Below are 123205 nucleotides of genomic sequence, written 5' to 3' on the forward strand. Positions count from 1 at the left end.
ACTAGTTTATTACATATTTGCTGAATGTTAGTTTTCTTTACTGCAACTTTGGAATTATTGTGAGATGCATTGGATCATTCATATTTGAAACTTCAAAATTCTAATCTTCATTTCAACCTTGACTTAACATTTGGATTTGCTAATACAAGCTCCTAGTTCCTGCCTGTGTGGGGTTTCAAATGTTATCACCATGCCCACTTGGGTTTCTTCCATGTTCTCCCAACGTCCCCATAACATGCAGAATTGGCTATGCTAAATTGCCTCTAATAGTTGTTAATGTGCATGCATAATAGACAGGCATTCCAACCGTGGTGTATTCACAATTCACACACCATATTCCCTGGATGGGTTCCAGATCTACTGCAATCTGGTACAGAATGAAATGGAATGAAAATAGCATAAAGTTGAGGAACTTGAGACCTAAAAAGCATTTTGAAAGGTTGTCCTTTATGGTAGAAAAATGTTAATATAAACTGTCCTTTGAAGAAAACCTTGAAATGTGGTTTGCGTTAATTTTTTCTCTTCTGCATGCATCAATCTCAAAGCAGTGAGTGCACACATTTACGTAGATGTGCTACTGTATAAAGCATTTAATGCACACTAAGTATCTAAGTAGTGTAACTTTGACACCATTTATTATTCTAGTATGCATTATAAGGCTCAGACAAAACATCCATTTCTTCTTAGTCACTACAATCTTGAGTTCTATACCTACATGATCTCTGAGCTTGGATCTGATACAAAGTCATTCTATTCACTTCCCAGCTAATGAGAGAACAAATAATGCCATAATTGTTAAGCAAGTAAAATGGCCAAACTCCATCAATCCTTCATTTATTTTCCTTTTATAGTATAATATCACACCCTGTCATTCTTGTGTTCCCTGTACATGCTCACAATTTTCACTCTCTTCCAATTGACTAGGATCCTGCTAATCACTGATAACCTATGAAAAACTTATCTGATACATCTTAACGATTTTCTTATTCACTCACTCACTCACTCACTCACTCACTCACTCACTCACTCACTCACTCACTCACTCACTCACTCACTCACTCACTCACTCACCAACATAATTTCAGTAACCACTATCATTAATTAAACCTAGTATTGAGTAGGTTTGGAATGGATCCCCTGTATAGGGCAACGTATTTTTTATATATTTTTATTTTAACATTTACACACAGATTCTATATACTAAACCAGGCAACTAATAAAATAATGCAAGTGATGAACAAAATTGAAGTTATTATGGCTTTTTCTTGGTTGGAATCCTGCTAAATGAATCACTGAAAAATTACAGCATGAAATGGGGATTGGATATTATAATTCAAACTGTTCCTGTCTTTACAACAAATATGGCAGTTTACTGTCATTTAACTAGCTGGCTAATATTTTGGTTTGCGAAGAAGACATGTTCCCAGATCCTACCATTTATCTTTAAATAAACATAGATGCACCTACAACATTGTGGAAGTTTTAGTTTTAAGAAAACGTTAAATATATGTTTAATGGTTTAAATGTCATTTTCAGGTATACTATATGAGGATTCTGTACTGTATATTGCATCATTATTGCATCATTATTGGTAACAGAATCTCAGTACTGCTGCTGGCCACTAGGCGGTTAAAGCTCCTCTCTATATCTGTTCTAAAACCATAGATTGTACATGAACCTGAGATTAGCAGGGACAAGAATCTTAAATGTGGAGCCTGTTTGCCTTCCTGGCACATCCTGTTGTTGATGATAGAGAGTTATCTTAAGTGGCTGATCATCCTAGTGTGGAGATCTAACATTATTGTAATGTGAGATGTGCTTTCTGCAGTGCTGAGCGATGTGTGGTCATCCCCCTAATAAAGCGCATGTCTACTGCATTCAGTGTTGCTGCAGTGTTACTGCAGCCTGGGAGACTGAAATGGAGATAAATGTGTACAGGTCCTACAACACCGATACACCTCTCGACTCATTCACCTTGCCAATCCCATCTCGACACGCATACACCCACACACTTGCACTCTGAATGTCAATTTAAGGCAGAGTGATATCCACTTTCTGCAACTCCTGTGTTACTATAGTGTGGAAAGGCGCTTGATGTTTCTATTTAAAGAAGAGAAGATGGAGCAGCTTTTGCACATTACTTGTGCTGAGTGCTCATAAATACACTGTTACAGCCCACAGGAAACATGGCACATGAAGAAACACCACTAGAATGCTTTGAACATGAATGATGGAGCATGAATAGTTTCCAGCCTGTGAGAGAGAAAGAGAAGAGAGGGAGCATAGAAAGAGATTCAGACCTCATTGATGACCTCATGACCTCCACTGCCCAGCACTCTGTCAATGCTGCTGACAGAATCTACCTGTGAGTTAAACCTGCATGCACACACATAAATTAATCTACACACACCTCACATCTTGGAAAGCTTCTCGTTACAATCTAATAACTGTCCTTTTTTTTTCCAGCTCACCATAACCCACTGCTGAACCCACTGTACTTAATACTTAATACACTACAGTTATGATTTTGCCATCACTCAACATCGTTCTTCTCTCTCTCTGACACACACACACAATCTCTGTCAGACATATCAGAGCTATACACCTCTTAGCTCTGCCCTGCAATGTAATTGTGCCTGAACCCTCATCAGTTTCCAGAATAATCAATTTCTTCTCTTTTTCCTCCACCCTACAGGGCTTTGCTCTTTTATTACTCAGTCTAGGAAGCTCTCTAGGTGGCCAGAGACTCTATGCCTGAAGAGAAGAGATGTCTGGTTCTGTCTTCTTGTCCCTCCTTCTTGCTCTGCTGCCTGTCAGGGCTATTCTACGCTATCTCTGTTGACAGCAGTTCTCTGGACACTGGCTTTGAAAAGAGAGATGTGGTGTGAATGTGATGAGACCCTGGAGGAGAGAATGAACTCCTGAACCAGAGAGAGATAGAGAGGGAGAGAGAGAGAGAGAGAGAGACAGAGACAGAGAGAGAGAGAGAGAGAGAGAGAGAGAGAGAGAGAGAGAGAGAGAGAGAGAGAGAGACCATCTGGTTAAAGGTGAACAGACAGTACGTAGTGGTGCTGTGCTAGAGAGTTGTCATTAATAGAGTAAACAGTGACACATGAGCATAGAGTTGAATGGGGACAATAGTCAATGAGCATGCACACCTACAATTTTTTAAATATTAGCACTGTACGTCGTAGCAGATGCTTTTTATCTATATTAAAAGTGCTTAATGTGCAGTAGCATCTAATAAAAATGAGATTTTTCTTCATCTGTTTTCATTTTATTTTATAAAATGCCTAACTTCAATCTGGGTCCCCAGCCATGCTGTAAATATTGAGTTTGAATATTGCTGGATAGTCTAGTCTAGCGATAGTCAAAGTGATAGTCTAGCTAGATTGTGACAGCCAACTCAATTGAAGGTTTAAGGGGAAAAAACAAAACTAAATGGTTCTAATCCTACAAAAGACAGTCTGGTATAGCAATAAATGATCTTCTGTATGAAATGCATTTGAGGAAAAATAGATTATTGTTAGTAAGTACATTAAGTAAGTACATTATTATTGTATAGTAACCTAGCTACAGCAGTACTGCACAGATATGAACCTGTGCCCTGAGGTTAAAAGACTTTTACCTAGACACAAGAGTTTGGAATAAAATAATGATTTATTATATTACTGTTTTATGGGGAAAAAAAATTGATTATTGCTGAATTTAAAATATGATTAGATTTATTTTTTTAACAAAGAAGGAAAAAGAAATCGGATATTTGGTTCTGTTTGTTTAATTGTTCTAAGCACTAATAATTTCATTTTGATAATCATTTTCCTCAGAATCCTACATCACTACTCCTCCCCAAAACAGCAATGTGTCCCCTTGTCTCTCCTCTCTGCTTCTCTTCCTCTCCTGCTCTGGTCTCCGTGCTCTCAGCTTATTAGTTTAATGTGTGTCTTTCCGCAGATGAAGACATATGGCTGCTTTATTGCTGCTAACAATACCAATCAATACTCATGAATGCTGCAGTATCGTCATATTTCATAAATCAGAGCCATTGTGCAGACTGCCAGTGATCATCTTCCCCAAAACACACAAACACACTATCCTCTCTCTCTCTCTCTCTCTCTCTCTCTCTCTCTCTCTCTCTCTCTCTCTCTCTCTCTCTCTCTCTCTTTCTTTCACTCTCTCTCACTCACACTGAATAAAGAGACTGGATTTGATTACCGCCAGTGATCTGCATTGACCACAGTCTGATAAATCATATTGCACTCAGACCAAGAACAGCTTAGTGAGTATGATACAATACTATGCCAGGAAATAAGGCACCACTATAGTAAAGCTGAGTTTTAAAGTTAAACGACTAGGCAATGACGATATGGTATCGATATATTGCATTGTGATACTGTCGATTACAGTATATTATTATTATTTTACTTTTTTAATAACGTGATTATTGTCAAGTATCAGCACTCTTCCACTGACTAACTCCAGTGTTAATAGCAGAATGAGGTAACTGACTGTACAGCAAATCAATCTTTGAGGATATAATATCAGACAAATAAAAATAATTAAATAAATAAATAATTCAGTTGTTGCAGTTGTTTTGCAGACACATTGTTTTCAAAAAGAAAGTTTTTTTCTAAATTGTGAAAATGTCTTGTGATACAAAATTTTAGTTCCTTGCACTTGAAATGTATAAATCACAGGTAACACAATTGTGGAGACACTAATGTAAATACTGTATTGTATATTGATATATAGAACTAATGTAAATATTGTATATTGTAAATAATGAATATTTTGGTGGCAGACTTGGAGGATTGATTAGGACATTTGAATGGCAGCTGTACATTGCTACTGGTATGAAGTGTATGAAGAGGAAAATAAGTGGGTCAAATTAACTGTGTCAATCGTTTTCTCTGTTCACAAATAGATTTGTATGTTTGTATATGAGATTTACAGTGTGTGCTGACAGAAATATTGAAAATGAGAAGCATCTTGTAAATATTAGTGAATCAAATGTAAAGCTAGATTAGCGTGGCACTCTTCTAACTCTCTTCTACTTCTTCAGTGTCTATAGCGGTTGACATGCTTGAGAAAATGAAGAAGAAATGTTTGCATGTGTGTGAAAGGTAATAAGTCATTGTGGAATTTGAGGTTTGACAAAGCAGTACACAGCAGCTGAAGTGATCCTAATAGCTCACTTATCACTCACTGTGTTTATCTGATGACAGCATGACGTGTTTTTTTTTTTTTTTTTACAATAATATGTTTTTGTACAGTGTGTGCATATGTGATTGTTTGAGAGAAAAAGTCATGTAGTTTTAAATCAGAGGTTCAGAGTGTTAAAAGATGCCCACATCCTGCCAGATCCCAAAGGCACAACACTGAACCTCCTCTCTTGCCATCCTCTTATTCACCAACCCAAGGGGCATCACTAGAGCAACCTTATCCATTGTTCTGTGTTTACCTGTGCTAACTGATGAGTGATGACTGGATCACTTTTGTGTGTGTGTGTGTGTGTGTGTGTGTGTGTGTGTGTGTGTGTGTGTGTGTGTGTGTGTGTGTGTGTGTGTGTGTGTGTGTGATAAATAGTTTTGTAAAATGAAAGATACTCACAATAACAGCTGCCAGTAGAGCTGTGCTGGAAGTGTTCATTGGGCATGATTTCCTGCTATTGGTAATCCCCCCAGCAAACACACATACACACACGCACACACACACACACACACACACACACACACACACACACACACACACACACACACACACACACACACACACACACACACATTTTCTTTCTCTGTCTCTTTCATGTACACTCACAATGATGTTTTGCCTATACCCGAATCTAACCTTTAAAAAATAGGAAACCATCTAAATTCCCGCCGGAAGTGCAAAAGTGACTTGGATTTCCATCACCACTGGCCTACTTGGTTCCACAAAACAACCAAACAAAATAGCCTTTTTTCCACAGCCAACAGCTGGTGCACCTTGATTTCTGTGCCAGTGGCAGAATAATTAGTTGATTGTCCGTGTGAATCCAGTACTACCAGAGAGCCACTGTTTGCCCTTTTAGCCGCCACTTGGTTGGACTTTATTTATATCAATTACAAGTCACTTTTGATAAAAAAAAATTATTGAAAAAATGTTACAGATCTTTCCACTGCAAAATAGCTGGTTCTCAGCCAGCAAAAAAAACTCATCTAGCACTAGAATGTTTCTTGTCAGAAACAAAGTACCAGTGATCTCAGAGGTTTGTAGACTGTGTCGTTATGTAGCCATGACAACAACTCCAGCAACCCAAGTGCTTTTCTTGACCGTTACTAATGAAATTAATTGGTTAAATATTACAACCATGAATCAGTGTTCTAAGACGGAAATTACTGTTTTACTGCCAGTTGAGAACAAAGGAAATAGGTACTTACATTGTTAACAATCCTTATCGAAGTAACTATACACATAGAATAAATAGTTAAATATGTATTATATTTTCATCATTCTTTAAGGAACTCCCACAATTTATAGTCCAATAATACCAGGACTGAGTCACTGTAAAAGGAGTAACACACACTAATTCTTCCCAGGTCAGAAACCAGGAACAGTATTATAAATTTACTGTAGTGACAGAGTTTTCAGTGTACAGCCATTATACATGCACAGTTGCTATTTTTTTAAGCACATACTTAAAGAAATGAAAGCCTCCTGTATAATGGTTAAAGGGCATAAGTAGCTTTATGAGCTACCGGTTACCGGTTTTGTTGTGCTCTCTCTCTCTCTCTCTCTCTCTCTCTCTCTCTCTCTCTCTCTCTCTCTCTCTCTCTCTCTCTCTCTCTCTCTCTCTCTCTCTCTCAATGCCTGTGGCTGAATGCAGTGAGGAATTCTCTTATCTTTATTGTCATTAGGGAAAAATGCTTCTGCTTCTCTCTGCTTTACATCAATGCCATGGGACTACTCACATTCCACTGCTATCAGACCAGACAACCAGTCAGGTAACACACACACGCACACTAATTTTATGAACTAGGTTAAAAAATAATGACAGTTCTGTAAAACAAAGTTTAATTTCAACTTCACCTTTTAATATTTCATAATATTAATATGTTAACGTATCCCTGTTTCCTTAAAATAAAGAATATAAAATAATTATAGAATTTAATAATTTATCTCTGGGTTCCTAATGTATTCAATAGTGAATTATTCTTTAATCACTAACACTGGAGAATCATGTGTTTGTAGCTTCTTTATAATTAAATAATAATAAAAAAAAATCTCATTATTGTCATAAAAGTGTGGAGTATCTGAGGGATTGTGCGTTGGAGGGATTTTGCTCCTATATATGATAAACTGATTTGCATATAGTACATGTATTCTGTTTCATTCTACCGTTGGTTCTCATTATTAGTTATCATTTATTAATAGCGCAGGGTGATGTATTGCAGTGTTTTGGCTAAATACCGTTTCTTTACAATATGCAATCAAATACTGACCCCTTTTATGGAAGTCGGTGCAATATTTGCTAGATTAATCTCTGTGCATAGTGTTTATCGTCTGGTGAATGATGCACAGCCCTTGTAAGATGGCAGGCTATAGGAAACTGCTGTCTCGGTGAGGGCCTTTGTGTGGGTATAGGGGAATGTGCTGCAGTTTCTCTGCTCTCCATTGGAGGGAGTCTCTGCTCATCTCTTAGTCCAGTAAGGCACTGTGAAACAAGCTTTTTATATTTATCTGTCAGCACTATAAATTCATATTTTTCCTCAGACCTTAACCTCTGCATATTTCAGCATGGGAAATAATCGACTTGGACACCTTTTAAAAATGGACACCTAATAATTTGTTTGCTCATAATTACTTCATCCTAAAAAACAAATGAAGATGCTTAATTTGCAGTGTATTTAATTTCTGGTAATTTCAGAGTCTATAGCTCATGCTGTTTCGTTTTCCATTGCTTTGGCAGTACAAACACACTCATGGCTGTGAGTAAGCCTCAAACTATGCTGCACTATGCAGGGCTCTTTAGAGGGAATACAGTACTTACAGACCAATCCTTCCAAAGTCTGTGGATTAGCAGGGTTAAGTGGTGTACAGCAATGTACATTTAAGTGCTGAGACACAGGGGATTTATCTTCAGCACACACACAGACACACACACAGACACACAAGATGGTAGCCTATATGCAGCCAAGTCTTGCATATCATCCAATTCTCAGACTTGGAGAGTATAAGCACCACTACTGAGGTCATTTCTGTTGATTAATGCAGTGTTTAAGATTTTACTGCCAACGTTAAAGCTGTTGTATTAAATAGTTAAGCTATTATGGCAAAAAAAAAAATGACAGTGTATAGCATTTACTTTTGAGAGGGCTTATTGGTATTGAAGTGTGATTATCTTGTGTGCTTGGGTCTTTTCATTATTGTCAGAACATTTGCTTTAGGAGTCCCTCTTGTGCAGTTATGTATGGTTGGTCTAAAGCTAGCTTGAAAAAAGACAATAAGTGTCAGTTTGCTGTATTAGCAAACTCCATCCGACTAATTCCATATAACATTTCCTTTTTAAAGCTATATGTAACATGATGCACAGCTTTGTTTTTATTAAACCTGCTGGATGAAAATGTATATATGTTCTGTGTGTGTGTGTGTGTGTGTGTGTGTGTGTGTGTGTGTGTGTGTGTGTGTGTGTGTGTGTGTGTGTGTGTGTGTGCACCATGTTAGATTAGACTGATTATGTGTTACTCTCTGATATATACACACTCTTGTTTTAATGGTACCTATTAAAATAATGCACATTTGCATAAGATCAGATTAACTCTGTGCACCCATTTAATTTTATTGAATGTCTAAAGCTTTATTGATTTATTACATATCTCCACTAGAGTACAGCGGTATAGCATGAATTAAGCTGCATGTAGAGCATGTGTGGCAGACTTTATTCTGTTTCATGATTTGCTTCCAGGGTTCTGTATGTTGGATAATGTGCACAGTCAAAATGAACAGAGGACAGAGTCACTTCAGTTTAGTGAATCTGCCAATGGAAAGCAGAAACAAGCAGAACGTCCCACACATGGCTATGCTTCTAGCTCCACTCAATCAATACAATTAATTTAGTGCAGAATGATCTCAGGCTTTCCTGTGTTAAAGCTTCCAGCTGGGATGCACATACTTTCACGTGAATGTTGAAAATAATCTTTAACATGAAAGCATCAACACTTTCCTCACTAGATGTAAAAGAATGTATGTCTCTATACATTATTTTCATATATCTGTTGGAATGGTCCATGATTTGTATCCAGCCATTTATCTTAGTATTTTTAATGACATTTATAAGCCCAGTTAGCTGGTTAGGTGTATTGAATGCGTTTTAAAATGCCAGACACGCTGGTTAAAATGATGACCATTTTGACTACATATACACAAGAACATTCAGGAATAAAAGATGCTCATTAAAAGTCTATGCTGCAAGCCTGAGACTGTGGAATTCTTTTAACACAGGAAAAGGTCTTTGGCTGTAAGAGCTAAGTTATTCAATCTGTTTGAAGTGGAAAGCAATTGAAGCAAAAATTGTCCAGATTTAATTCCATTCACTCAGACTAGGCAGTAACATTACAATTAGGAAAAGAGCCAAGATTGGATCACAGGATACATACACACGTATACCTCTCAGGGGTGCTGTGGCCATGGCCTGAAATGACAAATGATTGATTTCAGAGCTGACTCTAAGAATCAGACAGTGTGTCCAGCCTGAGGCCAAATCAGAACCAGCACTGCTTTCAACTTCCTGTGCCTACACACACACACACACACACACACACACACACACACACACACACACACACACACACACACACACACACACACACACACAGAGACACACACATACACACACAGACTCACACACTGTCTGCTATTCTTACTGTTCTCATCTAAAATGTAACAGAATCCATGTGCTGCTGTTCTCAGACCCAGACACACACAACCCTGAAAGTCTCCCCCAGCTATCACATTACTACAGACCATATCTGCAGCTCTGCATCCATATATCTCTGACCATTATCTATCAATTAAAGTGTGTGCGCGTCCTGTGTAGGGTGCTGTGCAGCGTGCTGCCCTCACTGACCAGCCGGTGAACTCTCACAAACTCGTGAACAACATGGTCAGCCAGCGCTGCTCGTTTGTCATCTTGCACACTGACAGTGAAAGGTCATCGGCTCCCATCGCTGCAAGCCACAAAGAGCAACCTCCATTTTACCTAACGCTATGGATTTGTCTAAGACTGGAAAGAAGAAAAGACATGAACATACATCCACTCAGATCATTTTATCTAATCTATGCCAACTATCTGTGTGTCTACCTCCTACCTACTATGAAATAATAAGGAAAAATTCAGATAATTACACTATAATTCCTACCCTTGCATTAATTGTTTAAATAATTGGCCTTAATGATGAACTTCAACTGAGGAAAACCATGAAAATAAATAATTATAATCTAGAGCAAGATGTAAGGGGCACATTGCTTTGGAAATAAGATGATGAGAACATTTCCATACTCTCTGGTTCACCTCTAGATGGCCTGCTCAGTTTCTCGTAGTTTACCATTGTATCAAAACAGCCTGAGCAGCATGTTAAAGGTTCTTTCAGCCAACACAGGAAACACCCTCTGGCAAACTATTTTCTCTCTTGTTCCAACCACTCACACTCAAGTGAAGGATATCCAAGTTCACCCATCAAAGGCCAAAAAAAATCTCACCACTTAAAAACCAGGTCAAGTGGTGAAAGGACCAAGATGATAACTTCTGTCTAGTGAGGTTTTTTAAACATCTGGTTTCACAGTTTTTTTTCTCACTTGTAAATGTGAATCACAGTGTATTTACCTTTTCATAATTTATTACAAGGTTATGATTCAATGTAAAATCTGTGTTGAATTACGTTTTTCTTTCACCAGCTGACACCAGGCAGATCACTGGGCCATAACACTTCTCTTGCAGCCTGCTGCACTCCTCTTCTCTCTGCTCCACTGGGGATGGATGGGGGAGAAGGGAGGAAACAGGAGCTTGCACATCATGGGCAAATGGTCAAGTTCCTGGCCCCCTCCTCCCTGGCTGGCATGATTTAGTGGAGGCTTGCTCTTCCTGCCATTATTCGACTCGTGAAGAAGCGCTCTGCACTGAGGGATCCGCCTGGTGCCACGACCCGCAGGCCGTTCAGCTCCATTCAGCAGGCTGTTAACCCTTGCTTTCCCATATGTACCCTAATGCCTTACAATGATCATGTTTAGCTATCTTGGTATTGGAAGCTGGTTTAAGAATTTTAGAGGACTGTAAACATGTATTTAGAATCATGAATTATATAAGATCAAATGATAAGAGTTCACATGGTTTATTACTGTTTGCTATACATAGCATCAAAACATCTTAATATTCTTGTACTAAAATGCATTAAACAGTTAAAACATCAACCAAGTCAAATCTTTTAATGATTGCTGACACTTTTTCACGTGGGAATTGTTTAGAATTTCTACTAACTTTTTTTTCCATTACACATAATTTTTTCCAGCGTTATGATAACCGGAAGAATTTCATATTCTAAAAACCATCTATCTAAATTTATATGCTGTTTATTATGCCCATTCAGAATGAGATGATCCAACTACATGAAGAGATGAAGTGTTATGAAGAGATATGTTGTGTTATGATCTCTTACTAACATATGCATTCTCATAGAAGAACTCATGTGGACCATGAAACAAGAAACCATCCAGGTGATTAATTAACCTGCAATTGCCATAACCAGCTTGTTTTTAGAAACCCTTTTTGAAACTTAAAACAATATATAACATTAAGCTGTCAGACTATTTGTTATGCAAACCAGAATAAGGTAGCATATTATTATTTGTCTATACTGTGACAAACTGCATAGTGTGCAAATCCTAACAATTTGGAGTAGGTAATGGTGGCGTTTATTATTTTCAACCAGGTCTGTGTGGGTGTGTATTCCTCTGAGGTGAAGAAAGGGTAAACCTGTCAGCCTGGGGCTGCAGTCATTCTGTTGAACCTCAGACATACCCAGGTCATGCAGTCGACCTCTTTCCTTCTCCATGACTCTATCACTTCTATCACTCAAGTGCTCATCTGCCTCACTCATTTCCTGCCACTCAGAACCCTCCCAGTGTTCACATACTTAATGATAAACATATGATTGTTCATAATTGTGGCCTCATTACACTTCCAGGATCAGTAAAGGAATACACGTTTATATATTTCATTATTTTGACCAGGATGAGGTGATGTGCAGATTTATATGTTGTTTGGTATTAACACCAGTCAGTTTGGAATAGGTCTCAGCTGGTACAGGAGTTAACACATGGCCTAGCTTACATAGCCACTTAGCTATTTTTAGCCCCAGAACAGGCCTTTGGTGTGAAGGCCAATGGCTGATGTCACTGAACCCACAACAACATCTGGTGCAGAAAATCCACTGGGACTTCAATCAGATGGACGAATCAGATGGATGACTTTCGGGATCACTATGACAAGACCCTCACACATTCCCTTTTACTCTGATAGGCAATGAAGCATCCTCTTGACTACAGCTCATCTCTTGACTATCTTCAGAACAACACCATTTGGACTGCAGTAACCTTGACCATGTAGCAAAGCATCTATAACAGTAGTTTGGAGTATTTGAAAGTACAACATTTATATGAAGAATATTTACAATTCAGAAAGGCATTTAATTTTAAAATGTTCTTAAGATAAATGTTGTGCACAGATCACACATAAAGAGAAGCACATGTGATGTATCCATTTCTCATGACTTTCTTATTGCATCATGTGTCTGCATCTCACAATTGGATTTCAAAATGCAGACAACAGTATAGAAACAAGGAAACAAGAACGGAGTAGGAAAATGTAAAAAGTGTGTATGTAAGTGTCTCCCCCATGTAATGTATGTGTGTATTTGTGTGTGTGTGTGTGTGTGTGTGTGTGTGTGTGTGTGTGTGTGTGTGTGTGTGTGTGTGTGTGTGTGTGTGTGTGTGTGTGTGTGTGTGTGTGTGTGTGTGTGTGGAACAGCAGCAAGCACAGAGAATGACATTCCATCTCATAGAGGACATCACGTCACTGGAGACCCTAAGCTCTGCTTGGCACACACACACACACACACACACACACACACACACACACACACACTCACGATATCTCGATTGTGTGGAAGGGGGTAGCGTAGGGCTGCTATGTTTGTGTCCCACAGGGCATGGCTGTTAGGGCAGAACTACAACACTGGCACATTTTCTCCAGCATATATTAACCAGGCAGACAAACAAGGCAAATAATGTGTGTGTGTGTGTGTGTGTGTGTGTGTGTGTGTGTGTGTGTGTGTGTGTGTGTGTGTGTGTGTGTGTGTGTGTGTGTGTGTGTGTGTGTGTGTGTGTGTGTGTGTGTGCCTGCGTGCGTGCGTGTGTGTGTGTGTGTGTGTGTGTGTGTGTGTGTGTGTGTGTGTGTGTGTGTGTGTGTGTGTGTGTGTGTGTGTGTGTTGCAGGTAGGAGGAGGGGTGAGGTGAGCTCTGGTGGTAATATAACCATATGCTGGCTGTTAACAGAATGAAGACTAAAGACATTGCCATGATCCATCTTCATTACAGCATTTCCCTCTTCTTCTTGCACCTTAGAGATGATGTTCTGCAGGGGGTCACCTGCTCATACACCTTCACTATTGGTCCCACACTTCCTCCCACACTCTTTATCTAGTGTTTCTTTATCTTGTTACCATCTGCCTAATCGTCTGTTCCTCTATTTAACTATTTTTCTTACACTCTTTTTGTAAAAAATGTATTTAGACATTCTAATGTAGACAACCTTCAAATCATCTGTATACAGCAGATTATCATTGGAGTCACAAAACAATGTGAACGGACCCTTATCTATCTTTCAATATTTCAGATGTCTCGATTGGGACCCCCAGTGACCTGTGAAGCATAGCCAAGGGGTGGAAATGCATTCCACCATTATCATTTTAATTCATTTTATTATTAAGATCTTATAGAATATTTAATCACTATTTAAATATTTGCCAATTTATTACTTCAATTTATCTGGTCAACTGAATTTAATCCAACCTCAATAACTCAAAACTCCCTTGAATGGTATGAGAAAGAAACCTTGAGAGGTACCAGACTCGAAAGGGAACCCATCCTCATTTGGGTGACACCAGAGGGTGTGAATATAAATGATTGTAAACACTAGGAAGTGTAATTGGAATACGTAACCAGGAGCTCCTGAGCAACTTATAAAGTAGCTCATCATCTGAGTTATAGATCCACACTATTTTATGGACAAATGTTTCTGAATTCCTGACCATAACACCCATATGAGCTTTTGAACATATATTCACATTGTGGTACCCCCTTTAATAACTTCCACTCTTCTAAGAAGGCTTTCCTTTAGAATTAAGAGCATGGTTATAGGGATTTGACAAGCACTCACTTTGTGTACAGATACATTGTCATGTTGGACCAGGCTTGATTTCCTTAGTTCCACTGAAGTGAATCTGTAATGCTACAGCATAAGAAGACATCCTGTTTTATATTTTCTTTGAGTGTGATGGGCAGGTGTTCATATATATTTGGCCTTATAATGTATTCAATATCAATAAATATTCAGAGCAATATTGTACATATTTGAATGATGACATTTGAAAACTGTATTGAGGAGCTATGAGAAATTAAGTTTTTAAGTTTTAAATGGTGCCTAGCTTTAAAATGTTGAGTACGTTCTATAGCGTACTTTAAACCTCCTTTCTCTCCTTTTCTCCTCTTTTGCGCTATTCTCTATGGTATTGTAATTCTCTGGTATTTTGGCAAGACCTTAAACCAGAAAATCATTTTGAACCCAGTGCATGTGTGTTTGCTGTATTTGTTGGTGTGTGACATTGGGGATGTGTACTGTACTGTGTTTAGAAGAACTAGATCCATTGCACACTGGCTTCTCAAGGACACTATTATTGACTTTGTATTCTTGTTGCCTCTCAGAGGTATCTATCACTGACTGGCTCACACATTCTGGGATATTTAGGCCTAAGACATTGAGGCTCACATATACACATGCTCACATTCAAATCCAGTCATTCATAAACAGTGGTCTGACAAATACATACACTCCAGTATGGTCTCAAACGTGGTGCTAACACAGATGTATTATTAGACTATTAGACTGTATATTAGACTGTATTATTCACATTACTAAATTTTTACGTTAAAAGTGACATTTTCTCTTCATCTCTATCCAATACATTCATGCTGAATTTTGACTAATTAAAAATTCTAATTACCGACAACATTCATACACTAACAACAAAGGCTTAAGAATGAGACATAAATGAGGAGACAAAGTCTGTTCTTATAAATATTTCCTCAATGTTCCCACAGTGGAACAAAAAGGTGAAATAATGTTAAAAAGATTTACTTAGAAAATGTCAGAAACCGAAACAATTCCTCTTTCTACAGCTACAATGGTAAAGCATAACCCCAAATACTCCTAAATCTTCTGAAACATTCGTGAAAAGAGGAGTTATACACTGTCTGTGTGGAGTTTCTTATATTCTCCCCAACTTATGTGGGTTGTCTTTGGGTTTTCTTCAAACTCGCATAAACATGACAGGAGGTGTACTGGATACTTTTAATAAGTGCTTCAAGGTGTATTTCTGCTTTGCACCCAGTGTTCCCAGGATAGACTCCTGATCCACTCTGACCCTGACCAGGATTATGGTAAATATGTATTGAATGCCTCAGCAGCTGCCATTCCATATAAGTGAGTTTTGAAAACATTTTATGTGTTTATATTTCAGTATTGGGAAATGCTTTTAAATTGTTGTCCATAGAATACATCCAGTATACCGTAGATGCAGTTGATAATGATTAGGTGGGAGGGTTACAGGTAGGGTTTATTAACTGAAACAAAATCCACCCGCACTGTCATCAATTTCATAGGCTCTTGCATAAATTCAATTTAATATAAACAGTCATAAACTTTCACACTCCAACATGATTCTGGGTGTATTTCTACCCTGAAATCTTCACACCCCGAAATACAGTATCATTGGAGTTTTATTTTGACAGACAGGTGTGTATGTGTGTCTGGGTGAAGAATCCCCCTGTATAAACACTCTGAGCTAAGTACAAAGATGAAAAGGGGTTTTATCTCTCTCATCAAGCACTAACATGGAGGAGGATAAACGCCACACTGACACCATAATTACATGATTTATGTCATTCTGCCGCCCACGATCACCATGGCACTTTTTCTTCTGCTGATTCATGAGGAAAACTCCAAGGAAGCTTTGGAGGGCACATCAAAAAATGCATATAGTAACGTTGCTCTAAATAAATGGTTGTGATCAATCTTAAAAGCAGTCAGGAAAGTTTCTGCTCCTCCGGCTCCTGCCAGTCTGAAGGATGAGTTTAAAAGATAGATATAGAAGAGTGCTTTGTGCAGTCAACTGATAAACAAAAAAAAAAAAGGAGACAGAAAGAGAGAGAATGGTTTATTAACTCTAGTGTGTTTTCAATTATGTTCAGTGGAACTCCCTTTTACTAATTCTTGATATATCTAAACTCTGCCTAAGCTGCTGTGGGATGTTGAAATATGTGTGTGACCTAAAATAATCCTATGTTACAGCACCACAGTTACAGAAGTCACAGAGGAGCTTGCTTCTCAGCTGTAGAGAGGTGTGTGTTGCTACATGGTTGGGAGGCATACATTAATTATAGTGCTCGAAGGAACTGGCCTGCCATGCTGCTAACTTACTGCCCTTCACTTCCTCTACTCTGAGGGGCTTTCTTAACTTACCATTTCACACACTTTACTCCAGCCAGGCCTGTGTGTGTGTGTGTGTGTGTGTGTGTGTGTGTGTGTGTGTGTGTGTGTGTGTGTGTGTGTGTGTGTGTGTGTGTGTGTGTGTGTGTGTGTGTGTGTGTGTGTGTGTGTGTGAGAGAGAGAGAGAGAGAGAGAGAGAGAGAGAGAGAGAGAGAGAGAGAGAGAGAGATTATAATAAAGAGCTAAGAGCCATGTATGTAAATGCTGAGATAATGTGATTAATATGTACTTGATTTGAAAAGAACAGTGGGGTGTGAAAGTGATTTTTAGAACTAGGGCATCGGGAAGGTATGAAATATGGAGCTTCTCCTTCTTTGTAGTGTAGGAATTATTGAGTAGCTTGATCTGGGATCATGGTGCCTGTATGCGTTGTTGCTACTTGCTTGGCTGCCTGACAGTATCTCTCAGTTTCTGGACACGGTGCCTTTCTTGTCATTGATAATGTTTATCTAAGCCTTATATGCTGCTCAGTTTCCTTTCATGCGTTCAGTCTATCACGCTCCACACTTCCTACCATGGCAAACATTTTTTGAAAAAATATTTATAGTGGCAGCAATCTGTCTCCTACACTTTAAAATCTGGTTCATTTTTATTTCACAGTTTATTTATTTTAGAAACTTGGAAAGTAAAATGTACTTTCTAAATTTTGTCTAGACTATTTCAGTTTAATTCAGTACTCAGCAGTGTATGTACCCCTTATTCAGTTTATCTCTTTACTGTCTGTGATTGCTGCATTTTTATCTTTATGAAATTATAATAAAATTACTTGTAATTAAGTTGATTACTTTGTGTTCTTTAGCATTTTCTATGCCTCTCCCTTGATCCAGAGCTCTTTTTATCTTATGCTTCATGTATATTCATGACTGCATTCCTGTCCCCAACCCCAGTACCTCATATTATTAAACTGTCTAATTATAACACTATCACTGTATCATTACATGCGCTACTGACCAGCTGAAATAAGCTTTACCTGTGGTGGCAGCAGTGAACCTTCACAAGGGTAAACAAAACTAAACACACAGCCATATCTTTTAGATGTAGTAAACATATCAGCCATGCCTGATCACATTTTTGGCTATTTTTCTGTCATAGAGTATTGCTCACATTTTTCTGTTATGATATCCAAATCCTCACAAATTGTATTTGTATCTTGTTGTTTTTTCACCACTTAGCATGATATGAGCTCATGTGTCACTGAAATTGTTTTGAATTGGGAAATGTGATCAAATGGAACGCAACACCTGAGGGGTTATGAAATGCAGCCTAATTAATCAAATTACTGATTTAGAAATTTAAGCCAAGTATGTAACTGAACTGTTGTTCATATGGGTTGATTTGGCTAGTGCTTTATTTTATTTTGTATTTGTATTATAGCATATCACTATTATAACATTCAGTTCAATAAAACGTTTAGGTTTATTATATGAATAATGCTTTATAATGGTTTGAATGATTGTGTAGACTGTATATCTGTGTGATGACAGCTTGAGTGGGTTTTTAATGTGATGCCAGAGGCACTGCTGTCAATTGTGTGTGTGTGTGTGTGTGTGTGTGTGTGTGTGTGTGTGTGTGTGTGTGTGTGTGTGTGTGTGTGTGTGTGTGTGTGTGTGTGTGTGTGTGTGTGTGTGTGTATTTGTGAATGTTTGTTGATTGACAGGTGACCATTCATGAATATCTCTGTTATGTGAGAGTTTGAAATTACCTGTCAGACACAAGTAAGGAACAATAACACAGTCAACATTGCACTTAAACAACCCATGAGGTTTAGCTATTATAGTTCAAAAGGGTTACCAAATCTATAGGCTTTCTCTGAATTATTACAATCATTTCCATACCAGTACATTTTTAATGGACAGTGTTTTTTTTATAATACACTGTATATTTGTGTAACTCAAGCTTTCAGTGCATCATGGTGTGTGAATTTAGACATTGACAATTTTTCTTACTTTCAGCATGGGTAAGAAAAGCACACCCCTTACAACTGCCATCAGGTGTACAGGCAATTTCTATCACATGTAGTAAATATACACTAGGTGGCTGCAAACAAGGTCACTGATTTGTTTTGTGAATCATATCAAGCAGTGTTATGGCCCCATGATGGCCATTTAAAGATTAAACCGAAGACATACTGAGCTATTACTAACTGCAGGATTCTTTTCTAAACATTGATTATTGCAGATTCGCATCTTGTCAAATGTATATGATGAGATGCAAATCTGCAATAATGGATCTTTTGAATAAGAATAATTAAAGAATATTTCTTTAATACCAATTTAAAACTTGGAGTGCCTTGTCAATATCAAGAGGCAGAAAATAAAGCCCCAGATTGATAGTGTGTGACAGTTATGCATAGAAATAGCTGTAAGAAAGCTCTTTCTTTCCCTTGGTGAGATTTAAAGTGGATATGACAGCTCTCGCCGTGAAAACCAGCAGTGGGCTGATGATTATTGCAAGGACAATGCTCCACATGTGTCAACCACCCAACAAATAATTCCAGTCATTTTCCCTTGCATTATTACCAACACACCCATTATTCCACCTACTATACAGGAGAATGGCAAAATATGGAGCCTGGAAGGAGAGGACTGATGGAGAGAGGGAAAGAAAGAGGAAAAATAATTGGGGAGGGGGCGGTAAATTGAGAAGGAGAGGGAGTGTGAAAGTGGCGCACTCAGCTTTTTCTGCATAAAGATGCACAGCCATCTGTGTGTAGACAGGCAAGCGTCTGGCCGTCATTTGTCCGGTACAGAGTGTGATGTGGCGGCATGTGAGTGGCACTGCTAGAAGTGCATCTGTGTGATGTATGAGTTTCTACAGTGGTGTGATTACCGGAGCGATGCTGGGGAACCATGCTCCTCACCTCATCAGTTCCAGAGTCTGCTCCACACCGCAAACCACAAAACCACACACCGCAACTGCATCAAGAGCTGTGCACCACAATCCACACCCACACCCGCACACACACACACACACCCACCCACCCACACACACACACACACACACACACACACACACACACACACACACACACACACACACACACACACACACACACACACACACACACACACACACACACACACACACACACACACACATGATACACGCCACAGCACCCACAGTATTAAAAAACAGCCTGACCAGATCAATCGAAGCACAGGCAGAAAATTAGAATTTTAATAGAGTGGCTGGAAGCACTAATTAAAAAGAATGATTGTGGTTTTTTTTTATCTAAATGTGAAAGTAAAAAAGGAAAGATTCATCTGGTGGCACAATGGTTAGTTTAAAATTATTTTCAATTTATTTATTGTGTCTTTTTACAAAGAAAACTGTCACCATAGCTATTACATACAGTAGAAACAATACTAATTAAACATAACAGCATATGAATTGTGTGTGAGTGTTATAAATAACATATTTGTGTTTGATGAACTTTGGACTGACGGGTGATAAATGCCTGTCCTTATTATGATTAATACAGTGAGCCAGCAATACCAAACAAACTTAAACAACCGAGCAACTAGCTGATGAGTTGGAGAAAATTGTTGTGGACACATTGAAAACTGAACCAAAAAGAAAGATGGAGTGAGGCAGAAAAGAGTCTAAAATCTGACTGGAGAATCTCAGGGTCTTGCTCCTTCCCCCATGTTTCTGTTTCTGTGTGTTCTCTGAGAGTTCATTACACACCACTACACTCACATAACCCTTATATTTTATTACCCATTTAAAGCCACATGCTTATAAAAAGATAAAGTTATACTACAACAAAGCACTTTTTATATATGCCATATTTATACTAAACATAAATTTGTTTTCCAGAGTATCTGTGATTTTTTGCTTTGCCCTGAGCTTTTCCCATATGTTAATATGACTTCCAATTAGCAGTATCTGTGTATATGGTGGTGGTTGTCTATTATACTTTTCTTAATATTATGTGGGCTCTTATGAACTATCATGTAAACACACACTTCACCTTGTTCAAATTCATCATAATCTTTCTTCATCTATTGCCTTTGTCCTGTTTTGATTGGCTGAAGCCATCAGACTGACGATTGATGGAGCCATTGTAGTCAGTCATAGTTGGGTTCTGCACTGACCCCTTTGTCTGGCCCAGGCAGTGACCTCTGCATGGTTGAGGCTGTGGTCAGTCAGACCCCGTAATGACTTCACAGCTTATGGGTAAATATGAGCGATTGGTAATTGAGCCAAGTGTGTAAGTAGGCTTTCTAGGTCCCACAGTCCGGGCTTTGTCCTGTGGGCAGTTCTGGCTGGTGTCACATGGAGGGCAATGTTGTGGCAGCATGACCTGCTGGAGCCTCCAGGGTTAAGTAGTGTCAGGATACATGTGCAGTAGTCTTGCCTGTAGGCTAGACCTGAACTCCAAACTCTGAACCCTGAGCTCTGTGTCCCAAATACCCTCCCAGAGATGGAGATAAGGAGCACTGATCACCAGCAACAAAGGCTCACATGCTAATGTTCATCCACTTACAATGTCAAAGCTGTGCCATTGTGAGAAATCAAGTCACAGTGAGCTTTCCATATGAAACACATATTAATATGTGCAAGATGTTAAAGCACTATGTATTTGAGTGGCTGGGATGGAAGGCTATATTTCTAGTTTGTGTATATGTGTGATTTTCATATTGTAAACCACACAAGATTCTTTGTACTACAGTACATCAAAGCAAAGGAAGTTCCTAGACTTCCTCACTGCACTGCCTAGGCATGGCTAGGCCCCTCTGCTAATCTGAAGGCGGAAAAGGAGACAATGTAGCCTGTGCTCCTTTAACCCCAACTCAGTTCATACTCATTTGTCTGTGTTGAAGCACTTTTAGATGATGGTATCCAATCAGTCAGCGCTCCAGGCCTGTTGGTTGTAGTAATGGCTGACCCTCATGTGGCTTCTAGAGATTGGAACATGGGGATTTCACTTGAATGTTTCACTCTCTGAACATCATGTAACATATTATAGTATCATTTACAAATTCCAAGGCACCCAGAGCTAGCACAACACACTACAAAACAGCTTGGCTGGTGGAAAAACAGAATACAGTAGATATGAGTTTGTCCATTTCTGTATAATCAGTCTCTAATTTGTTCAACATCTCTTTTATTGTGTCTGGAAGAACTCTTCCTTGAGTAAAAATTCAGTCACTGATTCAGATACAGTGGCGAAAAAAGGTGTGGCAGAGGGTTGTCCTGTGCAGTGTGAGTAGTGGTGAGTTAAGCGAGAAGCACTGGAGAGTTCTCTGGTGCAGTGGTGGAGGCCACAACTGCTGGCATTTTTGTAACTACATTAAATAAACCCTCGGAAGGCCTCAATGATGCATACAATCTTAATTTTTATTACCGCAATTTATTATGCACTCCCCCAGCTAATGACAGATCCAACTGTCATTAACAGATTAATTATAATTTCCCCCTGTGTGTGCACTCAGACTGTGAGGGCGCATACACACAGTATGAGCAATTGTTTGTGTGTGCAGGTTGTGGGTACAATAACAATATCAAGGTTTGGAAAACAAAATACCTTAGAGCTAATAATGTCCAAAAAGAAATTCTATCTAAAATTATTAGCACATATACTGTAAATGAAAACAGTTTATGCTTTTTCCTCTCTAGTGTTTTAGTGCAGTGTAAAAAGAGTCAGGATTCTGAACAAACAGTTCCTCATTTATTATTCTTCCATAGCTTCCTATGCTACCTTAGTTCTGTCAGATAATTATTCATTTGAATCTTCTCATTTCTCTTCATTTCTCTTGTTTTTAAAAACATGAATCACTTGAACTTATGTCCTCCATAGAGTCAATGTATGTAATAAAACTATATTCCTCAATACAATTCCTCTTTCTATATTTCTTTCAATCTCGCTCAATTTCTCCCCTTTTGTTCATTACTTTCTGCCTTTCTTTGTCCTTCCTGCAGTTGAGTTGAAATAGAACCTCTTTGCCCTGCATCTGCCATTTTTTTGTCACAGCTCAAATGCACAGAATGGCTCCTAACAGTGCTATCAAAGAGCAGAGAGGACTGGAGATATGTCATCTGCCTATTGTAGGACCTCTGATTTCAACAGCTGAACCAAGCTCTGACCCAAGCACACTGCAGATGCAGAACAGGGCTTCTTCCTCTTTCTCCCTCTTCTCCATACAACATATCTGAACCGGCATCTTCGTTTGACACAGCGCACTGAATAACTAGTTGGTATTTTTGATGCATTTGTATTTTACATGTTCCTTTTCACAAATGAATTGTTCCTTTTCACAAATGAATAATATTTTCACTCATAATAACCAAAAATAAAACATTCTGTAGATTACTTTGCACCTAGTTTTTGCTTTCACACAGCCATGTTCTGATTGTAGTGAATTCCTCATGCTGAATTTTCTGAATGTTTAATATTTTTTATCAGTTTATTTGTAGTAAAGATGCCATAGTACCTCTTCTTTTTATTTTCAGAGAGCATAGTTAGCAGTAACCTTTAAGTTGTTAATATCAAAATACTCTGGTGATGTTTCATTCTGTGTCATCCTGTTTTATTAAGAACAGTGTACACTAGATAGAAAGTATTTATCTAAATGACATATTTCAATAGATGTTTGTGAAGATTTGTTAACTGTTTCCCTCTTTCTGTAATTGCAATTCCAGTGTTGGGTAGCTTAGCTTACATTACAACAACATAGCATGTACCTGGTGATGTAGAATCATGGTGTTGACTGTGGTATCAGGATTATAGACACAAGTAACTGATACAGTACATTTAGATCTGCTGTCATAACTGTTATGTTTGATCCATTGTCTTTTAGTGGGCTAACTTATTTTTCTTCCCTTCTCTAATATTTGTGATTGATTTGGGTCCGCATGCTGCAGTGATGTGTAAATAAGATGTGAGCCTGGCACATTGATAGGAACTGTTTGACAGAACTGACTTAGGTCCTAGTTCTTGAAACACAAAAAGAAAGAGGGAAAGTAAGAAAGTGAATGCAGAAAAGAAAACAGGAGCAAGATAGAGGCTTGCATCCTCAAAGGATGTAAAGAATGAAAAGAAGAGAAGCAGAGTCTGTTATAAGGAGAAAGAGTGGGAGCAAAGGAGACAGAAGAACACCTGTGTGGAAGTGGCTCAGGGGAACATGTGGTACATTGCAAGGAATTTGGCTGTCTCTCAGGTTTTTTTTTTTGCGGTGCCGGAGGCTCTTTGCCTCTGCTGAGCCCGAGCTTGCACACTGAGCAATGTTCTCATAGGTCATCAGAAGTTAGACATGCTCTGGGAGACTTTCTGCCTGCACAGAAACATTGTTTTATTAGGTCTTTTTAAGCATGGAGGTGACCTGCTCTCAGTGCTGATAGAACACTCTTCAACTCCCAAACTTTATTTTCAACACTACTCTGCAAAACAACAGTTCTATTTTTGAGGGTTTTACTGGCTTATACCTCCTAAAATATACATGCATATGGTCATTTTACATGCATATGGCAGAGTATACTGTAGAAATATACATATCCTGTTGAAGGTGTTTGATTAGGAGAGCTAGGAGAATAAGCACAATATGAAATATTAAATAGGAGCGTGTGGCAGAGCAATAAAAAGGGCACTAAGAGAGTGTGACAGGCTGAGGTGGAGGATATATGTGATGCTCACCCCAAATGAACACACTGAGACTAATACTGCTGAGCTTCATGTTTCATTTATGTGGCTACACTCGCTATGAGAGAGAGAAGAAAGAAAGGGGGTTCATTAAAGATTAATTAAGACAAATGCAGGGACAACACTCACCTCCAGCTGCATCTGCATCAGTGATCCAAACACAATGGACACACACCTACAACCACACACAAATACATGCTGGTTTAGAGAGAAACTGAAATGTAAATAATCAGAGCAAAAAAAAAAAGAAATAAAGCAATCAGGCAGGGTATCAATGATGCAACGAGAGGATGATCCTGACCCCCAGATCTAGGTCTCAGAGACGTTGGACAACTACTACTGAGACGTGTGGGTGTGTGCATGTGTCTGTGTGTCTGTGTGTGAATGTGTGAGCACTGCATGAATGTGTTGAGCTGAGCAAACAATTGACTTGTTAAACAATTAATTTATCAATGGTTTCTAAGTATTTTTCCAATTTGTCCAGAGCCAGGACAAACTGAAACTCCACACAAGGTGAGGGTCATAAACATAAAGTAATGTAAAGCTCATAATGTTTTAAGACAGTTATAATATCTTTTTTTTTCAGTCAGTCTTATACATTATGTTTCTTTTGCATGGCAGCCAAATGGATCCTTCCATTTGTAGTTGTAAGAGAAGAAAACCAGTTAACAGAGGGTAGCTATTTATAAGCCACCCTCTGTTAACTGGGTTTCTTCTCTTACAACTTCTCTTAAGCTAATAGAGAACATCCCTTAAAATTGCTTTGGGTATTCCAAAAGCAGTTTGACAAGGTCATGTAAACAGTATTGAAACTTACCTTATCTGTTACTGTTAGCATGGGGCCATAGCTAAAGGTTTGACTGCTCTAAAACACTAGACAAGGGAATTTGGATTTGATGGCTTTCATGGATGATTTCGCTTCCCTGCAAATGATTGAGTATAACACCTTTAAGACTTGGATTTAAACGCATATTGCTATATGTTGTAATGTTTATGGAATGTGAAAAATATGAAAATATGAGTTTGAATTTTAATTTGTCATACTCTGTAGCGCTACATAGCTTGATAGAGGGTGGGGTAGCATGATTTGAGAGCATCAACTTAGATGAGACAACAATAGCAAGGTAATTACATAGTCAATTTTTTTTTTACATTTTTGTAAGAGACCAATTAGAAGGATTGCACTGGGAGGGCCATAAGATCCTAGTTACACCACAGGTGCCAGATGTTGTGTCTGTTGTGCCAGAAGTGTTGCCATTCTTGTTGCAGACAGCCTTTGTATATTGACTTGATGTCCAACTGTCAGTCAGAACAAAGAATATGAATCTTTTCTGAATAATTCTAACCACCCATTAAATATAGAGGGGGAAGGAATGAAACAAACAACAAAACCATATAAAACAATATGGCATTATAAATCATACTTTAATTGTCTATGGTTTAACACATGAATTAAAGCTCTTTGTGGTGAAGCCAATTACCAAAGAAACATACCTTCATTGTGCCAGAGACAGAAAGAGTTTTGTTAGCTTGGTCTTAAACAAAATTAAATACCTTTATCCTTATTGTCCTTGTTTTGGGCTCTTAGCTCCATGATGCTTTACAGGGTTTGATTTGTTTATTCTTTTTCTCTTCTGGTCAGGATTGCACTGGATCCAGAGCCTATTCCTAAAATCCTTTGACCAACAAACTGCCAGTGCTGGGCCCCCTACCACTAAACTGCTCCAAATAAGATAAGTTGCTTAAGATAAGAGTGTTTGCCAAAAAAAGCCATTTCTTTCTACTTTCTATAGAAAATTCTTCCCACTAATAGTCATAAACTGCAAAATTAGATAAGGTTCTGGTTGAACTATAAGTGTTTATCAGAAGCCGTTTGGTCATTAGTTGTTATTCTTTGCTACTCAGTAAAGAAGAATTAGTGTTGTTCTTCTTGTCATAAGCAGGTGTTTATAGAATACATTCCCTGCTCCAAACAAGCCTGAAACCAACAAATCCATGGAAACCAAGCATCCTGCAATATCCTGTGGGAAGGGGGAGGGGACTGGGAGAGAGATAGAGAAGGAGAGACACACTGACCTTACTGTAAGCATAGAAATACCCCAGAGTAAAACTCTACTTAATCAGGCTGTAATAAGATCAATATCAAGGGCTGTTGTGTGGGCTACAGTGCAGCTTTTAGTACAAAGGCATTAAAAAGGTCTGCATTTATAATATCTGCAACTGAAATTTTGATGCTCGCCAATCAACCCTGTGGCCTTTCATTTTTTAAGAAAATTGTGGTCTTTCACTGTGTTTTAGCTGTATTTTTTTCCATTTTATGGACTACAGCATTTTTGGGTTCTCTAATACATGCAGGACTTGAGGGGAGGGATGTGGCCTGTTATTATACAGCTTTGGACACAAATTGTGGGATCGATTTGTGGTGCAAAATGCCAGGAGTGATTGATGAAGTGCCGGGGCTGCTCACACACATCTCTGGAGCCCACACAGTCTCCACAGTACATTAAACTACAGTACATTGCTAACTACTACAGTCCTCACACTTATGGTTGCTACCATATAATCTGTAGAGAATGAGACAGACAGATAAATGTGACATCATTGTTGCAGTGTTGCATGCAGTTTGCATCACTGTTTGTTTTTCTTATCCTTATCCAGTTGCATTAGCATTATAACCTCTATTCATTGGAGTCTTTTTCTGTTATTTTAATTTAACTGTTAACTGTTAAAATACTGAAAGCGTATGAGTTAAAGAGTTAGAAAGAGAGAGAGTGTGAGAGAGTGAGAGAGTGAGAGAGAGAGAGAGAGAGAGAGAGAGAGAGAGAGAGAGAGAGAGAGAGAGAGAGAGAGAGAGAGAGAGAGAGAGAGAGAGAGAGGTGATGCAGTCCTACTGTACAAAGCAGCTCAAATGCCGAAGCTATGGTATAAAAGAAATCCATTGTGGTGGTAGTGCCTCAGTCCTGACAGAAATTAAATTGTGTCCAAGGACTTTTTATATAGCAGCACAAGGTCTGAGACAATATTGCCACTGGCTTCCAGCTCCACTCAGACACACAGCCCTTTCTTTGTTTGCACTAAGACATAAGACTGCACATTCTTCTTTGTCTCTAAAAATCTATAAGTCTCCCATTTAACTTTAGACAGAGTTCCCAGTATGACTTCTAAAAAATACAGTATATCTAAATTTAATGAGTCAGTAAGGTTGTTGCTAATAATTACTAAGAAACGTACAATTTTCCCAAATGTGTGTTAAACAAAAATGAAATTTGCCTTATAGAACTTTTTTCATCCTGTTAACTGATGGATGAACTAACTAGTATTGTGATTATCACTACCATGCCTCTCTGTATTCACAATATTGCCTGCCATTTGCTAGAACTTGTTTATAAGAATGTTGCTTTGATGCATGACATTTTGATTTCTGTGACAAATATTGAAATAGCTTTCAATGTCAGAGTACTTATTAAAGCTGCTCTATCAATCAATGGAGGAGAATTGTTTTGTTTGTTTTTAAGAAGTCTTTCCATTTAGTTACCAAGTGAGTTATATACCCCTAGGGCAAAAGTCTTTAGACATGTTACAACCAGTAGCTGTTTTTTGACTAGACAGTGATATACATTACAGAATACATACATTACTGTAACTGGTCAAAATTAAATTTTATGTGTAACAACTCATTATAAAATAAATTCCAGTTTACAGTATTAGCTTGTTGCACACAGACCTCTGGGGAATAATTCAGTTCCTTAAGTCAGACTTGAAACTGATGTGTAGTGGTATTGTGATTGCTTCTGTCTTCATTATTATATTGTCAATTCCATGTAACTAATTTCTTTTTTTAATGAAAGACAAAGAATAATAATAGTCATTTTGGTGTGACATCTTATTCATAAGACCTTGTCTTTGTCCCTCAAAAGGCGCATACTACATACATACATACACACACAATTTGTTTAGCATTGTGTAATCAGATCTGGCAGCTGTGCCTCACAGACAAGTGCATTGTGACATAAAGGGGACAATAAAGTAGTTGATTATAACCTTAAATTAATACTGTTAATACTGTTGACTTTGTGAAAATATTTAAAATGAGCAAACTATTCAAATACTACATTTCATTATATCTAAGGAGGCACCAGTACTGAGGCAATATATGAAATACTTATGTTCCCTTATTATTTTGTTAGACGTAAATTATTTTTTTGTCAGACATGTCAATCCAGCTAAAAGTAAATATCAATACTTCTTTTACTCTTTAAAACAAGAATCATATACTTTTTTTAATGATATTAATTGCATATTTACAAGTGGTTTTGAGGTTTTGATGGTTTATAATTTAATCTCAGATGTTACCTTATTGTAAACTCAAATATGTTTCTTTTGTTCATTGCCATTATGCATTTTTCTTTTTACCAAATCTGTATGTACCATGTTTTTAGAAACTTTTTACTAATTGTCTTGGTGTATGTGTGTTTTTTTGCTTACCATGGCGCATCCAATGACTTGTGCTATGCTCATCTGTGTAGTGCCCAAGGCATCTCCTGTTGTATAAAGGAAATTGCTGGACATGGCTGACTGAGTCAGTGTTTCCGAGTAGTCATGCCACATGATGAAACAGGTCAATCCCTCTGATTCCCAAGCTTTATTCGTATTTTTTCCAAAAATAAAATATGGATTTTTGCATGCTATATAATCAATCCTGTTCAGGCTAACAATAGCCTTCTGCTAGCCAAGCAACACACAAGCCCCTCTTTCCATCAGCAAGGTGGAATCATGTTGCCATGACCAAACAGATGGCCTTCCTCATACACACTCAAACAGAGGTATGCTCTTTGAGGCAAAAAACAAACCCTTATACAGGAAGTTAGTGAGTGTGACTCATGCTTTAATATAGAGTGCATTACAGAATACAGTGTGTTTAATAGTGTTACTGTACCTGTCTGGAAACAATACATATTGTGCTGTAAACTGATTAATGGCAGAGGTACGGAATGTAAATGTTTGCACTGTCGTTGGCATCCTCAGGTAGTGTGTTTAAAGGCAGGTCATGTGCCTTTAAAGCATAAACAAAGCTGAGTGGCTACCAGGGCTCAATGTGGTAATGCATTTAGTCCATGCCTGTTTCTCTGAATGCTTCTCAAAATTTCCCTATTTGATTATGGCCCATTTATTATTATTCTCTTTGGCAAGCTCAACGTCATCTGCTCCCATAAGAATTATAGTGTTGCACAGCAGAAGACAAACAATTTACTGGCACTTTGCCTCAATGAGCAGCCTTGCTGCCTGCCAGTAGCCATCCATTTTATTATTCTCTATTCATTCATACAATACAGGCAACAAAATTCAGACACAATGCACATAATGCAGGGCTAAATATTAAATGTATATGTAGTTAAATGTGGTTGGTATTAAATTTCAGTTTGGTATGGATAAAGGTAAGTTATTCTGCATGGCAAACTGCACAGGTTCATTGTTATGAACATAAAGATTAATTTTACCTTATTTTATATGTATTTCTTAAATTAATGGTTAAATCAAAACATTGCATATAGGTCAGATTTGCATTAATATGTTTTTTCCTTTAGATTTTGCTTGTGAGCATGGTTTTGTGTGTTTTTTTTTATTGTGACTTATTTCTTTCAACAACTGTGGTGTAATTCTTTTTTTGTTTGTTTTTGACTGGTAGAAGTAACTTTGTCTGTTTAGGTTTAGATACAATAAAACACATTTTCTCTGTAACTGCCACACAAAGTGCAAAGCCATAATCTTCAGCTTAAGGGGTTTCACAGGGCAGCAGTCTTAAAACTGTCAACATTTATATTTGAATATAATTACTGACAAAATATACCTTAAATGCATATACTGTACATCTCTCTTGTTGTTACAAAAGTTGATATAATGTAGATTTAAAAATGTACTATTCTTGTTTTGTCATTAAAGTGCAAGCAAGCTAGAATATAGCCTATGGAAGAGGATACTGCAGAAACAATGGCAAATAAATTGCAAGTGGATAGTGGTTTTGGCAGTGTGCTGTGTATAAATTCCCTGTTGGCCTCTGGCAGAAATGATTCAGCTCCAGAAAGATGTAGCAGGTCTTGGATGAGCAAAGGAACAGCATAGGAAAAGCACTATGGATGACAGGCACATAGATGAGGAGGAGGAGATCTGGGCCTCTATGCAACCCCACCCCACCCCACCATGTCCCGCACCCGTCTCTCTCCTCCACAGCCACTGCATTCTCCCGACATTTACATTATTCAAAGATAAATGCATTGTCAATTCTGTGTCTCCACTTACTAGATATGTGTGCTGCTCCAGTCCCTCTGCAGCCAAAGGTGCTCTCACCTCCGCTGCCCACTAGACAAACTACAAATGAAATCAAATGGCTGCTGCTTCTGAGGAGAATAATTTAACCCTGCAAAGAAACTTTGTGTGTGTGTGTGTGTGTGTGTGTGTGTGTGTGTGTGTGTGTGTGTGTGTGTGTGTGTGTGTGTGTGTGTGTGTGTGTGTGTGTGTGTGTGTGTGTGTGTGTGTGTGTGTGTGTGTGTGTGTGTGTGTGTGTGTATGTGTGTGGGGGGGGCATTTGTGCATGTGTGTGTGGGGGAGTGTATGTGTGTGTGCATGTGTGCATCATGATTAAAATACAACCTACTGTAACTTTGAATTTGTCACTATAGTACAATGTGAATTTATTACTACAGTATAGATATGACATAAGAAATTGTTTCTGATGTAGGGCACAGAGTTCAAAATCAATGTAGTTTTTGTTCTGTGGGCAGGCAGTAGACCTCTCTTACAGTCTCTTACAAGAACTCAGATTATTCACTTTGTTCTAATTGAATTATGTGAGCATCAAGGTACCACCCTGGAACAAGCACATAATGACCGCATAATTATTTTTTAATTCTTTTTTTTCTTTTTTTTTTTACAAATTCATAATTTTTTAAAATGCTATTCTGTGTTCTGTGTTTATACATATTCACATATGGATATACATATGTGTATTCTTCCATAATTTATGTTGAATCTGTACAAAATGCAAATATAATGTCGGGCTTATTCAGAGAGTTAACCAGCAAAACATTTTTATGATTCATAAGTTAAAAGTACAGAAAAGATCAATGAGAAAAACTGGCAGAGAAAAAGAACCATAAAGTAAGGTTTATTGAAATTAACAATTCTGCAATCTGTTCATTGTTAGATCATTCCAGTGACAAACTTCTTCAGACCTTTACTTTTTTAGCAGCTCAAAGAATGTAAAACACCTGTAGAGTCTGTCTTGTCTCTGCAAGTTTATTCTTCCTTCTCTTCCATTCAGACATAACCATTAGGTTAAACCTACAACAATTATTTTGTCACAACATGATTAAGATAGACAATTACATTTTATAGTGCTTACACCAAAATAAATATTTCTATAGAAATAAAAATATTATATTAGTTATTGCCATTGATTTCTGGGAAATTCCATTCAAATTATTAAACATGTATCTTTAATAGACATATATCAAAAAAGAAACACAAAAACCTGCACATATACGCTTATATTTTTTAAAAATGTATGAGTCCACAGATTCATATTTCTGTCATCATTTTTGTAAGACCCTAACATGAATCATAATGGTCTCACCTACTCTAATTTATCTCACTTTATGATGAACAGCCTTATCCTAACATAAAGTCTTTGTGTGTTTTTATGATCTCATATGACCTGGAAGGGACATTAAGGTAAATTGGAGGCATATATATTTAATTGACTCATCTATAGTGTTTACAAAAGCAACTGTCAGTTTCAGTTGAAATTTGGGTTTTTTATTACGTAATATGCTTTTTTGGAGAGTTAGCATCCCTCCCCCTGTCTGTCTCTCTGTCTCTCTCTCTTTCTCTCTCTCTCAAACACACACACACACACACACACACACACACACACACACACACACACACACACACACACACACACACACACACACACACACACACACACACACACACATAAACTAAAGTCTAAACTCTGTTCACAAGGATAATTTTAAAAGCAACACCTTCAGATCTTTTAAAACTATGAAAAGAAAACTAAATCTTTAATCTTTAACTAATCTTTAATTTTTTGTTGTGTTTGTATTTAAGAGTGATTGGAGGTCAAATATGTTTATAGAGCTTGCAGTTACCTGGCCAAGCCTATGGCCATGATAAAGATATTGTCAGATGAGCATTTATACAGGACTTCCCTCACGTGCTTAACATGTCGCTGGCATATGATAAGTTGCTTAATTACTCATTTTAAGCTCGTGCTTGTAAGGGGACGGTTAACTTTTAAACCCAAACTCAGGGGCTGAGCTGTCAGCTAGCCATTTTTCATATTTAATGGTCATAGCCTACTTTACTGGAATAATGTGTCTGGGATTACAAATGAAAAGCACAGGGAATCATTCTTTATCCTGTGGACAGATTAAATTCTAAACCCTGTTACTGTTAGGCACACTTTTGATTTTACATAAATTAAAACCCTAATTATATTAGCGCTTATTTTAAACAAAATAAGCTTCTTCTCAGAATCTATAGTTGTAATTTATAGTAAAGCCAAGTTCATTCTCCAGAATAATCCATTTGCCTGTATGAGGGAGGGCTAATATGATGATGTGCTGTAAAACCCAAAGAGACTACATGTCTTTCATTCCGTGGTGAAGATGAATGAAGATGTGTTTTATTCCGTCATAATTTCTCTGGGAAATGCTTTAAAAGATGTCCATATGGATAGGAGTGAGACAGAGGGATGCGTGTGAGGTATTTGTGTGTGTGGAGTGGTATAGACGTTGCTGCAGTAATTGATGGCAGCTTTCCTGTGTGATCAGTTTGTCTGTCAGTTTGAAGAAGGTGGAAAGAGAGGGATGGTGCAGCAGCCTCAGAAAAAGGAATGAGCAACCACATAATGTTTGCTAGGTTAAATCTTCTAATGATATGTATAAATCATAAACTACTGCCAAGCTGAATACATTCCAAAGGTGTTTTGTATGTTGAAGCAAAATGATAGGAATGTCAGATTCAGTATTGTGAAAAATTTCTCATGACATGAGCATTGAAATTGTAGGTTACAATACCAGAGCAAATGTAAGACCAATTTAACATAAACCAAAATTTACTTGCTTAAACCAAAGTTTTTAAATATGTTGTTTAAAATGTACAAATGCACCTACCCAATTTACAATTGATTGCCTTATTGATAATATGAAGACTATTTAAATTGTGTTTTTATATTACAAAACCATTGTGTAAGGATCACTGGCTGATTTGCACATTTGCTTGATATGTTTGAGCATATTTGACAAGTATCTATTTGTATATTAATAAAGAACATTTACTACTAATTGTTTTCTGGGGGATTTCTCTTTAACTATATTTCCCGGTCTCATTTTTGCATAGAAAAAAATGGAAACTAAAGGTCCTCCACTGAAACTCTGTGATTTAGACAGCCCTAATCTAATGGACATACATATGAAGAGGACTGTTATATCATTAGAAGAAGTATAGTTTATTTATTATGACAATAGTGTTAGTTCAAATTGCATCGAATGATATATTGCATGTTAATAATCTAAACAGAGACAAGACACTATCTTTTTTAGTGATGAGGACATTTACATAATAAAAAGTACATTTAAAAATACATTACAGGTAAAATATTAGGCTTTAAAGGCACTGAAATCTAAATTCTATTAATTGTATGGCCAATTAGGTATAAGGCCTTGCTTTTGAGAGTTTATCAATACAAATTAAAATGTAGAATTATTTATCGGTTTAGTTAGAAATAGTGCAAACAATCTGCTGAACACCATTGGTCATTTGGCACATACAGGCTATGTAGAGGCACTGTTATGATAGCAGGAGTGGCTGTGAAAGTGAGTAGGCTGGGAGCCTGTGGAGGAAGAGTGCAGTTCCGTAGTGCGAGTAATTCGGATAAGGGCCTCCTCCTTCTCCCGCTTCTTCTGCTTCATTCTTCTATTCTGGAACCAGATTTTTACTTGCAAATCGCTTAGATGCAGCGCGCTCGCCATCTCGGCTCTTCTGTGCCTGCCGATGTACTTATTGAAGTGAAACTCCTTCTCCAGTTCTGTCACCTGTCTGGTAGTGAAGATGGTGCGAGCTGTTGCGGTATTCAGGCCGCAAGCAAGCGAGAATCCTGTAATCATATTACACCGTAAACGACATGTGCAGGAAATAGTAGAAACATTATATGCAGTATGTTGTTAGATAAACCACGCTCGTCTAGTACTACGACTAAAACTTACTTTTTGAATTGTTTCTTTTTGTTTTCATCCAGTCGAATCCGTTATCTCCACCCCCCGTGTCCTCTGACCGAAGTTTTATTAAACATCTCCCATGAGTTTGAGGAAAACTTTGATAACTATCGCACGCGTGTAAACTTTTCCCCATCTGCATGCACGCATGTTCTTCATCAGTACTGTGTGGATAATAATCCTTAAGGCAGCACGACCTGCTTTTCGGGTATACAGAGCTCATAAACTGAGCATGTAGGATGAAATCCTCAGCTTCAGCGTTGGATCCACAGGATCTATCATTACTAAGTAAGACATTTGGCCGAGGCACCTCAAACTCACCGGAGCTATATTGCACATCCGATGGTAAAGGTATGTGAATAGTATCGTCCACGATACCTGTCGCTAGTCTCCCCTGGGTCTCTCCCTGCTGCTCCACCTCACAGAATTTACATCTGAGAGTCATACGTCCGCCTGAGTCTGAATATAAGGACATTACAATTCTTAGGTGGTCAGTTCAAATGGTGTGTGATAGCCACCACCGCTTGTCTTCATGTCTTACTGTATTTTGAGGCTCAACATGTAAATAATTCCCACCAATACGAGGGGCGTGGTTTCGCCATCCTAGCCAATTGAACCACAGACATCTATTCTGCCTTCTGCACTGGTTCTAAACTGTACGATTTAGCCTGTTGATCTACAGCCTTCATAAAATGAATATTTTACTTACATAACTAATCTCACAAACTAAAAATGTGCCACGCACAGATTAATTAGATTTTAAACAGATCAATCTGATTATCGAATATTCTTTATCAATCTCTGCAGTTTCTTCATATACTTTCATGCCTGGTGCTCATTAATCAGACTAGTGAGATTAAACTAATTTTCACCATTTCCACTGTTACACATAAACTATTTATATATAGGTTAATGATTTCCTTAAATTGTGAATAGAGGTATTCTTCTTTGTTTCTTCCAACATGTCAGTTTAGGCCACATTGCAGAGACTAATGCATCATTTTTACTTGATCTTAATCCTGGCATTACAATAGCTTATTACCTGTGAATGGTGTTAAATGGCCAGCTGTAGTAAGCTATTAGGTCTCGCGCTGTTTTTCTGTAACCTCACTGAATGACGTTACACTTTACAATACAATCTGGATATAAATTACAGATGATATGCACAGTGAAAAGACACTCCGATTAGTTGTTTGGATGTGAGTTGAGGCAGATCATCAGTTCCGACTGTGAATTGTGAACATTTGAGACAAACAAAGATCAATATATATATATTATATATATATACACCTGACTTTTTATCAATATATTTTGGGACTTCCAAAAAGTGCACCCTTTATTAGTAAAGTTACAATTTTAATATTTTGAGTCGATAAATGCATTAACGTATAGCTTTACAAAGTATACAAATATTAAAAGAGCTTCATAAAGCCTGTTTAAATTATTAAATTATTAAACATTATTTAACATTTAGCGTTTTAGCACATTGCCATTTCTTTAGATGATAGCATACGTCATTGTAGCCTGTCGTGCATGATAATAATGTACCTAAATAGAGAGCTGACTTTAGGCTATTTAAGGTAGGAACCCTAGTTTTAACTTGGTACGAAAATGGCATGCAAAATGCATCAGTGTTTTTAATCGAAGGAGTGTACACTAACAGTTTCAGGTAATTGCCCAAGACGCTTACTTAACTCCACCTCATTTTGAACTTAGTTTCCTAACAATATTAGATATATGTCTATGTCTAAGTCTGTGTATATGGCCGGTTTAAGAGGACATAAATGACTGTGGCTGTAAAATGACAGCAAACTACGTTCATTCCTTTTCTAGTTTTTATATATTTTTACTTTTTATTACTTAATTTGAGCCCTGAGAACTTAAAACATTGTAAACAAAACTAAAATAAATGAAACTGAACAAGTTAGACAAGGCATAGCAAACTAACTTCTTTAATTTTCTTAAATCCATGTTTAGTTATAACAGCCTCATTCTTATTTGAATTCAAGGCTCACGATAATAATCCATTGTTGTTGTTTCAGATGGAAGCTCGGACGAGTTTTTGGAGCACCATCATCATTTTTGCCCTCTGGCCTATCTATAAAATAGATCCGATTCCCTACAGAATTTACACTTGAATTGTTTTACAGTATTTTTTTCCTGGCTGTTTGAAATACCTGTCTGTCACAACTCACTGTGATCAGTTCCGATGTCAAAAGGCTGGCAGGGAAATTTTCTTAGCCAGAGCTAGAAGAGGCAATTTAGAACAAGCAATTCATTACAATGATGTACGAAAATGGCTGCCATTGTGCATCGACCAAAACCGTAGGGCCGTGGGAAACGAAAACTTGTGAGAAATGGACAAATTCAGACAAAATAATTTTCTGTAACATTCCTGCTGAGCGCCTTTGTGAAAGCCTAGGTTATTGAGTGGTCACTAATATCCAGATATTTCCTATAAATATTTGGTTATATATTTTAAATATGTATCCTCCACAGTCTTTATGAATTATAAATAGGGTGTACCTACCCATCTGCAGAGCAAACCAGTGAGCGTCTCATCTCCATTCTATGTAGCATCTCCAGTATTCTCTTATCCGTGCCCTGATTGCACCGCAAGCATGCTGTCACACTCCTTTTCTCGGGACAAAGTTTGGCCTCTCGCAGTTTGAAATGTGTTTCTAGAGTTGGGAATGCAAAAGCTTTGTTCATAAGGAGGTGGAATCAGCGGCGAGGCTGAAAGCGGCGAGTTTTTGATTAATGAGCTTTGAAATACCTCGCTAGGGGGGAGGCGAGTGAGAGAGCAATTCAGTCAGAGAAGGACTGCAATGACTATAAAACTAGCAATGTGTAGAAATGCTTCTATTCCCAGTGTTATTTAGCTTAGATTTAATTACATATGATTACAGACGTACTTGCTGGATGATATTTTGATATTTAAGAGATATAACTTAGTTGAGTAGCTTAAAAACTGTGATTAGATGTTTGATTTTATATTGAGAATTTACAAAAATTGTATTCGTATTCTGCAGTATCCAAGTATTATATATATATATATATATATATATATATATATATATATATATATATATATATATATATATATATATATATATATATATATATACTTACACACACACACACACCCGCGGATGTAATCGTAAATGGTAGGCTATTCGCACAAATGCTTATTTCTATATTCATACGCTATTTAGCCAATGATATTATTTGTGAATAAATGCGCGCTGGGATGCGCAAGACTGTGATCCTGCCTTCTTTGTTTACTGTCGATATCCTTTCAAAATGGCGTCTTGGTCTTATACGTTATAAGATATCCTGGTAGGGTATGAAGTAATATAAATATTAGGTCCATTAGACATACAGTTTTGTGTGTCCGGCGTATTATGTCATTAAGAGAATAAATATATGATCGCACAAATATGATTTCACTCATTCAGCTTAAGCACTTTATTTACAAAATCTATAACACAATAAAATATAACATTTCCATATGGTTTCGTCAATTTGCGTGTGGACTTTTCACTCACAAAATAAATTTGTTATAGGTGATTAGGACAAAAATGTAACAATAAAAAAATGCGCCAGATATTATTTTGGGGGAAAAACAAAACAGAAATCTGTCCGTTTTCGATTTACTGCAGCAAAACAAACAAACAAACAAACAAACAAACAAAACAAAACAAAACAAAACAAAAACATAACTGGTAATGCCGCACGCAGTCTTCCCAATTAGTTTGCATAACTTGTATTTTAATCCATATAAATAGTCCACGTGAAAAGATAAATAATAATAATAATAATAATAATAATAATAATAATAATAATAATAATAATAATAATAATAATAATAATAATGTGTTACAAAAGTCATAAATAATAAATACACAATAGTGATAAATGTCTGCCATACAATCTGAGGTGAAATTAATAAATAATGTCACTTTTAGTGTGAACTGATTCATAGTTACCAATTACTAATATACGACTTAACAATGGCAATGATTTTTGTTTCTACAAATTCCATCCCTATAAAGATGGGAGCCTATTATTGTAAAATCTACAGAACTTACCTTCAAGTAATAAGATATGAAACTTCCTTCATATTACGCTCTCCTTTTTCAAGATCTGAATGACTGACAACAAACACTCTCTCGCAGCTTCAACAGTCAAGAGATATAGACCACAGCTTAAAAATTGTTACAGTCATAGCAGTAATAGTACTATCAATAATAATACAGGAGTAATACATTGTGTCTCTCTCGAAGTGTAGTTATATAAATTACTTTTAACTCATGAGGTAATAAAAAGCGACACTTCGCTTGGGCACACGCACGTGAAATCCTTACAAATGCGTAAGTTTCGGCGCTTCCTGCAACCTTCCCTGAGAAGCGTGGTGAGAGCTGAGGTCTGTATATGTGGGGTGAGGGTCACACGGTCCATGATGGTGGTTGCCCGGAATCTGAGCAGCACAACTGTAGTCCACGCTGGCGGATGAAGGATGAGGAAGGTGACCAAGGTTGAACATAGGGCCCGAAGCTGGCATCGAATCAACAAAATTTCCCCCAACATACACAGGACTGCCTTGCAAATTAGCATTGGCAAAACTTCCGTTCCCTTGCATGCCGTGGTGCTCATACTCTGCACCCGGGTACCTTTTTTGCTGCGGTATACAGCCACCCAACGGCGCCGTATACGCAGCCAAGCCGTACATATTTTGCTGAGGTTTAGCGAAGGATGGAGGAGACGGCGCATCATAGTTCAGGCTATTTACATTTGGAAGCTGACCAGAATATCCAACGTGATTGGGCCCACTTAGCGGCGGGCTTCTGTCCGGAGAGTGTCCTAAGGGAGAGTGCATAATTCCCTTGGATTTCTGATCCTTTTTGTACTTCATTCTTCTGTTTTGAAACCAGATCTTTATTTGCCGCTCGGTGAGATTGAGCAGATTGGCCATCTCGACTCTTCGTGGCCGGCATAAGTAGCGATTGAAGTGGAATTCTTTTTCAAGCTCCACGAGCTGGGCGCTAGTGTAAGCAGTGCGCACCCGCTTTGAGGCCGGGCCTGGTGGACTTTTCTCATCGCAGGTCTCTCCTGGAATGGAAAGTTTTAAAATGCATTGTTTTAAATATAGAAAAAGACGTCAGACAAACTGCTTTCACACCTTAATTAATTCCATTAATCATATGAAGTGATTTTAATACTTTTAATAGGTAGGAGGGACGTACAATCAATTGTATTATTATTTCGTTCTGCAAGTAAATATTTTCTACTGCCTCCATCAGAGAGAAATCATAATTAGTGCACTAGACCAGTCCCTACCTCAAAATAACCATTGCATATGCACACACAGATGTTCTCATAAGCTATACCTGGAGTTGTGCAGTTGGTACTTTTCTGCTTTGAATTTTGACGCGTCTCCTTCATCCATGGAAATATTTGCTTGGTGATGACGGAGGTGGCAGTGTTGGAGCCATTGTTGTTGGGAGATTTTTTTTTCTGGGTGGTGGTGCTGCTTGAGTTGGGTGAGGTGGGTGCTAAAGGAGGCGCTTGTTGTTGGTCAACAACACTCTCTGGTTGGCTGCCTTGGCTGCCATTTGGCCGCATACAGCTGCCACTGATGTCGCTGTTTTTGTGCACCGGTGGCCGGACCGTTGTAGATTGTACTGAACAGATGGGACTCTGGTAGTCGTTTTCTATGCTGGAGGTGGGGTAGGACTGATGGGCGGGCCCATACGTATATGAGTCTGACTTTGAGTACGAGTAGCTTCCAAAAAGTCCAGAGTTATCATAATAAGTGGCTTTCTGCATTTTGAAGGTTTTATACTACTACGTATGTCTGTATAATAGCATGGGCTCCTGTGTTATGTAATTGGGACTTCCCACAAGATTTTTAAATTTTGATCTGCAAAAAAAGAAGAAAATTCAAGAATCAGATCAATAAAGGCTAAAACATTGGTTCTGATTTGAGTATAGAGGGCGTGGGTGTATTTATTTGTTTGTTTTGTTTGTTTGTTTTGTTTGTTTGTTTAACACATTATGATAAATCGACATTTACATTTTGAATTAACTACACTATGAAACGAAACCGTCAAATATAGAAATCCCCAAGTTTGACCAATGTTAGACTCCAACTCCAGCTTTAGGTCTAAAGCAAATGCCAGTAACTATAATCATTGCAAGCTTCAAGCTATAATTTTTTTTCTGCTCTACTGTTCATGAAGCTGCGTTCGTTCATTCATTCATTCATTCATTCATTCATTCATTCATTCATTCATTCATTCATTCATTCATTTATCTATCTATCCAAAATCAGACTAATTTTAATCATGACATATACATTATCAAAGGCTACTTAACTGATTAATTTTGTGTGTGTGTGTGTGTGTGTGTGTGTGTGTGTGTGTGTGTGTGTGTGTGTGTGTGTGTGTGTGTGTGTGTGTGTGTGTGTGTTAAACTGCTGTTACTATTTCTACATGTCATACTCTCCTTTTATTGGAAATTAATTTATATGCACACACACACACACACACACACACACACACACACACACACACACACACACACACACACACACACACACACACACACACCACACTGGAGATAAACATTGAGTAAACTTGCCGTAATGCACCTGATCACCAATTGAAATAAGTAGTAAAATGTTCTTTCTCCTGACGAACGTTTCAGTCCTTTCATTTTCAGAAACCAATGCAAAAGTGCAACAAGAGAGTTAAACTTTAACTTGTTTTAAAAGTTCCCTACTGAGTCAAACGTAAAGACGACAGAAGGCATGCGAAATCAGCAGTTTTGGCCAGAACAATATCCCCTTTCTTTACCTCTTCATCGCCCGTCCTGAGCGATGGAAATCCAAGTTGTTATTTACGTTTAAAAGAAAATAATATATAAAAGACAAAATATATGCCTTCAATATGCCTGCACCGTTGTAGATGAACTTGTTCTATATGACTTTAAACCGGGCTGTAAGTCAGAGCACCGAAATTATTCAAAAGCTCATGAGTGTTGTTGTTATGTCGAGCTGTAGGGTGTTTTTTCTTTAATCTTTACACGATTTATAAACCATTAATATCATTGCATTAAGCAAATGCTATTTTTTTTGTTGTATAGGCTTGTCTCAAATAAAATATTTACTATTCGACTTTTTTAATTTTTTTGTAGCTCTCATAATTAATGAAAGGTGCAGTATGTGACTTTTGTTTTCTAGCAGTGAATGCCGTTGTGGAAAGTGGTGGTAGTGGTTAGTGGGTTGGAGGGCAACCAAACTACGGTAATCACATCACAAATACGTGGTAAATGCAATGGTGCAATCCGATCACTTTAGCTCTTTGCAGTGCTCCAGACCTGTGTAGCGTATACTCAGGCATACAAGAATTTCCTAAAATTCCCTTTTTTAATCCCTTATGCAGAACGGCTCATAACTTAATCAAAACTTTTTCATAAATTATTAGACGACCTACAGTTTCACAGCACGCATTTAAATGCACCTGTCACTTTAGAACCCTACAAAAAGTATGGCTTGTCAACTATATCTTTTATGTAGAACATGCGAGTGAGCTAAAGACGGTCTGTAGTGTAAAAAACCCAAGCGTAGGAGGATGCCCGGGTTAAAGAATGCCTTACTCTGCTGGTACACGCTAACAGGCATTCAGTATAAATACAGCTACTTCAGTCTGCAAGCTCTACATTGTAAGACGTCGGTCTTGAAATAAAGTAATATTTCAACTGAAGGAAGAGGATACGTGACTGATAAAGGAATAGATGATTTGAAATCTTGATGACTGCATGGAAGCGGGTATACTCTGCTCTCGTTTGGGATATGTCTGGTTAAAATATTAGTTATTATAATACAGTACATGGGCATTTTTTTGTTGTTGAAATGAGATCAATTTAATAGACGCGGGAAGGCCGTTTAAATTACATGCGTTTGGTGTATGTCGTGTATGTCGTATCTTAAAATTACTCTTAGTGCTGTAACTCGTAATATTAAGATAGAATATGTAGCAAGCATATGTAGCTTGTTTTATATATCCTATTTCACATCAAGCCATGACATGATTATTTACAGTGCGACTATGTATCAATTTATTTTTTATTTGATGTGTCAATCACTGTTATGAATGCAGCACGTTTTCGGGTCATACATAGTTTTACACTAAACTTAAATGTATCATGAATTCAAATAATATTTCCTTTTGTTTGTTATAATTAAAGAAACAAGGTGCTTACCGTAGACTTTAATCCACTGTCTTCTGTTTTCCCTCAAGCACTTCTCATTATTTGGACCACGACCTGGATGATGAAAATAATTTATTAATTGTTACTGTGCTTTTACTTCTGTCTTTCGAGGACTCTATAAAAAATATTGTTACCAAAGGGGCCTATGCATCTTTAAACTGCTGTTACTATTTCTACATGTCATACTCTCCTGTTATTGGAAATTAATTTATATGCACACACACACACACACACACACACACACACACACACACACACACACACACACACACACAAATATATCTTCCGTTTATTTATTTATTTATTTATTTATTTATTTATTTATCTGTGTAAGAAACAGTAATGCATGTTAAAACGCAGATTGAAAAAAACTGACACAAGCGATTCTACACAAAGAGTAGCTGGCCAAAATATTTAGCACTCATAAGCCTTTTGCATGACCTTTGGCTTCTCAAGCCATAACTCACTGATTAATGAACAACGAGCGGAAGGTGCTCAAGTAAGTCACAATGAAATCCACACCGCACAAGTTTTTGCTCCTGTTTTTTTTTTAAACCAAAAGAGCCCGTGAAGATGAGATATTTAAACACTTCTCCAGATCTCTGACTTCAAGTTAGATGCGCTGCTCTTTAGCGTAATAGTAAGAATTGGCGGAAACAAAAAAGATAAGGGACTCTCACCTAAGCTATTGGTATGAAGCTGCTACAATTACAAATACGGTAAATTGCTTCAAAATGTAGTAGACATTGTTGGAGCTTCAAATTTAATGTTTTGCTTACTGGGATAATCCTGCTGGTGCTTAACATGGTTTGCCTTTATCAGACTACAATGTTTTCGCCCACGCATTGTTACGGTAAGTTTGGTAGAAATAATGGCACAATAGCCTGTTAAAAGAATCATCCATGAACTCTAGCTTAAATATTTCTATGATGCTATGTCTATGATTGTAGTAAATGTTATTTTTTTTCGTTTTTTTTCGGAAAATGTTGCTAAAATTAATATTGTGCTTTAATGGATATTGCGTAGCCATCCTACAAGAAAGGAGAACCATACCGCGCCATTCCAAACACTTCAAAGAACCTAGATACGTTAAAACATTAGTCAATGGTTCGAATTTTTTACAGGCTTCGATAACATTCTTCCATATCCTTATTTTAGTATATATATATTTGTTTGTGTGTGTGTGTGTGTGTGTGTGTGTGTGTGTGTGTGTGTGTGTGTGTGTGTGTGTGCAAGGTTACTATATATTTTACTATAGGACTCTTTATATATATATATATATATATATATATATATATATATATATATATATATATATATATATATATATATATATATATATATATATATATAAGAAAGTGACTATAAAAAATATTCCATATATTAAATTGTATTGCTTTCAGGTTGTTAAGCGCCTAAGTACGGTCCAATAACGAAAAAATGTATAGCATATGTATATTCAGCAGTTACTTCATTCTGGTATGTATATATATATATATATATATATATATATATATATATATATATATATATATATATATATATATATACCAGATTGAAGTATATATAAATGCTTCGAGATATATTTTATTCTAATCGAATTCTCGAAAAAATCCCCACAATCCGAAATATAACAACTGGATTGATTTGAATATGATAACGTTACTGCTTAACAATGCATATAATATAAACCAAATATATCATGTCTAACATTATTGTGTGTATAAGACAACAAATTAAAGTGATTTACGATCCTATAAGCTTTGAGCCTGAAGGAGAGGTTGCAGTAGTGTCCCCTCTTTGTTTTAGTTTGTAGATCGCAAAATCAGCTATAAAATCCACCTTCAGTTGTATGAATGAGAAACCCGTCCAAGCTAACCTTTAGAAAGTGCTCATGGATGCTCAAAACTGTAAACTACGTCTAGACATTTCCATAAATTGCACTTGCTTAGTTTAAAGATACGGAGACTTTAATAAAGATCATCTACTCTGAATGGAATAAATCATAGTTTTTGCCTGGTAGTCCATGTTTAAAGGTTGCGTTTTGCCATGCAATTGCTTACCTGGGAATCAATTCATCATAGAGTCTCGTTTCGAAGTTTCAATACCTATCCCTGTAGCACCTCGGATATATCCTTCACCCTTTGTCTGTGCACAGCACAGTCCTAAACCCAATCTTGCGCTTTTCCAAACATTTCCATATACCGATGCAGACAGTATTCCCGAAAGAATGGAAGCCACTCACTCAACTACCAATAAAAAGCCAAGCAGGTATCCTTATTCCAAAAACGAAATATTGTTGGCAGTCAGCCTCCCACCGGAAAAAAAATAAACGTTTACAGAAGCTGGGTCATCGCTCGAGTCAACATTGCGATATTGGCGTTTCAGAAAGCTTTATCATGACAAATAAAGGCGCTGCCTTAAAATACGAGCATATTTGTTCACGTGATCTGGATAGTAGATTGTCCTGATTGAGGGTGCTACACCAACCAAGCTCTACCTCACAAACTCATCTTAAAAGCAAGATCGCTAACGTTTCATGTAAATCCTCAGTACAGTTACAGATGGTTTTAAGAATGTTTTCTGAATTTTTTTTCTTGTATTGACTTCTTCCTTATGTTATGGCTGGCCACTTCTAATACACGTGTGGTGTTTACATTAGAAATTCATATCAGCAAAAATACCAAAGAATATACAAAGAGTACGTTTGAGTTAAAAGTACAGTAGTTGAGTATTTGTTATAAACAGTATCTATTTATTTGTATATATGTCACAATATCAGCGTAATATTCAGTAAAAATGTTATATGTTGGGGTAAGCTATGATACTGTGGAATTTTTTAAATATATTTGTCTTTTTTAAATGTGTTTATAATAGTTTTTAAAGCAGGCTTGAAATATTGTTTGACGATTATGGCTCAAGCAGTGACAGCAATGTATGACCCCGTCAGCCAGGGAGATTTATCAAAATCATTACAAACCCTGTTCGGTTTCTCTCACACCACCATAAATATATCATGCATTTGATAATAATAATAATAATAATAATAATAATAATAATAATAATAATAATAATAATAATAATAATAATATGAAGACAGTCTTTATTATTTTTTCTTGTTTTATTATATTGTTATGCTTGTGAAAAAAAGGTTTATAATCTTAAACTTTTTTTGAGCAATAATAATAGCTCAGATAAGCTGCAAGTGTAAATTGAGATTCAAATTTGTTGTGGTTTTTTATGTTGTCTCTGTATTTTCATGTTATCTTAATATTTTTAGAGTGGATTAGTCAAATCAAGGATGAAGATGAAGCGACATAGGAACGTGGCCGAACACGTTTGTCCTGAGGAGAGAATGCGAGCGGTCTCCGTTTGCAGCATATGTTCATGGAGCAATAAAAGTGAAAGATTTACGGTCCTCGGCCGGCCCCCAACAGCCTCTCACCCTTTCAGGAATTACTGACCATGATTTACAGCAATACACATCTCCGTCATCCCTTTCTAACCACTGCCATACTTTACTATCTTTACAAATAGTAAATACAAAATAAAATGTGCATATATATATATATATATATATATATATATATATATATATATATATATATATATATATATATATATATATATGTGTGTGTGTGTGTGTGTGTGTGTGTGTGTGTGTGTGTGTGTGTGAGAGAGAGAGAGAGAGAGAGAGAGATGATGAGAGAGAGAGAGAGAGAGAGAGAGAGAGAGAGAGTGTCACTATTCCGTGAAGAATAATTTTTAGACAGGTATTGTTTTTAAGGATAATCTTGTTATTTTCTATTCTATAACGAATACATGCATCGATAAACTATCAATAAACGCATAAAGCCCAAAGTCCTGTGTCGTGTGATTGCACTATATCCCATTTACAATCCTAAACACACAACAATGCATCCCAACAAATAGCCACCGGTAAACCTGGGAACAACTGAATCTTCGATGGATTATAAATCACGAAGTGGCCTTTTCACTACGCCTGAACCAGTGCCGAAATGTCCCCAATAAATGTAACTGAAATTTGTCATGACACTGGCCGTTATAGGATATAATATCCAGAACAACGACTGATCAGCTGTCGTGGTCTGCTACCTAGGTTTCAATCGGAAGGTGATCACAACGATTTATACGCAAAAAGTCATTGCCATGCTTTTATTCTGACTTCTGTATGTCCTCGAGGATGCTTCGATCATATATCAGTGGGCGCTATTTGTCATAATTCTGACAGATACGTTCACCTTACTCTGTTAATAATAAAATAACATTAAATGTTTACCTACCAAGCTTCCATTGGTTGTAATGCTGTACAAAATTGCTGGTTATAGTTGCCGAGGGTACCGAAGCGTTTGGATATTATTTTCTTGGATCTCTTCAGTTTTCAAGTCTGATAGAGTCCTTGCGATTAATGACGACGCCGTGTTTCTAAGGGGACGTGCTGCATTAATTATTTAGACAGTCACGTGATCGAAAAGAAAAAAAAAAGATTTAGAACGGAACCATATAGTCACCGAGTTCTATCTTCGGATGTCGACAGCGCAGTTTAATATATCATAAAAGGGCTGTCTCGCTTGGAGAAGACATTTTCTGCGAACAGCTGGAAATCAAATATGGCCGTTTGAACACCATTGAGGGAGCGGCGCTGGTAGTCGGGGCAGTGTCAGTGCAAATGGTATACTGCCTATGACTCCCATTTATTGTATTAAGACATATAGATCAGCGTTTAAACGCTATGCGAACACTGCTAAGGAAAGATTTGGTTTGTTTTTGTAGCCTTTTGTAGCCTTTCTGCAGTTGGTAGTCTTGAAGAACAACTTGCATTTTTTATAGAAAATGGTTTCGAAGAAGATATGTTCACCTCGCGTGGGATAGGTTCAAAAAAGCGATAGTTGGGTATAAGAATTCTCTCTCTCTCTCTCTCTCTCTCTCTCTCTCTCTCTCTATATATATATATATATATATATATATATATATATATATATATATATATAGAGAGAGAGAGAGAGAGAGAGACTTTGAAGTACTGAGTATTCTACGGCGAGATTATAACTAGGGTTATAGCAAGCGAAAAACTTGTTTGGCCCTATGGTTAAAGTGATTGCTATTCACCGTGAATGATAGGCACGGCTTACACCCATGCATAAATTCATTCGCCACTTTGCTTTTTTTTTTTTGTCTGGATCTCTCTCTCTCTCTCTCTCTCTCTCTCTCTCTCTCTCTCTCTCTCTCTCTCTCTCTCTCTCTCTCTCTCCACAGACCACAACCACAGACATAGATAGATAGATAGATAGATAGATAGATAGATAGATAGATAGATAGATAGATAGATAGATAGATAGATAGATAGATAGATTTGCATGTGCGCGTGTGCTTGTGCCAGTGTACTGCAAAGTATAGGAGATTCATTAAAATAATAAACTATATAGACGCGCTAAATATTCGGACATGTTAGGCGATGACCTGGACCCGGTCATCACCTGTAATCTGCAATGTTTGATGCACATATTCACATTTAGAATCCTTACTCTGTTCTGTTCAAAACCCATAATTAAAAAAAAATTCTAATTATATATATATATATATATATATATATATATATATATATATATATATATATATATATATATATATATATATATATATATATATAAAGTCATTTGATCCATAGAATATATTTTAAATTATATATTTTTGGTCATTTGGTCCATAGAAGTGTCTGGACGAGAAAGGCCTGTCTCGCGGGTCAGAGGTTTAGAGGTCAGCGCTCACGGCTCAAAAGCGTCTAAAGACAACAGAAACCGTGTCCTCTGGATGAACCTGCCCGAAAGGCTTTTGTCGAACTTCTGTGTAAAATACCTTTTCAGACCTCTCAACGTGAAGACTTGAGGCAGAAGACGTCTTCGCAATGTGTGAGCGCCTCACGGTTTTGTTCAAAAAGACAAAGACATCACAATAACAGTAGAACAGTCAATCTTTAATCACGACGTGAATACCTCCACTCACATTTACAGAGCAGAGCTAAGCCAATCTCTGTTGCTCAAAATAAAAATTTTAAAGAATCCAAATCAGCGAACTATACACTTTGTTTCTTATTACAACTGGGTATTTCGTGGTCTGAGGATAAACCTTTTATTGAGCTCTATTATTCGTTTACTAGAAAATATGCTCGTAGAAAATATGCATAAAATACAGAAATATATAGAATAAAAAATAATGCACTTTTTCTAACTGAACATAATATATTTAAGGAACGACCAACTGAATTCACATAGAAATTAAAAACAAGAACTCTCTGTGTTCTTATTCTGGCATTTAATAAATAAAGAAATGAAGAGTGGGATGTGAAAAGTTTAGCTAAAACCCAGAAGTACGTGAAACAATAAATGAACTATTATTTAGGAATTTCTGATGACATCTGGAAGACAGATATACAGCTGCTTTAATTGTACATTGTTTACAAAACTGTCAAGTGAGATTTATAGCCGTCAAGATATCCAATACTATGGTCAACAAAGTAAAATAGATTTCAAATGTTGCGCTTCCTGTTTTAGAGTTATTTTCGAAGAATGGTTTATTCTGTTAACTCAAAATAAATATAAATTGAATCTTTAATGTTTTACGGACTTTATATTGTTTAAACGAATTCAATAAAGAAAACGAATAGTTTAGTTAGCCATATTCGTTTCTAAATTATCTTAGGAATTTTAGGGAAAATATCAATATTTTGCTTAACCATCACCGTAATTAAATGATAATATTTTATAGGCCAGGTATAAATTATTTACTAAATATGATCAAATAGTCAAATAAATTATTAGCTTCAATCGACATTATCGAAAAGGTCATTGTTTTGTTTACAAACGTATTTATCGAATTGAACAGGACATAATGCATTTAGGAGAGCAGTGTTTACAAGGAAAATATAATAATAATAACAATAATAAAATGAATATTTTTTAAATCTCACTTGCTTCCAAACAGGTATTGAAGTCCTTTGATATTTCATATATACCTCATGTCAGCCCGTGAATCATGATGTGATGCCCTCCTGTAGTCTGCCACTTCAGATATGCAATGTTTAAAATTGTATTTAGGATCTTTTCATCGCATCAATTCATACTGCGTTTGGTAATGTTGTGTGCTTCTGCTTCACATTAAATAGCTTAAAGATCGGAATGTCATGATATAAAACCATGCAAAGACAAACGAAGCATTGTCTATCATACACAGTTCATTTGTACTTCTGGGGCAAGATGCTTCCATTTCTTTTATAAACTTGTAATATCTGTCTGGTTGTCCTTCTGCACGTGTTTTGCAGCCGACGCTGACCTTCCCTTCGTGTTTGGCAGTTTGTGATCTTTTTTCCATTTCATTCTTCGGTTCTGAAACCAGATTTTAATTTGTCGCTCAGAGAGGCAAAGAGTATGCGCTATTTCGATACGACGTCGTCTGGTAAGATACCTGTTAAAATGAAATTCCTTTTCTAGTTCTAAAACCTGCTGTCTCGTGTAGGCTGTCCGCGATCGCTTGGGTTCCGCTCCTGTGAAATCTGGGTTCACTGGAAAAGACAAAGACACACTTGGGTGAGCAAGTAAACCAAAAGATGAGAACAACCCTTCAATAAAGTACATTTCACTTTGCATTAACTTGTCCAAAATTTCGTTTAAATTCAAAATAATTATATCAATAAACAATGGAATATTTTCGGTGCCAGATTCCATATTTTTTAAGAAAAAATAATTCGATATCCCACTTGTGCATCTCACTATCGCCGAGGCAGCCAATAGAGCCAGCGGCCTATTTCCTGAGCAATAAAAATTTATGACTAGTGTAATTGGCGGCCCCTTCTGAGGAACCCATAAATATTTCACCGAATATTTTTTGTGTTTCATATGGGCCTAAAGGAATTCAACAAGACCCTAAACAGACAGTAAAAGAATGAATCTTACCCGTACTAACATGGACTTTCTTCATCCAGGGATAAACTATTGCAGGTTGCCTGGACTGTATCCCGTTCTGATTCTTTGTGTTTTGTTGTTGGTCACAAGTCCTCGGGGCGGATATTTGGATCGGAGAACATTGCTCGCTTTGAGTGGGAAAAGATCCGGGATTGCTGCCTTGCTCCTGCACATGACCCCGCGGCTGTAGTGTTGAGCTCTGCACAGTGTTACAACTGTAGGGTTGCTCCGTGTAGTTTGACCGTGAGTAGATCCCTGGATGCTGGAAATCAGTGTCCTGCGATGGACTGTAGTATCCAGAGCCCTGATCAGGTATATAACTGTTTTGCGAATACTCCTCGCATGGAGGAAATTTGGGATCCACATACTTGGAGTTTACCATGTACGAACTCATGGCCATTAATTTCTGAAGGTAGAAAATACTAATTTTTCTCGAGTTGTCTTTTCCTCCCTCCATAAAGCCCTCCTACTTGCTGTCAACTGAATAAAGTTAGCCACCCATGTGACCGGATTTGGCCAATCGAGGTGAAGGGAGTCTATTAGCGGGTATGAAGCCATACACACCTAGCAGCAAATTTAAAAAACTTTGCATAATTTCATCAATTAGGATTGATTGAACATACAATTTAATAGTGTAGCATGTCTATTCCACACAAAAGATGAAAATGAACGTGGAAATTAACAGCCTACACTTTTTTCATAAACAAGGCTCAGTGATCGTTATCACCATATTGAGTATCCATAATTGTAAATTATTTTAAATGAAAGATAAATTCGCACATTAATATAATAGTTTTTTTTCTTTAGTTTTTTAGGATTAACATTCAACCATATACATTAAACTATATACAGAGATTCAAACTGGTAAACAAATAAAAGAGACAATGCTACCTCTGCTACAAAAAAGGACGAATAATGCCGGTAGACAATTGACTGAGACCTTCTTTGTGATGAAGAGGTCATTCAGAAGTTACAGGAGTCTCATCGCCCCACTGGCCCACACACTCTTTCATGGGCTTCTAAGGAGCGCCGTGGATAGTCATCAATGCAGCGTGCTAATCAATAATCAAACACCAAATAGCACAAATGGACGGTGGGCAAATGATGTAAAGCTTTGCTCGGATAACCCCTTAAAGACAGAGTAAAGTACATCACTCTATATAATACCTTAGTGTATTATATTTACTTGTGTGCCATTATGTTTCTGAGTTTAATGGACATTGAAATAATGCTAACGTGTTTTTATTGGAGCCGAGTGAATGTCCCAAGTATTAGTTTCACTTACTTTTTTCAAAAGCACTTGCACAAAGCTTAATACAGAGCAAACCCAATATCAATATACACAACACCATGGATAATACTTTGATTGTGTTAATGATGTATAGACAACCTTATTACTCATCAAATGTACGTATAACTTAATAGGCCCAAATACAGCAAAACCTAAAACGCGTAATGGCCTATATGAAACGCAAAGTTAAAGGTTGTTTATTCGAAGTTTTTGCATCGACCATATACTCCCCTAGAATCGAATCTGTGACCGTGATTTTTTCACACAAATTCGGTTCTACAGGGTATATATAGACGACGGGATATATACGACGAGATATATTCAATTTCAGCTTATGACCAAACCATTAACGCAAAGAGCCCACTTTCAAAAAGAAAGGCCACCTTCATCGATAACTTATCCATAAATTCTTTCGAATAATTCTTTAAACAGTTTCCCCACTCCTTTTTGTTTCTAATAATAAAAAATAAAAAAATAAAACCAATGAAATCGAAAGTTTTATGTCATCCTTTGTCATGGATATAATTATGGCGTAATATGGTTGTAAAATGATAATTATAATGTTTATTCACACATGAAAACACGTATGCCGTAATTTAGGCAGTAATTTAGGGAGTCTCACGTATCGTCAGACAGCGGGTGGGCGAAGATAAGTTAAAAATAAACAAATAAATAAATGGCGAGAACTCAACTAGAATCAATTACAACTCACATCACAGGTTTTTGATTCCAGGGATTCTGCACGGTCCCCATATAAAACCAAAGTGTTTTTAATTCTAATTGTACACACACACCACACACACACACACACACACACACACATCTGTGTGTATATATATGGATAGAGAGAGAGAGAGAGAGAGAGAGAGAGAGAGAGAGAGAGAGAGAGAGAGAGAGAGAGAGACTATGTTGCAAGTGTTACAAATATAAAATTATTGATTGCATTAAATGTTATATTATGATGTGATTAATTTATAACAGCAAATCTTGACTTGTGTATGAAAGCTAATTAATTTTAAAAGTGTTGTGCATTTTAATATGTGTTAGACAGCTTGACCTGCGATTCACCTTGCCCTGAGACTTGGTCGCGCGGGTCAAAGCCGAGTTACTGATGAACAAAAGGACAGAAAAGTCAACGCTTGTCGTGACCTCTGTCTAAACGTTTACCAGAAGTCACAATTATGTTTGAATTATTTAGGTTAGTACTACGAATTTTGGTTCGGATGTTAATTTTTACATAATGCTAAAAATAGGTTTGGAAATTTTTATTACCATTGCAGAGCCCGAATAGTAACAGAATTACTATTGTAATATTTTCCTATTTCTGCTGTCGTTCTATAATATCAAATTAGTATTTTACTGTATAATCGTTAAAGATTACTTTTCAAAAACAGACGAATTGTTAATAAAACTTATAAATCTCTCAATATGAAAAGTGAAATCTTGGCTACATTACATAATAATTTAAATACTTAATTTACAAATATTATGTGCTTTATGATTTAAGTCTCTAAGAATAAATTTTCTTTTAATACTACAAATCCAAAACAGGTGGAGACAGTATCTAATTAAAGAAATCATGAAAACTGAACAGATATTAACCTTTTTTGTAAAAGGAATAATACATGTAAAAACAAAAATAATAAATGTATTATTATTATTATTATTATTATTATTATTATTATTATAGACTAATAGAATAATAACAATAAATTATATTTAGGCGTTTCTACGTGTTGAATAGTTTGGATGGGGGCGCTAGAGAGCAAATTAAATTTTTAAGTAAAGTCTTGTAAATTTTGATTAATATGAACGATTGGTTTTCTTTTTCGATTTATTTCATTTGGATGTCGGTGCGAGACAACAACTAGATGTGTCAAAATTATATTTAATCAACATTCTTTTAATGTTTTTTAAACACAGTGATGAGTAGTCTATGACAATTTTTAGAATATGATCATTCCATTTCTGGGCGCAAATAACACGATACTTTTAGTTTGTATTTAACAAAGCAATATATATACAAATAACGTTAATAAATAACGTTAATAATAAATAACGTTGTTATTTATATATATATATACGTATATATACGTATATATATATATATATATATATATATATATATATATATATATATATATATATATATATATATATCACTATCCATTGGTAGCGAAATGAAAGTAAAACTGAGCTTCCCTCTTCGCTCTCATTTTTTTATTCCTAACTTTAATTCTTCACCATTTTAAAACGTAGACATTGTACTCGAGGCCCACTTTCTATGATAACGCAGCTAGAAATCCAGACAACTAAATCACAATCACGGCGTCACCGTCATTGCATATGCCACTCGGTAAGTATCTACGTTTAACAGTAAACAAAATAGATTTTCAAACAAACAAGCCACAACAGAAACAGCATGTGGAGTTGAAAATAAAACGATAACGAATTAAATGCTATGCCAATTCAAACCCGCACAAGTTCAGTGACAACTATTGTAATCGCGCTTACCATGAGGGAGTCTCTGATCACGTAAGGCGCACCGAGAAGCGTCGATATCCATGTTCAAATCTAACTCAGCACTTACTCGAGCTCCCGTACCGACACTATGATCTTTTCTAAACGTCTGCAAGGCCTTTCTAATACACAATGTGAATTATATTTTGGCTTGTCAACTCCCTGGCCATAAAACAAAGTTTAATGGTATCACGTGCTTCCCCACAGCCATTCATGACAGCGCGCGGGTGCCATAAATAACCCTGAAAGTTGCACTTATTCAATAATGGAGATTGCAAGAGGAAATAAAAGCATTCGTGTTTCCCCAATGGGAAAGTATTAAAATGTTTGAAAATAAATAACGTTATTTTCTTTTAATTTTTAAGTATACATTATTTACACTTGGTGGATAATATTATTTTAATGATAGTTCTTTTCTTCATTTTATTAACAATACACTCCAGTGCAAATGACGCCCGTTTCAAAATCATGTTATGTGAACTTTTGTGAGTGTTTTTTTCACACTGCAATTTTAAGGCAATAAAGCAATAAAACGCATCCCTGGTGCGAATCTCACGACAGTCAACGTGAGAACCTTTTAAGCTTTATGTTCTTTCTCCAAATGGCGACGTTTAGACTTAACAAATGCTGCAGCAAACATAGAAATATATGTTGACATCTTAGAATTAATTTTATGAAGCGAGATAAAGTTCATCAAGCTTATATAAAGAATAAAACCCATAAAACCCAAAACTTTAAGACAATCTCATTCTAATTAATGTGTTTATATATTTTTTTGATTTTTATTGCCTTGTGGATGAATAGATATTACTTTTAGTTTAGTTTTAACAGGTGAAAAGTAATCCCTTTTTCGCTAATATGCAAATACCAAATAATAATTAAATTGAAATAGAAAATTAGCAATATTGGTAAACTCTGTGCATACTCTGAATGCTTATTAAGGATATAAAACGGTTTGAAATTATTCACCTACTATATAAACCCTGTGTATTTTCTGATTAATGCTACCACCTGAATTTGCTTTTAGATTTTGCTTTTTAGCTCCAAGACTCTTGAAAAATTTTTATGTCACACTCAGGGAAAAAACGCCCTACAGCCAGGTCACATGCTTGCATTAACCAACCACAATTCGACACTGTGATACAAATACACAATGCGTGTAAAGATCGTCGCGTAAGACAACAGTGCCGCCTGTCGGTCAATAGTGCTGTTGGTAATTTTTTAGAGCAAGTGGCGTATTTTTTACTTTATACATGACGTAAGGCCAATATAAAAGCACTGAAAAGTACAAAGCCTTTCACAAATTCATAAATTCACAGACTGAAATACAAGTGTTTCAAACAATGCAGTTGCTATTATTCTGCACGCTAAATAAATATAATATATGGCAATCTATATTTTACAGTTTTATTTTCTTCTTTTTAGTTTCACGACCATCAGAGTAAAATTGTGAACCTGATTTCTTTTATATATTATTTTTTAGATATGTAGTCACGATGATAAAAACAGTATAATAATGAATCTACGCATTCACTTTTTTAGCAATATGTTAAAAATAACAAAATATTACGAGCTGGTTATTGGCGCTTGTGTGCTATTTCGTACGCTTCTGATTCTGCGCCTTTATCTCCTTTTTTTGCCGCATTGCAGTAGGGCTGTAAATAGTTTTGCAGCTGTCTGTCAGCCAATGGTGAAATACTGTCTTTGTTCAACAGCACTAAACTGGCCACAGGACTTCAAAAATCTCTTCGGAAAGAAATACATATAAAAACAACTACAGCAACTTACTTCCTGTAGTCCAAATAATATTCCAATTAACCAATTTCAATATTACAAATTAATTTTAATGGAATATAGGCGATTAAATATTTCTTATTAATTTTATATACATGAGCAAACGATCACCTGATAAGTGGACATATTAAAAGTAATCAGGATTTATTATAATCTAAATATATAACATATTAAATGTTAACTTACACTCTTATTCTTGTCATTAAATATATATATTTTTAATAAACATCAACAAAAAGGAAATAAGCAACAACAACCATAATACTAGTACCACCACCACCAACAACAACAACAAGAACAACAACAACAACCAACAATAACAACAGCAACAACTAATAATAATAATAATAATAATAATAATAATAATAATAATAATAATAATAATAATAATAATAATAATAATAATTTGGGTTTATTGTCTTAATAATAATAATAATTTGGGTTTAAAGTTTCTAAAGACCCAAATCAAATTAAATCTGATCTAGCAATAAATATATGGGATAATAATTATATAGGATTACGAAGGAAATTTTGGTTTGAATATGAAGATCACAAATCTTTAATTATTCTTTACGAAATGCTATTATGGATAGTAGTAATGATATTCTAAGTGTTGTTTGTAACTGAGTTTAGCTCCTGATAATTTCTGATTGAGTTTAGTTTTCGAAAGAAAGGTAAACTGTCAGCAATTAGTGATATAGTATTAGTGTAGGGTTCACGAGTAATATATATTTCTAGGCTCTGAGTAAAATTAAATGTAGAATTACTAATTATACCAGAATTGTATTATATGATATAAACTTACCAAACGAATCCGGATAATCCATTTTTTCCTCTCTGTGTCGTTTGCTGATGTACCGAGGCATATTTGTGTTCAGATACCGTTTGAGCTATAAAGCGATGGAATCTTTCTTTGTCGTTGTTATCTAATATGGGCTAACAAACATGCGAGGAGAGAAAATGTAGTTGGTTACAGCGCTTTAGCTGCAGAATGCGGTAAAAAAATAAATCGCTTGAAAAATCAGGAAAGGGGGCCATGAAGACGCTTGCCTCTTGCACATGACCAGTGGCATCCAATGACAGTCGATACAGGCCCATAAAAAATTCTATTGCCAAGCTGTAAATTGTCTTCGAACAAAAAAGGACTTCGGGGCTGTTGCAAACCCTCTCTTTTTTGTGCATATGGCGCGGTAGAAATGTCTACTGCAAATTATGTTAATTATATTGAAACTCTGAAACATATTCGTCCTAGTGAGCAGTACACACACGCACACACACACACACACACACACACACACACACACACACACACACACACACACACACACACACACACACACACACACACACACACACACCCACACACACACACGCACACATACGCACACAAATATATATCCCGACAGTTTTGTTATTTCTATTTTTAAAAATTATATATATATATATATATATATATATATATATATATATATATATATATATATATATATATATATATATATGCTAAATACCTATAACTGTCGGTTGAAGGATGTTCAATTCTGTATTGTTTATTTTCGTAATGTTTCTATTATGCATAAAAAAATAAATGTCTATTAAACAAGATTATGCATTAACAGAATATGCCTCGATGGCCGCAGTCTATTGTTCAAGCAGTATTTTGTATGTGGGGTAGTTTTTGCTAGTAAATTTCTCAATGATTAATTATATTTTCCTGACCGAACGGCTCTACTAGCATGGAATTGTCTTAGAATTTCTCTTACTTCTGTTAGGTAACCTATAGTTTGCCGCTGGAGCTGGAATGACCTGCTAGAGGAAACCAACACATGGGCACAGAACAAACACTGTTATGTCTCTTTCTTCTATAAAATACTAATCACACAAAATGTAGGCTTTGGTTTCTTTACATGTATGGCTCTGGTGCTTGCAGGCCTATTCAAATAGGCATGTGTGGAAACAGCAAAAATAAAACAATTTGGATGCCCCTGGTGTTAGGAGAGGATTTAAGGACAACCAAACTTGCGTGTCTCAATGTTTGAGAAAGAGACGCGCGCTGATATAGGCGCCTGTATTACCACCGCGCTATTTACAGTTGGACTATTGTAGCAGGCCGGCCTCTGCCTTTTAAACTTATAGACTCGTAAAATTTAGGGCATTGGCCATGGCCCGTAATTCTGCCAGATTTCGTATGATAACTTGCAGCTTTCCCATATAAAACAAAAAAAAAAATTCAAAATCATCACACCACACCTTGTCCCACAGGAGAATATGTCATATTGCCGGATGTGCTGAAATCTGCAGACAAGAATCACCTTTTAGGCACGATTTGTTATGAACAGATGCTGTAAACGAGTCAAATGTGCGCGGCGTGTTTGCGCTTCCGAGGCCGCTGCCGGAGCAATTCAGCCAAATTACAATTTCATAAACCTTATGATTAATTATTTAAGATAATTTTCATTTCCAAAATTTTATGGTATAAAATTACATACTGAATACTCTGACAAAACATTATTAGCAAGGCTGTCAATCTTTTACAACAGAAAATGCAAAAGAAGAAAATTTAAACAAACAAAGAATATGCTATAGTTGTAAAAGCCTTGTAGGGTTTAGGGGTCGCAATACTGGGAAAAACTGACTTATTGTCTTGTTTGATATAATTTCACTCTTAATTAATTACCACAAAAAAATATTGTTCATTCTATATGTATACCTTTATATTTTAGTTTTTCTTCTGGTTTATTATGGAAATATCTTGACACACTAATGGGATAATTTCATAACTAGACGAATCCTTTTTGTGCTTTATTTTTCGTAAATTTCAATATTTAAATTTCGAAGCACGTGGTTTGTATTGGTCTGCGCATGCTTCCAAAAATAATGTTTTAATCAGCACCCTGCACCCAAGTATTCACAGAACTATATTGCCCTCTACCGGTGTCCATATGTATTTTGTTAATAGGCTTCTTGGGTGAAGCATTTAGCCCCAATGTTTCTCTGTATAGTTTAAAAATGTAGTTCAACTTTTTTTTATATTTGCTATCTGATTTCCACTATATGGTAAAACAAAAACATTTTTGAACTGCTTACGTAATGGATATTTGTGAAATTCATCCAAATATTTATGCGAACGGTCACGAGATAATTAAACGTATTAGCCAAAGTATAGATATGCTTTATATATAGATTTGTATGTACAGATATGCATTATATAGGCATATATGCATGATGCTTATGTTATATAATGCATATTTATACTTTGGCTAATGTGTTTTATTATCTTGTGACCGTAAGCATGAATATTTGGATGAAAATGTGCACGAATTTGGTATATATTTATTAAGAATGCACTGGAATAAACCGATTTTCTGCTAGAATTATAATTAAAAATTAAATTTTAGGCAACAGTCAAAGTTAAGTGTTGCAGTCCATGAGTGGAAATGCATTTGGTGAATAAACCTGACTTTCCCTGTGTTGGGTCGATTTCTTTCAGTCTCACCGACAGACAATTTATCGACCAGACACCCCGTAGAAAAGTGTCTGCATTTTTGGTTGTCAGCAACAGACGCAAACACCCAACTAGAACGTTTTCAAAGCAGAGTGCAATTACTGTCTTAGACCATAAAGTCATTTAGACCAGACGTCTAGTCTTCTATATGGCTTTATTGGACCCAGTCTCTTCCTGTTCTAAAGTAATTCTAAAGTAAGGGTTGAAAATAAATTGGGGTTCTCATCAACACTTATTTCGCAATCATAAACGGTTTATTAGGCCTACCGATATCATCTGACACTAAACATTTTTAACATAAGAGCAACACACAAGCGCACATAAGTGTGCAGTTCAAGCACCAACTGAGTTTATTTCGTTGAAAACATTTTCTCTATCTCGGAAAAACAAAACAAATCAAAAGAAAAAAAAACTAAACAAACAAACAAAAAACCTTCAGCGGTATTGTCTGGTCCACAATCTTAGTCCTCCAAGAGGGAGAATTCTATACTGTTAAAAAATATTTTGCTAGTATATTTTAGACATGTATAATACTTCAAAGTTCCGTTTTGTGAGAGACACATACACAGTGTTGATCGCTGTTAAATTCCATATAAGCTCCAGAGACCTTTTATAAGTTTAATATATGGAAATATATATATGCGTTATATATTATGTATTATAACGCATATTTATTATACATCGTAGTGTTAAATTAATCTATTTTCATTGCCAGCACTTTAACTACCTAGTACGACCTACTGGATCTCAACTTCTAAACTAATCTTTAACTATATTTGTATGATATATCCGGCAAAATGTAAGTCCCTATGTTGTCTTTATGTTTAATTTTATACCCAAATATTCCTGTTTGAATAATACTGCTTATTGGGTGTCAGCAACTAGGGAGAATAGCCTTGCCTATTACTGCTCCATGAATACTGTTCCTCAGTCAGTGTGGTGTACACTATTAATCTAAGCGTGCACTAACACAGGCAATCAAAATAGCATTTTAATATAACTAGTGTGTCTACTTCACCTGCGTGCACAACCGTTTGAACATTTGTTTCAAGAATGAGCAAATTGTAATTATTTTAAGACTCTCTAGACGTCCAAGCCAAAATAATCAGAATGTAAGCTTGTGTTTTTCCATAAAATTATTTGACAAAGACACACAAATAACATAAACCAGTAAGGCTCCAACAACATTGAGCTAAACGTAACATATTACATATATATACATAAAGAACACTTGGCTTGGCGCGCTGGCCACAGTGTTATTCACTGAGGCTCCTGGCTACCCCTCTCTCTGTTCATCTTCTTCATTTTCATTCTTCTGTTCTGAAACCAGATCTTCACCTGCCTTTCTGTCAAATTTAGAATTCGTGCAACTTCGTAACGGCGATCTCTCGTCAAATACATGTTATAAAGAAATTCCTTTTCGAGTTCTAGTGTTTGGTATTTTGTATATGGACATCGTTTCTTCCTCGTTGAACGTGCATGAATCCAGTTTGCTGCGGGGTTGCCTGTAAAAGAATGAATAACCCAATAAATCCAAGGTTACAAAAGCAATAAACAAATGGACAAACTAGATAAACAAAAACAGCTGCCGTAAGAAATAACTTTCTTAATTTATTTACCTGAATTTAATAAGCAATTTGAAATAGCAATAAGTGATGGCAAAGATGCTATTATCGGTAAATTTTGTTAAAAAGTAGGTTTATGGCTGCATACATTTCTTTGGACCTGCGGTAAGAGTTCAGACACTTTTATTGGTTAGTAAAACCTCCAGCTTTACACACCCTGCTCGTACAGTTCTGACGGTTGTAAATCACAGAGCAATTTCTTTTACTTACTTGGGTCAAGTTGTTGTTGTTGATGTTTCTCGTCTTTGGGCTCACTTTGGTTGGAAATATCGTTGTCAGCGGTATCTTTGGTAGCTTTCTGTACACACTCGGCCAAGGTGTTACAATTGTAGTCTGGGGCCGCCGGAGCGTCAGAGACGAAGGCAGAGCTCTCAGTCCTTTTCGGCGGTAAAGTTTCCGCCTTTGTCCCGCACTGACGACTAGTCGAATGGAAGCCGGAAAATGAGATGTGGTTCGAGATCGGATCTACCCATGAACGCACGTATCTGTTATCTGTACATGCGATATGGGACTGGTGCACATACGGATGGTAAATTCCGGACATCGTGGCCGTGGACGGCGGATGAACCGAGGACCATGATGTGGGGAACACGGTTGTTTTGGGAGCAAAGCTACAGGAGGAAAAATCCGCATTTTCCCCTACACCTGACGGCCTAGCGACCGCAGAGTGCGGGCTCTGGACATAACGCGCTCCGTACACGTCCTCCGCCTCGTGTCCCATTATAGAGTCCACATAATAGTTGCTCAGAGTTGAACTGGTCGACATTTTTGGATCCCCTCGTAGTCATATAAAAGGTTACACTGTTACGGAAACCTTGCCTCCGCACAATCATAGTATTTTTGCTGGCTTCATCTTCAGTGATTGGTTACATGAATCACGTGATCATATTTACCAATACAGAGAGTAAATCAATCCGCTTATAACGGTATGGTTGGTATTGCCATTTGACTAAAGATAAAGATATATACGTATACACATTTTTCTAAAAAATAAAATATATCAGTATATTTTTATGTCCAAAATCATTTTGTTTTAATCTATTGGTAAAATGGGGGAGGCCAGGGACTATTTTTTACCTAGCCAGATTAAAACACACATTTATTCTACGATCTCTTCTCATCGTTTATATCTGCATGCCAAATTACTCCAGCTGAGTGTAAAATCGTACAAGATCTCGTCATGAGATATATCCTATACTCCAGTCTTGTAAAGTGGGCTATTTAATAGTGTACTGAGTTTTAAGCCCTCGTAAAATAAATGCAATAACACGCTGTAAAACAACATACCACGTTTCCTGGAGGATTCTCATATTTTACAAACTGCCCATGTTTCTTTTCAGTTAAAAACTTACGTTTCTGAAATTTCGTTTCACATAGAGAATAGTATCTGAATGTCTTTTGTATTTATTAAGAAGTAAGTCATAATATGTTTATGTCTATCAATAAAAATCTTTATGAGGTGCATTTGGATATGCATTAATGTGCCCTTAATAAAACGGACACATCGCATTACAAAGTGAAATATGTTTCTATGACTGCTTTTATTTGAACACAAATAAATAAGCTTCGATCTATCATCACCCCGCAGATGATATTCGTTTTAATCACAATTCAAAATTCGCGCAAGATGGTAACTATAAAGTCCACTGATAATTAATCTGTCAACACGTTATTTGCTAATAATTGTTTTTATTATTGTATTTTTTATCTTATTTATAAATATATTAACAATGCATACTTTGACTTTTACAATGGAGACATCTACCTAGGAAAGAAGTTAAGCCAGTAAAAATAATAGTCATCGAAACATAATAGTGATTAATGAATTTGAATAACTATTTAAACATAATATGTAGACAAAGCTAAGCCACACACACACACACACACACACACACACACACACACACACACACACACACACACACACACACACACACACACACACACACACACACACACACACACAAGACACACACATAGACACACACATTACCGTGAACAAAAACTCAACTCAACATGTAATCATTTTAATTTGAGTTGTTACAATATCAGAAATTGTACTTACTTACCAATTTACAGATAGAAGAACGACAAAGAAGACCATATTATTCGTGCCATATTTTCATTTAATGGCTTGTTTGTATTTTGGTGGTTGTTTTGTGGTCTTTGTTTGTTTTTGGGTTTTTTTTTAATATGTTTTTTTATATAGTTTATGAAACTGTTTACACACAATCTGCTACTTTGACAAACAATTTATTACACGATACATGCTACAAACATGCACTAGAAGTAAATATTTTAATATTACATATCACATTTACTATACAGAGCAATTTAAGATTTCACATAAATGTACACTTTTTATCGAAGATGAATGTGAGCTTACTCTGATTAAAAACGGCAACTGTGCTTTCAGGTCCAAAGTCATGTTTGCAAGGAATTTCAGTGTTGTCCTCTGCGACACTATATTGTATCCCATGAAAAACACACAACGTATTTGTGTTTCTGTCACGTATCATAATTTAAGACCACTTCATACCCTGTGAAACATAATGGCTATACACAATTCATACATTTTATAATAATACTTGAATACCATCAAGTAACTACAATAAAAAAAAAAAAGTTATTTTGACGTGTAGCAACAATCACAGTATCTGAACGGGAAAAAACGTCCTATGTTCTACAGCATCATGTTGTAGAATAACCCATTATGAATATATGTATTGAGAGGCAGACATGGAATTTGTTTCAAGGCATGCACTGGTTTGCAGGTTCACGAAAAGGTAAGATTTGAATTAAGTTCCCGGATTCGGTTTTCTCTGCTCATCTTCTTCAGCTTCATCCTGCGGTTTTGAAACCAAATCTTCACTTGTCTGTCGGTGAGGTTTACGCTTTTACTGATCTCTAGACGGCGCTCTCGAGTCAGGTACATGTTGAATAAAAACTCCTTTTCTAATTCCAAGGTTTGGTGCTTTGTATATGGGCATCTTTTTTTTCTACCACTCTTCGCAGTTAACCAGTTGCTCGTCGGTGTATCCGTTTTGCATTCTGGAAAACAGAGCAAATAAAAGCATAAATAAATAAAATGACTCAAAATGAATGGACCTTTAACCATTGCAAATGTCTGAAAATTCTCCCAAATCATCAATAGATAAAAATTCAAAACTTTTAATTAATGCTAAAGAAATTTAGAAAGAATCAAAAAATCACCTTATATTCTCTTTCAAGATATTCTCTTTCAAGATATCTTTCAGCTATTCGTTTGTATAACAAGTAGGACATTAACATGGATAATGACATTAACATGGAGGATATTCTATAAAAAGGTAGATTTTGGCTACCAAGGTTAGCCTACAAATAACACAAGCTATTAAATCTTAAGTGGCCATTTAACCATTTTAAACACATGTCAGTGGTTGTATTTAAAAAAAATAACCAAATGAAATGAAAATTAAATTTGCAGTTTCATGTTGCCAATTAATTATAAAAGGTTGAAAAGTAAATAATACAATAATTTAAATATCTTGAAATTAATTTCTACACACACACACACACACACACACACACACACACACACACACACACACACACACACAAAAATATATATATATATATATATATATATATATATATATATATATATATATATATATATATATCCGACAAAAATAAAAAATAAAAAAATAAAAAGAAAGAAAGAAAGAAAGAAAGAAAGAAAGAAAGAAAGAAAGAAAGAAAGAAAGAAAGAAAGAAACTTTAAAGGGTCCGCAACAAAAGGCAGGCTATTTAATGTTAGCGCGCGGCACCGTTTCCTGTAAAGTCTTTTACTGCAACCCGAGTAAGCCTCTCATTAAACATTACGACTTTCGGGGTTGTTTGTGTTTTATATTGGGTTTTATGATGGTGGAGCGTTCGTATTACAGCGCGACGCGATTAAATCTTTTTATTGTACCCACCTTTCGTTTCCTTGTGTGGCAATTCCGGGCTGGAGACAGGCGCCTCGGCAGTGTTACTCTTCTCCTCCTGAGAGCTCGCCGTGTTGTCCGGACTCGGGCTGCGCGTCTCCACCTCTTCAATCTCCGGCACCTTTTTTTCCGCCTCGACAAAGGACGCGGAGTGTGGCTTAGGAGTCAGCCGGTTCAGCTGCATCAAAGTGTTCGGAGTGCTAGTCTCATGCCTATAGTCCTGGCTTTTAGCCGTGGTGTATGTTTGGCTCAGTCTGAAATAACCCGGGACCGGAATTTCTGGGCCGTCCACCGTACACGCCTCGGAGATCAGATTAGAGTACGCGGGCATCTCGGACGAACTGACCTTTGCTCTCTTGTCGGAATACATGCAGCAACTGCTCTCTTCTTTTATACTCTGGGAAAATGTGCAAGTGGGCATCTGGTTAGATGCTTGCTCTATTCGACAAGATCTGTTCGGATCTACCCAGTTATCAAGCTGAGGTATGTACGAGTGCACGTTCATGCCAATATTTTGGTGGTTTACTTCCCCCCGTTTGCCAAGAGACGGCAAGAGTCCACAGGTTTGCATTCCATAACTTCCCAATTCTGCACTGGATGGCATATACATGTTGCTGCTGGAATAGAAATTATCTGTTCTGCAGGCCCCAATTAAAGAATCTACCAAAAACGTATTAGCAGTGGGAGAGCTATTGGGATAGGACATTTTGGAGAGATTTTAAAGAAGAGAGAGATGTCCTTTGTAAGCTGACATATCTAGCAAAACAATCCCGCGTAACCCGGAGGGTCTCTCTGCAACCACATGACTATCTCACCAATGAAATTTGAAAATGGCCTTGAGACGCAGGCTCTTCTCTGTCACGTGTGCGCACCGACACATGATTTGGAGATTCAGACGTGGTCAACAGCGACACCTAGAACACGGACTTGAAATTGATTTGAAGACGGACAAAGACGAAGGCTGTTTTGTTTTCTACATGCTCTTCATGTATAATAAATACAATAAAAAAAACGGGGCAGATATGTATATATGTTTTGATTTGTACTGAATAAACACATGTCTTTGCCCTGTAAACTGTTCCAAGTGCAAGATAATTACATTTGATTAGCTGGTATACTTTTTTTTAAAACGGATGATGTTGTACGGGATCATTTGACAGAGAATGGATATAAGCTGCTTCCTTAATTATTCTATTTTTAAACATTCACTTGCCCCATGAATAGGGTTTAAATTTGTATGTTACATTTCGTGTATAATTCCATAGTATTTGGTTACCGTGCATATATGCGCTGGCTAATTTTACATGTTCATTTGTAAAGTACACCTGCAACCTCCGATTCCCATGCCCTTTTTCTGGATGTCTTTTGTGGATTTTACGCCTGGTTCAAATAATAGATTTGTTTTCGAACTAAATCAGTTACTTATACTTTAGAGAACCCATATCACTACCACTACAATCAACACCAACAACTACAAGAGTAGCAGTAGCTAAAATGACATTATTTGGATGCAATACGTGTGTATAATTTAATACAAATTACATGCTGTTTTTTTTGTTTTATTGATTTAAAAATGTTAAAACCATTACTTAATTAAGGATTATACATAATTAAACATTATTATTATTATTATTATTATTATTATTATTATTATTATTATTATTATTATTATTATTATTATTATTATTATTATTATAAGTAGTGGTTAGTAGTAGTAGTAGTAGTATTAATAATAATAATAATAATAATAATAATAATAATAATAATAATAATAATAAATATTATAATAATAATAATATTAGTTTCAATAGAATGTGTCATTTTCTAAAACGTCTAAGTTGTACTAGTAATCATTGTATATATTGATAAATTAATCCTGAAAATTTTGTGCATAATAATTCTCCCAGTCATCCGCTTATTTTGCATTAACTGTTGCTTGTATATTAAAACCATTTTTCACAGCACATGAATGACAAATGCGCTATTGTTATTTATGTATCAATGTGTTGTGATGCATGTTCATGTTTAGCAGTTATTAGTTAACCATAATAAAATGCTTGAAATGGCACCGCGGTGGAGAGAAATATAACAGTTTCCCTATCCCATGTTCAGTGTTTTATTTAAAAAAAGATACATTTTGATGTATTTGCTTTTCTTAAATATGATTACATAATTATTTTATTAGTTTAAAGGTAAAAAATAGATAACTTTTTTCCTTTTTCCTTTTTTTTTTTTTTTACAATACATTTAACAATATAGATATATGCAGGACCATACTGAGAAACTAAGCAAAAGGAAAACAATATACAAATGTAACCTTTTATTCTACCTCTTAATTTCTTTTAACATTTATTTGTTAACATTTTACGATAAATTAGTTGCCGTGTTTCTGTACAAAAACGCCGGGTAACCCAGTGTTTTGACATTGCTGTTATTCTCAGTTATGATCTTTGTATTTTTTTTAAATTTACATAAAAAAAAACAGTTGTATATGCAACATTGCCGTCAAATATATACATATAATATATATGCGTTTGCGTGTGTGTGCGTGTGTGTGTGTGTGTGTGTGTGTGTGTGTGTGTGTGTGTGTGTGTGTGTGTGTGTGTGTGTGTGTGTGTGTGTGTGTGATATGCTTTTTTATTTAGACGATTCTGAACCATGTACACAGACAAAAAAGTCTGTTAACTGTTAATTTCATAAAATAAACAATACATTTTCTGACCATTTAGAAGAAAAAAATATTTCAAAACACACACACACACACACACACACACACACACACACACACACACACACACACACACACACACACACACACACACACACACACAATTCTATAACAGCAATGGTCTTTTATAAATGTTAACTTCTGAAAGTAAAATGCGTGTGATGTTTTTTTTAGACACACCATAAAAATTACTTTTCCCTTAATAAACTCAGAAATACTGTGCTCCTACTTTAAAAAGCAGCTTGTACGGAATGTCAGAATCTTCAGATACAAACGACGTTCTTCCAAGATCACAGTCATTGTTACAAACTGAACACTTGAAATACGCAGTGTCTTCTACAAAACTGTTCTAAGTGTGCCCCCACGTGGCCACTGAGTATACTAACGTCAAAAGAGAGTAAGAGAGAATTAAATTGCATTTTTAGAAATTTGTTCAAAATAAGAACCCCATATATGTATATAACAGCCGTGCATTGTGTAATAATTTTAGTAAAATCTCTAAAAATATTTGCATGTGTACCCATTGTAAGAACTGTTATATTTTTAATATCACGCCTTTAACAGTCTATTTAGAACTCCATATAGAAATACAACTACAACGTAACATATTGTAATGGTAAATTGGCCTTTATTTTAAAAACATCAAGCCTTACAAATAAATAAATATAATAATCTTTAACTTAATTCCATCATTCATGTTTGCAGAATGCAAAAAAAATGAATGAATGAATGAATGAATGAATGAATGAATGAATGAATGAATAAATAAATGTTTAGGCGTAATTACTTAAATAAAAATGTCGTTCTTGACAAAATTCTATAACTTTTATCTGGCCTATTGTTTTTGTAAATCATACACTCTCGACGCGAGCCTTTGTTGTTGTAACAGGCTGAGACTACATGAAAGGGATTTTTTATTTGGTTTAGGTCTTTAAAACAAAAACAAAAAACCGCTTTTTTTAAATGAATAATAGCGTGCGTTTTCTTTTTGTGCAGTTAACATTATTTTTGTCAGAAAACCAAAACCGTTAGTGATGATATTTTAGTACACGTGTGTATAAATATAAGGTCTAAATAGGCATTTCTACTATCAAGTTATTCTAATAAAAAATGATACCAGATACAGTGACATATATTTATTTATTTTTATTTATTTATATTTTAGATTTATTTTTTTAACAGGGAACTGAACCCTTGTTTTGATTACACAGTGTAGAAGGCTGAGGAAAGCAGGTCTTGAATGGAAGGAAGCGTAGTGCTTCGCGGCCATGTTGGCTCATGCTGCAGTATTTTATTTCTTGGAGGGCGTAGTTTTTCATAGAAAACAACGGAAAAAGCGCCTATATTTTACAAACGGGTTAAGGGTGGCGACCTTGACATTACGGAAGTTCAAAACCGATTTTCATATTTGTATCTACTTTTCAACACTGACCCATAAGATAGTAGGATAACAGGAACCCTTTGTTGTTAATATTAAAGTCTTACCTTGACAAATGTCACTAACGCAGCGATGATGCGTCGTTTTAAAACTTACCATTTTTTCCAAACTTATCAAGTTTTCATTTGCGTTACTAAATAATTTGAATGAGAATGTCTAAATCTCTCCAAATCTATAGGACTTATGAACATCCACATGCTTGTCTAAAAAAGAAAACTTTGTGCAGGGTTTAGGGCCAACGTCGCATTTGGACTGGCCAGAGGGTACAATAGCCCCCAATTTAGACCTTTACAGCTAGACTTTATTGAACTGTCTAGACGCGGTTCAAGGTTTGGTAAACACCCTTAGTGTAAAAGAACAAAAAACTCGAGGCGTCTGCCTTAGTTAGGCCTATATAGCTTTTCACGGGTTTCATCGTGATGATTTTGTTTCTGCACACACCCTTAATGCGTCGACAAACTACACTATTATACCATTAAAAAGATCGAAGTGTAAATATGTTTATTTAAAGAATATGTTTAGTAATTTGCATGCACATTTCTGCTTTCAATGTTTTAAAAAGAAATCTATTTAATAAAAATATAACGTCAAGCACATTCTCTCACACAAAATACAAGCTATCACTTAAAAGTTCAGAAATTTTCTGAAGTATTCATATTTATTTACTACACCAATACACGTCATGCTACCGAAACAAATGCATAAACAATTCTACACTAATGGAAACACGCATTGATTATTGTAATCAAACTTTGTTTTGCTTACTGCAATCGTTACGTTGCCTTGTACCATTAAAATTGTAATAAATAAAAAAAAGATACAATACGATCACGTTTTTGTAGCAACCACAATTAAACAACAAAACAAGAAAAAGATTGTCGATCGTTCGGTACCATTTCTTTTTTGAACGTTTGCTTGGTATGGATATAATTTTTATTTACAGAGGTAAGAGTTCATTGTTGTAATAGGCTACCAACATTTTTGCATAGTTAAAAGTATACATCATACCTAACAGTTCAGCTTGCGTATCTGTTTCGGTTGAATGCATATTGTCCCACTAACATACATAATCGTGGCTCGGTGAAAGCCATGAACATGGTCTGCTTAAATAGACTAATAATTTCAGAATAAAGGATTTCCTGTGAAGTACTGGAGACGATCTCGGTTGAGTTTTTTTTCTTTCATCCTTCTGTTCTGGAACCAGATCTTTACTTGTCGGTCTGTAAGGTTTAGCATTCTTGACAACTGGAGGCGCTTCTCTTTATTTATGTACACGTTGAAAAAGAATTCTCGTTCAAGTTCTCGGATCTGATATTTTGAATACGGGCACCTCTTTTTTCTGGACTTTGTGCCTAGGAACAGAAACATATAGTTAACAATGCAATTCAGATGTAAATGCATTTAACTAAGGTAGCAAACACGTAACTGGCTAACATTAAATACATTAAGATATGAAAACGGACGTCTTCTGCAATAACCTCAAAAGACTAAATAAACACTATGTTCATATACAGATATACGATTAGAAAATATCTTAATCGTGAGTATAACAACAGATGGTCACATACACAACAAAGTAACGACTAAAAAACAAATACACCAATGTAAACACATTCGTATTGCACAGACACCAACATACCAACCAAAAGACATGTTAACAAACTAAATTTTGGTGGTTGTTGTTATTTTTGTTATTTCTAGGAACAACACGCAAACGTTCTGTTAAAATGTGTCGGTTTAGACTAGTATTATATTAAACATAATAAGCTTAGTCTTGTAAACTCATGAAACATGGGAAATAGACACGGTACTAGTTGCAGCTCTAACTGCAGTTCTCAAGCTCGATATAGTATATGACTAGTAACTGTGGTCATTTATATATGTATATAAGTTTGTAATCATTTTACAAATACAGAAATCGCCATTTACAGCGCCATATGCTCCCAGAACTGATTTACCATCATAAAAAATGTTTTACAACGGCAAAGCAAGTCGTATTGGGTATTTAAAAACCTTTGCATGCTTATAAAGCTGCACATAAACCCGAACGACAAAGTGGTCTAGCAGCTTTAAGAATTGTTTAATGTGTGAACCTACTTGAGCCGTTGTTCTTCCCCTCTTGTTCGCATGCTGATAGTGAAGATTCTTCCTCTGTGCTTTCAGTGTCTCTTTTCGTCTGATCCGCGCTATCTGAGGACACTTTATTATATGCGGCATCTCCGGGGACAGTAAGCTCAGTCTTTTGTCTGGAGTACTCGGGGTTGGTCTTTCCCCCGTTAACAGTTTCGAAAAACTGGTCAAAGCCTTGAGGAAGTACTCCGTTTCGGCCGACGTTAGTGAAAAAATTGCACGCGGAGTTCGTGCCGCCGTGATGACTGTACACAGACTCGTTTTTGAATATCATTTCCGCCCTGCTTGATGAATGGAGCAGATCTCGGTGCATTATCTCGTCCGTTGAATAGTAGGAAGCGTAATTTCCCCTGTAATGCCATTTGCTCGGGTGATCCAGTCCATAGTCCCTGAAAGTCACTTCTCGAACAGGTTGGACTTGAGCTATATTAGAAGAGTATGGAAAATTAACTTGGCACGACGTGGACTGCGGTATAAACGAAGACACAGTTGAGAAATCTGGCGCCGACACATAGTACGTGCAGTTCGGTAAATACATATTGGACGCGCAGTTACCGCGATCATCGTAGTCCGTCATATCTCGGTTTGGCGTTAGAGAGCACGAACAGGCAACTCGACTGTGTCAAACTTTGTACATCTATTGCACCATAGGCGTGTGGACAGGAGACGTGAGGGAGAAAGAAATCGGAAACGTAGGCTGACGTGCAATTCATCTTGATCGATTCTTGAGGTAATTGTGTCATGTGATCCGGTAAAGAAATTACCATATATCAATATCAGTCATTAGAAACTGTCTCGGGCAGCTCATAGGCAAAAGCAAACTGCAAATTATTGGTTGCCTGCATCTTCTGAAACTCCCCATGTGCATAAACAAGGCTTTATTCAGATAAACAATCACTGAAGTCTTAGGTTACCAAAGCCACATTGTTCCAGGAATAAGCATTGCAGATTACAAACAATGAAGTCAGTTTTGTAAACATTTTAGATTACTGTGTCTGCATTATTCAAAACATGGCTCACTTTCGTGAACTTTTAAGAATGTCTTTTTTTTTCTTTTCCCAGGTGCCCACGCCATACACTTGATGGACGCCTGTGATATTTAAAAATAAAGCTAGAATATTTTTTTTTATCTTTCCATTGGAGATTCACTTAACATAGAGACTTACAACTGATGTTTTGTTCCTTTTTCACCAATTACAGAAGAATACGCGTACTGTCCTTCGTCTCTTTTTTCGCATCAGGCATTGGATTTAACAGCAGTTCACAATAGATTATTATTGTAACACCTCGGCTTATGAGAACGGTTTAAAGGAAACTCATACGTTTTAAGACAAAAACAGACTCTAGCCGTTTAGTGCAAAACATTATTAAGTGTATATTGTCTTACAGATTATGATGGAATAAAGAAGTAAGTTTTATTCACAGGAAAAACGTACACTTATTCCTAAACCCAACGAATTAAAAATGACTAATAAGTGTGTAGGCTACTACTTCCCCTACACCACCACTGTTGTTACTACAACTATTAGTACTGATACTAATGATAAGAATAGGAGTAGTAACAGTGGTAATATAATTATTGTATCTAGGTTGCACTTACTTTAGTGTTTTAGTAGTAAATCCAAGCTCTGTTGAACTATATTTTTCGAACGTTTGCATCGTAACATTTAAGAAAGAGAAAAATGTCCTGAAATAGGAGATACGCTGGATTCACACTGCCAAGTCCAAAACAACTCTTCTGGCTTTGAACGTCTGTAAACTGAAAGGCATCCTACAATCTACAATAACCGTCAGCACTTAAATCATTTTATTGCTCAGACAAAAGGATGAGCCCTGCTTTTACTATCTTAAGTTGTGTGAAAGAATGTGTTGACTATACAGGAGCCAAAAAAAATTGTATACTATTAGAATATTATTTCTTAGAATCGATAATGTTGGTAAAACTTACAAAATGTTTAAAATGTTTTATTACAAAAGTTTTTAAATAATGCAACGTATTTAATCGTACAGTTAGCTTATAGTTACTATATCGTTTATTGAATTTATCTCAACTCGAACTGTTTAAAAGCCTAAACCGTGTAGCTTTTGTCCTCATTATTACTTTTAGTTTTCAAGCTAGGCAAATCACGTGCTTGACAATATAAAATATATTACGTAAAAAGATAAACAAAAAAAACTATCAGAAAAAAATATGAGAAGGCAAGCTATGGAAACTACGGCTAGCTATTTAAAAAAAAAAGATTTCCAAAAAAAATCAACAACAACCAGTACAAGTCAGTATATCAGCATATAGGGGGACAGAACAATGTTGATAAAAATTATACAAAAAAAAACTTGCTGAAAAAGAAACGCATATATGAGATCATTTTTACTGCATGTAATATATTTTAACCAAATTAAAAAAGTATTAAGTAAGCTAAATGAATACTAAAAACACATCACAATGACACCAGTTTCACAGCACAAAGCTTTCCTAAAATTTAATCTGCTTAGTTTTTTTAAACGCACTGCTTACTAATACAGCTGCTACTCCTCCTCCTGCACCTCATCCTCCTCCTTCCCTCCGCCTTTTCCTAGTCCTACTACTAAAATAATAATAATAATAATAATAATAATAATAATAATAATAATAATAACACATTAATTATAATTGTTCTTATTATTTAGGGTTTTAAATAACTACCAAAAGTATTTTTATTAAATAATGTATTTATTTGTATGTTTTTGGGGAAGGCTAACTTGACCTTAACTTTGTTATGGCGTTCCCGTCTCTGATACGTTAGATACGTTGTATCGCTCCCATTTATTAAAGACTAATTTAATAAATTATATTCCACTTTGATCTTTAAAGGCTTTTATTCTATCTAGGATCAATTGAGTTCATGTATAGTCGCTTAGATATATGTATATAGTTATATAGGTATATAGTTTTTAATATTAACTAAAAGTAAAAAATTCTTACCCTACAACGATGAGATTAATTAGCAAATACCAAGATACGTTCAGTCATCACTTCCGGCCAATCGAAGTAACCGACAATAATACTAATATACTAGGCCACTAAAGTCTATTCATTGGACAGTCACGCACCAGAGTGATCTAAGCAACAGAGTACAGATCATTAAATATTATAATTATATATAGGTTGTAAATTATAATATAATTTTACAATTGCTATATTAAATACACTTGATATTTCCTAGCTGGAAATATCAAACACACTACATATTGGTATAGATTAATGTATTACAAAACAATACAAATTATTAATTGTGTAGTTCTATTTGATTCTACAGACGCGTAATACATTTTCATTAACAAAAGTAATGCTACGTATGTTACCAACCAGATTTGGAATTCATCGGACTGTACAAACTGACGTTCTTGCCTCAGTTCAAGGCTTTTTATTATAAAACAGACACACACACACACACACACACACACACACACACACACACACACACACACACACACACACACACACACACACACACACACACACACACGCACGCACATTTTGGTGAGTGTACAATGCAACAATTCAATGAGACAGCTGACATTAAAATTTAAACAAGAAGAGTCTTTGGATAAATCAAGAACATAGACATAAAGTATAAGTAGACATTACAAGTAATGTTGCATTTTATTTTTTCTTTATAAGAGTGGCGTTCTGTAAAATCTATTGCAGATTACGTCAAAAAGTATTATTATCAGGGACTAACTTTACATTTGTTCTCGTGATCATTTAGACCAGTATCTGCCGTAAATAAATATTTATAAATTCTGTCGATATCTTCATATCCTTACATTTCATGATAAAAACGGTGTATTATACTTTGTAAATCACTCGGTAAGTAATTGCCAAGGTAAGGAGCAAAATGTACCATGTAGTCACCGAAATAAGAGGAACATTGATTTTTTTTTCAGGGCACAAATAAAGCGTGCTCACGCATTAATAAGCGTTTCTTTTTCATTCTCCGGTTTTGAAACCAGATTTTTACTTGTTGATCACTCAAGTCCAATCTGTCAGACAGCTCTTTCCGTTTCTGTCGGTTTATGAATTCGTTGATCATAAATTCATTCTCAAGTTCAGCCAGCTGTGGCTTCGTGTAAGGTTTCCTCTTTTTCCTGGCTCTCACATGTGAAGGACACCAAGGGAATCCTACAAAGAAAAGAAAGCATTATTACTTTTCACCTATTTTAAACTATTGTTACCTATATTGTTTTACCTATATTGCAAACTGTTCACTGAATCCTAAACATGTTATAGTAGTTTTATAGTACGTATTCCTCTCTGAAACAGATGTCAGATGCAATCACCTGGACAAAAATGACTAAATGCATGCTCAGTTTAAATGAAAAAGTCTACTGAACAGTCATCTTGGTGCATCTTATACTATACATGTAAAATTTTAACATAAACAGACTCTATCACCCAACAGTTAAAAGTAGTTTCGTACCGTCCGTTAATGCTGCACTGGTGTTCTGAGAACTCGATCTGTGGTGTGCATGGACAGTGGAGTGTGCAAGCTGTTCAGTGCCATCGATTATCGCATGGCTGTTGGAATTCACCCCAACCTGTGCCACCGTGTTTTGCAACCGTTTGTCCATGTCTGCAAAGTCACATTTGCTAAAGCTGGCAGTTGTTGTTATTCCATGTTCACCAGTAAACGCTGTCAAATGTTTGTCCGGCAACTCTGCTTTAGGGTTTGCATCTTGGACGTAGTATTTACAGGAGTCTCCTTTGCTAGGACCATTCACAGCCACTGAGTTAGTAATAAACGGCTGAGAATAGCCACTAAATGCGAGGCTCTGTGGCGGGTTTGTGCACGTACTTGGGGAAGTCCACGGGAATGAACACACCTCTCTCCTGCCGTAGAGCTGCGCGAGTCCGGACGGATGGGCGCCATTGGGCCAGTTAGAGAAAGGCAACGAGTCCGCATTTGGATAATTCAACACAGGACTAACATAGCCAGAGCTAAGAAAATTGTGGTCACACATTTCTGAGAAGCTCACCCACGCAATTCTTACAAGCGATTTTATTTTACCCGTAAAAGAATAAAAGTCAGTAATTGTTGATTTGTTAATGCGCGGTCACGTGATATGCAAACCAACGACGCCGGTCCCCGCCCTTGCCCCAGCTCACTACACAGCATAATACATAGGCTATTTTTGTGGAAAGCCTTTAAATAAGCAATTGACGGCCGTTTCTTGTCTATATAGTGTTGTTTAACAAAACTAAATTGCGGCTATTAAAATACAATTTCTTAAAATAAGGTTTGAAGAAAAAGTTTTAATCGCAACGCATTATATGTCAGTATCATTAAGAGCCATATTGCCTGCTTCTGACAATATAGTAAAACGTATAAGTTGGCGTTCTTTTTTAGCATTCTTTTATAACATATTTAGCATTAGCTTAGCTATTACCAATTATCCCGCCCCGCCCAATTTAATCAAGTCCTGATTTCTTTCTTTAAAAAAACAAACAAACAAAAAACAGCAATTTAAATAACAAACAGAATGATCAATATAATTTTGTAACATGTTTCATTATAATTATATGCCTTTATTTCTCTATTTATTTATTTAGTTCCATCTTATTTGTGAGCTACCACAAATGCAAACCTATTTACTAGGTAGAAGCTAAATAAAATTACGTTTACGTTTTTTCTATAACTTCTTTTTCTTGAGTATTCTTTTAAGACTCTACAATGTTGAAAAAGATGCTTAAGCTGATATTCTTATAGTCGATTATTTTCCTCGAGTTTTTTCTCGCAGTTTTTGCAAAGACGTAAAATATCTTTATCTTATTATCTACAGATATTTTAGCAAATGTATCTTTTTCCACAGACATATGAGAACAGTGTAGTTCATTAGCCTTATTCGGTGGTTTTGAAAACAAAAGATAAGTCAACTGAAAAATAAGGCCTGTCAGAAAGACATGATTGATTTTCTTCTTTCAAACTTTCATGGTTGATCTTTTTTTTCGGTTAGTCAAGTTCAGAATTCTATGTAATTTTGTGTAAAGTGTTCTGTAAAATAGGTCTAGTTTAATATTTATTTACAGCTTTTCTCTCAAATTATTATTTCATTATCTCAGGATGTTGTCGAGGTGAACGTTTTGTTAAACGTATTGTATTGAGTCTGAGAACGAAAGTAAACAATTTTTCAATATCAGAATTATTTACAAATAATAAGAAAATAATGGCCCTCATAAGGTAACCGAATTTCCCGAAATTGTGTAAACGATTAATATTTGGTATAATAAGGCAGTGTCCGATATAATAGACTGCTTAATGCTGTCTCATTAATATTTAAAGTATTAAGAACACAATTAATATTTAAAGTATTAAGGCAAAAGTATTTAGGCCAATTTGATGACAAAACCTTAATCAAGAAATAATAAATCGAGCATAATTTTATTTTTACTTAAAAACTGTATAACCACACTAGCCCTCAAACTGAGCATCAATTATGTCTAATGTTTAGAATGAGCACAGAAAATTTCAATAGATTTTTGCCTTACCTCGAGTAACTTTTTCTAAAATTATTGCCAAGCAAGAGCAGACTGAATGAATCGTAAACGCGCCGGAAAGCGAAGAGACGGTTCAGCCTCCCACCCTTTACGAGTCTTGCAATTACATAAAACGCATTAAAACAAGACTCCTTTCGTTTGCTCAACATTCTGAGTCATATTTATTTAATGGATAAAACTCAAACTGCAAATTCAGAAACTCATGTCAAGATCAACGTCCAGGCAAATATTTAGCAAAAACAAGTCCAAGTGCATTTAATCGCATGTTTTGTTTTGTTTTCAGCTACAGTTCGAATTATTTGTTTGTATTATTTATGTGATAATGCAGTTGTACATAAGGGGAAAGAGTTTGCTTTTGTTGATCGTGATCGACATATATAATGAAAATCACTGTGATATTTTATGTCATAGTTTAGACCGCCATTGTTAGGCGTTTTTACATTCACATACGGTCATTCAGCCTTCATCCCCGCCATTCTGGTTTGTAAGTGAAAATGTCTCTCATTTCCTTAGCACAACACTCATACTATTATATATGGCGCATTTTATAAAATAATATTTGAATGGCATTTTCGTCGAACTTCTACTGCAATTACACAACTTTGCCAGTAGATGGAAACAAACCTCCATAAACTGAGACGGTTTCGGTAGTTTTGGCACTCAGACATTTCAGTCAAGGTCGCCACTAAGAATGCATGTCAAGGTCAACGGTAAATTCACGACTCACTATGTAAATTATAAAAAAACAAAAAAAAAAAAACAAAAAAAAACAACAGAATTTTATGCACCTTTGCGTAAATTGTAATTTTACTGCAACTTTTAAAGTGCGTGTCAAAAAACGTCTCCATACGTATGGGAAGTTAACGCGTTTTAGCAATATGTACATTTATTTACAAACCATTCTCTACATGATTAGCATTTCTTTGTAAACACACACAGACAGTTGTCTCTACCAATTTTGGATCCCAGTGTGGCAACATTGTCGTGTGTTTGCCATTTTTCCTATTAAAAAGTCAATCGCAACCTTGCGACAGCTTCCCGATTCTGAAAAAAATAGGATATAAACTTATTATGTAAAAAGATGAAGACATTTAGTAGCAGTTAAAAAATTAATACGTTTTCTTATATTTTCTGTAGACGAATGATCATTCTGATCAGTTGGGTATGTTTTTAAAAATAACAAACACCAAACAATAACACTCAATTACAACAGGCAAAAGTTGACATTATTTATACTGGGAATACAGTAGACAGTGATATGTGTATCACAACTAAAGACCTGGTGGCTCTACTTTTTACCGACTCCAAACGCACTCAGTTTAGTGCATGGTCTCGTCTTTAAACTCCTAATTTAGATATGGTATAATCAAAGAAGAGAAAAAGTATTTTGTACACCGAGTTTTCACTAACAAATGCACCAAATGCCAGCGAAAACAACAAATACCAAAAAAAAGTCTGCAATGAATTTCCAAATCACTTCAAATGTTATTTTATTGCCTTGTTTTTACAAATGAACACAAATCACGAATGTTTGTATATGTGGTTGAATCTTGAACGTGTATTTCATGCTACTGCAATGCCAAGCTTTCCTTCTTTAATAAATAATATTCTGTATGTGTAGTATGTGTATACTTTCCTCATAACGTGTATAATAAATAACATTCCGTTTCTTTATAACAAGTGCATAGGTTTGTGTTTATATCTCAACAGAATCACAATCATTCACAAATGATACAATGGCATTTTATTGGATAAGCAATTTTCACCGTTGACATCTGTTCAAAACCTAAATGACAAAATCGAACTGGCCAAACTATAGAATAAACTCATATCCTAGTGTATATCTCTTCAGTAGCCTTAAGCTTTCTTATCTATATGAAAAAGCTGTGGTATTTGCAGAATATTATTAATTATTCAATAAGATATAAAAGCAGTTAAAAATGAATACATCGATTTAAATTACAGCGAATTAGGTCTCAATTGTATCAATAAGACGTTTCAGATCATTAAGAACATTTAATTGCGTATAAAAGTAGTTTATTTAGTAATTCATTAAAAAGATTCAAAGTCTTTAGATATTTTGGAAATGATTTTCTTATCTTTGACACGGCGATTCTGAAACCATATAGTAACTTGTCTCTCTGACAAGTTTGTGGAGGAGGCTATCCGTCGTCGCCTCTCTTTAGTGATAAACTTTGTAATGGTGTATTCATGCTCGAGTTCCTTCAGCTGCAGTTTCGTATATGGAACCCGTTTCTTCCTCCCGCGCCGAAGAAAACGACTGGTATCAGGCGCAGGGTCTTCTGCTGCAAATATATACTTAAATAAAATAACAGCTTACTAACAATTACATAAATATAACTTTGTATAATGCTGATTATATATATATATATATATATATATATATATATATATATATATATATATATATATATATATATATATATATAAACACTGGAAAAATTTAAATTTCGGATTTTCTGACTAAAATGGTCTTGCTTTTTGCTTCGTCCAAATATGTCTGTGGGACGTGGCTTAAAATATGGCCTACAGTACATGTTTTACCTGTTATTGACGATTTCCAGATACATGGGCTGGTCGTTTGCTCTTTCGAACAATAAATTTGGTTGCTCCAACTGTTCGACCAGTTCCAGGGCTCGTACTCCTCCATTACGAAAGGACTGTCATGTATGTGATTTGTCCTGGCGCGTGGAACTACAGGGACATCAATATATCCAGGGACCCGATAGGGTCCTGCATAGCCCTGATAAACTCCAATGTCCCGAATCCTGGTCGGACCCTCACCGCGGTGTAGTGCAGCTCTACTGAAATCCACCACATCTTGTTTATCAGCCAAGTGTCCATATACTTTCCCATTAACATTGTGGTGGTTCACGACTCGCTGCTGAAACACTGCGCTTGGGGAGGCTTTGCAACTGTAGAAACTGTTGGCGAAATGGCACCCAAAAGTAACTTGCGAGTTGGTACAAGACGCTGCGTTGGGAAAGGATACGTGAGAAGCTAGAGGCTCGGGGCTCAGAGAGTTCGGTGTATCCGACAACAAGTAAGACGACGATCGACTTGAATGCGCTCCAAACGCAGAAGTGTAAAAACTTCTGTTGACTTTCTCCCCGCCTAGCTCCTGCCGCTCCATGTTTATATGACAAGCAACACAATTAATTTGGCAGTAATCACAACCATCATCCTGCCTAAAATCAGTCCATTCAAGTAAGGCAAAGCATTAAAAAATCAATTGACAGCAAGGCTTATATAAGGGTATATTTTCCTGACTAATTACAGGATGCTGACTCCTGAAATATGATTGGCTAGTACTATCCACGTGATATAACAACTAGGTTAACCCTGGAAAATATGTTACTAAGGGATTAAGACGTTCAGAAAACCGGAGACCACGTTCAAGTTTGAGCATTTGTTAGTGATCTACTAATTTTGTACATTTAATTAAACAAATTCAGTTGACAAATTCCTCATTCAATTTGTGACTATTCTTTTCTATAAAAAGTAAATAGATTTATGCTTTAAAATCCGTCTACATTTACATAACAATTCATATGCCTAGGGATTTTTATAAGTTTAGTAATAAGAATATTTGAATATTTAAGCTTTTAAAATATTATAGATTCAAGTAATATTCCTAAAACACGTGTAAAGTCTTTTACAACGTGTGTTCATGTTTTTCACAGTCCTCTCTGTAAGGTAAGTTTAAAGTAATAAAGTTTAAGTTTTAAGTAATAAATAAGCAGACCTAGACTCTAGCAACCCATCACCATTTTAAAAATGAGTTGATGTATACTTGTTATAGGGCATGTTATCCTATATAGTTTTGGCTATTTGCACACTAATGTAGATGACTAGATGTCTTTAACACTGCATTTATATGTTTGTGTCTGCTGTCTGTTTGTTTGTAGTTGGAGTTGACAGTCCATCTTCGTATACATGTATAGGTGCAAAATGAATTTGTACATCTCCAAAGATTTTAACAAGATATTCAAATATGGATAATGGGAGATATCTAAAAAAAAATTGCATTCTTCTGACAGAAAAAATGTTTGTAAATTGAATTATGAGCTTATATGGACATTAATTGGGTCATTAAAGATATTTGAAAGTTCATAGATAGATAGATAGATAGATAGATAGATAGATAGATAGATAGATAGATAGATAGATAGATAGATAGATAGATACATTTTTTTCATCAATATGAAGGTTAGTCTTCAGACCGTTGTTACTCAAATACAACAGATATGCAGCAGTTTACTTTTGTCAGTAGATGGCGATATAAGTCCACATTGTGGGCATTCATTGCTCGCCTTATAACCAAGCTTACTCCCAATAAAGCACGATTGGAGAATTAGCCTGATAATCTAAATCAAGTTTCACAGATATATGAATTTTCCATTACAGTCTACTAGAACGAGGACCGGTCAGCTTATGCAAGAAGACTTGTACATTGGAACTAACTTTTAAAGTTTTTAAAGATCAATGACGATGTGCATTCAATTAGTCTCTATATTTATGTATATGACGAATTTTAAGAACGTCTTGTAAGTATATAATCTTAATGGGTAGGTGGCTACAGTCATTACTACTTCAATTATACACACAATTACACACACACACACACACACACACACACACACACACACACACACACACACACACACACACACACACACACATATATATATATATATATATAAGAGGAAGTTCTTATAGATCAATGTCTGATACATATATAGATACATAAGTTATAGATAAAGTTGCTAGGCTTGGACTGAGGCACACTAATTTCCACTGTTATATTTACCAAAAGATTTCATTTATGAGTTATGCATTTTTCAACAAACAACTTTTCTGTTTTCTAATTTATCTGATTTCACCAAAGTCTCATTTTTCTTTAAACATTTCAAGCTATTATTCAAACTATGTTCTAAAAAATAACAGTCTTTTTTTTTTTTTTTTTTTTTTAATAAATAAAGGGCATGCAGAGCCAGCCCTGTTGAGCTCCTTCCTTAAAGTTAGTATGGATCATCTACTCGTTGGGGCGAAAGGTGGCGGTAGGGAACCATTAACGTTTCGTGGGCAAGCGTTTATTTTCCGGTTGGCTTGAATAAAAATGTATTTTGTGTATAGCCTACAAAACTATGCAAAGGGGTTTTTTACATGTGTAAACACAAAATATACCTTGTTAAAAAATGATACATGTGACTTGTGACATTATTTTCACATTTTTCTGCGATCGACTAAAAAAGGTTTTAAAAATGACTAAACTAGACGTTAATACACAGTGTTTATTCAGCCTATTAAAGGTACAGTTATTTAATTGTAATCTGCTTTTTACTCAGAGTTCTCTTGTATGTAGTTTGCTATTATTGCACTGACATACAAGTAAAAAAAAAAAACAACAACAACAGGAGGACACAAATCAACAACAGCAAATTCAAGGTGTGTTTCTTTATTGATTGATTTTGTAATTAGTAATAACATTTAACCCGGTTGGAAATTTGCAGAGGAAAAAAGATCCGATTTTAATAGATATGTCAATTATTGATATTATTATATCACATATAACACATTAACACTGTAGCGTGGGCTAAAGATACCAGCACACCTAGTGCTTGGTTCTTGTGCGGCACATGAACCAGAAGTCGCTTACACTGTTATTTAACGTGTTTTATTTTACGACCTAGTCTTTCATCAAAACATTTACTGGAATTCTAATACTATTCTTTGTGATATGCAGGTACTGCTGTTATGCGTGATAAAATAAATGCAGTTCTAAGTAGCCACCATATAAGTGTACAAAAAATGAATATTATTTATATTGGTAATTAATATTAATTAGATTAATTTAGTTACATAATCTACATAATATTTTCTTAGAAAAAAAGTTCGTTGATTTAAATGGCCCACAAAAGTTGAAACTTAGAGGAATATTTGCTGATTGCATCTGAAATGCCATTAGTTTGTGAGCATTTATTCAATTTTTGATACATGTTGAATAATGAACAGTTTCATAACACGTCGGTTATAGCCATTTTTACCTATTGCTCTAAAGTCAGCGCCTGCTGCTTTGGGAAGGAGCTGCTGGGGGCGCCAAAGAACAGGGTAGCGCTACTAGGCTACTTGTCTCCAACCAAAGTGAAGCACGTAGTTCCATCACTTAACCTTACCTTCACAAGCCGTCTACTCACTCCACTCATTCCACTCCACATTTCATCCGGAGCTCATCTCTAAACTCTTTATACGCATTATAATTAGATATTAATTCGCAATTGGATAACTAGCTTCATCTTTTTTTCTTATCTTTAGAAACAAGATACACTAGAATATGCAAAATATGCAAAAAGTATATGCAAAAATATGCAAGCTATATACATAGACCAGTAGAAAGAATTTCAGAGATTATTAGAGCAATTATTTTGTAACCCACAGGTGCAGACAAACTATCCCTTGTTACCAAATATAAGCTTTATTCCCTGTTCCAACAAAGAATAATTACGACACTCTGTTAAACATTTTGTGATTTATTAAGGGAAACGTGTGTGGGTGTTGAAACTGAAATTGTTTTTCCTAAAAAAAAGAAAAGAAAAATACTACACTGCTGCTTTTAATTTTTCTATAAAGAATTTATTGTTGGTTCATTAAAGATCTCCAAGCAGTTAATAGGCGTAATGAAGAAATAATAATGTAGACTATGCTGGTTAACGTATGTCAAATATTTATATGTAATAAAAATACGCAGAAAATGAATGTTCTTATATCATAAATAACTTCGATTCTTAACCATTTAATAGCAATAAACATTGCCTTGGACCTTGCAACTGGTGTGGTATTTATTTTTTAAACGCAAATTCATATGCATTAAAAATATTATAACTGCAAAATTCTATACTTCTAATCATGCGGCTAAATATTCTGATTTTCAGTATGGATTCACTAGTTGACAATATCTTAAACACGATTAATTTTCTTTTCTTTTCTTTTTTTAAAAATTCTTTAAACGCCTGTTCTTAAACTGCGCACGCCGATACCCTGGAGTAAAGATCTTCAACACCTTTCAGTCCAAAACATCTGAGTGAAATAATCTACTCCAAAAAAAAAAGAAAAAAAAAAAGAAAGAAGAATCAGAAGGGAGGCAGAGAGGGGGAGCGAGAGTCTAAGCAGAAGGGAGGAACAATAGAGAATCAAAGTATAATGATATTCCTAAATGAAGAGGGAAATGTTGCCGCACTCATTTTATTAATCAGACTGTCAATTTCACCCCAGAGGCCAAACCCAGGAGCCATCTAAAGCAGACGCAGATCAGCGACGGGACAGCAGCTCCTCTCCTCACTTCTCCACTCTCCCTCCACCTGGATATGAGACTTTGAGCGAGCTCAGCCCGACTACATCATTCCACTGACAGTCCCGCTCCTATTTATTTGCTTATAAACCTGTTACAATAAATGATCATTCGAGAAGCGTCACGCGCACCTTTAACGACGAAACCGCGTACCACTTTTTTGATGAATGACATTTCGGACCGGATAGGATGCACGGGTCATTTTGAACAGTCATTCGCACTGGCATTTGTCTGTGTTTTTTTTCTTTCTTCAGTCTTGCGCATAAATGTGTTATATTATTTAGTACCAGTAGCAGAGCTGACGGCGGATTAGCTACGCCACAAATTCATCGGAGTACCAGCGGCACCGGGACTTGGGCTTTTTTTCTGCGCTACTTCGTGATGGAGAGGATAAGAAAAGAGATGATTCTGATGGAAAGAGGGCTGCACAGTCCCGTGTCAGGCAAGAGACACCCGAACCTCTCTGATTCAAACGGAAACGCCGTGCTCGAGGCCCTCGAAAATTCTCAGCATGCGGGGCGACTGAGCCCGAGAATCACTTCCGCTTCGCTACACGCTAGCCTGAACGACGTACCCAGCAAAGGCAAATTTGAAATAGACAGCTTATTCGGAAACCACCACGCCAGCGACAACAGTTCTTCGGCGGAAATCTCGTCCTCGGAAAACAGGAAGAAATCAAGTCTGTATCCTGAAGTTTCTACAGACTCCGAAATGAATAGCGATGTGGAAGTGGGATGCCCATCTCATCGCTCCCCAAGCAGTGTCAGCCAACACAAGGAAAACAATAATAAAGGTAATGCACAAAGGACCTTTATTTCGTTTAAATACTGGATGCTGAGATTTTATCATTACAAAATTATAGTTATATTTTCTGTCCCAATAGTACGGGAAGTGTATTGGCTAAGTGAACAAAAAAAATACTGAAATAGAGCGTTGAAAATTTATTTACTAATTGCCCAAATTCATATATTATTATTATTATTATTATTATTATTATTATTATTATTATTATTATTATTATTATTATTATTATTATTATATTTCATGGTGAAATTAAACTGTTACTAATATAAAACCTACAAAATTTTTTTTAATTAAAATAATACACATTTAGGAACAACAAAAATAATGCTTTATATATCTATTGATTTACTTTTCATAAATAGACGCAGTGGGTCCATTACTTATATTTGATTTAGAGATAAATAGCCAGAGGAAAAATCACACTTTAAAGATTAAAGTTATATGAGTATTAAAATTCTCATATGTAATTTAATGAAATGTTTATAATGTTTATAATTGTGACAATAATGTATCCAAAATTCATGTTAACATTTGTCCTTAATCATTTGTCTAAAATCATTTCGTGTCTTGTCTATAATCATCTCTCGTGCTCATTAGGTTTCTCAGATAGCAACTCGGGGACCTCGAGCTCTAGTTCGTCTATCTCCAATCATAACGGAAACTCCATCGGCAGCTCGACCAACTCAAACGCAGACCAAGTGCGACGATACCGGACTGCTTTTACCAGGGAACAAATCGGGAGACTGGAAAAAGAATTTTACAGGGAAAACTACGTTTCAAGGCCCAGGAGATGTGAGCTAGCTGCAGCGTTAAACCTACCAGAAACAACGATAAAGGTAATATTTCCTTTAAATGATTCAAATAAAAGCCAAATACATCATTCATCATATATATATATATATATATATATATATATATATATATATATATATATATATATATATATATATATATATATACCTGTGAGAATTTCACACTCACAGGATACATATAGGACACTCACAGGACACATGTTTACTAATTTTAAAATAGTTTTAAACGTAAACGTGGTTAATGTTCTTAAAAAATCGTTAGATCTAAAATTAAATTACACGAAAAACAGATATAATCGGCCATTTACGGATTAAGTTGAGAACCAAGTATAAGGTGTAAGAAGCAGTTAAGGTTTATGAATGTTTTACATTTTTTAAATTCCGTTTAATTTACGTTACGCTGTATTAGGTCCTTTTCGTGCGTTTTTGATGTTATCAATGTTGTTTTTTTGTACAATAGTTAATCACTGATTTGCTATCTACATATATGTATATACATATGCTACCTACGCTTTCATGACATATTTTTTTCCCTAGCAAGTTATAATGATTAAATTTCCCTAAATATTCTCTCTCTCTCTCTCTCTCTCTCTCTCTCTCTCTCTCTCTCTCTCTCTCTCTCTCTCTCTCTCAATCTCTCCTCCTCCTCCTTCTTCTTCTTCTTCTTCTTCTTCTTCTTCTTCTTCTTCTTCGTTTCGTTCAGTTTCTCAGTAAATTTACAAGCAAAATGGGAAAACATACACAAAATAAATCGGATTTAAAAACATTAGGGTCAATTTATACGCAGACTTAATGTTTGTGTGCGTGTGTGTATGTTTATGTAGGTGTGGTTCCAGAACCGGCGAATGAAGGACAAGAGGCAGCGCCTAGCCATGTCCTGGCCACATCCGGCCGATCCCAGTTTCTACACTTATATGATGACGCACGCAGCCGCCACCGGAAGTCTGCCGTACCCATTCCATTCTCACATGCCCCTGCACTACTACCCGCACGTGGGAGTCACGGCCGCGGCCGCTGCTGCTGCGGCCTCGGGGGCCGCATCATCCCCATTCGCCACCTCCATCAGGCCCCTTGACACCTTCCGAGCGCTCTCCCATCCGTATTCGCGTCCAGAGCTGCTCTGCAGCTTTCGCCATCCCGGACTGTACCAGTCGCCGGCGGGCCTCAACAGTTCAGCTGCAGCAGCGGCTGCAGCGGCTGCGGCGGCGGTGAGCGCACCATCGGCAAGTGCTTGCTCGTGTCTCAGCTGCCACAGCGGCGGCGCGCTCAGTTCTCGCAGCGCAGGCTCGGACTTCACATGCACGGCGAGCGCGCCCAGGTCCGAAAGCGGATTTCTACCCTATTCGGCTGCTGTACTAAGCAAAACAGCCGTGCCATCGCCAGATCAGAGAGAGGAAAGCGCCCTCAATAGATAACTTTACATTTGAACATGTAGCGAAAGCTACTTTTGATTTTAATCAACATCGTGTTGTTAGCGCACTCAAATTACTAAGGACATTTTCCCAAGCCATTCCAAGCAGAATACATTAACTACGATTATAAAATATAAACAAATATTAAAACGATAACATCCGGAACTAGCGTCACAAGCATTAAAAAAAGATTCGGTATCCCGAAAACTATATGGCTAGATAAACAGCAGATGTATGATCCAGTGTCCTTTAGATTGTTTTTTTATATATACATATTTAGATTTTCCACCACTTTTCGTTTTCAGATATTAGGTCAAGGCACACCACTTTCGTGCTGTAAAGAGAAAAATAAGGTGCATGTGTAACTTTTAGTGTCTGCTGAGGTACCAGGATGAGGATGATGACGATGCCGTTCAGGGACTCCCTTAATTCGATGGAACTATAGGCGCTGAGACTCTACACTGCTTCCACAGTGTCAATTCTGCTGTTAATAATGTGCAGATTATGACGAAAATTGCCAATCATGCACCTTGATGGAGCTCCTTTGAAAGCGAAAATGTAAGGAAGTTCCCTGTTCTGAGACCCGATGTCACATCATAACAACCCGCAGTGGGAAGTCATTAGACGAGGCAGATAAAGGACCTTGTGCTTCACACATTGTTATTGGTGCATATACAGTAACAAACGTGGCATTCGTTATCTGAAGAAATTTAAGGAAGAAAAAACTCCCCTTCCGCTGAGTCCTATTTCCAGTCTCCTTATTGGAGCTTTAGTCGTCGTGGGTAGAATTTTCTCTCAGCTGTGTTCCGCTGATGCGAGCAGCCTCATTAAATACGAACCGATATTTCCATAATGCTCCCAACAGAGACTCTTCACTCACGTTGTAACGGGATTATCCGCACAAGCCCAAACTTTAGACAAATTGCTCATGCATTTCTGTCTGCATGTATATTTTTTGTCACATAGATAACATTTTGCCCGTTCGACAACCGCATTTTAACAAACGCAAACAGCACTTGTATAGCCAGTTATGAATGGTGAGATATTTTGACATAACATGCATAGTCTAGTTCTGATAGAATTAAACCAAAATACCGACAGCTATGTGAAAAGGACTTTCAGCGTTGTATTTATTTATTTATTTTAATGAGTTAGACATCTATTTAATTCAAGTGACTGGATGAATGTTTGAGTTTGTCTTAGGTGCTCTAACATTTCTACACACATGTAATGTCGATACCACAATTTAAAATAAAAATCAAGGCATCCAAGACAGAATACAGAAATGCAGGACATATACCAAATTGTCATTGTATATAATGCATATTACATTGCTGAGAAAGTTTCGAATGTTAAAGGGTTTTATACATTAGTAGGGACTGCGAAGGGTTGGCTCTCGCTATAGAGACAGTTTGTTCAATTAATGGGAGTAAAAAAAAATCCTGTGTTTTGCCCTTCTCCCCAGGATCGCTGTGATTTATGACTCTTAAAATTACGTTTCTGTATTTTAAATATTAACTGTATGATTTTTCATATTTTCACTTAAGAAATATGTGCAATATAAAATGTAAATTGTTATTTATTGATGGTGTTTGTTCTTGGGGGAAATAAATATTTAAAAATCAACGTATTGCTTGCTTAGCATTTTGTCGCACACAGATATCTTAAAAAAATTCAAATCTCTCAAAATGAATATTTAATAAATGTTTAAAATGTATTATCTGAAATTGGTAACGTGCCTTTTCGACATATAAATAATAAGTTTGCATTCTGTTTTATATTACAATTGATAGGATAGATCCTATTTAATATTTAAATCATCAATGTCTTATAAGTATGATTAAACTAAGCCTTTATTTGCACATTGCTTTTGAAAAAAAGATGGAAAACTTAGAGTTGAAAAGTGATGTTTCTACTATTTATACTAGAAACTTATATTAATTAAACCCGCAGCTAAACTGTAGGGAATATGAAGACTGAGATCACGGGTCATTTCGACCCTATAATTTACCATTATGTTTACATTACCTCTAAATGATACAAGCTGATACTGTCGTTAATTGCAGCTCGGTTAAATATATACCAGAGCACCCCCAGGGGATTTAGAGATAAGTTACTTTTTTTAACGTCCCCATTAAAGAAATAGGATTAGACTCAGCTTTGGATGTGATGTATTGCTGTGGTTCTTCATGCTCTTTACTTCAGCATGGGTTACAACCCATCCAACAAAGGCATTGAGATAGATGGAGAGCTAAACAGAAGAAGACAGAGGGCAGAAAAACACTGGCCACAATAACACGATTAGTTTTGTATCCAGTGTGCAAAGGCTAAAAAAAAGAATACATCATAAAATGTAAAAAATGTCTGTCACCTTAAACGAATTTCTTTTGACAAGAAGATCTATCTACGGGTTGTTTAATATATTTTATATTTTCTTTATTTCTCTGCTAATAGGAAACCTAAATTAAATGTCCACTGGCGAGATAGAAATGCAAAGATCGATGATCCTTCCCCTACTGTCCAATCACCCCTATTTAATTGACTGTATTTTCTGGGTAATTGAACTGCTTGTTGTAAATTGAAGATTTTATAGAAACGACGTGAAAACTACATTTACTGACATTCATCGCGTCTTTGACATTGATTATCTGATCAGCGCGTGTCATTCTAACCTCCAATTCTTCATTACACACTGTTTATGAGCTGCTGCAGAACAACTCGCTTGTTCCACAGTGATTGATTGCCTTATTAACGCGTGTTCTTGTAAGTGTGACCGAACTGATTACGATGCATATGTTTAGAATAATGTTTCATTTAGCTGACTGCGAGTAATGCGAGGTGACAGCAGCTGCAAGGAGGACAAAAACCAAAACTACAGGGAGCACGTGGGCCAACGACACCGTCGTTTTAAGGTGAAATATCCTCAATAGTGGAAATAAAATATACGAGTGTTCTTTCTTTCTTTCTTTCTTTCTTTCTTTCTTTCTTTCTTTCTTTCTTTCTTTCTTGTAACGTGTGATCTACATACATAAGCGAACTGAGAAAAAATTACTACAATTTTCCATTTGGAGTCAGATTATTTCATTGAATCAAATTACATACGTTACATTTTTGACATGTGAGACAGGATTTGATTGGTTGGTCATGCTTCTACTTGGTTCTTCAGGTTTAATCTGCTAAATTGAGGACGAATTTGCTACATCCGTTGTAGAGGTATATATAATCTTGTTTGTTTATGTACGCTTCTGTTCAAATGTTACCTCCATTAATTTAACCATAGCTCATTAAGACGGAATGAAATGGTTAAATTAACTCATCAACATATAATGATGATGAATGGGGTATTAATTCAGACACAAGCTGGTCTATTTGCAAGTTTGTGCGTTTTGTTACACCTAAAAAACATTTTGAATAGGAGGTCATCCCCTCAATCAATTACATAAACATGTAGGTTCGGTCTCGTAAAACTCGCTTTCATGCATATGCATTAAAACATGTTATCAATTATCCTTGAAAATTGCCTTCATCGGCTTTAATGACATGCCAGAATAATGCGCCAAAAGAAAGTCCGCCGGAAATGTAATCCAGGAGTAAGTGATGTTTAGAATGGTACACAACAGGTCAGATGCATTTTACCACATTTCGTTATATTAACTGCGAACCACCGTAATATAAGGATGACAGAGTTCCAGTTTGTGCAGGTATTTTGGCTTTTGCTGGTTGATAAAATTCTGGGAACTAATCTTATATGGTATTCAACTTGCCAGTGTTGCATATCATTAGGCAACGTAATTTACAATAATTAATATTGTATAATAATTATTATTGTTACTGCGACAGCATTAGATAGCCATCGATTGTTTTTATGGAATAGATTAATAAATTATGCAAAACTAGCATATATCATGGACCACTATACACGCACGTTTAAAGGTCACACAACTTAAACTAAAAGTGAGAACTAAAGCTAACATCCTCGATTCACGGCAATTTAGACATATAATGAGATTGCAAAAAGATAAACAAATTTTGTCGCAACAATAATTGGGAATTTTTTTAAATGGGATGTAGACAGGACGGGGTGTGATAAACAACCCTGGGCGAATTGATCAAGCTTAACAGCAGGAGCGTGTGCACAGACGAGGTCAGGTCAAAGCAGCGGGCGCCTCCACACGAACTAACGCTCATCTGACGGCTGCTTACGAATCCTTAGATCTAGTAATGACACCTCACAGAAGACCATGTTTGTGGAATGAATCACTCCTCTCAGAACTCATATATCAAATAGCTTTTGGATGCATTACGGTTACTGTATAGTTACTACTGTTTCTTCTTAGCTTAGCTATGGAAGCTACGTACGAGCCTGTTATGCGAGTATTTCCAGAAAGGTTTAATTATCAGAGATTTAACGGAGCAGTTGTCATGTATTCAGAGATTAAACAGAAAATTACGTTGAAAGAAATTATGTTGAAGAAAATTACGTGAAAGTGCTATACTGAAAAAAAAAATGGGCTGGTGAGCGCTGGCTAGTAGCAAACTAACTTAGCTAATTAGAGTCTTGAAGTGGGCAACATTTAAGCACCAGGGTTTGATCCTCCGCTGGAGTGATTTTTATTTCAGGGTAATATGCCCATGTCAATATATAATATAATATTAACAATATGAAACCCCACAAAGGCAGTTATGGGAGCTGAAGTTAATTCCGCTGCCGGTGTGAGGCGATCAAAGAACCCACTGCACCACCCTGCTGCGGATAACTTAATTAGATTAACAATCTAGGAAATGAAGCATACTCTCGCTATATAACTGGATGTTGAGTAGAATTTAGCGGCCTCTGTCTTTTTGAGGTAAAAACCACACGCCACATCCAGTACTAGGTGAAAGCGGTGTCGGGAAAGAGTCGTTAAACATATGAAAGAGATAAAGAAGTACGCAAATCCTCTTCTCATCTCCACACGTACAAAACACTTTAATGAACTACGCATCTTTTAAATATGATGTATATCGTAATAAATTATATTACAGTTAATTATATTAGAATATAAAGTTTATATAAGATTATAGAAATAAATCCATGGGATTAAAAAAAATCATATTGTTTCTGTGTCTTTTGTTTACCTCTCGTTAATAACGAAAAAATGGTCAGACGGATAGAATTGGCGTTCACATAGTATTATGAGAACTATTTTGTTGGCATTGTGCTATCGATGAGAAATTTCACTGCATTTTCTTAACAAGGCTACATAACATTGCTAACTACCTAGTCCCAACGATGATCTGTACTGTAAAATGTACATGTCAAATTTTTCGGTTTCACTCTGCAGACAATCATACACTGGTACAATAAATAATGGCCATGATTAGACTAATAATAAAATTACATATAGAAAGCTGTATTTTGACGCACTCTGATAACCTGATGTTTGTGCAGTGAGGTTTGATTACATTTGAACGTCTGTCATTCGTTTTAACACAGTTTGAAATGGTTGTACAATTAAGTGTAAATCAAGTTTCTGTCAATTTTCATGACAAGATGCATTACAATGAAATTAAAGTATTTATAATATTCACTCACTCACTCATTTTCTACCGCTTATCTGAACTACCTCGGGTCACGGGGAGCCTGTGCCTATCTCAGGCGTCATCGGGCATCAAGGCAGGATACACCCTAGATGGAGTGACAACCCATCGCAGGGCACACACACACACTCGCTCATTCAATCACACACTACGGACAATTTTCCAGAGATACCAATCAACCTACCATGCATGTCTTGGGACCGGGGGAGGAAACCGGAGTACCCGGAGGAAACCCCCGAGACACGGGGAGAACATGCAAACTCCGCACATACAAGGCGGAGGCGGGAATCGAACCCCGACCCTGGAGGTGTGAGGCCAACGTGCTAACCATGTATTTATAATTGTACAGATGAAAAGCCTAACTTTTTAAGAAAAGTTTCTAATTTGAACACAATATTTTCAGCTATAGTACGCACATGTATAAAAAAATAAAAAAAATAATTAATTTAATAAGCGTACTATTTAAACTAAATTCTGTGAACACTGGCTACACGTCGGGGCCTGTAAAATCACTCGGATACCTTCTTGTGCGCGTGAACACGCATGCCGCGAACGTTCAAAGGTCACAAAGTGGCGTATGACGACGACAGCATTTGTAAGTACTGTCATACAAATACTGTCTTGCCAGGAATAGCTCCAATTGAATTTATGGTGGTTCAGAAAGAATGGGAACGTTAATGGTTATCCGGTGTTTATAGACCCATGTTTACACCCATATCTAGCGTTTTATTTGAACATCCCAACTGCCTGAGTTTCCAAAAGTCTGCTGTATGAAAGTATAGATAATGTATACACTCACTAGGAGCTGATCAACCTCAGAACTGATGGAAAACAACTGACCCCTGCACTCATGCCATGGGAGCAATAGTAACAATTAGTAGAACTTGAAGGAACTTGAAGTAGAACTTGTGATGCCATTAACAGCAGTGTTGTTTGTTTCTCTGATAGGGAGATCTTTTCTGAGGTTACCATGAGGCAGAGAACCATGATGTGTGCAGGGTCGGTAAATACCTGTGATAGAGGCAAATACGAGCCAGTCAGACAAATATGACAATATATTGATGCCTCTGTCCATCAGTGGCAACAGGGTCACCAGCATAAATCTTGAGAACAGAGTAAAAAGTAGTTATGATGGACCACTGGAATATGGAAATATGCTTTATGCAGATCCACTGATGTAAAAAAAATTAGAACCATTTGCACTGTCCAAGAGCAATCATCTTAGGTCGAAGCACAACATTTCTGAGACCCTGAGACCACAGTGAGACAGGAGTTTATATGCCTGCAACATTTTAACCATGAACCACATGGACAGTGTGTCCCAAGGTATTCAGTTATAAAGACTTCTCCTAGCATTCCCTGTCCCTCATACACTACCTTCACAGGATGCTTTTAGGTCCTACAGTACCTATGAGATAGATGGGAAATGACTCTGAATTTTTAGTGCTTACATTCGGCAAATGGGTTGAGTTGAGTTAAGGGTGCATTGAGTCCTCCAAATTTGGCTTTGATGCTTTCTAGATCCTGAAACCTGTCCTTTCCTTTAGGGTTTATTGGCTACAGGCCCAGAGCTGGAAGTCTGTGGTCTGAAGAAACATTTTTTTTATTTGTTTCCAATGTATTATGGTAAATCACAAAAGCAAGAAAATAGTGTAACACAAAAATATATGAATACTAAGGAGACCAGTATATTGTCAACATACAACATTGCTGCATGAGTATTACAATAAACATTAGAATAATTCCAATAAACACATTATGTCAAACTTCAATATTTAAGAGCTTAAAATAGCACCAGAAAATTTGTAATATCATTATTATTTTTGCATTTTATTTCTTACACTGTGTGAATTAACTGTGCAAACAACTTAATGAAGCAACAAGATACTAAATTGTAATATGAAATTTCACAGCAATCCCAGGTCTTCACTGACATGTCATGACCTCAAACACAGCTTTTACCTTTAAATATAAATGTGCAAATGGTTAAAAAAAATTCAGTAATAATAAGAGTTTAACTTTAAATGACATTAATCTGAAACAGACAGTAGAGGCTTGAGATATATCCCTTTAAAAAACACTTGCATAACTTTGTAGAGTGTACATAGGGTAGGATGGTAATTTAATGCTGATAACTTTACATGGTGTAAAACTATTTAATACTGTTTATCCATGTCCAAGGATGGATAAATCCTTCCTACCCTATGTACGGTAATTTAATGCTGATAACTTTACATGGTGTAAAACTATTTAATACTGTTTATCCATGTCCATCCTTGGAACAATAGAAAACATGTTACTGTCCATGGTGCTGAACTGGAATATTGGCTCTTTAAGTCAATTATATCAAATCACATCTACAGTAAAAAAAAATAAACTAAATTCAAAGCTGAATAAGCCAGAATTCGCAGGGAAAAAGTAGGTGATCCCAGAGTGTTTCTACTGAAATACAATTATGATAAATATTGTTAGCAAGCTAATGTCATCATAGGCATTGAAACACTAGAAACTATAGTACACTGTGATTTTGCTTCCCCTGTCTCAAATATAAATGAGTAAATTTGACAAAAAATAAAAGAAATGATTAGAATGATGTACTTGCTGTAAGGTCTATAAAAATAAAAAATATATACAATTATAAAATAATAAATAGAAAAATACATTATTTCATATTTCTAAAAAATAAATAAATATGCATCTTTTTTAATATACAAAAATAATATTTAATAATATTTTGGAAGTTTTCACAAAAAAGTTATTTTTCTAAACTAACATTGCATGAAATTTAACTGTTTACATTCTAGTGTGGGAATGTTTTTAAACTTAACTAGCATGTGCATTTGAATCTGATTTTGACCATTATGAAAAAGTTATTTTCCTCATTTGTTGTTATGTGTTGTCTTTAAGGCCTAAGTACCTATTCTATTATGAAATGTAACAAAGTAAATTTAGCTCACTTGAATAGCACCCAAAATAATTAATATTTCACACATACTTAATTATATTACATACAAAACAATAATGGGTGGGACAACTGAGGCATATGGTATCTCAGTTTATTAGGGGTTAATGTGGGAGTGATGTTTGTGCGAATTGTTTTGGAAAAATTCAAACAGATTTTCCAGTTCTTTATTTCCTCCCATTCCTCTTCATACTTCCTGTCTGTTAACTATTGTCCACTTACACCAGATGTATTTGTCTGTTAGGAAGCGAGTCCTTGAATCTGCTAAAAAACCTGATGTCTTGTTTCCACCTTGTTTCCTCTGCAGGGATAGATCCTGAAGCCAGAGAAAACCCATGTACACATAAGGTCAACATGCAAAACTCCACAAAGACACAAATAAGCTTAGCTCAGGCAGTAGTAGTGCTATCATGCCATACAGTTGCATGAAATTAGATTTGCATAAAATAAAATCTATTAATTAATTAAATTAAATTCAAATTTATTTGTATAGCCCTTTTTAAAATTCACATTGTCTCAAAGCAGTTTTACAGAACATAGAAATAGAACAAATGTTTATTATAAAGATTTATATAATACAAAATTCAATATTAATAGATATATTTAAATGTGTTTGTATTTATCCCCAATGAGCAAGTCTGAGGTGACTCATGTGGCAGTGGCAAGGAAAAACTCCCTTGAATGGTAAAGGAAGAAACCTTGAGAGGAACCAGACTCAAAGGGGAACCCATCTTCATATGGGTGACACTGGAGGGTGTGATTATAAAGTCAGACAAATGTTGAATTGATGAGGAGATTGTTGTCCCCAAAGACCACATGGAGTTGGCATCTCCTCTTTAGTGGAGTCCAACTGGAGCTGGTAAATATCTAGATGCATCAAGATCCTCACAGAGTAAGTCGCATCTCAATGGAGTCACATCCAAAATCTTCATAGCATGGAAGACAATTGGAGCTGGTATAAATGCACCCCATTTGGCCTACTAATACAACCATTATTTTTTAAAATGCAAGGGAATATTTAAACATACGTTTTAAAAAATTTATATTTTACAAAAAACATTTAACAGACAGAAGATAAAATAGACAGAAATAAAGATGTTATCTTTTAAATCTTATGGCATGTTGTGAAACACAGAAACAGTATAAGCATGATAACCTCCCACAAAGATCAAGTTCAACAGGAGGTAAAATATCCAGATTCATAAATAAAGCAATAATGGATATGACAACGTCTTTTAGAATAAGAGCAGGAACTTGTTTTCCCTCAAAATTTAACTGAGGTTACATACAGTTACTAGTCTTCCTGTCCTTCAACAATACTCTAATTCTGGTGCATTTGACAGGATGTAAGAGAATATTGGGGATGTAGTAGAATAATCTAAAAAATCTAAAAAAATACCTAAAAAAATAACCAAAAAATAAAAAAGGAGATAAAATGAAAAGATAAAAAAGAGACATGGCAAATGAAGTCAAATGAAGTAAAGAGAAGTAAAGAGACGTCAAATGAAGTAAAGTTGCTTTTTCAGAGGCATTAATTAGGGCATTAATATATATGAGAGTCTACATTGCTAGTTTGGATTAACAATATAAACAAATATTTACAATTGGCAAAAAAAAAAGCTATTTTTTTAATTATTACTAATTTTCTTTGTCACTGTATCGCACTGCATATATGTTTTCTTTTCATGTTTATGTATTTTCTTTATGTACCACTGTTGATATTTTATGGATCTTAATGTATTAATATTATAACTCAGTTTTGCTTACAAATGTGTCTGCTTTCAATCCTTATTGGATTTATTTAAATATAACAATTACCTTACACTGAACACTGTTACTTCAATGTGTACTATATGTATGCTCTTCCTATATTGATATCACACTACCATTTATTTTTCCTTTTATCCATAGCAACAGCATCATATGTCCCTGATGTGTACAAGGACATGCCAATGCTTGACCAAGAGAACCACCAGCAGTGCAATCACAACAAAACTTTTCTTAGTCCCCTCACATTAACATTGCAACCTCCACATGATGAGGATTTAGGGTTAGCCTTATAGAAGTCTATTTTATGATGATTTATGAAGTGGTCTAGTAATGATAATGCAATACATATTGGTTAGAAAGCAACAATCTGTCAGATGGGTCCCATGGGTTAATGATTAATGCCATAATTATTTTCTATTCAGTTAAACTCATTGTTATTTGTATAGCATTTTCAACAGTAGACATTAGTAGCTTTATAGATATCCAGATGTAGATCTTGATCCCTAATGAGCAAGGTGGAGCAAGAGATGGAAAGAAGCCTTAAGTGGAAACAGACTCAGAAGGGAACATATCCTCTTCTGAGTGACACTACATAAAGTGATTATTGATCATTAATCTTCTACAGTTGTATACTCTAAAGTCGAACAGTACAAAATTATGTAGCTCTAAAAGTTGGGGGGGAAAAAAAGGACCAGTGGTTGACTAAATCCCACAGTTACCTTTTTTTTAGGAATGTATAATGTGCAGCATTTCACACAAAATGGATAGAAAAAACTTTAGATGCACCTAATATTCTAAGCATGGCTTGAACGTTCTTAGATGTGTATATGACATGGCAGTACTGTGGTCAGTCAATGTACTGATTTCAAGAAAGCAGCCATATAATAAAGCAGGAATAATTTGTTTGCACATCAACATTAAGAACTACTACTAGACTATAGAGATGGTGCAGTCACCTAAAACTGCACATCCATTTTAAAAAGCATATAAATGCATCATTTAGATGAAAATTGCAATTATTTAATTATTTAAAATAAATTATTTAAACAGCTAAAATTAAAGAAAAGATAAATTCCTTACCTGTTCAGCAAGTGGGAAAACTCACAACAGCTGAATTTTTATGTATGTTAAGTATATTATCGAACTCTTTCACTCTTGTGTTTGTTTGTTGACGTTCCTACGTGCTTACTAGTTTCTCACGCTCATTTGTGATTGGCTGAAGCTGCTGCCAGTCACCATGTAGCTGGACTTCTTGAGTTGTTTGAGCTCTTCTTTGAGTCTTGTTTGAGTTTCTTTACAGAAAAAAAAAATCACCTTCTAAATTACCTTCTAGCCATCAGGTGCAACAAAAAAATGACCAAGCTTTTTTTTAAAAAACAAACAAATAAATAAATAAAAACATAAAAATAAAAAATACAATTCCGCTTTAATAGCTTTAATATAACCTCTAATAAGGAACCAAAGCCCAACACACTTTGTTTTCCCGCCCTTTGTGGAGGTTAATAACACGTGACTTGGGTAGTCACGCAGGGAGTTATGGGTATTTGATGACGTCTATTAAACAAGTCACACTTCTAACCTTTTGCTGACGTTTTTGAGGTAAAGTGTCGCGAATCTGTTCGTTCTTTTACATTGTTTTCTGTTTGTGAGACAGTGTTGCAGTACTTTAAAAGTTATCGCAGTTAGGCTACTTTGTGTCACGCCTACTAGTTAGTATGTACGCGTAGTTCATTTAGCTTACACAAGCTTTCGTTTAACTTTTAAAACATATCATTATAGTAGCTTTTGCAGATTTTGACGGTGCTTAAAAAGTGTAGTGACCTTAAATACATATGTTCATACTACGTTGTTTTTAATTCGATGTATTTTAGTATATTTTATTCTTTTGGACGCTTAGATGACCATCATCATAGTTAGTGTTTATCAATTTATGTACACGAGGATTTCTCGTTGGCAGCTTATGATGTTTTGTGGAAAAGTATCGAAATGATTTGAAGGGACAAAGGAGACTCGGGACTGTGGATGTCGTGGAAAGTTAATTACAACAGATCTTTAAGCAGCTTACTTATCACTTGTGTGTCCTGAAGTTTAAAATAGAGAGGAGTGTCAGGTTATCAGGTTTACAGCTAAACAGCTCATTTGGTATTTTGGGACTCAGTCTGTAAAAGTTATGATGAATCATTCTAAACGTGTCTGATTTATTGATATTAATGCAGTGATTTATTCAAACAGACTTGCATCTATGTCTAAATTGTTGTTTTGTTTCATCCTCCTGTTCCTAGCTTGTTTTTAGGTGCTATATTGAGTTCGTTTTACAGACTCGGGCACCAACTTGTAACTTCTGCTTTTTTTGCTAGGTGGTGAAGTGTTCTGCATTAAACTGTAGTAAGCCAAGAGAAAAGAAGTGTGAATTTGCTCCTGAAGATGGGAGCTTTGGTTTCTCGATGGAGGGTATGTACTATGTACAAATCTTACTTTATCTCATTTAATAAATGAAGACTTTTTAGGCAAATCACAAGTTCTTCATTGGTACATTTTATTAAATATTTAAGCTAATTCGGGCTTGTTTTAAAATGACCACATATCCAGTACCTAGGTAACTTTCTGCAGAATGTAAGAAAACCTACAAAGTGAGCACAAACCTGTCCTTTGAAGCAATTTATAAGTTTGTCTGCCAGAAGAAAATGGGTGACTAGTAATTTCATTTTGCATTATACAAATTTATAATAGTGTCTTGTCTTTCAGACCAAGCCAACAACTGTGGAGGTGCTGGAGGGACTTGATAAGGTAAGAAGTAATCTGTCTCGAAGCACACAGCTTGTTACTGTTGCTGACCACTACTCTCACTGATATCAAGTTTATCCTTATAGATAGTCCTTATAAAATGTTTGCTGTCATTTTTATCCTTATAAAATGTCTTTTACAGCAATATTTTGGTGCTATTCGCATATAATAGCACCAAAAGATTGCTGTAAAAGACACAATTTTCAGCACTATTCATTTACACTTGCATTTACAGGATTTGGCAGACGCCCTTATCCAGAGCGACATACATAAGTGCTTAAATCTGTAACATTGAACTTCAGTTCAATATTCAGTTGCAGCACTATTCAGTTGACTACACATTGGTCAGACACATTGGAAGAATTAGACTTGTAGTTATTATTAGACTGACAGACATGGGTTGCTGTATTTGCCTTTGCTCTCATTGGCTTTGGGATCTTTCTTGGATTATTTTTGGAACATGGTTATTTAAAGCTACTTACGATGGTCCTTGAGAACTGGCTCAACTAGAAAGACCATTTGAATGAGCATTTCAGGTGACTGAACTGTTAATGGTCTGAATAAAATCTAGTTGTCTAGTCTAGTGAAAAGCTCTAGTTGTATTATACAGCAATTAGATCTGGAGCACTTATTTGATTGGATGAACGGTAACTAGCAAAAAAAGACTTTAAAACAAGTGCAGATTTTGGCAACGTTGTGTCCAAAATCAGTTCCTCTACATTAAATTCTTGTTTATGGAGTGGTTGTATAAAAGCTCTATTGCACTAGCAATCATATGCAATAGGGTAATTTTAATTTATTTTCAGTTGAAGAATTCATTTCACCAGTTTTATGTGTAGTGTGTTTAATGACTGACTTTGCTCAAATCTGCTTCACAGAAATCCCAGTGTATCTCTATTATTATTATTATTATTATTATTATTAGTAGTAGTAGTAGTAGTAGTAGTATTCTAGTTCTCGTCGTCAAATTTTTGTTGCCATTTTTGTTTTTGTTTTCCAGGATATTAAAATCCTTGAAGAGCACAGAGAAAAGAACCAGAAACAGCTGAAGCTATGGGTTTACAGACTACTTCTCTATTCAACCATTCTGTACCTGTTAGCCTGTGTTGTGGTTTATTTGTGGTACATCCCACAACAGCTAATGGGAAAAGTTATATTGGCTTCACCCTTTATAATATTTCCAATACTGTAAGTATTCTTGAACATTTTTCTTTTATAAGAAGTTCTAAATTCATTTACCAAAACCCAACAATACATTTAAAGTTTTACAGCCCCTGTCTCCTTTTTTCATTATTTCAAAATAATTTATCAACTGCAGAAGAAGAAATTTGGAGGTTTTTCCCCATTTCTTCTGGCTAGTTTGAGTTGGTCAGGACTACAGTGCACAAAGGCTTAGGTCAGGTTAAGGTCTAAATAAGTTTTAGGAATATCATTTCCTCAGCCACAGATCTTGAAGTGACTTTTGTCCCTCCCACTTAAAATTCTTCATGCCAGAGTCACCATGAACAAAGCTATATTGAGCTAGCATTTGCACTCCCTTGTTTAAAATAAAAAAACAAACGGGGTTGAAAGAGTCCTAGTAACTCATTAGGTGTCGTGTTTCATGAAGTACTTGCATAAATGTGCTAATAAACTGATTTTGATCACAGCTAGAAAAACAAGTTAAAAAATCGCTTTTGTCTTAATGACTGATCTTTCGAGGCGGAAGTTGCTATTTTTTGCCCACTTTATGATTTGCACATAAATAACTCTTCTTTCAACAAAAATGATGCATTTTAAAATTCATTTATATCTTAAAATTATATTTCAAATTAACAACTTTGTCATCTTTTTTTTTTTAAATCCACAGTGTATGGCTTCTGAGAAAATTGTTAATTATGTTATATTTAAAAAGGACAGAAAGAAATGGTAAAGTTTATCACTCTGGTCTTTCACCTCTTTTTAAATTATGGTTTTATAAAATATAAAATTTTAGCCAAATATGTCACTAGTATTTTCTAGTGTAACTCTCTTTTTATGTTTCAGTTGAAAAATTTGAAGAATTGAAAGCTGAAAAAAAGAAAATAGTATGTATTTCTTTCCATTGTCTACTCTTTTTGACTACAGCATTGTGATGATAATTATAGTCTTCTTGGCCAGGGAGGCCATTGCTCTTGTGGCAAGCTGCACCCTCATACCTGTGTAGAACACTTAAAATCTAGTTATTTCATGAGGGGTCAAACCAGAGTGCACACCTTCTCAGAAATGTCAGACATCTTTGCACCTGTAATGTGAGCGTTAACCTTAAATGCTAATGTGCTGGCTTTGCCCTTGTAGGCCATTCAGCTTTACTTTTGACAGTATTCTAGCACCATGCTAATGCTAAAACAGGAGCATCCCTTCTCTGCACAGTTTTGAGCTAGTGCTCTTTGTAAGGAGAGAGATTTCTTCTTCAAATAAATAATCTAAAATCAATGCAGACAGCGGTTAATTGCACAGACTTGACTTAGTAAAATGCTTGGCCAACGGCTTGTCTTTAAATTAATAGTGTTCAGCGCTGGGAGGAAATAAATCTGAGAAATTGCTTGTCATCTGGTGTCATGTCTAATAACTTTCAATAATTACAGTTGATGGATTTTTACACTATCCATTATCAGAATAGATCTTGTAATTATTCTTTTCATTAAATCTAAATAATTAGCACTATTTGCTCTTTTTCTAAAATGAGTTTTAAAATGAAGCTAAATAGAACAAAATGTACAAGCTGCCAGGAGATTTTTCGCTCTAAACGGTTGCCTTAGCAGCATGTTTGTACTTTTTTCTTGTTGTTCTAGAGTGCTCTGTCATTTTTGTGCAAGTACAGTCAGTATGTTTATATTGAGAACACTTAATAGTTTACTGTGTCTTTCAGCTTGAGCAGGTGATGGAGACGGAAACCTATAAAAATGCCAAATTAATATTAGAGCGGTTTGATCCAGAATCTAAGAAAAAGTTTGTAAGTATTTCAGCAACATAGACAGACTACTGACATAAGGGATCATTGCAGATTTCTCATTGCGATTTCTATCTTGTTGTAGGAGCTGGATGCTACACCCGTTGGACCTCCAGTAACTCCTCGTCAAGGCCAAGGTTAGAGGAAAATGGTATATGTACTGGGTTTCTAAGCAAAAAAGGTTTGATTATCTGCTTCAGCAAGCACACACACACGTGTGTGTGTTTTTTTCCCTTTCAGAGCTTCGTCAGAGGCATGTGACTCCTCGCCCTCCTGTTCCTGTGACTCCAAACCTAGCAGTAGCAACACGTCCGCCTCCTGGCCCAACTGCCCCTCCTGCCCTGATCTCAGCCCCTGGTGGTCCTCCAGAGAGGAACCTGTCTACTTCATCTCAGCACCATAACCTGCTGAGGAGAAATGCTACTCCCACAGGCTCTCCATCCCCTGGTGTGGGTGAGTGATGCGCACACATTGTTTTACTCTTTGAAATAAAATCACAAGGTTTCACTGAAACATCAACATACATGATGAATAAATGTTTAGCTTTTTCCTTTATATTAGTATTACTGTTAAGCTGTGTTAAATTAAAATAGACTATACTCATCGTGCATGTTAATAGGATGTCTGCCTTATTGAATATTTTATCCAATCAATTAGCAGCATTGCAGTATTCAGAATCACAGAGTACTTGTCAAGGACCTCAGTTAATGGTCTCATTTAATGTCAAATTGAAATTTTGAATGTAGCATGGTATTTGGTGTTTTTAGTATTTCAAAATGCTGGCGTTTTCATGCACGAGTTTGTAGAGCTTTGGTAGTTTGCTAAATGTAAGGTCTGATGTGTCCTCACTGTTTTCTGTTGGTAATGTTCAAGTTTCAAACATGCTGTTTTTTAGTAAATCAAAAATTGGAAGTCTGTATCTCATTGTTATTTTTGTCATTATCTGCCAAGATGATTGACACTAAATTTCTTTCTTCATGCAGGAAGAGAATTATCATCAGTACTGGAGGGTGAACCAATCTAAGCAAGGAATTGTTAGTGAAAAGTAATTTGATATGAAAGAGTCACCACGGTGATTCCATATGCTTGTAAATTAATAAGCAGCAGGATACCGGGACTTTGCCAAGTCTGTTAGAAATGACCAGTCATCTCACTATGATCGCTCTTCATGTTAAATTATATTAATTAGAGATGAGGATCACAGCAGGTTTGGCGTTATCTATAGGGAGGATTATTTCTGAGTCATTATTAAAATCTGTCACTGCCATCTATTTATCTTGGCCACCTGCCTGCTGCAGAAGGCTGCAGGTCCATCTGTAAACTGGTCCATGGTCTGGAAGGCCTGCATGTGTATCCTTAGATAGATTGTTGGTAAGAGCTTCTGTGTGTTTTCACAGGAATGCATCCTCCTGGCCCACCCCTAGCACGGCCTGTCTTCCCTCGTGACAGAGGAGCTTTGGACAAGCTTATTGAATACCTAGTAGGTGATGGCCCTCAGAATAGGTAAATATCCTGAATTTTAAATCTTTTTTCGAATGTACATATTCATGCTAGAATATTGGCAGTGTTTTTAGGTCCACATATTTACTTGGAGTGCCTCAATTTTACACGTCTTACTGGCTTTAAGTAAACCAAACCCATACCAGGTGAAAAATAGGCAGCAGAATCTTGGAGCACAAATAATTGTTTTAGACCTACACCTATGCTAGAACATTCATGTATTCAACTGATTAATTTTATACACAAGTACTTTAATTTTTTACAGGAGGACTTTTAATTTGTCAAATCAGTGGTTTTGTATATGGTCAATATACTGAAGGTCAGCACTCCCAATAACCAGGCTGAAGTAATTTGCCTGATCACTGTCATTTAAGTTTCTTGCAGATTAGGCAAATAATAATCTGAATTATTAATGTTTGCACTTGGTTAGTACCTATTAGCCAAAGTAGACAGAAATCTCAGTAATGGTGTAATGGGTTATGAATGCAGAATTCTTCTCAAGGTTTATGGCTTTGTTAGTGTGGATGGGTGTTTTGTACCTTTTTAAATAATCAGAAATTGTCTGCATTGTCATTAAAGAAGTAGCTCATGGAAACCATGGAGATGTCTTTGGACTGTAATTTCCTCATACTGCACTCAAGACTCCATCATTTGCACTCAAGACTCCATCATTGAACAGCTGATATGATTCTCATGTCCTAAATGAATCTTCTGATTACACAATTGCACATTTTGATGAAGTTCTTTTATAACAGGACTTTTATATATCAGAAGACTAAATTCACATTTTTGTATTTTTTTTTTTTTTTGCAGATTTGCCCTAATATGCCAGCAGTGTCTATCTCATAACGGCATGGCATTAAAGGAGGAATTTGAATATGTTGGTAAGGTTTACAAGAAAACATTTGCCAATCTTCATCAAATATGGTGTTTTTATTCCTTTCTGACACTTGTCATCTCAATATATAATGGACCTCATAAATGCTGATCCTTGTCTAGCCTTTCGAATTTAGCATTTGGATACAGTACCAGTAATGGATTAAAAATGTAAACAAAATGTGTAGTCCGTTTGTTCCCTATACCAGATGTGTGTCCTAAAGTGCATGTATCATATAATGTATCAAAGAGACCATGGATAATTTGGAACAGCAAAATGTGTTATGGCTGCTGTTTCAGCATTCAGATGTGCTTACTGCTACTTCCTGAATCCTGCCCGGAAGACCCGCCCCCAGGCTCCACATCTCCCTGAAATTAGTGAAGGCAAGGCAAGCCTAGGACCACCTACTGTTGCTTTGGGAACAGACCAAGGTGCACCCACTTCTTCCCCAGGTACCTGCTTATGTAGTTGGAGCTCCAGACACTCTGCCTGACCTATGCTATTTTTGATGTACTTTTTTTAATTGAAATACTTTAGGATTCAAAAGGTTGCATTATCCTAACTGGCTCCCTGCATTTACTTATAGGAAAAAACATCTGTGCATCAGGTTTCAACAGTCACTAGATTGAGTCTATTGCATCATGTCCTAAATAACTTTTTTACTTATTTTTTTTTAAACCACCAAGAGGCTGTTCAAGGTATTCCCATGCCTTTGAAACTGCATATAACCAACCACAAACATGTAGACTGTCAGCACAGTAAATGAGTTCATGTGAATGATTAACTGCTTGGCAACCTTGTCACAAAAATAACTGATGTTATACTTGATTATTTAATAGAAGCACCATCTACTTATTAGGCTTACAAATATTGAATTTTTGCATGAGTGTTTATATCCAAGAAATATGTGGCTTAAAATGATTGCATTGATTTATAACACTCTTTGGTAGTGTTATGTTTGCTCAAAAAATTGTGAACATTATAACACCAAGTCAGTTAAACTCTGCAATATCCAGTTCAGAACAATAAGTTGTGTGTTTTGTTAGTGACCTTGTCACTACTTGCAGCAGGATGCAGTGTCAGTAACCCAATGATTTTGAACAAGTAGTTCAGCTCCTCCAAGGTGGCACATCTATACATTGCAAGGTTTTTTGGTGTATCAGTCAGCACAGTTTTGAGGGCATTGAGGAGATACTGGGAAACAGACCTTTTCATGGTGAGAGCTTGACAGGTTTGTGGAAGTGCAACAACCCAGCAGAACTGAGACCTGCTCCTTGAAAATGACCTCCAGCAGGCAACTGGTCTGCATGTTTTTGACCAAACTGTCAGAAACCGACTCTATGAAGGTGGCTTGTGTGCCGGACATCCTCTAGTGGGTCTTGTGCTCATAGTGCCTAGAATCTTGATCCCAGAACTCTATTGGCACTTGCCTGAGAATGTCGGAATTACCAGGTCCACAATTGGCGTTCCAATCTCTTCACAGATGAGAGTAGTGACAGATGTGAAATGGATTGGAGTTACTGAGGGGAACGTTATGCTGCCTGTATGACTGGTTGGGCAGTGGGTCAACGGTTGGTCTCAGGAGAAATATCTTTGGAGGGGTACACGGACCTCCACATGCTAGCCAGCAGTACCCTTACTACTATTAGATACCAGGATGAAATCCTAATTACAACTGCCTTTCTAATCCACTGTACATACAACTGCATTTATTATGTTGGCTTTGTAGAAGCCAACATTCTGATTTCCGTTATAAGCTTATTGGCACACTGGAACGCTAGGGTGCCAATAAGCTTATGACGGAAATCAGAATTAATCAGAACTATCAATGCCATTCTGTTTACACTGTGGAGCTCCTGTACTAGAACAAATTCCTCATATGTGAAAACATACTATAAAGACAATAAAGACATTTCTGATCTGATTCTGATCATCCTCAATTGTTGGGCCTTCCACTGGTGCAGTAGGCTTTTGGTTCCTCCTGGTGCATGACAATGCCTGAATGTGTAGGCAGATTTTGGATGACAAAGGCATTGATGCCTAGACTTGAATTCAATTAAGAAACTGTTACGTTATGTATCTTAGCATCCGAATATCCGATGGACATATTGTCGTGGATATGGGTCATTAGCTGAAACACAATCTTGGTAAAACCGAACTGCTGTTTATCCCAGGTGATTCTTCCCCATCAGGGTTTTGCGATATCCCTGCACAGCTCTCTGATCTTCTGTTTGGACTTGCAGCCTTTGAGTAACCATTGGCAATCTGTCCTTTTCCTAGTCTAATTTGACACGCTCCTGTCGATTTCTTCTATTTAACATCAGATGTGTGTGTAAAAAAAAAATATATATATATTTTTTATATTTTCGAGACTGGTGGCAGGTCTACCTCTGAGCAAAATTCTTAAAAATGCAGCTTTGTTACATGTTTTCAACCTGCCTGTGTTCTAACACACCACCCCATTGCACGCTCCCTCCACTGGCTTCCAGCAGCTGCACACATCAGATTGAAAACACTGCTTTCCTACAAAGCCAAAAATCTTCACTCAAAAGATCTTATCACTCTTTGCACTGCAACACACCCTCTCAGATCTTCTAGTACTGCTTTACAGATACCGATAAGGTTAGGTACACATCAAACTGTTCTCAGATCTGCAGTGATGTAATGTAACGAAGTAAAAATACTTCGTTACTGTACTTAAGTAGACATTTCACGTATCTGTACTTTACTTCACTATTTAAATTTATGACAACTTTCACTTTTACTCCACTACATTTCCTAGATAAAATGTATACTTTTACTCTGTTATATTTCCACTAAGTGTCTTCGTTACTTGTTACTACAAAATAAAATCAGAAGAAATGTGTGAGACTGCAATAAGGGAGGTTTGGCCAATCACTGGTCCTAGATTGCATTATGCACATCCGCACGCTCTACAGAGAAGCACAGGCACGCACAGCGTGCACGCGCAGTCAGAGCTGGAGGCATTTGTCTATAACTGCGGCAACCAAAAGCAGTGAAATGTCACTATTCTTATTACCAGAGTTGATAGCACAAACAAAATATTAATGCAATATCAATACTAAATAAAAAATAGCATTTATTGATTTGGTCTTTGTCTTGTGAATATTTATTAATGACTGCGTTCATTGGACACACTGTTAGTAGAGAATGCACACATGCATGAACTGATTTGATTCAAGACTGACATCATTACATCATGCATAAAATTTTGGTGTCCACTTTTGCCATTTAATAATACCATAACTTTTGGCTTACTATGTAGTCATATAATATATAATATAAAACTCTTCTGTTTTAAATTCTCACTGAGGGCTAAAAGCCCTAAAGATGAAATCCTAGAACCGCCCCTGCTCTTATGCCTACCGAAATCACTGAAATTTTACTTTTTACTTTTACTTCAAATACTTAAGTACAGTGAATATCAGAAAATTACTTTTGATACTTAAGTACAGTATATATCAGATGCTTTAAGACTTTTACTTGAGTAATATTCTAAAAGGTGACTTTCACTTCTACCAAAGTCTTTTTCTACTACGATACTTGTACTTTTACTCAAGTATTGCTTTCTAATACTTTATATAAAACTGCTGATCTGGAACCAAAGTGGCAAGAAAGTGACAGAATTAACTGTCCTTAGATGTCTGAACAGCTATGGGTGATGTCTTCAAACGATGGGTGAGGACCTGCCCCTTCCTAAAATTCTTAAACGGTTCTTATTTTTATTTTTGTTAATATATATTCAAATATGCTATTTTCCTCCCAAAAGAAATTGACTGATGGTATCCTTAGCTTGTGACCTAGTATATCAGTGTTGATTAATTGATTACGTATTAACGTGCTTTGAATTCACTATGTAAAAGGGTGTCTGCCAAATTTCATAAATGTAAACAAGTAGAACCAAAGACTATCTAGGTGCTCACTGATGCCCTGATCTAGGTCTGGGAGGAAGGCTTTCCAGTGTACTAATGAAAACTAAGATCATTGCCTAATTCATTAGTCTTTAAAAAGGTAGCTCACAGGATACAATATTGGCATTTTGATTGACAGCCTATGAGTCTGAGTATGCCAATGCTGTCGCATTAAGCAAGGCTTATAGAACAGTTGTATTAATACCAAAAAGGGGGGATAAGTGTCTGCTAAATGTTTAACACCATTTCAAACTTAAAAATGTACACCAGACTTACAAAGTTTCATAATGAGGTGCATGTTGGTAAATGACTGTCACCTGTTAAGTGAGGGGTAATGTGCACATCACAACTGATTTTCACATGGTGACACCCACAGAATGCCATAAAAGGGTTCAAAAGTTCAGAGAGCAGAAAAATTCTAAATGGCTTCTAAACTGTCAAACATTTTTCTGAGTTAGAATGTAAAGCACTTTGACTTGATGTAAAAGCACAATATAAGTAAAGTCAAATGAAAATGTTCTGGAACAAATGACTCAAAAAAGGGAATACTGCTAATTAACGTTTTCTGTGCTACCTGAAGGACCCAATCCATGACAAAGATTTTTGAAATTGACCAAATGCTAGGGCAAACTGAACCGACTTATAAGCTAACTTTTATCTTCAGTGGAAAAAAACAAACTAGCCTCTAAATATCACATGCAAACTTCTCCTGTAATGACAATTATCATTTGCTTATATGAATAATTTATTTAATACTTGAAATGAATAACTGATTTAAACTTGACAGCATATCCTTTTCATAAAAAATGCAATAACATATTGCAATTTTTAAGATTAGAAACCGATCAGTTGAGATTTTCATTAGTTGATCTGTTTTACACACATGGATACAAGTGTCATGTAAAATTATTTCTCAAAAAGGATTATAATTAATTTTTATTTTATTTTTTTTTTTTTCTGCTCACATTTTCTATCCGACTTGATAAATAAGACACTATGTTTAAAAATGTTATTTAAATTCAAAATTCTGAAGACACCCACCGCCTTTTCTCCAAAATTGGGTCACGTGCAAGTTCTCACCCATTAGCCATCTCTCCCATATTTTACGACTGCTGCCAATTAGGGACAGGGAAGACTACCAACTGCAGCCAGTCAGCCGCATCTTTCCAAACTGCTGTATGACAGAGCAGTTTTAAAACAATCTGAGAAAAGTGCCATCTGCCCCCTTCTGCATATATGTGCCCTCAGACACCTTTGATTGGATAGTGTCATCTGAACAAACAATTCATCTAATGACCTTTTTTTTTACATGTGCAAATTGTCAGGCAATGATTAACGCTTTTTAGCACACTTTACCTGGTTCTGCTGTTAAATCTGAGAGCAAATCTACTAAGTGATTCAAAGATGCCCTGCCACACGCATTTCATTACTTTTGTGGTAATGTCTGACGGTTACCTTGTTTCAAGCCATTCTAGTGTGGTATAGAAAGCCTGCAGGAAGACAGCTCGATTTGCGCCAGTTCTCATTAATATTCAATGAGCTATGCTGCTTGACTTCGATTGGCTAACCGCTAGGATATGAGAGCATGACCATTCATTCACCCAGTGCAATAAGTAGCCTAGGATAGAGGAACTTTGTTCACAATCACCTGGAAATGTGGCAGAATGGCATCTATCTCTCCATCTCTATCTATCTATCTATCTATCTATCTATCTCTCTATCTATCTATCCAATTGTCTTCGGACATTATCACTTTTAAACCATTACACCATTGGCTAGTGGCCAAATTTTGTCTCTTTCTTTCTTTGCGATTTTAGGTTATTTTAGTTCTTATTAACCGTTCTTGCCATGAAGATGAATAGTAATGAGCTTGATCATTTCTACGTCACTCTGAGCAGCTTTTCTAACTGACCTGATTTCTCTGATCATTTCTTTTAAGTGGCTAGAATTGACAGGGAAGGTAGCAGTTCATTTTCACATTCCCGATACAACACAAACACATATGGACCTAACACATATAAAAAAAATACAAGTAAAAACGGTTTTGTGTGGAAGGGCACCTTTTAAAGGATTAGGAACTTTTTGTGATGCTCTCCCACAGTGCCGCATAGTTTGTTGGTGAGGTTTTCTGCCCTTTTCTCCACTTACTTTGTAGCAGCGAGTTTCGTTTATGTAAATAATATAAAATTAGTGTCTTTAATGTGATTCTAACAGAGCACTGACTTACAGTATTTTGAAGAAATTGAAGAAAATTAGGGCCTATTGATGCAACAATTTAGAAATTTATCCAGAAATTCCTGGGCTAATATAATTAAACCAGCGGGATATGCTTAGCATTACGAGGTTGCACTTTCTTGGATTTAGTTATACAGTATCTACATAATCTGCATCACTTGTTTGTTCAACAGAGGATAAATCTGAGTCCTTGGGCTCTGTAGAGGAGAAGACGCTGAGTGAGCATCAGGAGGAAAACCAAATGGAGAAACCTGGACCTCTAGAACCAGCCACCGCACTCTCAGAACTCCCTGAAAAATTAGAACAAGATGAACATGAACAAGATGTATCTGCTATGGAGGTGGAATAAAGATAATCTACAAATTGTAACAACCCCTCTGAAAAGGTGTGCATTATGTAACGCATGATTAATGTATTTGGGAGTTCTTAGAAAGTTTGTGGCTTTGATTTAGTCTAGTTTGGCTAGGCTTTTTTTATTTTAATTAATTTTTTTTTTAACTTTAATAATCTAGAGATAAGGACAGCAATCCATATAACTGCAATAAACCTGTTCTGTTTGTGTTCAGGAATCTTTGTTTTATGTTGATGTAACTTGTAATCTGCAATATTATGACTAAATATAATGTCTTTTAGAATGCACTTTTTTCATTCATGTTTCATGGAGCAGTTCTAATAAGAGTAACTCCTCAGTAATAGTCCTTTATTTCAGTGTAAAAGTTCATGGGTACTGTATTACTGAATGTATTTAACTTGTTTTTCCAACATTAATGCAAAATGTCTGCTCCTTTCTAAGAAATGTTTGTCTAGATGTTTACACTTTGGGTGCCTTTTTTGATGCTAAGTAGGTTTACAGTTTTCTATTTACCTGCAGTCCAATGGGTTTCTTGTTTACACAGATTAAGTTGGTCATTAAAAAAAAACTACAGCTATTTATTTAATTATATAATCTGTAGCTAGAGCAGTATTATATATGTATGTGCTATTCTATGTAAGATTTCTCAAGAATAAATATGAATTACAGTATTTACTACATGGATTTTATTTGGCTTTAACTACATTTAACTAAAGCTTTCATAGAATCTTAAAGATTTCTGTTTACTTTTATATAAAGGGTACAGAACTTTATATCCCTTATTAAATTTGAGCGAGAGAAATGTTAAGCGTACTAAAAGATGTGTAGTTTGTTGTGGGAGATTAGGGGTAAGTCACTCAGCCCAGCTAAATAGTTAACTGAACCTGCATTTCTAGTGAGGAAAAAGCATGTGTCCTCTAAAGAAATTGGTTGTTAGGGCTGTTAGTGGGCTGCTTTATTGCTTAGTCTTCTTCCTGTTTGTGTTCCTGCTATCCTGATCTGGAAGGACATTGAAAGGAATCTGTTAAAACACAGTCCATTTTCATTAGCTGCTCTATTTTGGCTTGTGATCATTTTATTTTATCTCATTGATCATTTCAGACAGTGTTAGATAATGGGACTGACACCCAAGCCCAACCCAGCTTGATTGCTTGACCCTCTTCATTTGCAACAAGAGAACTATCTCTACCCATATTGCCCCTGCTGACAAACGTGCAATCTTATGTTTTTCAGTCTCGCACACTGGCTCTTAGGTCATCCTCCCACATTTGTCTTTGGGTTTTGATAATGCATGTTTACAGAGACATGACCCCCTGAGTGTGGCAATGCATCACTGTCAGCAGGACAGTAGCACCTGATTCCAGCACACTCCATCTCAGCTTGACCCCTGACAGTGGCACATGCACTGGGGAGGAAAAAACAGCCTGTCGATAGGACGTTTGAACATTTACCAGCAAATATGATGTGGATCAAATGTTGGTTTCATATCAAAATGAATACCCTCACTATACATTCCATCATTCTATGCAATGACTGATTATTTTTGACAATTTATAGTGCACTGTCAGTAAAATCATTTTGTTTTGAATTCCTATTAAATTTACAGAAAACACTTGTTTCTTACTCCAGCATATTTTTTATATATGCAATGGATTTATTTTTTATTTTTTCTGTCAGGAGAAGATGGAATAATTATACAAACATCTTACTTTTAGAGATGTTTGTATATGGATTCCATGAAGTACCACTACCTTATTTGCCTTTTCAATTGCCTTCTTTCCCTTTTTGGCATAATTTTTTTTTTAAGTTAAGAAGAATTCTCAATCAAAACTCATGTGATGGTGTCAAATAAGGGAGACAATGTATTGTTTTTTTTTCCCCTTTTCTTTCTGCATCTTATTTGCTTTGTATGTTTTTGTGCACCTCTGGAACAGAAAGGAGGATTTTGGTCTGGCTAGAGCTTTTACTTTGATGTATTCTTTGGTCACCCTGTCGTTTCTTTTCTATCAGATGATGTTTTGCTCCATACAGCCTACTGGCAGCTATCATAAATGTTACCAAGTATTGCTACAGAGATATATGTGAAGTTTAAGAGGGAAAAAAAATCACCTAAGTGAATACATCACTTTTGGCCTTCCAAGGCCCTGTTTGTCCATTCAACAGAGGGATCCCATCAGTGATGTGCTATCACATAGCCACTAATTGATTTTCAAGGATGACAAACGATTCAGTGGTCAGCGAAGCTGAGGTAATTCAGTCACGAATGGGAGAATACAGCAGGGCTTGTCTAGTGTCCCAGGCTCTTTGAAATGTGTATTTCTTACATGTACAGTCTGTTCCACTTGACTCAAATTTATACTGATCTTTTATTTATGCCTTGAAAGAATGGCAAATAAGAAACATAAGTGTTCTTGATATTGTGTTTTGTCATATCTAGCAGCCAAAGATTGAAATCCTGGGAAACAATTTTCTGTCGAAATGAAAGAGCGTGGCCTTGTGAACCCATGAGGAAAATAACAGCACTGGTCCAGACAGAATATGAAACACTGAGACAGAGAATAAGTAAAACAGACAAGAGCAGCCTCCATGTCACTTTTCCATTTGCTGCTTTTGAAAGAGAACATTTCAAACTTTACCCTGTGTTATAAAAATGAAGACCTTGTCGTTATCTTTATTTATGTACTAAATCTAAAGCAAGTCTATTCAGATGACTGCAAGCTCACTTAGTGTTGCTCTTCTCAGCTTCAGACTGCTACATGTACATCTGTAGGTTTATCATTTTACCATTGCCCATCATCAGAGCATGTGCTGTTTCCTTGAGGAGGATATAAGAGAATAATATAAAATAATGAGATGAGTGTCACAAAAGCAATTAACATTCCCTGAATATTAGATTTCACCAGTGGATGATGACAACAGCATCATTATCAAAGCCATCGCAGTGCAATAGTGGCCCTGGGAGGCATTAAAATCAAATTAGAGAGTTATACAGGCATATGCTGCTGCTATGGCCTAAATGAGGAGACACTCTTCAAGCAGTTGATATCTAGCGATTAGTTCTTGGCTCTGTGGTCTTTAAATGCCACAAGACAAAGTTGAGTGCCATGAATTCATTTTGCGAAAAGGTCATGAGGTACCAAAAATATGTTGATTTGAATAGATTTACCGTTTAAACCACAAACCACATTTAGGCAAGCTGATTCCCATCTCTCCATGCTCACTGGGGCCTGTCATAAATCGTTAAACAGGAACAATAAGCTGCTCTGGAGCAGAAAACCCATTCAACATGATGCTTTAGCTCAAATTGAAATTTGCTCTTCAAATATATTTAGAGGCATCATAACGTTTAGAAATGTCAGCACCTTATCATTTACAATGTTTATAAACACTTGCTAAATTCACCTCCAAAAGGGCACCAATCTTGGCAGCAACTGTGAGTTCTATTATCCTTCCTGGCTTTGGAGTTATTGAATAGTATACTCATTTTCCAGCAAACCATTTTGATATTGAAGGATCATGGATCTTCATGGATGAAAAAATATATGCAGTAAAGTTGATTTCTCTATCCTGAGGGAACTTGGTTATATACCTTACATGTTATTCTTATTACATTTTTACATGCTGTGTTTATTGCTGTTTTTTTTTTTTTTTTTTGCCCAAATGTCTGTGATAAGTCAGAGCATGGACTTTGTTTCTCATTATACTTATTTACATATTAGAACTGGTTCTCTAACATGAAACTATAGACAAACATGATTTTTTTTCTTATTCTTTAAGGTTGTTTGGTAGACGTAGGAGAAAATAGAGTATTAAGTCTTCATGAGGGACTTAAAGAACACAAAGAAAGAAAGCAGCCCTTAAACCACTGTATTTTGGATGCGAACAAATGTCAATTTGTTTGAAAAGTGATTTACACAATCCATTAAAATGTATACTATAGAGTTTGTTTTTTCTTATCTTACTATCTTTGCAGTTTCTTATTTTGCTATTTTGCTATTTTGCTACATGCACTGAACTGACATGTACTGGCTAACCTGCACATAATATATGATTTTATCCTACATCAATACTGTAATATGAGTTATTGATTGACTGTTATATTGTATGAGAAGATATTGAATTATGAATCAGTTTAACAAAACAGATTTTCATAGCAAAACAGATTCCCATATTTGTTCAATAATTATGACAATTACCAAGCACTGCTATAATTCAACACTGAAAATGTAATGGCTTCAGAAATAGCTCAATTGTATATTTTGACCCATTTTGGATCAAATACTCTACTTCTACACTGGCCATGTGCTGTAACATGCGACTGATAGCCGTGTTGGTATGAGCTAGCACATACACTTAGTGTATCTTGTAGAAATCATATGAAGCATCCTGAATGCTTCGGCCCCATTTTATGGCTTCATATATTACCACTCTGTCATTGTTAATTGTCTTCTTTTTACCTCCGCAGGATTCTCCAAATTGGCCCTATCGAATGTGACAGGAGGAAGAGCATTAAGCATCTGACAAGATGATATCTAAGTTCAATTTCCTCCCTCTGCGCTGATATATACCTGCAGCACATCATTTTCCTTTCTGTCATAAAGAGCGCAATAAATCAGCGGTGCTTATGGAGGCATGGCAGAAAACAGGGCTTCTGGATTTGTGTCCCCAGCTCTGGTTATTACAGATCTGTACTGCTTTTTCAAACAAAAATCATCAAACTTAACGCTACTGAGATTACAGAGATTAAAAGGAGCACAGTCAGGACTGGTAAAACACAAGCAATCTGTGTTTCAACTCAGTAAAAACACAGCTTTTTCTTCCTCCCCAAGTTGACACCATTATCCATCTGTTTGGCTGAAATTGCTGCATCATGGTATAAACCTGAGATACAAGTGACACATCCTCTAAAATAAAAGGGAACATTAACTGCTCTATCTTCCTGAGGCCCTGGGAGTCGCTGGATATAAGCTCACTCAAGTGTGGTGGCAGTTATTCTGTGTTTTACTAGACTGCAGACAATTATGCTTTGCACCGCTCCTGCTGAAGACAAACTGCCACGGCCTCAGCTGAAATGATTTCAAATTGATTTTCCAAAATGTCTGCAGCTTGATTGCTTCCATATAATATTTTTCATAAATGCACAAAAAGAAAGAAAATCATGACACTGCTTAGAAAACAGAAAGTATCAAATAATCAGTGTGTGTGTGTGTGTGTGTGTGTGTGTGTGTGTGTGTGCGTGTGTGTGTGTGTGTAGACCAAAAATGATTGAGTCCTCGTAATGATAGGATATTCTCAAATGTCTTGATTGACATTTATAAAAACTAAATGTGGCTAAATTAGTTAGTAATTAGTAAACCAAGATACTGAGGTTACATTTAAGTTTAGCTATTGGTTTATGTAGGCATAATTATGTTAGTGTCAGGTACGCATAAATAAAAATCCTTTAACATGACAGTTTTCTCTCTTTCACTGTTGTCCTTCACTGTCCATCACTGTTGTCCTCTTAAAGCCAAAGACTTACACTATCTGTTTTCCAGTTCATCTTTTAACATGCTTATTAAGTACATGGCATCGTTGCCCTATGTTGACAAAGGTTCGCATTAAGATGCATGATAGAAAACTTTCTTTCACAGCTCATGACACATTCTTTCATCTTTACAATATTAATGCCGATTCAGTATTATAAAAGCTTAAGTATCATTCCAACTTTGTATTGCAAGTAGATTTTTATTTAAATACATTTAAAACTTTTTTGTTCATTCAAGTTCAATTTATATTGTTATGCAATATAAAAACTTCTTCCTATTGTTTATCTAGACAGGGCCATGAAGAGAATAACAAGTGTACTGCTCTGTATTCTTGCCATCCATTGGTTCATATATCAACAACAAAAATAGTCCAAGCTGTTGCCCTCAGTCTCGAGTATGGCACAAACAGTACTGTGAGTAAGGGTCTGCTCTTCAGTCACACATACACACACCCATGCAGACATACAGTGATGGTAGTGAATACCAAGCCTGGCAGTATCCCCCTATTCCAACTGGAAAGACGCGATTACAGCGCGGAGCTGCGATTCAGCATTATGGTCATACACATTTATTACATTGACTCTGGGTAGCTAATACAACCATGCATAACTCCATCCATCTCTGTTTCCTGCAGGAGATGAGATAAACATATGAAAAGAAAAAAAAAGTGTCACAATTGTGCATAAATTGTGCTGAATTGTAACAATGGCTAAATTAAAGAATTGCTTGACTGGTTTTCATTACCTAAATATAAAGATTACATTTTTTATGCCTTTTTATCATTTAGTTGTCTTTCTCCCTGTCACTCTCATTATACTGTTTTGAATTTGTGCCAGTAAACAAATGACACAATTATCTTTATTAATTTGAGAAGCAGACAGTACTGGCATGAGGTTAAAACCAGATGAAGAAACGACAGCATTGACACTTAAAAGTGGAATGAGGGCTGTATCTGTTGCTTGAAAGAGCGAGTACCTGTCTTGAAAATCTCTGTATTGATTTTTCTCCTCAATTAAAGCTCCCATCTACATATTCACCTTAATATTCTGAGTATATAAGCATTCTGTGAAATCTAGGCAGGCATCCAGGGAAGTACCCACTAGAGTTTTCCGCACACATAAGCATGTATTATATCATTTGTAGGCATGGGATGCTCTTTTAGGCAAGTCAGAAACATTTAAAAAAAATGCAGAGCTTTAAATAAAGAAAATGTGTAAGCGCTTTGTTATAGTATAGTGCATTTTTGGTTTCAGGTTATTCTTCTATTTTTTTAGAAGACAAACCGACAAAAAATGTGTTGTTGTGTCTGAAAGCAGTCTCTAAGTCATCATTATTGCTACACTGGGCATGGGCTACTGCTCTGGGTGGAAAGGAAGCTGATGGTGTGAGACCACAGTACAGCTGCACAATGTTGTGCTCATTTCACCTCTTATACGATCTGTTATCCACAAGGCCGGAGCTCAGGTAGCACACATCCAGTAAAACACCTCAGCACTGTTTGTCCTGTCCTTGACTCCTAATGTGGCAGACAGCAGTTCTTTCACTCTGTAAAAATTCAATTTAATTCAATTCAATTCAAGTTTATTTGTATAGTGCTTTTTACAATCGACATTGTCTGAAAGCAGCTTTACAGAACATAAACATAGAACAAAAAGTTAATATAAAAAGTAATGTAAAGATTAATAGAATACAAAATTCAAGATTAATATTAGATATACTGTATTTAGTTCACAATGTGTATGTATTTATTCCCAATGAGCAAGTCTGAGGTGACTCAGGCAGCAGTGGGGAGGAAAAACTCCCTTAGACGGTAAAGGAAGAAACCTTTAGAGGAACCAGACTCCAAGGGGAACCCATCATCAAATGAGTTCAAAATAAAATCTAATATTAGAAATATAAAATTCTTAAAGGCCATTTTAATCCAAAATAAAAATCTAATTTAGGCCTTTCAATTTTTGAAATGATAAAATATATGTGAACAGTTGTTTAATTGCTACAATGGTAGCATATGCCACTCATTAACACCATAATCCTTCAGTGGCCACAAGCTAAATATTGTAGTTGTAGAGGATGTAAACATTCACCACAAGCTAATGGTAGAGAATATTTGCCAGGTAGACCTTTCTTCTCCTGGCAAATTCTCCATGGCTGTGTATAATTAATAGCTTTCCAGTCTACAAGGCCATAATGCTCATCAGTTATTAATTAGAAATTCGTTTTACTGAATAAATAACACTGATGATTGATGATGAAACTTGTAATTGGGCTCTGAGAGCAATTCTCTAGGGTACAGCATCTTAGAGAAAGAAAACCACTGTTACAGGAGCAACACCGTTGAATAAGGGATTGCTCTGTTATGCTTGCAGAGGGTAGACCTCATATACGTAACACAGTTTGATCTATCAAAAATCTATCAAAGTTCTGTTGCTCCACTTATAGAGAACTGAAGCTGAGCAGTACTTAATTAAGTTACTGGAAATTGTAAGATCAAGATGATTTTCTAATGCTTCAACTTCATTTTAACTTTCAATCTGTTTATGTATGTGTATGTATGTTATATATATATATATATATATATATATATATATATATATATATATATATATATATATATATATATGTGTGTTTGTGTTTGTGTTTGTGTTTGTGTGTGTGTGTGTGTGTGTGTGTGTGTGTGTGTGTGTGTGTGTGTGTGTGTGTGTGTGTGTGTGTGTGTGTGTGTGTAAAGAAATAAAAAACCTTTTTTTTGTTTTAGGTGTATGAGTCATTAGGGCTATAATATATAAAATGTACACAGCTGAAACTGCTGTACTGACATAAAAGACAATCTATTGCCAGTAAGTGCAGTCTGTTGATGAGTCTATTGTTTGGACTGTGATCCTTAAATATTTTCACTTGGAATGGCTCTTATCGACATCACTCCTCATCAGTTACTTTAGAAACCATACATGTGACTCAAGGACAGTGAGATACAGACCCATAAGGCTGCTGTATGAACCTGCACCATCATATATTTCACCATTTGAAGGGAACAAGGCAGGTGTATAAAATCACTAAAGTGAAATTGTGTTGTTATGGCCTTCTGTATGTTCAGTAATGGGAGTTTAAAGAATACCTGTGTAATTTACTGAGAAAGAAATTGGATATTTTGAAGAAAGCTTTGTGAAGATGCATACAATCTTATTTTACTGGCTGATTCCATGAAGGATTCTGAATCACTCTGAAGGTGATTTTATTTTCATGAGTTTCACATCAATTTTTGCAACAAAGGCTGAGGTGACAACAATAGCATCATGGTACTGTATAGTTAATCGCAGAAACTGCATGGTTGCTAAGCTACTGACTCTCTTGGGGCTGTGCACTATACAGCACAGTCTTCTTAAATGACGGAGGGGAACGGTGAAAACTCCAGCCTTCTGTGGCTCACTATTGATTTTACACAGAAGATCCAAGCACTCATGATAGGCTTTTGATATATTTTCCTGCTGTAGTGGGTCCCTTGGAACTTTGCAAGAAAAATATCTGTCAATATGCTCCTATTATGATCTCTTGATCTGTGGCCATAAAAACCTTAAGCGGTGGCCCTTATTGCAAAATAATGGGTTGTACTATTCAATATCAAGTGCTGTTGCAATTTAGGATTTTTCAAAGTATTGTTTTGTCAGAAAGCAGAATAACCCTCTCTGCCCTTTTCTCACAATGCTCAGGGCCTAATTAGTTTGATTGACTTGCAGGA

At 36.1% G+C, this 123205-nt stretch overlaps 10 protein-coding genes across 16 annotated transcripts; 2 read left to right on the plus strand and 8 right to left on the minus strand.

Moving 5' to 3' along the window:
• Positions 1 to 34059: 34059 nt before the first annotated feature.
• Positions 34060 to 37529, minus strand: LOC113654486 (homeobox protein Hox-D1-like). 4 transcript variants are annotated; one of them, XM_047814548.1, is made up of 2 exons: positions 37325 to 37529; positions 34060 to 34676 (listed from the first exon to the last, which is right to left on the minus strand). In XM_047814548.1, the coding sequence occupies exons 1-2, from the start codon at positions 37326 to 37328 to the stop codon at positions 34354 to 34356; spliced, it is 327 nt and encodes a 108-aa protein (XP_047670504.1). In that variant the 5' UTR covers positions 37329 to 37529; the 3' UTR covers positions 34060 to 34353. The 4 variants fall into 4 exon arrangements, with proteins under 4 accessions (XP_047670504.1, XP_027020475.1, XP_047670503.1 ...); XM_027164674.2 differs by lacking the exon at positions 37325 to 37529 and adding an exon at positions 35116 to 35473; XM_047814547.1 differs by lacking the exon at positions 37325 to 37529 and adding an exon at positions 35173 to 35472.
• A 706-nt stretch (positions 37530 to 38235) lies between these two features.
• On the minus strand, positions 38236 to 54987 carry hoxd3a (homeobox D3a). The gene is made up of 4 exons (XM_047815406.1): positions 54853 to 54987; positions 43060 to 43122; positions 40185 to 40717; positions 38236 to 39906 (listed from the first exon to the last, which is right to left on the minus strand). Exons 3-4 carry the CDS (start codon positions 40621 to 40623, stop codon positions 39158 to 39160), a joined length of 1188 nt encoding a protein of 395 aa, XP_047671362.1. The 5' UTR covers positions 40624 to 40717; positions 43060 to 43122; positions 54853 to 54987; the 3' UTR covers positions 38236 to 39157.
• On the minus strand, positions 49043 to 57722 carry hoxd4a (homeobox D4a). Of its 3 annotated transcripts, none has more exons than XM_047815407.1 (3): positions 57458 to 57722; positions 51039 to 51611; positions 49043 to 50647 (listed from the first exon to the last, which is right to left on the minus strand). In XM_047815407.1, exons 2-3 carry the CDS (start codon positions 51502 to 51504, stop codon positions 50358 to 50360), a joined length of 756 nt encoding a protein of 251 aa, XP_047671363.1. In that variant the 5' UTR covers positions 51505 to 51611; positions 57458 to 57722; the 3' UTR covers positions 49043 to 50357. The 3 variants fall into 3 exon arrangements, with proteins under 3 accessions (XP_047671363.1, XP_027020477.1, XP_047671364.1); XM_027164676.2 differs by lacking the exon at positions 57458 to 57722 and adding an exon at positions 54853 to 54985; XM_047815408.1 differs by lacking the exon at positions 57458 to 57722 and having other exon boundaries at positions 49043 to 50471; positions 50551 to 50647; positions 51039 to 53106.
• Positions 57723 to 60489: 2767 nt separating this feature from the next.
• Positions 60490 to 63166, minus strand: hoxd9a (homeobox D9a). The gene is made up of 2 exons (XM_027164144.2): positions 61993 to 63166; positions 60490 to 61662 (listed from the first exon to the last, which is right to left on the minus strand). Exons 1-2 carry the CDS (start codon positions 62546 to 62548, stop codon positions 61418 to 61420), a joined length of 801 nt encoding a protein of 266 aa, XP_027019945.1. The 5' UTR covers positions 62549 to 63166; the 3' UTR covers positions 60490 to 61417.
• A 629-nt stretch (positions 63167 to 63795) lies between these two features.
• On the minus strand, positions 63796 to 66665 carry hoxd10a (homeobox D10a). Its single transcript, XM_027164129.2, has 2 exons — positions 65742 to 66665; positions 63796 to 64833 (listed from the first exon to the last, which is right to left on the minus strand). The coding sequence occupies exons 1-2, from the start codon at positions 66454 to 66456 to the stop codon at positions 64559 to 64561; spliced, it is 990 nt and encodes a 329-aa protein (XP_027019930.1). The 5' UTR covers positions 66457 to 66665; the 3' UTR covers positions 63796 to 64558.
• A 2626-nt stretch (positions 66666 to 69291) lies between these two features.
• Positions 69292 to 72652, minus strand: hoxd11a (homeobox D11a). Its single transcript, XM_027164133.2, has 2 exons — positions 72014 to 72652; positions 69292 to 71268 (listed from the first exon to the last, which is right to left on the minus strand). Exons 1-2 carry the CDS (start codon positions 72621 to 72623, stop codon positions 71039 to 71041), a joined length of 840 nt encoding a protein of 279 aa, XP_027019934.2. The 5' UTR covers positions 72624 to 72652; the 3' UTR covers positions 69292 to 71038.
• A 2778-nt stretch (positions 72653 to 75430) lies between these two features.
• hoxd12a (homeobox D12a) lies at positions 75431 to 77170 on the minus strand. Its single transcript, XM_027164763.2, has 2 exons — positions 76507 to 77170; positions 75431 to 76208 (listed from the first exon to the last, which is right to left on the minus strand). The coding sequence occupies exons 1-2, from the start codon at positions 77045 to 77047 to the stop codon at positions 75970 to 75972; spliced, it is 780 nt and encodes a 259-aa protein (XP_027020564.1). The 5' UTR covers positions 77048 to 77170; the 3' UTR covers positions 75431 to 75969.
• A 2884-nt stretch (positions 77171 to 80054) lies between these two features.
• hoxd13a (homeobox D13a) lies at positions 80055 to 81862 on the minus strand. Its single transcript, XM_047815202.1, has 2 exons — positions 81147 to 81862; positions 80055 to 80887 (listed from the first exon to the last, which is right to left on the minus strand). Exons 1-2 carry the CDS (start codon positions 81733 to 81735, stop codon positions 80634 to 80636), a joined length of 843 nt encoding a protein of 280 aa, XP_047671158.1. The 5' UTR covers positions 81736 to 81862; the 3' UTR covers positions 80055 to 80633.
• Positions 81863 to 85809: 3947 nt separating this feature from the next.
• Positions 85810 to 90447, plus strand: evx2 (even-skipped homeobox 2). Its single transcript, XM_027164726.2, has 3 exons — positions 85810 to 86743; positions 87352 to 87590; positions 88391 to 90447. The coding sequence occupies exons 1-3, from the start codon at positions 86332 to 86334 to the stop codon at positions 88979 to 88981; spliced, it is 1242 nt and encodes a 413-aa protein (XP_027020527.1). The 5' UTR covers positions 85810 to 86331; the 3' UTR covers positions 88982 to 90447.
• Positions 90448 to 100764: 10317 nt separating this feature from the next.
• lnpa (limb and neural patterns a) lies at positions 100765 to 114612 on the plus strand. 2 transcript variants are annotated; one of them, XM_027164816.2, is made up of 13 exons: positions 100765 to 100889; positions 101648 to 101741; positions 102036 to 102077; positions 103075 to 103262; positions 103924 to 103982; positions 104100 to 104140; positions 104965 to 105048; positions 105131 to 105182; positions 105286 to 105498; positions 106443 to 106548; positions 107359 to 107429; positions 107722 to 107874; positions 113763 to 114612. In XM_027164816.2, the coding sequence occupies exons 2-13, from the start codon at positions 101715 to 101717 to the stop codon at positions 113936 to 113938; spliced, it is 1212 nt and encodes a 403-aa protein (XP_027020617.2). In that variant the 5' UTR covers positions 100765 to 100889; positions 101648 to 101714; the 3' UTR covers positions 113939 to 114612. The 2 variants fall into 2 exon arrangements, with proteins under 2 accessions (XP_027020617.2, XP_027020618.2); XM_027164817.2 differs by lacking the exon at positions 100765 to 100889 and adding an exon at positions 100945 to 101003.
• The last annotated feature ends 8593 nt before the right edge of the window (positions 114613 to 123205 follow it).

This window comes from Tachysurus fulvidraco, chromosome 6 (assembly GCF_022655615.1).
Source record: "Tachysurus fulvidraco isolate hzauxx_2018 chromosome 6, HZAU_PFXX_2.0, whole genome shotgun sequence".
Classification (NCBI taxonomy): domain Eukaryota; kingdom Metazoa; phylum Chordata; class Actinopteri; order Siluriformes; family Bagridae; genus Tachysurus; species Tachysurus fulvidraco.

Bases quoted from the DNA above. Each gene is read 5' to 3' on its own strand.
- hoxd13a (XM_047815202.1), bottom strand. From the start codon at position 81,735: ATGGAGCGGCAGGAGCTAGGCGGGGAGAAAGTCAACAGAAGTTTTTAC. The intron at 80,888-81,146 runs GTAAAACATGTA...ATATATTTGCAG, and splicing joins CTGGAAATCGTCAATAACAG to CAGAAGACCCTGCGCCTGAT.
- hoxd9a (XM_027164144.2), bottom strand. From the start codon at position 62,548: ATGTCGACCAGTTCAACTCTGAGCAACTATTATGTGGACTCTATAATG. The intron at 61,663-61,992 runs GTAAGTAAAAGA...ATTCTTTTACAG, and splicing joins ACAACAACAACTTGACCCAA to GCAACCCCGCAGCAAACTGG.
- hoxd3a (XM_047815406.1), bottom strand. From the start codon at position 40,623: ATGCAGAAAGCCACTTATTATGATAACTCTGGACTTTTTGGAAGCTAC. The intron at 39,907-40,184 runs GTATAGCTTATG...TTTCCATTCCAG, and splicing joins TACCAACTGCACAACTCCAG to GAGAGACCTGCGATGAGAAA.
- LOC113654486 (XM_027164672.2), bottom strand. From the start codon at position 35,269: ATGTCCTTATATTCAGACTCAGGCGGACGTATGACTCTCAGATGTAAA. The intron at 34,677-34,785 runs GTAAGTTTTAGT...ATATGATTACAG, and splicing joins AAAAAGAAACAATTCAAAAA to GATTCTCGCTTGCTTGCGGC.
- hoxd11a (XM_027164133.2), bottom strand. From the start codon at position 72,623: ATGACGGACTACGATGATCGCGGTAACTGCGCGTCCAATATGTATTTA. The intron at 71,269-72,013 runs GTAGGTTCACAC...TTCTGTTCCTAG, and splicing joins GGGGAAGAACAACGGCTCAA to GCACAAAGTCCAGAAAAAAG.
- hoxd12a (XM_027164763.2), bottom strand. From the start codon at position 77,047: ATGTGTGACCACAATTTTCTTAGCTCTGGCTATGTTAGTCCTGTGTTG. The intron at 76,209-76,506 runs GTACGAAACTAC...TTTTCTTTGTAG, and splicing joins CAGTGCAGCATTAACGGACG to GATTCCCTTGGTGTCCTTCA.
- hoxd10a (XM_027164129.2), bottom strand. From the start codon at position 66,456: ATGTCCTATCCCAATAGCTCTCCCACTGCTAATACGTTTTTGGTAGAT. The intron at 64,834-65,741 runs GTGGGTACAATA...TCTGTTTTCCAG, and splicing joins GCCACACAAGGAAACGAAAG to AATGCAAAACGGATACACCG.
- evx2 (XM_027164726.2), top strand. From the start codon at position 86,332: ATGGAGAGGATAAGAAAAGAGATGATTCTGATGGAAAGAGGGCTGCAC. The intron at 86,744-87,351 runs GTAATGCACAAA...CGTGCTCATTAG, and splicing joins CAAGGAAAACAATAATAAAG to GTTTCTCAGATAGCAACTCG. The intron at 87,591-88,390 runs GTAATATTTCCT...ATGTTTATGTAG, and splicing joins TACCAGAAACAACGATAAAG to GTGTGGTTCCAGAACCGGCG.
- hoxd4a (XM_047815407.1), bottom strand. From the start codon at position 51,504: ATGGAGGGAGGAAAAGACAACTCGAGAAAAATTAGTATTTTCTACCTT. The intron at 50,648-51,038 runs GTAAGATTCATT...TGTCTTTTCCAG, and splicing joins GAAAGTCCATGTTAGTACGG to TGAACCCAGATTTCACAGGA.
- lnpa (XM_027164816.2), top strand. From the start codon at position 101,715: ATGGGAGCTTTGGTTTCTCGATGGAGG. The intron at 101,742-102,035 runs GTATGTACTATG...CTTGTCTTTCAG, and splicing joins CTTTGGTTTCTCGATGGAGG to ACCAAGCCAACAACTGTGGA. The intron at 107,875-113,762 runs GTACCTGCTTAT...TTTGTTCAACAG, and splicing joins TGCACCCACTTCTTCCCCAG to AGGATAAATCTGAGTCCTTG.